This window comes from Rhinolophus ferrumequinum, chromosome 8 (genome assembly GCF_004115265.2).
Source record: "Rhinolophus ferrumequinum isolate MPI-CBG mRhiFer1 chromosome 8, mRhiFer1_v1.p, whole genome shotgun sequence".
Taxonomy (NCBI): Eukaryota; Metazoa; Chordata; class Mammalia; order Chiroptera; family Rhinolophidae; genus Rhinolophus; species Rhinolophus ferrumequinum.
This window is the reverse complement of record NC_046291.1, coordinates 61,455,324-61,599,502: the sequence shown is the minus strand read 5'-3', so window position 1 is coordinate 61,599,502 and position 144,179 is coordinate 61,455,324.

Below are 144,179 nucleotides of genomic sequence, written 5' to 3'. Positions count from 1 at the left end.
TAAACCATGCAGCATCGAAAAGTCCATTGCATAATTTGGCTGTTAAATATATAAGGTTATCTAAGCCAGTGTGCCCCAAAAGAATGAATGGATATAATTCACAAATGGGTAGGAAGACCTCCAGGACACTCATACAACTTTTCCAAAATCAGACAATGGAACCAGGATAAGCCTAAAGGGTTTATTTGTTTTTGCTGTAGTTATCATCAGTGTTATCAGAAGAAATTATAGTTTTAAAAATTTTTGATATTTTTATTTTCACCAAAGTCATATATCAGACAGACCTAAGACCGACAAGGAAAACAACACTCCCCTTCTGCAGTCCTCAAATTGCCTAACTTTCCAGCTCAACCTACCAAAGGCAGCCATGTTTTATTCTCATAGTCATTCCATCAGAGTTACCTTCTTCTTTCCAAATAATTGTACACTGCTTGTCCTCGGTTTGTTGATCTTAAACATTAACTTCCTCCTCTTACACAGAAGATTTAGCTCCCTTAACCCATTTTCTAAATAGAATTATACAGCTATTTTTGGTTTATATTTTATGACTATGCAAATATTACTTCTAATTTTTTTCCAAAAGTGCCTTATCTTCCAACCATTTATTTTGTTTTGTTTTCTTTTGTTTTTCCAAGGAGCCTCTCTTATCAGATGGTCTTTTTCCTGGTGGCCTCCTTCTCACAACCTCTGTCCTCTGGCTGCATTCTGGACCAGTTGCTGCCTAGGCCGGCTGTTCTGCTGTCATCCTGAGACATCTCTTTCCTGTGCTCTTGTGTTTGATACACTGCTTTCTGGAGCCCATGTCTCCCTCTTGTTTTGTTTAGCACTTCTTTTAATTGGAACCTACCCAGCTTCTCACAGAAAGGATATGGGAAGTAAATTTTCTGAGCTCCAACATGTCAGAAATGTCCTTTTCTGCCCTCACACTTGATTAATAATTTGGCTGGATATTGCATTCCAAGCTGAAGATAGTGTTCTCTCAGATTTTTGAAGTCATTGCTCCATTATTGGTTAACATTCAGTGATGTTGTTGAGGAATCTAATTTGAATTTCTTCCGCAAATATGTATTGATTGCCTGCAATATAATAGACACTGCTTGAAATACAGCAATATGAAAAGAAATCTCTCACCTTCATAGAGCTTCGATTTTGGTGTTGAAAATAGACCCCCAAAAAAGGTAACAAATAAAGAAGAGAATAATAGATTATGAAAAGTCTAGGATAAAAATAAGATAGCGTAAAGGGGTGGGAGTGGAGATGCTGCTTCATGACAGTCATGTGAGCGGTGGGTGGGTGGGTGGAGGGTGTGCCATTTATGCTGAAACCGGAATAAGGACCAGTGGGTCTAAGGATGGATCTGGGGGACAGAAGGCACAAGGTGGAACCATCTGGGCTTGTTGGAAATAGTCACAGTGACTGGTGTCTGGTGAAGAAGTGATGAGAGATGATCTCCCAGAGTAGGCCTGTTCCTGGTCTTACTTCATGAAGATTCTTGTAGAATGTGGATTTTTTAAAAAATTCATTACAACAGAAAGCCACCAGAAGGTTTTAAAACAAAGAAATGAAGCGATCTAAGTTTTTCAAAGATCATTGTGCTGTGCAGAAAACTGACGAGAGTAGAAAAATGGAAGTGAAGTAGAAGAGTAGAAGCAGAGACCAGTTATGAGGCTATCTATTGTTCTAATCTCCGTGAGAGGTGACAGTAGCCTGGGACGTGGTAATAACAATAGAGGTATGGAGCAGTGACCAGATCTGAAATATATTTGAAAATCAAATCCAACAAGCATGCTTAAAATTGGCATGTGGGATGTGAGGGAAACAAAAGGATATCAAAGGGAACTTCGACTATAAGTGTGATATTTTATTTCTTTAGAAAATATATCCAAAGAGCATAGGGGAAATGTTCATATGAGTATATTTGATTAGTCTGGGTCCCATGTGTTCACACATAGTATTCTCTGCAATTCTCTATGACACATTTCACTTTTTTTCTCTTTTTAATCATGGTATTAAAGACCTCGCTAGAACTCCACATTTGTGGATAAGGCCTGCAGACTTGCACCTTCCCTGTTGGGCGACTGGACAGAGGTCTGTGCAGACAAATCTGTAGATTTCCAGCTGATCCTCCATTCAGCTCTGTATCTCCTGGGGAGCCCCAAGGCTGTCTCTTTTAGGATGTCTTGAGAAAGGACAGATACAAGCTTTTGTGGAGCCTGAATCTTTTGCAATATGGAACTAACCTTAAATGAAAAGCATACCAAACCAAGAGTCCAAATTTAGTATGAAAGTCACTATTTACACTGAGAAAAAAAGTTACAAAAAAATAGCACAGTTGAAAAAGCTGACAAATTCCACAAATGTCACAAAATCCAGGGAAATGATAATTTTATTAATGCACTCTGTAATACATTTTCTCTTACATTTTTTTTTTTTTTGCTATGGACTCTTTGCCTCTTTATGTAACAATTGTATAATGTCATTTCTGTACAGAAACTAGGAAAATAATTCCTCTAGTTTGATTGGAATTTTTAAAAATATTGATAGTTTAGAATGTTTCTTTCATCTTCACATTTAATTGGTGATGTGAGATAAATTAAGATTGCTGCCAAATTTGGGGAGGCCTCTCTTACATTTCTTCCATTGTAAACTAATATTTCAGGGAATTTCAAGGTGCCTTGTATAATGACTAGTCTTAAAACATCTTTAGATTGATGACATTCATTAATCAGTTTGTCAACAGTGTCTTCATGGTGGCATATAATGAGTTTCATGTTATCTTTACAATGTCAATATTTCATGTAAAACAGCTAGAAATTAAAATTGGTTCCAATGTGTTCACATGATTCTCACTTTTTTATTTATTAGATTATTAAATTATTTCAAAATCATTATTTCTTTTTATTTTTTCTCTGTCTCTTAAAGAATTATTGCATTAGAACTGACTTAGAATAATCTGAAAATTGCTTGTTTCAAGTTGCTTCTTTATCTCAGAATAATCTACCAATTTTAGTTATCACTGTTTAACTTTTGTTTCATATTCCCTTATCTAAACTTTCTTTCAGTTTTAAGTAAATACCCATATTACATATTTTGCTTTATTCTCAAATATATATGTGAGTTTAGACACTAGAGCCACCTGTTGTTTTAGGCCTTGATAGCAAGCTGATTTATTGGAATACCTAAGTCATCTGACTTCACATATACACACTTGCTATGTGTATGTGTTTGTGTGCCCACACACAGGAATTATGACTTACTCCATTTTGTGCAATCCCATAAAATTATGTATGATGCATTATCAAGCATGTCTCTGACAAAAGAGAATTTCTATTTGACCAAACATTGATGGGAACCTTCTGCTTACTATTTGTAAGTTTGATGATTGGAAGAGTTTTCCATAGACTAGCTTGTTTATCTCCATTATTTACTTATTCCCTTTGCTGGAATGAATGACACATTCATACCATTGTATAACATTTGTCTTCGAATCTTTGGGCCACAATGCAGATTTAGTTGGTACAATAGGTAGTAGTTGATACAATGGGTGGCCCCTCTACATTGAGATGGCTAACAAACATTTAATTATACATAGCAGTACCTGCAAACCACATAAACATATCCCACTGAATTCAAATTAATGCATCTCCAACTCAACTTCCCCATAGACAATTCCCCCAGATGCCCATAGCCACTCCAAACCTGTCTGAAATGAGAGAAAATATGATGAAGAAGAATTTGAACTAGAAATACAGCAGTCTTAAATAATTATGGTTAAAATATTTTACTTTGTAAAATTAAAAATATATACATATGGCCATGTGAACACATTGTAGGGCCCATTCCATGTCCTCTCTCTTAGAAGGGGTCCACACAGATGAGGAACTTTGAAGTTAAAGCTATATTACATTCCCAGTAAGTCTGCCTCTGTTCAAGAGAATAAAGCTCGGGTCTCCTCCTGCATGGCAAGGTTGGGAGTATTAGGAGACAAGCATCAAGCATCGATCTTTGGGTCTGTGTGGAGGGGCTGGTGTTGGGGATGGAAGTTTTGTATAGTATCTTTAACTCAGTTTCTATTTGTTCCATCTGGGGCCTTATCTCCACCTCTGGTCCCTCCAACTCTGAGCTTCCCGCTGATTCTGCCGTGCCAACCTGTTCTCTTTGTCCAGCCTTCCTGTCTGTAGCACTATAAATCATGGCCCCTCCAGCTGCTCCGTTACCACACCTCCATCTGCTAACTTGACTGCTTTAAATCTCACATGTGCCCTGGATGCCTCAGCAGTTGATAGGCTGCTCTAATAGGACTGAGGATCCTAGGCTGACCAAGCAGAATTATTTATAGTTCAGTCCTTGGAGTCAGCATTTCTGTTCTATTATGAATAGACATAATGGATTAGGTTAGTGTATGTGAACTAGAGAAAAAAGAGTGATGTATATGTAGTGTCCCAAATACTAAACTAATTCTCACTGCAAAGTAAATTAAATACAAAAAACTCATATTCACTAATGTAATGTCTTCCTTTCTCTTGTTTTTATGAGTTCGTGCTTTTCTTCTTCCGTGTTATCATTTTAGAGAGGGGCTGAAAGGAAAATAAATTATCTTTACCTGAACCCTGAAAATCTTTATTGGAATCATCTCTCCTGTGAGTCCAAATAAAGTTTTCTAAGTTTCCAACGCCATGTTTTCTTCTTCATTCTGGTCACAGAAGAATTTGTGCTAAATGCTATTTAAAGTCAGTCTTACTCAATAGAAATTCCTACTTGAAAATCTAAAAAGTCCTCAAGGGATGTGGGTTGGTTCTCAACTCTCTTAAGAGGCTCTCATTTAGTAATCAGATATATTACCCCATAGCCAAGTCTATATTATTTCACTACTCACTTTCCATGGTGGTTTGTCCTATTATATCTGCTTTTCTACAAATTGCCTACAGCTCATACAGATTGGTCTTGACCTTAAAATGGAATCTGAGAAGACTTTGAGTCTCAAGATTGGGAGCCTCGTGGAAAACTAGATGATTAATGTCTACTAAGGACTTAGTCATTAGTTTGATTTTTAGCTTTTGGTAGGCACAACATGGAGAAGAAAGGGAAGGTCATTTAGCAGCGCAGAACCTATTCTGGATAGTCTCTGGAAGATTTTTAGGTTTGTCACTGAAAACTAAATAGAAGAAATATGTATTCATTGTGTTTACTGTATAGTGTTGGTACACTAGTTGTATTTCTCGGCCACTGTGAAAAGTGTCAACCCCTAAACATGCTTCTAAGAATCTGTGAGGGCCCACCCAATTATTTCTTGTTTGGAATTTGTTCTCAGGTTATGACTAGTCTACTGGGCAAATCAAATGGCACAACGTTTCATCTTATCAGCCCAAATATCATCACCTTGGCTCAACTACATGTGTAAAATGTATAGTATTTACCCTGATGTGTACATTTCATTTTCTAGGAGGTGAAAAACTAATAATAAGAATTTCAACTCGATGAATTCCTCCTTGTTAAGAAGCAGTGGCACAAAGTTTACTTTGGTGTAAAATTTGTTTATGGCCTTACCATCTCTGAGGAAATACACCACCACCATTTTCTGTAGAATTGTTACTTAAAGTGATGCAAGTGTCCATATTTATAAAACTGCCTTGATTGATTCATTTAACAAATGTTTTTAAAAACCAATTATGTGCCAGACTTTGGGTTGTAATCTCTATGAGATCAGTGTCTCCATCTGTTTTGTCCACCATTGTATTTCTAGCACTGTGAACAGTACCAAACCGAGAGACGGCCCTCAACACATTAATTGTTGTGGAATAGGTAATTCAATAGGTAATTCAATGCCTAATTGGGAGGCATAAATAAATATAGTAATTTGTAAGAAACCAGGTGGAGGTATATCTGGTACATTAGCTTATTATTACTACTATAACGAATTACCAAAAATGTAGTGGCTTAAAATAACATAAATTTATTATCTTATAGATCTGGAGTTCAGTAGTTCTAAAATCAGTGTTGGAAGAAATTCCTTCTGGAGGCACTAGGGGAGAATGTTTCCTTGCCTTTTTCAGCTTCTTGAGGCCTCCTACATTCCTTGGTTGGGACTCCTTCCTCCATCTTCAAAGTCAGCAGTGTAGCATCTACAAATCTCTCTCCCTCCGCCTACCCCACCTCTCTCCTCTGATTGCATTGTCACATCTCCTTTCACTCTGACACTCCTGCTTCCAGAACTCTTATAATGACCTCTTGTGTTTACATTGAGCATACCAGATAATTCAGAATAATCTTTGTACCTCAAAAATTTTAACTTTATTACATCTGCAAAGTCCCTTTCACCACGTAAGTTAACATTTTCCAAAGGTCCTAGAATTAGGGTGTAGACATTTGGGGGGGGGGGGGCATTTATTCTGTCTACCACACCTAGGGTATAATGGACCACATATGAAGGGAAATTTATGTCAATATAGGGGGAAAGGAAAAAGTTTATAGAAAATGTTATTGTTGACCCAAGTCTAGGAACATGAGTAGAAAAGAAAGACTTTTATAGGCACAGGAAAAAGCATGAGCATCAGTAAGAAGACAGGAAATAGTGGGTTTTGTCTGATGACCTCAAGAGGTTTGATAGGATTTCTGTATAGAACAAGATGGATAATTGGGAAGCAAGTGCTGAACAAAAAAAGTTGGTAAAGTCTGTGGTGACAATTTCTTGGAGAGTCTTGCAAGACTTGCTAAGGAGTTTGGACTTTATCCTATAGGCAACTTTAACCAATGAAGGATTAAAATGTCTCAAATGTTTTTTAATTTGCACTTGGTATAAAGTTTAATATCTTTAACATGGTTCTGTGTTGGCCCCTTTTAGCAGCCTGTTAAAACCTATGGCCCCTTCTGAGAATGTATTTTTAAATACGTAAAATAAAATACACAGGATTATAAAGAAAACCAATTTTGTTGAAATGAAAAGTTCTACCCCTCAGACCATTGGGAATCTATAGATTCTAGTTTATGAACCACTCAAGTATCTGGTCTCTCTCTCTCTCTGTCTCCCCCTATCCCATCTTGCACTCAATTTCAAAAAAAAAAAAAAAAAAAAATGGCCTTTTTCCCTGCTCCACCAAAACGTGAAGTTTCTCCTGCATTGCATCCTTTAGGAATAGCCACATGCTATTCCTTTTCTTTAAGTGTTTTGCTTCTCCCCAGACCCTTCCCCACCCACATCTGTGTAACTCCTGCTTGGTTTGAATGTCACCTTACTGAGAAAATTCACATAACCCACAGACTAGGGTAAGTCTTCTATTAGAATATCATATCACTCAGTAATTTTATTTTATAAAATTAATAATATTTATATGATTATTTACTAATAATGCCTGTTTCCCTGACCAGATAATAATTTTCATGGGTGCAGCGGCTATCATCTGTATTCCCGGTGCCTAGCTCAATGTCTGGCACGTAGTAGACACTACATTTTTTTAAATAATTTTTTATTTTAAAATCGTTTTAGATTTACAGAAAAATTACAAAGATGGAATGGAGAGTTAACATATACCTAACAACCAATTTCTCCTATTTTTAATATCTTACATTAGTATGGTTCATTTCCCATGATAAATGAGTAAATATTGATACATTATTATTAACTAAAGTTCATATTTTATTCAGATTTTTCCATTTTTATATAATGCTATTTTTCTATTCCAGGGTCCTTTCCAGGATATCACATTATATTTAGTCATCATGTCTCCTTAGGCTCCTCTTTGCTTTGACTATTTCTCAGATCTTCCTTGTATTTGATAACGAGGGTTTTAAGAAGTGCTGGTCATGTAGAATGTCTCTAATTGATATTTGCTTGATGATTTTCTTATCATTACATTGCGGTTATGAGTTTGGGGGAGGAAGACCACCAAAGTAAAGTATCATGTTTATTATATCATATCAAGGATTCATATCATCAACATGACTAATCACTGCTGATGTTAACCTTTCACCTGGCTAAGGTAGTATTGTCAGGTTTCACCACTATACAGTTATGCTTTCCTTGGTGCTTTGCATACTACTATATTTTTGGAAGGAAGTCACTGCATAGCTCACACATAAGGAGTAGGAATTTATGTTTTACCTTCCTGAGGTTGGAGTATCTGCATAAATTATATGGATTGTTTCTGCATGAGACATTTGTCTATTATTATTTATTATTTAATAATTTACTTATACCAGTAGTAACTGATGGTTATTTATTTTATGCTTTGTGTTATAATCCAATACTATTTTATTTAATCTTTTTGCTCAAATTGTTCCAGCTTTGGCCATTAGGAGATCTTTTAGTTAGCTCCTGTGTCCCTTTGAAATACCGCCGTCACTGAGTGTGTGTGTGGGGGGTGTGTGTGTGTGTGTGTGTGTGTGTGTGTACGTATATGTTTTCCCCTCACTTCCGTACTTTCTCACATGAGAAGACACTCAGAGCTCATGTATATTTCCTGCCCACGTCTTAGAATTGGCTACTTTCAGGGGCCTGGTTCTTTTTAAGGGAATATCAGATTAGAAACCAAGATATGAGCACTAGGTTTGTTCATTGCTACCAGGGGTCTATTGCTTCCAGGTCTCTCAGCTAAGAGAGCAAGAAAATGCTTTTGTATACTAACCCTTGTTTATATACATTTCCATAAATATTTTTATATATGACCATCTATATCCATATCAAGCTAAACATGAGTTCATACTCATGTCTCCAACTTTAATCCATTCCCACAAAAATCACTCTGGCCTCCTCCCCGTTGCTCATCTGTAACTTCCCACTGCAACAGTGAGAAACCCATCTCCCTCCATCTGACATCCATTTACTTAGTTGTTCAGTTCTGCTATACACGTAGAGTGGTTTCAGAATTGTTAACCCATACACCCACGGGAAACACCTTCATTAACTAGATTACAATGCGTATGTACATCTCCTTTTGCCTTAAATCTTACAGATTGCAATCATTTCCAAAACTACTTAAATCAGCACCTTTTCCTTCACCCGCTTCAGCGAGGTTGTTTCAGATATTTATAATATAGTTAGATTCTTTTGTCACAGTCTGCATTCCATCCTGAAAATTCGCTGACCTCTTAAATGATTTTAAAATTTGCATACATTAATATTCAGTCACTGTAAAGTTCTATGGGTTTTGACAAATGCATAGTGTCATGCGTCCACAATTACATTACCATATACATATCACTATCCTAAAATATCTCTTGTGCCTCACCTATTCAACTCTTCCTTCTTTCCAACCCTTGAATCCTTGACAAACATTATTTGTTTACCACCTCTATAGTTTTACTTTTTCCAGAATGTCATATAAATAAAATCGTATAATATATAACTTTATCAGAGTGGCTTTTTTCACTTAGCAAAACACATTTAAGATTCATCCATGTCTTTGCAAGGTCTAAAAGCTCATTCCTTTTTATCCCTGAATAGTATTCCATTGCAATGGATGTACCACAGTTTGTTTATCCATTCACTTGTCATGGGACAAGTTGGTTGCTTTCAGTTTGTGCTAATTGTGAATAAAGCTGCCATAAACATTCTTGTGCAGTTTTTTATGTTGACGTAAGTTTTCAAATCATCTGCAGAAATACCAAAGAGCATAATTGCTAGGCTGTATGGTAAGGTTATATTTAACTTTGTTAGAAACTGCTAACCTGTCTTCTAAAGTGTCCGTACTTCAACGTACTTCAATGCATTCTTTAATGAATTATGAAGAGGTCATTCTGGTGCCCATGTGCAGATGTTAATAGGATTAAAAGCTGGAGGTTAAATTTAGATAAGAGATTTTCACAATGGTTCTGGCCAGAGATAATGACTATCTGGAAAAAAGAGCTGCGGGGAGGCTAGATGGCTGCTTCATGACCTTGAAGAGTTAATACAGAGACCACAGGATCTAAGGGATTAGATAACTAACTAGACAAGGGATTATAATGATGCATTAGTGGCTCCCAGGTTGTCTAGTTCAGGTAACTTAGTAAATGGGAATAGAGAGGAGGGGCCCTTCGAGACAGCTGGGGGGTTTTGAAACATTTTGATCACATGAGTCTGAAGTGCCTATGGGACTTGCCAGGGGAATTGTTTAGGAGGCAGTTGTACACATCACTCCTGAGCTCAAAAATAAAACCTGTTTATTAGGATAGAAAGAAATAAAATTACTCACAGTTGCAAAGAGAGGCTTGTAGTAAATTCTAACTTAAAATGTCAATTTTAGTTTAAGAACCACCGTTTCCTTTAAATTTAAATCTTTGCCGTGCAATGTATTTGTCTGTTAAGTGACAGTGGCTTCAAAATGAAGATAGATATCTGCATCTCCATCCTTGTATGCCTGGTTGCTAAATTATTCTACCTGCCAGCCTGCGTAATTCAACCTCCATTCACCAACTATATTCTGAATATTCCCTTAGACTACCAAAATTTTGTATTGCAAATCTAAAAAAGAGCTTGGAGACAATCTAGTTCAACCACTTATTCTTGAATATGAACTTAATTGTGTATGTAGTCGAATGTAATCAGTTTGACACTAACGTTTTACTAAGCTTCCTTGCTTCTTATTAAATCAAGAATCTATGTTCTCTTAAAGAAAAAGCAACATTTATATTGTGATGCACAAGAATAAGTTGTTCGAAACCTCAGGAGAAAGGTAAAGTTATATTTTTAAATTTTTCTTAAACAAATCAAATCTAACTCCAATTCTCTGCCCACTAAAATTGGCAGAAAGTCCAATTCCAGTGTCAGTGGTTTTTTTGGGACTCCCATTCTCTCTTGGGCATACATAGATTCTAGAAATTGGGAGCATGACTGGGTCTCAGCTTTGGAGGTTGCTGCTGCCATTTTACTTTGCAGAGCACCTGAGAACTAAAAAAAGACGACAGCTGTGTAATGGCTCCAGCCCTGTGTGGCAGGCTCAGTTACTGGAGACTCTTATCAAGGCAGAGAGAGCAGTTCATTCACAGGGCTCACAGGTTCCTGCCCCTTCTGCATTTGGCCATCTCACAGAACTGCCTTCCACAAAGTTCTTTACCACCCTCCTCCTTGCCCCTATTCCATTCCTGGAGGCTGCAACTCCATTGGGGTTAAACCACTTCTTTCTTTACCCTCAAAGCAAAAACCTCCATTCCCTCTGCCCTTCCAGAGAATCCACCTGAATTATTTGGATAAGTGTAGACCAGGAATTGTAATTTCTTGACCAGCTCTTGAAAGCAATGAGTAAGCTGGCCAAGTATAAGACCGACAAGTTAGGAACTACATACACTCTCTATAAGGTTCAGCACTACCCAGCAATACTAAGTCTTTTGGTTCAACAAGAGAAGTCAAGAGTATACTCTTTTAGAGGAATTCTTCCAAATTTCAGAAATTGGTAGTTTTAAATGCCTTTCAAACTGAACAAAAGGCACCTGTAGTCAATGGGCTACCATTGTAAAACCTTTTACCTAGATCTTTTAAATGCACATATATATGAAGAAAAACAATTTTTTTTTCTGGAAAATTCTACTTTCCAACCCTAGAATTTAAAAACAAATGAACAAACAATAAAAGCTAATTACTCCTAACTGGAATCTAGGGAAGTTCACCATACCTCGAGAACAGAGGCTGAGTGGTTGGTTAGGGAATGTGGAAAATAAGTTTTATTGTTTTCTAATGAGTCTTCAGCAGGAGAATTCATCGAAAGTTAAATGTTCAACTTTGTTACATATGCTTTACAATGCTTCACATACCTGACCTAATTTGGACATAATGATTAATATCTGTGTTAGAACATAAGACATTTGGATTATAACTGAATCCTTCGTGTCTTTTCAATTGACTTTTCCCAATGCTTTGCCCAGTGAGTTCAATAACTACCTCAATAATTATAGGAATAGTAGAGAGGAGGAAGTGGGTATTTCATGGTAATATAGCAAGATGATTTAATAATACATTTGTTTGAAACCATATAACCTTTGACAATGGCATGTGAGTGTGTTTGTGTGTGTGTGTGTGTGATGACTATTGGTTTTAGTCAATTCGGGCTGCTATAACAAATTATCACAGACTGGGTAGCTTATGAACAACAGAAATTTATTTCTCACAGTTCTGGAGCCTGAGGTGCCCGAGATCAAGGTGCTGGCAGATTCAGTGTCTGGTGAGAACCTCTTGGCTCATAGAGACGCCAGGGAATGAGCTCCCTGGGGTCTCTATGATAAAGGCATTAATCCACTGAAGAGGACTCCATCCTCATGATCTAATCACCTCCCAAAGGCCCCACCTCCTAATACTATCATATTGGGGGTTAGGACTTCAACATACAAATTGGTGAGGGGGTTGGCTTAAAACATTCTCTATTTGAAGCATTTTATAAAAATCATTTGGAGGCACAGACATCCAATCAGAGGACTCCTATAGCAGAGGTCCCTGCAAAATGAAGGTGCTTTTCTTATAGTAGTAAGAAGGAATAATGGGGTCCTTTCTTCCAGTTTTGGTTTCGGAAGGCCTGGCTTTTTACTTATTGAATTGAATTGATATCTTTGTGTCTTAATTTTTCAGAAAGTAAAAACTCATTCAAATTTACAATGACTATAAAAAGACTCACAGCAAATCACTATGCACTTTTGTCTTTTTGAAATACAGAGCTCCATGCTTAATATTCAATGCACTATGATTCTGAGTGACAGCCAACCCTAGGAGGACCACCATATTCCACACTCAGAGGCATCTGTAACTCAGTGATATGCGTAGCGTATTCATTTTCTCATCATCTAATCAACTGTTAGCATTTTACCCTACTTCACCTCTGTGGTGTTCTTCCCCCAAACCCATCATCTCATTCTAATCATGAGAAAAACATCAGACAATTCAAATTGAGTAACATTCTACAAAATATAAAACCAGTACTTTTCATAACTGTCAAGGTCATGAAAAACAAGGGAAAATTGAGCAACTGCCACAGATCAGAGGAGATTAAGAAGATAAGACAACTAAATGCAATGTGGCATCTTAGATGGAATTCTGGGACAGAGAAAGGACATTAGTGGGAAAGCCTGTGAAATCCAAATAAAACCTGTAGGTTAGGTAATAGGAATGTACCACTGTTTTGACAAACGTGCCATGATTATGTGAGATGTTAACAGTGGAGGAAACAAGGCAAAATTTATGGGAAATCTCTGTAATTTTTTTGCAATTTTTTGTAAATATATAATTACTTCAAAATAAAAAGTTTATTAAAAGCAAAACCAAAAATTTTAATTGCCTTAAAGTTGCTTCTTTGGTAACCTGACTAACTTGGCTTCTTTAAGAAAATTAGTCTTATGCTTTGCACATCAACACAAAGCTCCAGGTGAACACTTTTGTTTTCCATTCTCCTGTGAACCCTAGAGGGTTTACCTGAGTTAATATATCAGTCAGGAAGGAATCTTTTGGTGCCAAGTGACAGAACTTTCAATTTGAAACAACGAACAACAATGGGACTTTTTTGGTCCACTTAACTCAAAGTCCAGGGTTGTACTGACTCCAGAAAAAAAAAGAGGTGGGGACTGATGTTATCAGTTCTGCTTAATCTCTCGGCCCCTGCCTCCTGCTCTGTGGCTTCATCCTAAAGCCCTTTGTCACAACCTTTTGTAACACCAGGCTCATATCCTCTGGGTTGAAATTCACCAGAAAAGAGAGTATGCCCTCTTTCCAAGGGTCATGGCAAAATTTAATTCCCCCTCATTGATTCTGATTGGATCATGTGTCCAACTGCAAACAAATCACCGTGACTAGAGAATGTAATGTTTTGATTGTCAGGCTTGAGCCACATGTCAACTCCTGAGTTGAGGGTAAAGTCAACTCCATTGGAAGCTCATGATCTGACAATTGTTTCTCAAAGAGAAAGGCAAGCATTGTTATAAGGAGTTGAGTAAATAGATGTAGGATAGCAAAAAGAACAGATATGTACTCTCCCCACAGTGTACTCCCCCTAAACTAGGCCACTCCTTCAGGATTCCATCCTTGGATCATAAGCAGTGCTTTTCTATAGAAAGAAATTCAGCCCTGCTTCTTCTGTGCCCTTCTCGTGCCCACCTGTAACTCACCACAGTACCAGGATATGCTGTGGGTTCACTTGTCCTGGAAGAGTCAGTGTTGGTGTAGTGTAGTTCCTTAACTCCAGCCACATTTTCTCTCTTCCCTTGTCTGCTCTTTAATTCATTTATAGTATTTGAAGCTGGTGCTATAAGCAGTAATAACCATTCCTATGTAGACGTGGTTTCATAGCCCTACTACAAACCAACAACACGTTTCCTAACGTGGGCATGCCATTTTTACATTGCTGGCTCCAGCTCTTCTTTAGAAAAACTTGAACTATTTCCTAATCTCATTATCTGTCTGAGACTTAGCAAAGAAGAAAAAGTCATAGTTTCCCATTGTCATATGTCAGGAAGGTTTTGGTGTTTGCCGGCTTTTCAGCTTCAAGTGTTTCTTCTGCCCAGAATTTTTGACTTTGGCTCACTACAGCTCATTTGGATCAAAGCAAAGCATGATCATATGATTTGCAGATGCCCAGACCAAGAGCTGGGTTTGGGAGAGGCAAACAGAATGGGCATTTCTATCACCTGGTAGGCCATGTGTGGTAGCCGATGAGTGTGCCTTGACCACATCCTTTGAGCACCCACTGTTCCTTATAGTCCGATGAATCCTACTGGAAGCATCTGGAACTCTCTTCCAGAAGGCTCTCTTCAGCTACAGGGAGATGCATGACTTGTGGCAGGCCAAAAGTGCCAGGGAGTTAATGCTCCCTAAATTAGGCCTCAACAAATCACAGGAGTTGGCAGATAAATAACCTTATCCTTATCCTTTGCTCCTCTGGACCCCTCTCCTCTATGAAGCCACCGGGAGGAGGGCAGCAAACCCTCTCATCCCCAAAGCCCAAGTAAAACACCATTGCTTCCAGGGGATAAGTAGAAACAAGACCTGTGTCCCTTTGTGTGTGGAACTCAGGGATGAATTCATTGCTGCTAGGGGAGGTAAACCCTCTGCTCCTGAGAATCCTGCACCAATAAACAGAAGTTGGCTACTATGAAGGCTCAGCAAAAAACTCTATCCAACCCAAGACCAATCACAGATAGAAGGTCAAATTTGCACAAGCAGCAGGGGAGGAGGGCAGGAATGCTGAAAAATCATCACCCCCAAAGACAAGGTATAATAGGCCTGCTTAAGACTCAGACCAGGAAAAGAGAACCCCTCTGTCTCCACTGTGATACTAACAGTGAGCCAACAAGCAACAGCCGTCAGCCACACGGGAGGGGCAAGAGCATGGAGAGACCCCATCGTTTGCACAGACAAGAGGAACTGAGAAATACCAGTGAACTTGAAGATGGATCCATGGAAATTATTCAAAATTAAGTACAAAGAGAAAAAAAGAATAATTTTTTAAAAGAATGGATTATACAAAATCTGAACACAACATTAAAGTTCTAACATACCTGAAAATGGAGTCCCAGAAAGAGGAAAGAAAATGGAGCAAAAGAAATATTTGAGGAGATAATGTCTTCAAAAATTCCAAAATTACTAAAGGGCAACATGTTAAACATCTACCCAGTGGCCCGGAGCTCAAGTGGAATGAACTCAAAGACACAAATATTCTCACCACTGATCAAACTGCTACAAACCAAAGATAGGAATAAATATTTGCAGGCAGCAAAAGAAGAAACGTTACATAGAGAAGAGCAAAGAATTACAGCATAGTACTCATCAGAAACTTTGCAAGTCAGAGGAAAATGAGCCAAGTGCTGAAAGAAAAAATTTGCTGACTCAGATGAAAATACATTTCAACAATGAAAGTGAGGTAAAGGCATTTTTTTTTCCCCAAATAAACAAAGGCTGAGAAAATTCACTGCAACCATAGCAGCACAACAAGAAATGTTATAGGAAATTATTCACATGGAAGGAAAATTATACCAGATGGAAATTTGGATCTACATTTAAAAATCATAAATGGAAGAAAATCATAAATGGTAAAAATAAGAATATATATAAAAGATACTTTTCTTAATTTTAATATTTTTCAAAGATAATTAAGAGAGGGTGGACAAACTTTTTCTGTAAAGGACCAAATAGTATTTCAGGCTTTGCAGGCCATATACATCCCGCTTGCATATTCTCCCTTGTTGTTGTTGTTTACACAACCCATTACCAATGTAAAAGCTATTCTTAGCTCACAGGCTATATGAAAACTGACCGTGGGCAGGATTTGGTCTGTAGATCAAACTTTACTGTTCCCGATATAAAGCAAAATAGTAACTATGTAGAATAGGTTATATGTAGAAATAAAATGTACGGCAACAATAACCGTGGGTGGAGGAAATGGATGGTAGTGAGAAAAGGATATACAATGTTTTAAGGTTCTTACACTATAGGAGAAGATGTATAATGTTTGAAAGTAGACTGATAAGTTAAAGATGTATATTATAAACCCTGAAGCAGTCACTAAAAGCCATTGAAAAGCGGATATAAATTGAAATTATAAAAAATATTTAAAATAAAAAAGAACAGAAAATATAAAAATGGAGCAAAGAACAGATAAGACAAATAAATGGAAAGAGGATAGATTTAAATCCAACCATATTCATAATTACATTAAATATAAATTGTCTAAATGCCCCTATTAAGAGGCAGAGATTGTTGAACTAAAAAACAATATCCAACTATATACTATATACTATACAAGAAACCCACTTTACATATAAAGACATACATAGGTTAAAAGTATAATGATGTAAAAAGACATATTCTTGTTTAAAAAAATTGAAGTACATATATTAATATTAAAGTTGATTTTAGAACAAGCAATACTATCAAGGGTAAGGAGGGATATTACATTGTGATAAAGGGGTCAATTATCAAGAAGTCATAGTGTTGCTAAATATTTATGTATCTATCTGCAGAGTTCAAATACATGAAACATTAACTGATAGATTTGAAAGGAGAAATAAACAAATAAATCCACAATTATAACTGAACACTAACACTCCTCTTTCAGTAATCAATAGAACAAAGAGACAGAAAAATCAATAAGAGTATAGAAGAACAACAGTATCAATAAGCTCAACATAATTGCCACTTATAGGACCCTCCACCTAAAACTAATATGCGTTCATTTCAAGTACACATGGAACATTCACCAAGGGAGACCATAATCTGGTCCATCAAACAAATCTCAAAAAAATCAAAGAAGTAGAAATCATACCAAGTGTGTTCTCTGACAGAGTTTAACTAGAAATCAATAACAGAAAGCTATCTGAAAATCCCTAAATATTTGGAAATGAAACTGCAAACTTCTACTTAACTCATGGGTCAAAGACGGAGACAGTACTTGGCTCATAGTATTAACTCAAAAAATATTTGTTGTATCAGCCTCCCACAATTTTTGATATGTGTTGGTTTCATGTTCATTCAATTTAACATATTTTCCAATTTGCTGTGTGTCTTCTTCTTTGAAAAAGATCTTTACCCTTGAGGTGTTTATATTCTAGTACGTATGTGGTGGGGGTGAGATTGCAAACAATAAACATATTAAATAAATAATATTCTCATAGAGACTTAGTGTGTGATGCACGCTTTGTACCAGGAAGAAAAATGGAGCAGAGTATGGGGAACTGGGAGAGCTGGCAATTGGATGGTCAGAATAGGCTTATTTTGAAGGGGACTTTTGAGCAAACACTTGAAGGTGTTAGCCAAATAGCTATCAGAAGGAAGAGCTAGTGAGAACAGCTAGCTCGGAGTTCCTAAAGTGAAGGCCTGCCTCACATGATCTAGGAATAGCCAACAAGTCGGTGTGGCTGGAGCAGAGTGAGAGAGGAGCATAGGAGGAGGAAAGCAAGTAGCCACCTCACGTAATCCTTGCAGACAACTGAAAGAACTTTGGCTTTTACTCTGAGTGATTCAAGATCCATTTCAGGATTTTGGTCAGAGGAGTGTCATGCTATGTTCTGGAATAAACTATAGGTGATAAGGACAAAAAAAGGGAGACCAATAAGAAAGCTGCAGCGGTAATGCAGGTGGTTATTACAATAAATGCAGGGAAGAAATGCTTGTGGCTTGGGACAGGGAGGTAGGAGCAGAGATGGTGAGAACTGGTAGCATTATGAATACATTTAGAAGAAAGAGCCTACAAAATTTCCTAACATATTAGACGAGATACTGTAGGGAAATAAAGGAGTAGAAGATGACTCAAGGTGTTAAGTCCGAGCAATTGGAAAGCTGGAGTTATCAATTAGATGGTACGGCTGCAGGTTAAACAGGTTTGAAAGGGGAATGCAGAGTTTAGTTTTGGATATAATAAACACGGGGACGAGGCAGTTGGATATAGGAGACTGATGTTCAAGAAAGAGCGGTCTGGGCTTGGAAGAGTCAGCAGGTGGACCATATATTAGTCAAGGTCCTGGCAGGAAATAGAAGGTATATGCAAACTGAGTGATTGCGAAGGAAATATTTACAAGGGTGTGGGCAGGGTTTAGAGAACACAACAGGACTGGCAGAGTACTCCTGAGGCATTAACATCCCTGGTGTGAAAGGCGAGTGGAGGGAGCACCCATCAGTCCTGAAAAGGGTGACTGTGTGGGCGGAGAGCCCTGACAGGAGAGCGGCCTTCCATGGAGGAATGCGGCAAATCTGTGGCAACCTGGCAGGAACTACATACTCCAACCTGGCTTTCCTCTGTCCTCTTATCTCCTGCCAGTGCCTCCCATGGGCCAAACCCAAATGAAAATTAAAGGTCACGGGAGCAAGTTGCTATGCCTCCAGGAAAGCAGGGTGGAGAGCAACTCTAGAAAGGCCAATAGAAAATATGAAGCATATATGCTATTTAAGCCATGAGTCTGGATGAGGTCCGCAAAGAAGTATATGTGGATAGAGAACCAGGACAACTCAAGGCTGAGCCAGGGGCATTCCAACGCGAACAGGAGCTGAGGGAGGCTGGTGAGCAAGAGAAGTAGGAGGAAAATCTAGTGCAATGTCTGGGGAAACAGTGATTCAGGGAGAAGGAAATAACTGTGTTGAAAGCTGCTGGTAGTGTCAGATTAGAGGAGGACTGAAAATTGGCCAGTGGATTTAGTTGCATGGAGATGATTGGTGATCTGCGGGAGTAGTTTGGCCAGAGCTGTAGGGGTAAACACTGATTGAAGGAGAAATGGGGTGAGAGGAATTGGCTGAGATATTTCAAGGTGTTTTTCTGCAAAAAGGAGTAACACATAGGTAGGATGGTAGACAGCGAGGGCAGTAGGGTCAGGAGAAGGCTTTGTTATTGTTTTGTTTTTTTTTGTTTTGTCTTTTAAAAGGGCAGAATCAACACCGTTTGCCTTCTGATGGACATGATCTAATAGACAGCTAAACATTGACGATGTAGGAGAGAGAGGGAAGAATATGCTCCCACAGGAAAGAGGGGAAAGATACGATACAAAAGCACATAGTAAGGAAAATATTAGTACAGAATTCACAGACCTGCTGTGAGGAATAAAAGAAGTAATGCATGAAAAGCAGTTGTTTCCAGCATATAGAAAGTACCCAACAAATGTTAGCCATTCCTAATCATTAGTAGTAGTAGTAGTGGTATTAGCTTCCCTTGATCTTATTTTTCTCATCTATTAAAAAATAGCTGGTATGTATTTCTAAAATGCTATCCAGCTCTAAGGAGTTGTGAGATGAGATTACTCAAGACGCTAAACATGATGTCTAAACAGGACCTAATCTCCGAGCCGATATCACATGAGGTCACCTGGTAACATTTAAAGTGAAACCTGTACTCAACATAAATATATCCAACCATATGTGAGAGCTTCATGGTGTGCACCAGGAGGAATTATAATGGCATTGGACCTATTGCTACAGTAGGAAAACAGTTAAGAAAAAAATTCTCCTTACACCTGAGTCTCTAAGACTCTCTAAAAGCAATTGAGTCGTGCAACTCCCATTGTGGACTGGGTTGCTATGTAAACTGTGCTCCATAAGGCATTTAAAGACTTAGCACAAGTGGCTTGAGGTTTAATCTTTTAATTCCATTGCTCCATACGTTCCTTGTAGGTTCAGTGAACAAGGAATTTAGACATAATATTAGAAACCCATTTTCAGGAAAGGGCTTAGGCACGGACAAAATGTGCCGCGTTTTAGTGCACAAAAGAGACTCCAGACTAATCTCTGGATTTACTCCGTCTAAGGGTAATTCTCATGCAGGGATTCTGCTGAAAAGACTCATGCTTACACAGTAAATTGTCTGAGGTGCCCTCCTCCATCATCAACCCGCCAGCACCTCCAAAGTCCTCTTTCATTAAAGGGTTTGTGTAGATGGAATATGTTCACAAACATGCCAATTTGGGTCATTTGCTCCCTGATAAAAGCCCCAATTCACTGTGAAACACTGATGGACTTAGGGACATTTGCACTTTAGAACAGTAGAAATACTCACATGACTGCATTTTCAAACACAGTGTGGATGTTCAAACCACTTGTCACCTAGTTAAACAGAATGAAGGCTGCCACCTCCGCCAAGGTGCCCCTGCTACTTCAGACACACACACACACACACACACACACGCACACGCTGTGCTCTGGCTGTGACACTACTTCATGCGTAGCAAAAGCCTCACACACAGAGTTTAAGCAAGTCTTTAACCATCTCAGAGATTGATAGTATGAAGACTAATTAAAGTCGCTTAGCCCACGTAGGCAAATAGGCATGTTTGAATGACATACAGGAACCATCTCACATATTGAATGTGTGTACATTAGCAGCACTGCAGTAGATGGAGAAATACAGTGTCAGGAAAAACAAATCACAATTTACCCAGCCTGAACAACCAGAGCTAGTTTACATATATCAGATTTAATTTTATTTTTCACGAGTCACTTGAGGGCAAGGCACATTTTATATTTGAGCTTTGAGGAAGTGCTGAATGTGCTCTTCTCTTGCCCTCCTCCCCTTGGGAACTTGATGAGTTACTAAATAGTTGTGATATTCCTTGACACTTTTTAAAAATAACTTACCAGAATTTTCTTCAGTTTTTATTTTTCTGTTCCTTTAACTGTTTAGTAACTCCAGGCAATGTGACCAGGATTGTTGAAGCTAGGGGGCCACGGGTTGAATCGCTGGGTCAGGGGAAGGTGTAGGGAGCTTATGGCTAACACATGGTGGCCCAAATTTCTTGTTTTCACAAAGAAGGTAATTATCTGAACTTACATTTTTCTACCTGGAAAATCCAGGCAGTAATAATCCCTTCAAAGCAGTGTTGCAAGACTTAGTAAAGCGTTTTAAAATTGTTTGGCATTTCTGGACAACAAATTCCACTACTATTATTTTACATTATCACAAATACTGTTGTATTTTGATAATGGCACTGGCAGGGACTTTTGTTCTTTACCCTCCTGCATATTGTAGTGTTTAAAAAAAAAAGAAAAGAAAGACTCATCTGAGGTTGCAGTCAGAGAGAAAAGCACAAGAGAAGCATTTTTGATACAGTAAAGCAATTTTACTATGAGTGTCATCAAGGTATAAAGGAGACAAATTGTGGCATGTTTTATTACCTCAAGGTAATTAAGCCAATATTCACTGATGCTTATAAAAGTTTGACACTGAAACAAGAAAACTCTTTTAAAGTTTTCTGTTAGAGTCGTTATTGTATATAGTCTGCTATGATAAGAGTTTGGATATTTCATCCCCTTTTTCCCACATTGATGTTCAGACCTGCCTAATCTTGGTGACTAAGCCTGTTAAGGTTGCCAGATAAGTAAATAAAAATACAGGCTCTCCAGTTAAAATTACAATGTCAGATAAATAACAAATAAAATTTAGTCTAACTATGTCCTGTGCAATATTCGGGACCTTCTTAAACCAAAACATTATTCTGGTTTACATGAAATTCAAATTTAACTGGGCCACTTGTATTTTATCTACCAGCCCTAAGCATGCTGGGATTTTCTAATAGCTCTGTGGGAGAGAGAGCTAGCTGGGTTTGTCAAAGTTAAGAGGACTAGGGCTAGCTGCCCCCCAGAGAAACATGAATCACGGTGCCTGAGGGCTAAAGTTTCTCTTGATGAGACCTGACTTCATATGAACAGACAAGATAGTAGAGCTGGTGGGGGTGGGGTGGCAGAGACAGGACGGAAGAGTAGGAAAGATGGAGCTTCTGCCTATCTGTGCTCAGGCTCAGGTGGCCTCATCCACATTCTAGGGGCCTCTGTGGGATTGATGCTGGGTTCCAGGTAGTAGCAGCCCAGGGGACTCACCTGGGATTCTGGCCGTGGATGGCAGAGCGATTCCTGACCTTACGTTCCAGGCTGATTCTCTTAAAGGTGGAAAGTTTAGTTCTTCCAGCTACATGGAGCTAGGACAGGCCAAGTGGGATGACGGACAAACGTTCTCACATTTTAAATTTCAGCAAGGGATTATTATTATTTTCATATCATGCTTCATATTTCACCAGAATAAAAACAAAACTAAAAGCACTGGCTTTCAAGTCAAACTGACCTGGGGTTGAATCCTGGTTCCACCTTCTAGAGATTGAGACTTTAAGCAAGTTGAGTGAAGTTCCTCATCTGTAAAACAGAAGTAATGATGGTATTTCACAGGGATGCTGGGAGGATTAAAGAAGTAATTTCTAAAATGCTTAATACAGTCTGACAACAAGTAAGGTCTCAGTAAATAGTACCTACATGTTATATATACTTCTATAAGGGTCAAATTCTGAATCTGAACGGAATATTTCACAAGAAGCCCTGTTCTAGTTGTGGATTTAATAGTATTCATTGACAATCTCTGATGAAAAATCCATAGCAAGTGTTAGATTGGCCCTTAATCATTATCAGCCTATTAGGGCAATGATTAAACTTTTTGTTACTTAAACTATAACCTCATAATTACTGACAAAGAAAAAACTTCTTTGATTAACTGAATGCATGAGCTCCGAACGAAGAAAATCCTTCAATTCAATATAGGAATTTGTATTGATCAAAATGAGCTATTTCATTGATTCTTCCATAATATATGTCCACACGTGAATACTGCCCGCCCATGATATTACTGTCACTTTTTCGACACTTCTTGAGTTCTGAGAGTCAGCACATAAAGAGCAGCGGTTCTCACCCTAGCTAGACAGGAGCAACAGCTAAAGCGCTGTTTTAAAAAACAAAAACAAAATGAGAAAGGGCTCTTCTCTCAGACCAATTTAATTAGAATCTTGAGGTAAGGCATAAATATGAGTATGTTTTAAAAGCTTTCTAACTGATTGTATCATTAAGCCAGTTTAAAAATATTGGGTAGAGGAAAGAACACAAGCTTCTGAGTCATGCTAAGTTGGGTTCAAACCCAGGTCTCTGTATTTATTAGCTGTGTTGCCTTGTATAACTTTGTACTAATTTCTCACAGCATCAGTTCCCTTTATTAGAAAAAAATGGAAATACTTAATTCCCTAAAGATCCATAGAGTTACTACAAAAATGGAAATTATTATTCTACAACTTACATAGAAGATGGTCTCGTTTAGACATCTCTAGCACTAATTTCTTTCCATTCAAAAAGACTAGCAAATCACAATATAATAGTTATTTTATGTATATATATACATAAAATATATATATATTATATATATATATATAAAATTGCTAGTCTTTTTGAATGGAAAGAAATTAGTGCTAGGTATATATATATGTGGGTGTGTGTGTATATATATATATATATACACACCCACATATATATATACCTGTATGTGTATATATATATATATATATATATATATATATATATATATATATATATATATATTTGCTTTGTTATCTTGGACTTTCCAGAGCCATTTCTGAAGCCTAGACCTGAAGATTTTGGTAACAAAATGTTATTAAAAGAAATTTAAATTGGTTTCACTGTAATATCATTATTATTTCCTCATTCTTCCTGTCTTTGATTTTATAGCAGAAAAATTTCTCCTGCTGTGCCGTGTTTTCTGAAGAGCTTCCACTGTCTTCCCTTAATCCCAAGTTTCCAAAATTTGGAGATTGATTCTCATACTTAACTATTTTATTTCATGGTAATCTTCCTTGCTAAAGTTGTTGTCTAAGATAGGTTTATTTTTAAATTTTTAAATCAATTTTGTTATCAGAATATTTTTGTAATTCTCTTCACAGCCCTTGAGGTTCTGGTGACAAACAAAAGTGTCACATAACTAGGGTTAGAAATCCTATTTCCAACTCTTAGAGAGATGGATATAATGGTTGTAAACCATTCAGAGTTGATATTCCAAATACTTAGAAACCAGTGCTGTAAGTTATAAATAACACAATTACAAATATAACCCCCTTTTTAAAAAATATAACCATACTTATGGTAAAATTAGTTTTAATTAAATGACAGCAGATGCAGTACAAATTACTCACCAAGTCATTCTGATAATTTCCAAATTATTTACTGGTTTTCAAAAATTAGTGTTATTTTTTTTCTAAATTGTTTTTTGTGTTTTTGCTTGTTTGATATGCCTGTCACTAGCTAAATCACAACCTCACCTGAACCAGGAGTTGACATAAAGAACTTTTATCAAACTCCTCTCGTGGCTTTCCATTTAGTAGATTGCCATTAAGTATTAGAAAAAAAAGATAATTTTTCTTAATATTAAGTTTATTGTCCATGGAACTGAGGCCCACAGCCTCCATTTTTCACATTTTAAGTATGTTTTTATACGGAAGAGAAACAGTCAATGCTTCATTGATTATTATTGTAATTTTAATGCCTTGATTTATAAGTTTTCCAGAAGTTGTTTTCTCATTTGGACAGATAAAGGTATTGCAATAACTAGGAATGTGATTCCATATGGTAATAACCCTCTCATATCAAATTCACTTTTTAAAAATTCCATTAACTATCACATGATTTTATTTGCTCAGTCTTTTTTAAATAAAGTTTTTAGTTTGGAGTAACTTTTTATTTGTAGGATAGTGACAAAGATAGTACAGAAAGTTTTCACATACCTTTTACCCAGTTTCCCTTAGTGTTAACATCTTAAACAACCATGGGCCTGGGCCATTTGTCAAAAATAAGAAATTAACTTTGGTAACATAGTATTTACAAAATACAGAGTTTATTTAGATTTTACTTGTAAAACTCAAGTTTCCCTTTACTACCAATTCCACATCCCTCCATAAAGGCAACTTTTATTACCAGATCAGTTTGCTACACATTATATTATAGATTATTTGACATTTTTAGATTTCATTATTAGAATGGAAATAAAATTCTCTTGAGACTGTACATTCTAAATGAAAGCAACAGTCTTCTCTTTATGGTTTTTGGTAGAGCATTTATATATTTTATACATATATATATAGCATTTATATATATATATATACATATATATATACATATATATATATATATATATATGAAGAGAGTGAGATAGATAGCTAGAAAGATAGATATAGATATTTCTTTTTAACTGTGGCATTAAGTTCTAGAGTGAGATGTATCATGGCTCAGAAGAAGTTATCCCAAGATGGTTCAAATAAAGAAATTTTAATGAACTATTTACAGAGTTGTGGACAGGTTTCAGAGAATGAGCAACTTCCTTGAGGATTCTTATATTTGTATGTGTTCCTTAGTTTCTAGATGTATGTGGAACCTGGGATATCACAGCATAAAGCAAGCAAGCCTGCTGTTGTTTGGATTTGTTTTATTTCAAGGCAGTTGTATTAGTCAGAATTCTCTAGTGAAACAGAACCAATAGGATATATTTATATGTGATTTATTATAAGGAATTGGCTCATGTGATTATGGAGGCTGGCAAATCCCAAAAACTGGAGGGGGTGTCAGCAAACTGGAGACCCAGGAGAGCTGGTGGTCTAATTCTAGTCCAAATCTAAATGCCTGAGAATCAGGAGAAGCAATAGTGTTGTTCCAGTCCAAAGGTGGACAGACTCAAGACCCAGGAAAAGCAAATATTTCAGTTCGAGTCCAAAGACAGAAAAAGAGCCAACATCCCAGTTTGAAGGCAGTCAGGCAGGAAGAATCCTCTCTAGCTTTGGGTTCAGCCTTTCTTATTCTATTCAGGCCTTCCACTGATCGGATGAAGCCCACCCACTTTAGGGAGGGCAACATGCTTTATTCAGTCTACTGAATTCAACATTAATCACATCCAAAAACATTCTCACAGACACACCCAGAATAAAGTCTGACCAAATATCTGGGCACATGGTAGACCAGTCAAGTTGACACATAAAATTAAGCATCACATCAGGAAATGGGCCATCTGCTTATTTCAATTCATGAGGCACTTTATCTCTAAGGATTGTTATTCTTTCCAATCTAAGAGATGATGGTGATGTTCTGTTTGGGTAATATGTACATATGTGTGTGTAATACATAATATACAGAGGGTACAAAAAATGTATATACATTTTAAGGAAGGAAAAAATTGTATTAAAATTGTAATACTCAATTTATACCGATAATAAAAGATGAATTCAAGTTATGTGTATACATTTTTTTGGCACTCCTGGTTTATGCACACATACATGCATATGCTTTTTTTTTTTACAGGAAACACAAGATCTCTGGATCATAGGACAAACCATTTATTATTCACTAAGCATCTTAGCCATGAGCTTCAATCCCCATGGAGCAATTCAGTGAGGGTCTGATGTCACCCTGCACATGCAATGGAATTGAACCGCAAGAGAGGAACCCTCAATTTAGGAAACCCAGAACTTTTATAAGTTGCTCACACATCTATACAACTTCCCCTTCAAAGAGGGAGAGAGACCTTTACTCTGGAATGTAAACAAATAATCTTTGGAGAGGAGAGAGAAAGACCTCTATCTTTCCCTCACTATCCTGGAATGTAAACAAATGGTGCCAGTGCAGATAAGTTTTTAACTTCTCCAAAGCTATACACTGTTCTCTAACTTCCAAGGCATATTTGCCTTTGAAGCTTTAAACGCAATAATCTTTTTTCCTGATTTCCTTAGAGTGATTGTTAATTACTAAGATTTCAGTCTGGTTGTCAAAACAATCAACTGTAAGGTGCCAGAATTCTTTATAAAATCATAAATAAAGATAATTTTGTTGTTGGTAATAGCTTTCCTAATCCATTTTCCACTAAAGAGCAACAAATGTAGATGGCCTTAGAGGTCCTTCTTTCTTCCAATAGCTTAGCTGTGAGCTGGCTTAGCTGGCCTGGCTCAAGCCTGCAGAAAAAGAGAGAGAGAGAGGGAGAGAGAGGGAGAGAGGGAGAGAGGAAGAGAGGGAGAGAGAGAGAGAGAGAGAGAGAGAGAAAGAGAGAGAGAGAGAGAGAGAGAGAGCAAAGTTTTCGGTCAACGTCAAAAGGGGGAGGCAAGGCTCTTCCCAGAGTTCAAGATGTGTGTCCTCCAGGGCTTTTCTTATGTTTAGCAGTCCCTTGATACATTTATTGCAACTTAGAAAAATCAGATGTTCCCAACCTCTCCTAAGCTAACCTACAAAGAGGTACCTGGTGTGGGGGTGGGACTCATTTGTGGTCTCTGACTGCTGGCCAAGGCAGGCCCCTTTCTGCAGGGACCTTGTCCGTGGTGGATACAGAATATTTATGCCAGGAATATGCTTTGAAATAATTGAGAGGTCAGGGAATTGCATGCACTTTGCTGCTTCTTGTTTTTAAGTTTTTCCGTCTCATCAACACAATTTTATGTCTACACTGTGTGTTGCTAGTTGTATATAACCATGACCACGCTGCATGACACTAAACAGTGCAGATCTGTATATTATGAAAGTCAAAGATGCATTTTTCTTTAATCATTTCCCAGTACCTTTTCCCAGGAGGCAGTTTCCTTGTGATCAGACAGCCCATATTCATTCTCTTCAGGCTGAAACTGCCTCATTCCACTTACCCTAAATGGAAGTAATGAAATTACTGTTCTCTCTGATATTCTCATTGAAATACTTTGTCATAGCTTTCATCAGTTTCTAGAAGGTTCGCTGAGTGAAATTTCATTCTTTTGATTGTCTAGTTTTATGGGTTATGATTTTTCTAAGTATAAAGTTTTTCTTTTTCATGATTACAGTTATTGGCTATCTAAAAGGGCTATAGATAACTGAAACACAAACCCCTGTATCATATCTCAGACTTAATATCCTTCTACAACAGAAAATACACTTAAAATGTTAATGTGCTCATCGAGCAGGTGGTGTTTGGTAGTGTTACAAAGAAGTATCATGATAATCATGTCTGCCCCGTCCGTTTTCTATCTTATATCCCAAAAAGGAAGCTACTTTTTATGTGAAAAGCAGAGGGTTGATATGACTTTTTCCACAATGGCAGCCAGTAAAAAGGGACTAACTTAGGTTTAGAGCACCAAGGCAATGTGCGTAGGACCGCAGAAAGCTCAGAGCAGCAGAATAGATGTTGCCAAAGACAGAGTCAAACAGAAAAAAAGGCTAGATCTCAGTCCCAGGAGCGTATGCGCAGACACATTTGCAATGTATTTGAGGAAATCATAGCCCTTTTAGCAATAAGCTTCAGCTTAGGGAAATGCATGAACTAATATTGGGTCCCAAGTACCTAATACAGGGGCTAGGACCTGGTAGGTACTTAATAAATAAATGCCAGTTGAAGAAATAAATGAATGCATGGCTAAACCTGAATATATGGCCCAAGGGTGGCCTGTCTCAGTGTATTGATTCCTCAAGAGAGATTATTCTGGATTTCTTACCTCTCTTAGGCTACGTGCTTGATAGCCTCATTCCAAGTGGTGTAGTAAGCTTCACCATTCACCTACTGTTCCAGCAGGAACTAACCCATCGATTTCTCATTCCTAGCCCAGGACCAAAGGTAGAAATAGCCTAGATTTATAGCACTGTTTCAGGAAGGCCGCAAAGACTACTAGAGGACCAATTGGTTGGGGTGAGTTAGCACAACTAAGTGATTCATGAGGAAGGCTGGAAGAACAGCCTAGACCAGGGGTGTCCAAACTTTATTCAATGTTTTTTACCAAGGGCCATATGAGGTAAAATATACAAATAGCCGGGCCACTCACTCGAGGTGAAGTACGTATTGCCTCACCTGGTTTATTTAAGTAAACTAAATATATTTTTGGAATTTGCTGTGGGCCAATTAAAAATGGATTGCGGCCCGCAGTTGGCCCGCAGGCTGCAGTTTGGACACCCCTGGCCTAGACCTTGGATAAGCCTGTACTGCTGTAGTGGGGCCATTCTGAGGTAAAAATGATGGCCTTGACAACAGGAAGTATGGTGCCCTACCAGAAAGGAAAGCTATACCTGCTTGGTGACAGAATAGGCCACTGGGTTATTAGTGTTTGGCTGAAGTGACATCACAACCACTCTGGGGAGCCTGTGCTGCCATCTGCCACCAACACCAGTACTATGTGTCTATATGTGTCTATATGTAGTTGGGACATAATTGTTGCTATCACCCACTATCACTCATGCTGAGTTGCATCTCATACCACTCTGAGTACCTGATATTCTCCCTCACCTTCGGAAAGGCTTTGGATTTTCCTAGTTTGGGTTTTTTATTGAGTGCCAACTACATTGCAGGCACTGTTCTAGTCTGTTTCCATGCAGTTTAAAATCTAGTGTAGTAAGATAGGTATATAAAATATCATTTAGTGATCAATCCCATGAAGGAAATGAAAAACAGAAGATAAAAATATAGGTATAAGGGTTAACACTAAGTAAGATGATTAGGGACGTCTTCGTAAGCTGGTCTATTAGGACTAAGACCTGAATGACGAGAAAGAGGCAGCTATGGAGAGCATTTCAGACAGAGGGACCAGCTAGTGCAAAGGCCCTAATGTGAGAATGGCCCTCTATAGCACCTCTGACTATGCTGTCCTTCCCTTTGCATGCAACCAGCACTGTCTCCAACTAAAACTCATTGCTGCTCCATGTGCTTCCAGCACACCTCTCCCTCTTCATGACATCCACACTTCCCATCCCAGAATCCTAGCCATGAATTCCACCCATAGACTAAGTTTTCCAGCCAGGAAGTAGAAGAATTACCCCACACTGTGAGCACAAACATGTGCCCTCAGACATTTGCTTTCCTCTCAGAGCCTCATCCTTCTGTAAACATATAGTGAGTGGCTGGCACTTTCCAGGGCATCTGGGTGCCATGAACTAGGCTAAATGCTTTACATTCTGTATCTCATTGGAGTCTCACAACCCAATGTGATTGTTTTGATTCTTGATTCCTTGTACAGATAAGGAAAGTAGGGGACAAAAAGATTAAATAATGTCAAGATCTCAGAATAGTAAGTGGATGGGACTGACATTCAAAGCCATGTAGCTGATTTCATAGTGTGTTCTCATAACTGTTACACAATTCTCTCATCAATGAAGCCTGAGGCAAAAATTCCTTAGACACTGCACTTCTTGCACAGGAACCTGGGCTGTGTGTGTGTGTGTGTGTACGCGCACACGCGCGCGCACAGTATCCAGTTTCCTTGATTCCAGATCTTCTGAATCATGTCTTGGAAATTGGGTTTTTCACTAAAACATAAACTTCTGTGTATCTAGAGGTATGTTATACCATTTATTTAACTATTGTTCGTCAGATTCAAATCCATCCTTCTGTATTCTGCTCACTGATGCTGGGACTAGGATTTTGATAAACACCTTCCCCAGATAACTTTGCCACCTGTTTCTGCCTAAGGAAGCACTAAGCAGTAGATTGCAACCATCACTCTACATAAGAATACCCTGAGGACCTTTTGAAAATGATAGATGCCTGGGCCCATACCTAAAGTTTTGTTTTCAAGTGGTCTAGGTGAGCCTAGATATCAGCATTTAACATCTCCCACAGGTCATTCTAACATGCCAACAGGTGTCAGAGCGACAGCACCAAAGGAAAATTGGAAAGCAGGAGGAGGGGAGAAGGGGCTTCCTTTTTCTGTTTGCTTGATATTCCATGTTGCTTGACAACATGGCTCCAACACTGGCGTTTGGCCCAGGCAGCATCAGGGATTTCAGGCTCTAGCCAGGGCATCCACAAATTGTGGACAAGGCATTCATTCTCTGTCAGGAGGCGCAGTGCCCAGCTCCAGCACAACATCCACTTGTTCCTGAGAGCTAGTGGTTTCTACTGGAGTTTTGTGTCAAGTTTTTACATCTTTAACATGCTCTGAACAGGTCATCTTCTCAAAGAAGGGACACTGACTATTGCTCCTGCATTCTAGGAATGTAAAACCTTATCTGCCTCTATCCTTATCTTGACCTATCTCAACCCACTTAATTCTTAGCATTTAAGCCAACAGAACAGTGATAGAAGTCACGTACTCCTAGAGCAAGTCAGCCCATGTTACTCCACATGGACTCTTGAAGAAACGTATCACTGCCCCGTTCCACTGGGACTAGAAACTACTAAGACAAATTACTAAGACAGATAGCAAATAAGAGTAGTGATCCAAAGGAAGGAAAATCACTGAGAGTTTTGATGGTCAAGGAAATCTTCATGGAAGTGGGGTCCTCAGCTGCATCTTACAGGGAGGGGTTAGGGCAGTTGATAGGAAGGGAGAGGGCATTCCAAGCCATGGGAATGGGAGGAGCAAAAGCAAGATGAAGTATGTTGTCTTCTGAGCACGATCAGCAGACCAGTCTGACAGAAGATACAGGTGTGGGGGCAAGGAAGGAGGAGACAGTGGGTGATAGGGTGGGAAAGACTAAAAAGGGGTTCACAAGGGGTTCCAAATTTCTAGCTAAAAGGTGAGATTTTATTTTGTGAGCCAGAATATAAAATTTTCAGGTGAGTTCCACAACCAAACTAACTCCTATAGCTAAACCAGCAGGATATGGTTAATGCAATTAGAAAAAGAATCCGAATATCTTACCATAGCCTGCAAGACCCTATATGATCTGCCTACCTCCCCACGCCCCTGTCTCCCCAAGGAGAGCTGACACAGCACTTTCTCCACAGCACTTTCAATAACTGGGAGAACAAATTCTTTCCTGAAGGGCGATCAGGATAGGGCATCATATCGGCATGAGGTACCAGAGTGTCCATGACACACATCAACTTCGGGATAGTGTTTACCTTGGGCTATGGGAAAAAGGGATAGAGGGGAGTGGAACATTAATTGGATCCTTAAAAAAAGACTGGAAAGTGATCTGAAACAAATATGGCTAACTGCTAACATCTTTTAAATTTACTGTTGATTTTTTGGTGTCCATTATGTTATTTTCTCTACTTTTCACTATGCTTGTATACTTGAAATATTTTACAATTATAAATATTTTTAGTATTTAATTAGATACATTTTGATCAAGTAGAGACTATTAGTGACTAAGCAAAATGATTCACCCTTACAATCAATATGATAGCTATTTTTAGGAATAAATTTTCTTCCCTATTTTAATTTTTTTAAAAGGATGTATTAGAAAATCAGAATAGTTATTTGTAACCTTCAGTTTCATATGACTGGCATGTCTTTCTCCACAGATGTTCTATGTTCCTCTGAATGGAGCTATATGACTGCGATGAAAAAGGTCTGATATAGACTGAATGTATCCCCCCAAAATTAATGTTGAAGCCTAACTCCTAATGTGATGGCATTTGGAGGTGAAACTTTCAAGAAGTAAGTAGAGGTAGATGAGGTCATGATGGTGGGGCCCTTGTGAAGGAATTTGTGCCCTTATAAGAACAAGAAGACAGAAAGAAATCTCTCTCTCTCTTTCCATGTGAACACAAAGAAAAGGTCACGTACACACACATGGAGGAGGCACCCATCTGCAAGCTAGGAAGCAGGTCTCCATCAAAAACAGGATCTACCAGCACCTTGATTTTGGACTTCCCAGCCTCCACAACTGTGAGAAATAAATGTCTGTTGTTTTAGTCACCCAGTCTATGGCAGTCTAGGAGCCCAAGTGAACTAAGACAAGGATGTTGGGATACAGTGGACGAGAGGGAATACTGCATTCTTTCTCTCTCTCTTTTAGACACACACTATGGCTTATGCTCCTTAAGATTAAAAACCTCATCCCTCCTCCTGGCCGTCCCTCCTCCTAGTTGGAAATTAGTCAATTCTGCCAGCAGTTAAAGGTTTAAAGCCTAAAATCATTTTATTTAACACATCTAGGTAAGGTGGGGGATGGGAACAAGGACCCAGGTTTAAATACCTCCCAGGTAGCTTGTTTTCTCATTTTTCTCCTTTGCTCCTCTCTCTGTCTTCTTTCCTTCCTGATACTCCTTTCTCTTGTCCTGCCCAAAATAGTGGTGGTAAGTAGGTATGTTTAGGATGAGGAGGTGAGGTATATTTTAATGCTTATTTTTTCCCCATCCTCCAGTACTGCCCCAAACACTGACTTTTGTTTTTTTCAGCATCCTCTTTTGTATTAGTAACCAGATTTTGTTTGTCATCTCTTTTTGCCAGTTCATAAATTACACAGTAGGTACATTGAGTCCCGTTATATCATCCTTACTTGGGAGTTCCTTTGGTAACTGCATAATTATCTTAGAGATTAATCTGTAGTCCTTAAAATGAGCTGTAAAAATCTGGTATAACAGGTTGTCCTTAATTTGACTTAAGTTTCCAGCATTAAGAAAGGATAATATTTGGTGCTTCAGAATGCCGCCAAGTATTTCATGAACTCATCCTCATTCATCATTGTCAGCTCTTTATTGAATACCCAGAGTTCATAATATTGCACAATGGAGCCCAACACAGGTTCTTGAGCAAAAGACAATAAATCCTGACAGATTTTAAAGGGTGACTTATAAGCTGCAATCTCTTAGGGAAAGGCAGAATCCTGAAATATTTTTCTTTCCAAATAATTCACAAAGATGGCCCCAAGTATCATAATTATATCATTAATTTATGAGGATGCCACATTAAAGTCAAGTAGGATCTTATAAATTCCACCCTAATTTGTAGGTATAGTATCTGTTTATTGGGGTGGAGGGATGTAGTTGAGAAAACATGAGAAAAATCTCCAGAAAAAGAAAAATTCAGTGCAGATGATAATTAAAAAGTCCCACATTTACTTTTTAAAATGTCATTAAACCCTGATTTGAGACTAGTTGGAAATTAGTCAATTCTGCCAGCAATTAAAGGTTTAAAGCCTAAAATCATTTTATTTAACACATCTAGGTAAGGTGGGGGATGGGAACAAGGACCCAGGTTTAAATACCTCTCACGTAGCTTGTGCAGCTGGGGTGGGTGGTGTAGGAAGGAGGGCAAGTAGATGCTCAAGATGTTTGTTTTATAATTAACAAGACTATGGGAAGTTTTTCGAATCACTAACTGGGAGTCCAGGCATTAAATGTGGGTCTCAGTGGTGTAGGACTTTGCGGGATAGGAGATCCAGTTCATTGATGGGCTGGTAATCAGGGTGTGAGTGCTGGATGTTCAAGCAAAACTGAACGGTCACATGGCCTGAGGGTCTTTGAACCCTGGATGACCTGGAAACCCTAAAATTCTGTATTCTTCACATTATTGGGAACAATGCAGCATTTTAAAATAACAAAATATCAGAAGTGGAAAGAAATTTGGGGACTGTAGGGTTCAATCTCTATGTCTTGAACATAAAGAGACCAGGGCCAAGAATGGGAACAGACTACCCCAAGATAGCACTGGTAATTATTGCAAAGTCAGACCTAGAAAAAAAGTCAGTGATTCCCTGGCCACTGTTCTTTCCAATGCCCCACAATAAGTATAGAGACACGTGCATTCTTAATTCCATGGTCATTGCACTCCCTCAGAGGCCAGCTTTAGCTTCATCCTTCTACTAACACCTGCTTTCTCTTTTAACTGTAAAATGTACAAGGTGTGATCAAACAATATGGTGAATATTGTTTAAATAAAAACATTTATTACAGTAAAAGATACATTGCCATTAATCCCCCTCAAAATACTTCCCCTTGCTTCGAACTCACTTATCCCATCATTCTTGCCATTTTCTGAAGCAGTTCTGGAAGTCGTCTTTTGTGAATGTCTTTAGTTGTGCTGTTGTGGTTGCCTCCATGTCCTGAATTATTTTGACACTGAGGAAGAGCCAGAAGTCACATGGTGTCAGATCTGGTGAATAAGGTGGATGAGGACACACTGTAATGTTTTTATTTGACAGAAATTTTCATACCAGAAGCGGTGTGTGACACGGAGCATTGTCATGATGGAGGATGACTTATGGCACATTTTAAAACACACCTTCTCTCAACCGTAGCTCACACCCAACTGACTGCACGGAACAAGTTGAAACTTTTCACACATTGTTACTAATGTTCAACATGCCACTTCCCGTACTGAAGATACTGCCTTTCCATTGGATGGCACTTGGCAGAAGCATTCACCGTATTTTGTGATCACAATGGAAAGTCTCCGTGTCACACATCACTTCTAGTATGAAAATTTCTATCAAATAAAAACATTATGATGTGTCCTCATCCACCTTATTCACCGGATCTGGCACCGTGCAATTTCTGTCTCTTCCCCAAAGTCAAAATGACCATGAAAACAAAACGTTTTGAATCAATTCAGGACATCGAGGCAGCCACGATAGCACAACTAAAGACACAAACTAAAGGACTTCCAGAACTGTTTTAGAAAGTGGCAGGAATGATGGGATAAGTGTGTTTGAAGAAAGGGGGTATATTTTGAGTATTAATGGCAATGTGTCTTTTATCGTAATATTTTTTTCAAATTTAAACATTCACTATAATTTTTAATCATACCTTGTATGTACATACAAGAAGTGCTTAGAATGGAAAAAAAAATTCAGAATGTCTTCTTTAAATCTAGCTTCAGGCATCTACTTGGGTAAACTTTTAATCTCATTATGAAGCTATAACTTGATTGATAGAAGTGCATCTTAATGTGGTTATAACAGAGTAATATTCTGGTGTGATGAGATAATCTTAATTCACTGCAAAACATCTGTGTGTGGTGCATTGTCTGATGCTCTGAAGTGTGAATATTGCTTTTCTAGGTAGAAATCTCAGCATCTCAATTTTCTGTCTGGCTTTTAAATTGTGTCTAATTAAAGGATTTCACATTCCTTCATAATATTGCCTCCTCAAGCAGAATTAAAATGACAGAACCACAGTTTGTGTTTTTTTCTTATAAAAACCTTTCTGTTAATATTTGGGTGGGCTATTTTTCCTGAAATGTGTTAATTACATTAATTAGCCTTACTTCAAGAACAGTAGCTAGGAGTTAGTAGAATGAATCTGAGGTACATCACTGTCATTCAAAAACCTCCTTCTCTTCCCTCTACCTTCATCCCTCCTCAGTTTTCCCACTACAAAAATACCAGGATATTAGAAAGCCCTACTCACTTGGAATTGCTATCATATGTGTTATGCTCCTGATGAAAGCATAGACACTACAAAATAACAGTCAATAATTATACTATTCTCATAAAGAATGATGAGGCTCACAAAATAAGAGCTTCTCAGGAATCATAGATACATAATATAGGATTCTAATGTTAATAAGCAAGGTCATGTTCTTCTCTTATTTTTGCCTCATAACATATTCTTTGGGTTGCCTACCTGGAAAAGAGAAGAAAACATGACATTCTATGTGGTTGTAGCACTGAGCAGGTGGGGACAATGAGCTTTCAACCACCTTTATTGAAGCAGAAAATACTATGGGCTAAACTCCCTCCCCAGACATCACTAGTTTGTAGAAACTAAAAAGGACCACAATTTCTTTTCCTGTCTTTTTTTTTATCCTAGCTGCTAATGGAAAACATTACAAAATCCTGAAAGAATGAAGAACTTGCTGATGTAAACTCTGTCACTGTATCTGTGGCAGCCATGCCCTATGGATTCTGACAAGGGTCCCTCTTATTAAAGCAGGCAATGGGAAACAACCTTGATGCCAGGTCTCTATTCAAACTTTGCAAAGGTCATTGCCCTCATTCCCAGCTCTCACTGACATGCAGAGATTATATTTTTTCATCATGCAGACTCAGTGAAGCTTTTTGCCAAGGTGGCGCCTCTGAGACTTCAATGTACACATATATCACGTGGGGATCCTGTTTTAAAATGAAGATTATGGTTCAGTATGTTTGGGGTGGGACCTGAAATTCTGCATCTCTAGCAAACTCCCAAAAAACTGATGCTGTTGATGCATTGACGATATTGAGAGAAAAGGTCTAGGACAGTGGCTTTTAAAACTTGTTGATCATGACTCACAGTAAGAAGTGCATTTTATATTATACATTATATTTATATATTTTATGTTATAATTCTATATACATGCATATGTATATATGTGTGAATACAATTATACATGGATGTGAAACTTAAACAACAGCTTCATGGAACAGTTTTTACCTTTACTAGCTGTGATATTTTCTAGACTAATTTTTAAAATTAAATTTATCGGGGTGACATTGTTTAAAAAAATTATATGTTTCAGATGTACAAATCTATACTACATCACCTATGTATTGTATTGTGTGTTCACTATCCAAAGTCAAATCTCCTTCCATTACCATATATTTGACCCCCTTCTACTGCCACCCCTCCTTCCTTACCCTCTAGTAACTAATAAACTGTTGCCTGTGTATAGACTAATTTTATTTCTGTAGTTATCTTGGTTACATGGGTAGTTACATGACCCTACTCATGTAATAAAATTGCATAGATCTACACATATACACACACAAATAAGTGCATGTATTGCTAAATCTGTAATGTAATTAAAATGTATGTGTAATTTAACCTGAATAACAGGATTATACCAATGTCAAGTTCCTGGTTTTGATATCGTACTATAGTTATGCAAGACGTCAACACTGGGCACAATCGAGTGAAGGGTGTATAACTCTACATTTCTTTGCAACTTCTTGTGAATCTGTAATGATTTCAAAACAAAAAGTTGAAAAATAACAAGTGGATTGGGATCTACAATATTGGTTTCAAAACCACGAAAGCATAGAGAGTCAGAGTTTAGAAAACTCTCCTCCAGGATCTTATGACCTTGATGAATTGCTTTCACCAGAGCAGCTACTGTAAGTGGGTGAGGCTGAAGTCTTCAAATGGGATGCAAAGCCGTGGGGTGATTGGAATGTGAAGAGGAAGGGAGGAGCCTGGGAAGACGCTTTCTGAGGGCCTGGTGGGCGGAAGATGACACAAGGTGTATCACAGAGAGTTAAGCTACCCCTTAACTCTCTAAGCTTAACTCTCTGTGAGGGGGAAAAGTGAGGGGGAAATAAAAAACACTCACCAGTATCCACTGGCGGTCAAAATTTGTCTATGACTCTTCCAGATTTTCAGGGTGGAACCCATCCAGAGTTTTATTTTTATTTTTGTTTGCGTGTGCTTTTAAAAGTCTCTGGTCATGCTGCCTATACATGGGCCCAAGAGGATTTGAAGGAGCTATTCGGGGAGGAAAGAATCTGGAGGAGTTTTGGAGCATGAGGAGTGGGAAACACTTAGATAAAGACAAGCCTGGACAAGGGGTCAGGACATAGGGAATGGCCCTGATTTTTAGCCCCAAATTCCAACTAAGGAATCCTGGGGACAATTTTCTGTATTTAACTTGTAAGTTATTTTTAATAAAGGAACAGTACCATACAAACTATGGAACTGTAGAGCCTCATTTTCCTCAGAGTAATACAAATCACAAGAACAAAAAGAGCACATTCTTTGGCTAGAGGCCTATGCATGTAGAATGCGTCAGGGGGGTGTAGCTTAATTTAATCAGCCATTACTTTAATGTCACAAAATGCTGAAAATATGAATCATACAATTGTTTCAAATTAAGACCTAACTGATTTGTTTAAATGTAAGAAAGAACTTATATCATTTTCGTAAGGCTTCCTTTCTGCCATTCACTTTATTTTTGCTAAGATGCATATTCCTTTTCTAACTAGATAATTCTGAAGCATCATTTTGCTCTTGTAATCCAATTGCAGGTAAATCAGAGATATCTGCAAAGTCTAATTTAAAAGAGAAGAAGACTTTTTCTGTGTGGTATAATAATTCATTTCAATTAGCATGATGAAACAAACTGCAGAGCCATTTTTCACTGAAATGTTGTGGCGGAGTTCAGGGAAATATTAAAGACATTTCTAGAAGCACAAACAAGCTTACACATGCACTAAGTTGCCCTAAGGAAAAAGAAAAGATTACAAATTATCTCATCACACAGATAAGAATGCTTTGTCCTCTTTAACACTTTAGGTGAAATGGAATCATATGTGGCTTATTTATTGTCACTCAATGTATGCTCCCAGGACATGGCCCATAAAAATATCCTTTTTATTTACATCATTCTTCTTTAATGCACTTATCTAAGGAAAAGATAAAATAGAGTCTATTGTGGGTTTTAATAAAAATATGATAGAAAAATATCCATAAGAACACATATTGCTTCCAGGAACTGAATGATATTGCATAAAATTGACGTGATTAAGGATTACCAAGAGATTTCTGAAATAAGCTTACAGGGATTTCAAATTTTACAAGTAAGAAATGTACAAAAATCAATCTATATAAGATAGGTCTTGTTTTATATGTGAATGTACATGCTTGTGAAGATTGAACGCGTACAGCCAGTAGACTTGTAACAAACTAAAGAGTGAACTAGTAGGAAGGTAAGACGAGCTGTAAAACTAATTGGGGTCCAATATGTTTTGGCTGCATTTAATTTTCTTGAGGGGAAAAGAGGTCAGGAATGGAATGAAGTCAATGAGAACTGGAAAAAGACTCACCAGAAAAGGTAAAAAGCAAAATGGCCAACATGGAAAGGTCAGTGAATATCCTTAGAGACAGGAAATGAACTTTAAACAAAATAGAAGGTAGTATTTCTACCTGTGTTTGAGAGTTGTTAAAATTATTATTTAAAAAGGCAACTTAAGTTGCCAGTTGTTGCTTGCATAGAATCTCGTTTGGGTATGTATTGAACTGATTAGAAATATCAAGAACATAGATATTTTGCCCTGGGCGATAAAATAAATATTTAAACTCACAGCAAAATTGTTATTATTTACCAAGACTTACTCCCTGTTTTATGATAATATCTTTTCTTGAAAGAAAAAAAAACAAAAAAACTCCGGAATCATCTCCCCTAAGAAGTCTTCATTATGCTAATGACTATTAGGACAAAACTTTACCCACAAGTGTGAAATCAAATAAGGTAATTTCCTTCTTTTGTCAAAAAGCCGCTGCCAGTCAAAACCATTCGGGGTTGATATTTTACATGCAGCATTTTATAGAGGGAAAATGTGATTGCAAGGTTGGTTGATGTTCTCACGTATCCACTGTCTTAAGCAGTAGCAATGACTGAATAATGCACATTTTGAATTAGCATCCAAATGCTTTCCAAACTAAAACTAAAGCAAATAATTGTTACTTTGAACTGCCACATCTAAGGGCATCTTTTGATTTTACAAAGACTGAGTTTTTAGAAATAAATGTGCATGGTTTTATTGAAGTTTAATAATCGTTAAAATTAACCATTGCTATGATGGTTTCTCTCCTTAAATGGGCATTCACAATTGTAACGGTTTGGAGCCCTTGTCTTCTCCTGCCTGATGCTGTGAGATTCCGGGAAAGACCATATGATGTAACAGGATGATGCTGGGGTAACAGACAGTATAAACAGGCTTGTAAAACTCAAACAAGTCGCCAACAAACCCGGTGTTGTGCCTAGAGCTTTTAGTAACACTCCCGTTCTCTCTTTTTTCTCCCCAAGCATTCTGTTAAGCTTTTCCTCGTGTACCACTATTGAATGTAAATATTTGGACTGGCCCTTTCTGGCACTGTGCACCTATGTTATGCTTTTAAAACTGTGACTCGTCCTCTTCCACCCATTTATGGGAAAGACTGTTTTGCCTACATTTTCCTCGCCACCCCCACCCCCAGTCACATGTATTCTGAATTTTTTTGGCATTGCCATATGACAGTTCGCTCTAATTTGGATCTGCAATGGAGTGTTACCAAGGCTTTCTTTCCCCCTCCCATGAAGTGAAGGAATGAGTTGGAGTTATGTGTTATTTTTCGCTTTTTTGTTAAGAGAGGAAGAGGGTCAGGAAAGCACCAGGAATGTTCTTTGACTGTGAGTGTGGTATTCCCGGCCCTGCTTCCAGACGCTAAATAGGAAGTCAGAATAGGCTACAGCTTCCGTGGAGTACTAGCCCTGGCAGCATTCGTGCTAAAGACAGACAATTTCTCTACTTGCTTAAGGGCTGACATCTGATTGTGGAGAGGACAAAGGCTCTAGCCTTGAAGCTGTATTTGTTCTACAATTGTACTGTTTTTAGTTTGATTGTATGTTTATTTGGGGAGAATGATAGGGTTTGTGGGGGAGGATTAAAGGCCTAGAGATCGCCTTCCCCACCACCGCCACTGCAAAATGCACCTCCCCTTGCCCCAAGTTGGGCCATCACAAAAATCGACTGACATGTATTTATAAGGTACTTGACCTATGAAAATGTAATGTATGTTTACAAACTATATATATACCATCTATAAATATATATGAAACATATATATTATATATATGATACATATATGATATATATATATATATGATATATATATATTTCCCCCTTTGGTATTTTTAAACACATGAATGGCAAACAGAAGACTTATCTTAAAAATCAGCAGGGTAGCACTAGCTGGAATGTAATTTTACAAAACCTGGCCATCTTTCAACAAGAGTGGGTGGATTTTTAGCACTACAAATGTTTGTGTATTATAAAGTATTTGCCATGGTGACAAAGCTGGGAGAAACATCCCATTAGCCACAGACGGGCTACAGATTGTTCTGATTATCCATGTCTAAAACTCAGTCTGGCTACAGCTTTATGTTATTTTTCAGTGTTTATAAGTGTTTCATTTTTTTCAACATACTAACCTACAACTTAGCAAATATGGATGTATGTAGGCATTTAAATTAAAGTTACCTTTAAACACGTTCTTAGGTCTTGTTCATATGACCGATGTGTACATTATGTGTGTGTCATCATTACATTTAGAGTAGATGTGTTGTAGTGTTAAAATAATAAGCTTTGAAAGAATGAAAGACTTGTGAAAAGTATCCTGGAGCACTTATTAAAAATAAAATGGGTCATGGAGAGAGAATGCAAAAAAGAAGCCATGAAGTATCTGCCCTAATTTATTTGCAGTGATTTCTGACTATTGATTTCAGCTTTAAAGTTATAGCCATTATTTTGTAAAGTGACTTTTATCTCAAGTACACGGGGAGAAATGTGAATTATAAATAGCTAACAGAAAATATGCTACTGCATGTAAAGAATCCACAATTTCCCTCTTCCAAACATTCCCCTGCTAAGAAAAACAAGGGAAACATTTTAATGACTCCTTTTGCCCTTATTTTGGGGGACAATGTTTATAAGGAAATGGTGTTTTGTATAGTGGAATGAATAGCGATGAATAGCCATGCAGTAATACCTAGTATCAGACAGAGAGTTGCTTAGAAGTTACCCGTGGCTGTGCAAGGTAGAAGGTAGGCAGAATAAGGGGAAAAGACACACCAAAAAAAAAATAAAATCTTTAAGATCATATAAAGGTTAAAGAAAATGCGCCACAAAAAATTAATCCTCATCATCTGAGTAGTATTGCTGCTAAATTGAACCACAGTGGAAGCTGAACAATCTGAAAATATGGTGAAAAGATATTACACAATTAACTCTGCAATTTCAACATCTCAAATTTTTTTTGGGGGGGTTGGGTTTTAGTAGAGCTGACATTGATGTTTCTTTCACATAGAAACAAGGAATGAATTCTAATTAATTACTATCAATCAGTATTTCAAGATAGTCAATACAGCAGATCATTTCACTAAACTGAACTAAGGAGAGGCATTTTAATGAGAAAGTAGAATGTCTATTACAGGTATTTTGAACAAATAAAGTTTTGCTGACTCCTTCCAAAAATTATGCTTTCTCAATTCATTTTGAAAAGTACTAATTCAAGTGCACATTTGTGCAGACGAATCAGTTGTTTCAATAAAAAATAATAAAGTTTTCATATTCCCTACATATGCTTGTATACAAAAGTGGACCTACCAATACATTATAACTTTGGAAGAGGCAAATTAAAGAAACTTAGTTTTATAAGGACAGAGATTTCTAAAGTCTCATTTCTAGTATATTGACTAGGTCTCTATTAAACATCTCTAATAATCATATTTCTAAGATTAGTCTGTGTTTTGAGGTCTGATTTTAATATCAGTTATACTTGTTCTTGCCAATGAACTAACTAGTTAAGGTTGGTTGTATACATAGAAGACTTCAGTATGTAAGCTGCCCAGGTTCCTAACACTGTTAAACAATTTCAGTGGTTAAAAAGTAGAGTCAGAATGCATATGGGCATCTACGGCAGTATTTTACTTAATATTTGGCCATCATCATTTATTTGTAGCCTACATTTGTTTCAGAGTTCACATTTGGCATTTTCCAAAAGACAATCCGGACCACTGCCTCCCAAACTTGAGCTGAGACATTCGTTGGGGCTTTCTCTATCATATTTTGCTTATGACTAAATGAAACTAGACAGACATAGAAGGATAAATTCCTGACACATCTCTTATAATGGCAAATTTTCATATTTAAAGAATGCCTGGCACATATCTGTGTTTCAATGGGGCCCTACACATCTGTTACTTATTTTGGAGCAGCCACTATCATATATGCAAAAGTCTTTTGCAGATAAATTACTGCATTTCAATCTAAAATTACATATAAAGGATTTCATTCTTTAGAATAAAATTCTTTACAGTTTTCACAAAAGGATCATGTGGATTCCCCACAAAAGAATGAGGCATCACACTGTGTACGCATAAATGTGAGATCAGTTACCGGAGTCATTGCTGTGATAGGCATGCTTTCTTTATTTGAAGGCACAGATGCAGAGCAACATCCACTGAGGGTATAGACAAACAAATGCCTCCTATTTGCCATACAACTAGGGACCTAGGATTTATATAGGTTCCTATTTGGAAAATGCAATGTGTACCTACTCCATTCCCACCACTTCTCTACCAAGGCCCCGGGAGCATCAAAAGGAATTCTTGCATGTTCTCTCTCTTCCTCTGCATTTGCATTTCTGGCACACCAGCTACTTTGCCCCTCTTTCTCATTTGACAAGTAGAGCACTATACACATATCACCCAAAGGCCAGCTTTTCAAATCAAAGGAAATATTTAAAATCCTGAAGGGAATAGTACTAGAGGACTACTTCCATCCCTTCTCTCTGTTCCTGTGGGAAGAGGGCAACTTATCTGATTGGTAAGACTGAACACAAGACCATACTCTACACTAGAGACCCAGCCTCTTTTAAGCTCTCTGGACCTGACTGTCCACAATTAACCCACATTCTCCTTTTTGCTTCCAACTGCCTTGTCTACATTAACCAGAGCAGCTGCTCTGCCCACCAACAGACAAGGTCGATTCTGGGGAAGTAAAGCTTATTGGTCTCTGGTTCATGCCATATTCTCCAACCCATTACTAATAAGAAAGCCTATGTTTAATTCCTATCTGACCCCTTTTATTTATTGATCTATCTCACATTTGGAGAGAAGAAGAGTTAAGTTATTTGATGTCTTGCAAATACTAACTGCCCTTTATAGCAATTATCTTACTGTGCTTTAATGTTAGCTTGGCTGTATTCCTCTTGCTAGAATATATGCAACTTGACAGCAAGACTCCTTTTTTTTCCATCTTTGGTAAACCCTGGCTTAACATAGAGCACACTATTCAATTAATGTTGCTTGCATTCATCAATCAATGGCACTAGTACCTAATAAAATAGTAATGAAATGATAACCTAGTTTAAAAAGACTTCACTCAAGCAATTATATCAGCTGAATTAATAGGTATAAAATCATTGTCTGTGGAAAGTGCCATATTGTTTGACTGATTTAATCAATGAAGTCTTTTAAAATTAGTTTCAGGTGTTCAACATAGTTCTGGAAATTCTAGCCTCCGCAATCAGACAAGAAAAAGAAATAAAAGGCATCCAAATTGGAAAGGAGGAAGTAAAATTGTCTTTATAAGTAGATGACATAATACTATATATAGAGAACACCACAGACCCCACCAAAAAACTATAGGAACTCATAAGTGAATTTAGTAAAGTAGCAGGATACAAAATTAATATTCAGAAATCAGTTGCATTTGTATACACCAATAATAAATTATCAGAAGGAGAAATCAAGAAATCAATTCCATTTACCATTGCTTCAAAAACAATAAAATACCTAGGAATAAATTTAACCAAAAAAGTAAAAGACCTGTTCTCAGAAAATTATAAGACGCTGAAGAGAAAAATCAAAGATGATACAAATAAATGGAAACACATACCATGTTCATGGATAGGAAGAATTAAAATAATCAATGAATATTATAAGTACTGATATGTGGGTGTTAAGCGCTCCTGCTACTCCCCTATTACCCAATTCCCTCCTGTCATACACACAATTTATAGAACACCTCACTTTTAAACAAGCCACTATGAAGACTGAGTAAATACTAGGTTGGTGCAAAAGTAATTGTGGTTTAAAAGGTTGAAAATAATTGCAAAAATCGCAATTACTTTTACACCAAACTAATAATAAAGTATTGCATATGTAAATATCGCATGTATCAGGAATCTCTAGTCTTTTCCTGAAAGATAACATTTTGTTATTTCCTTAAAAGTGTTTTCAATTATTCAGGACCCAAGTACTGAGCTGGGAGCTGTTCCCCACTTCTGCCCTCACAAAAAGAACGGAGGCCTCATAAATAGAATGACATGGACCTCTAAAGACTTTCACAGTCTTCACAGAATTTCCTGAAGTTATGTACACAAGTTTGAAAATATTCTTGACACAAAATTTGAGTCATGCTAAACACTTTTCCCATAAGTAAATGTGGCTTTATGTAAGGACCAATTCAAGTAGGTTGTTGTTTTTAGTCATAAGCATTAAATAATTATAACGGAAATAGAAAACAATTTTTACATCACAAAAATGGCTGCGTGAAGTGAGTCTCTTGAAATCTACGCTGGAATTTACAACAAATTTAACAGCCATAATTCCACAAAGCACTCCCTGTGCAGCAGACAGGAGAGACTAAGAGATGCACAACTGAAATCATCTAAAGGTGGGCAAATTGAGCAAGCGGGAAGGAGGGGTGGGAGAAGTGCAGAGAGGCAGGCCACAGTGCAGGCCGCAGAGCACAGAGGGAACTATTAGAGTCGTGGGAGAGGGAGGAACTCGGACTGTTAGTGCTCTGCTTATGGCCCACCGTCCTGCCTGAGGGAATCAGCATATAACATGGCTGAACCCAACATTCACAGCAGAAACCTTGGAGCAAAGACTGAGGAGAGAAGGATGAAAATGGTGGTTTAAGCCCTCACTTCCAAGCAGAGGACGGAAGGCATAAGTACGGAGCCTAGCCGCCCCCTTGCTACCCTCCCAGAGCTCTCCCAACCCTCACCTTCTTAGTGCTAAAAGCAGAACAGTATCAGTGTCAGATCAAAAGAACAGAATATTTGTAGTTCTGAGAACTGCAGCCCGCAGCCTCGGACTTACATCCCAACTAGTTCCAGCGAAGCAGAGGGAGGCTTGGGTGCAGGACTGGCTGTGCTGGTGGTTGCCGCCATTGCTCTGAGCCACCTATCAGAACCCACCCCACCACCTATCTGGGCAGATCACTGCAGAAGTAAACAGAGCTCCTGAAATACACAGGTTCTGAAACGGGTGCAGGAAGAGCCTTGGAACTTCAGAAGCTCTCCACATCCCCCCACGGAGCTGGTGCCCTGTGACCCTGGTGGCCTGTTCACAGAGGAGAAGTCTGCCTTCCAGGGAATCCCTCCATTGTGTGAGAAGCCAGAACAGTGCAGAGAAAATATAACACTACAGCATGAGAGAGAATAAAAGGCAGCAGTTGGAGAGAAAATAAAACATTCTACCAACACCTACTGGAAAATAAAAGAAAGATCTCTTCCTATCAACCTGTTGCAGAACCCACTCCTGTAGATGCCTAGGAAGAGAAATAATAATTCATTAATTGCCATGAATAACCAAGGTAACAAGGCAGCTCAGGAAGAAAATGAAAAGTCTCCAGAAAATGAACTTAAAGACATGGAAATATGTGACTTAAATGACAGAGAATTCAAGGTTGCAGTTCTGAAAAAACTCAATGAGATACAAGAAAACACAGACAGGCAGTTGAATGAACTCAGATACACAATCAAAAGACAAAATGAACATTTTACCAAAGAGATTGAAATTTTATTAAAAAAAACACAAATAGAATTTGTGGACATTAAGAACTCAATAAAAGAAATGAAGAATGAAATTAAAAATAAATTAAAAAAAAAAAAAAAAGAAATGAAGAATGAAATAGGTACCTTAGGTAATAGACTTGACCAGATGGAGGAAAGAATCAGTGACATCAAAGATGGAAATCTGGAAATGGCACAGATGGAAGAGGAGAGAGACGTGAGAGTTAAAAGAAATGAAAGACCTCTATGAGAACTTTCTGACTCCATCAGAAAGAGCAATATAAGAATAATGAGAATATCAGAAGGAGAAGAAAGGGAGAAGGGAACAGAGAGTATATTCAAACAAATAGTCAACGGTAACTTCCCAAACTTGTGGAAAGAACTGGATCCTTGAATCCAAAAAGCAAATAGAACACCTAATTATCTTAATCCCAACATGCCTTCTCCAAGGCACATTTTATTTAAGCTATCCAAAATTAACGACAAAGAAAAAATCCTCAAGGCAGCCAGGGAAAAGAAGACAGTAACCTACAATGGAAAGCCCATTATATTATCATCAGATTGTTCAGCAGAAACTCTACAAGCCAGGAGAGAGTGGAATCAAATATTCAAACTATTGAAAGAGAGAAATTACAAGCCAAGAATAATATATCCAGCAAAGATATCCTTTAGATATTAAGGAGGAATAAAGACCTTTCCAGACATACAGAAGCTGAGGGAATTTTCTAACACATGACCTGCACTACAATAAATATTGAAGGAGGCTATTCGACCTAAAACACAAAAGCAAAAAATACAAAACCATGACTAGTATTATGAACAGACAGAAGCAGAAAATGGCAACCTCTACACCAAATAGGACAACATACACTTAAACATAACATACAAGGTAAAGAAGGAAAAAAAAACCCACACTTAATAAAAGAGGAAAAAGACAACTTGCTACTGCAGCACAGAAATCAATTCAGAGCATAAATAGGAATAATTTGCGACAACAAAATCATAAAAGGGGAGAGAGTAAAGGTCTGAACCTGGCACAAGGGAATGGAGAAAGTAAGCATGCTGAAGAAAATGAAATACTCTAAATATCAAACTTTCTTTTACATAAACTTAATGGTAACCACTCAAAAAAAAAATCCAGAACTGAAATATATAACATAAAAAAAGAAGAAATAGAGGGGAAAAAAATCATAGAATACCACCACACTGAAATAATAAACAGCAACAAAAAGGCAAGGAAACAAGAGGAGACACCATCCTACCATAAAACCAGAGACAAAATGATAGGAAATCCTCACATATCAATAATCACCCTAAATGTAAATGGGCTGAACTCACCAATAAAAAGGCACAGAGTAGCAGATTGGATCAAAAAACTAAACCCAACCTTGTGTCTGCCTACAAGAGACACATCTCAGGTACAAGGACAAATGCAGACTCAAAGTGAAAAGGTGGAAACTGACACTCCAAATAAATGGTATTCAGAGAAAAGCAGGTGTAACCATACTGATATCAGATGAAACACACTTCAGGATAAAAAAAGGTAACAAGAGACAAAGATGGACATTTCATATGATAAAGGGGACTATACAACAAGAAGACATAACAGTCATCATTATTTATGTTCCCAATCAGGGAGCACGACATATACCAAGCAACTACTAACAGAACTAAAGGGAGAAATTGACCAAAACACAATTATAGTAGGGGACCTAAATACATCAGTGACAGCTATGGATAGATCATCCAAACAGAAAATAAATAATGAAATAGCAGCTCTAAATGATACATTCGATGAAATGGACATAATTGACATGTATAGAGCACTTCATCCTAGCACATCAGATTATACATTCTTTTTTAGTGTGCATGGAACATTCTCAAGAATAGATCATATACTGGGACATAAAACTAGGCTCAGCAAATTTAGGAAGATTGAAATCATACCAAGCATATTCTCTGATCACAAGGCTTTGAAATTGGATATCACCTTCAAAAAGAAAGCAGGAAAAACCACAAATATGTGGAGCTTAAATAACATACTTTTAAAGAACTACTGGGTCAAAGAAGAAATAAGAAGATCAAAAGATACATGGAAACAAATGACAATGAAAATACATTCTACCAAAATTTTGGGGGTATAGTGAAAGCAGTTTTAAGAGGGAAATTTATATCATTATAGGCCTATCTCAAGGAACAAGAAAAATCCCAGATAAACAACCTCATGTTACACCTTAAAGAATTAGAAAAGAACAAATGAAACCCAAAGTCAGCAGAAGGAAGAAAATAATAAAAATCAGTGCAGAACTAAATGAAATAGAGAACAAAAAGACAATAGAAAAAATTAATGCAACAAAGAGCTGGTTCTTAGAAAAGATTGATAAAATTGACAAATGCTTGGCTAGACTCACCAAGCTAAAAAGAGAAAAGATACTAATAAAATCAGAAATGAAAGAGGGAAGTTATCACGGATGCCACACAAATACAAAGGATCATCCAAGAATGCTATGAAGGACTATATGCCACCAAATTCAATAACCTAGAAGAAATGGATAAGTTCTTAGAAACATATAGGCTTCCTAGGCTGAATCATGACGAATTGGAAAATCTAAATAGACTGTTCAACAGTAAGGAAATAGAATGAGTCATTCAAAACCTTCCCAAAAGCAAAAGTCTGGGACCAGATGGCTTCACGAGTGAATTCTACCAAATATTCAAAGAGGATCTAATACCTGTCCTACTCAAACTCTTCCAAAAAATTGAAGAAGAGACAATACTCCCTAACTCATTTTATGAGGCCAACATTTCTCTGATACCAAAACCTGGTAAGGATAACACAAAAAAAGAAAACTACAGACCAATATCTCTGATGAATACAGATGCAAAAATCCTAAACAAAATTCTAGCAAACCAAATGTAACAATGAATTAAAAAGATTATACATCACGACCAAGTGGAGTTCATCCCAGGGGCACAAGGATGGTTCAACATATGCAAACTGATCAATGTGATACACCACATAAACAAAATAAAGGACAAAAATCATATGATTATATCAATAGATGCAGAAAAATTGTTTGACAAGATACAACATTCATTTATGATTAAAACACTTAATAAAATGGGTATAGAAGGAAAATACCTTCACATAATAAAGTCCATATATGACAAACCCTCAGCTAATATCACAATTAACAGTGAAAAACTGAAGCCCTTTGCTCTATGTTTAGGAACATGACAGAGCTGTCCCCTATCACCTCTGCTTTTCAACATAGTATTGGAAGTTCTCGCCAGAGCAATCAGGCAAGGGAAAGAAATAAAAGGCATCCAAATTGGGAATAAAGAAGTTAAATTGTTACTTTTTGCAGATGACTTGATGCTATATATAGAAAACCCTAAAGACTCCTCCAAAAAGTTATTAGAAACAATAAACGAATACAGTAAAGTTGCTGGCTACAAAATCAATATACAAAAGTCCATTGCATTCCTATATACTAACAATGAAATCTCAGAAAAAAAAATTAAAAAAAAAAAAAATTCCTTTTGCAATTGCAAGAAAAAGAATAAAATACCTGGAATAAACTTAACCAAGGATGTGAAAGACTTATATATTGAAAGCTATAAGACATTTTTTAAAGAAATTGAAGAAGACACAAAGAAATGGAAAGACATTCTGTGTTTATGGATTGGAAGAATTAACATAGTTAAAATGATCATATTACGCAAAGCAATACAGAGATTCGATGCAATCCCCATCAAAATCCCAATGGAATTTATTAAAGAAATTGAACACAAAATCATCAGATTTGTATGGAACCGCAAAAGACAAATATGGAACCGCAAATAGCCAAAGCAATCTTAAGAAAAAAGAACAATGCTGAGGGTATCACACTCCCTGACTTTAGCTTGTACTACAGGGCAACAATAATGAAAACAGCATGGTATTGGCAGAAAAACCAATACCAATGGAATAGAATTGCGAACCCAGAAATAAACCCACATAAATATGGACAGATAATTTTTGACAAAGAAGTCAAAAACATACAAATGGAGAAAAGACAGCCTCTTCAATAAATGGTGCTGGGAGAATTGGAAAGCCACACGCAAAAGAATGAAACTGGATTGCTATCTGTTACCATGCACCAAAATTAACTCAAAATGGATCAAAGACCTAAACACAAGACCTAAAACAATAAACTGCATAAAAGAAAACATAGGTACTAAACTTATGGACCTTGGGTTTAAAGAGCATTTTATGAATTTGACCTCAAAGGCTAGGGAAGTGAAAGCTAAAATTAATCAATGGGACTATATCAAACTAAAAAGCTTCTGCACAGCAAAACAAACCATTGACAACAGAAAGAGGCAAACAACCAATGGGAGAAGATTTTTGCAAACAATGCCTCTAATATGGGGCTAACATCCAAAATATATAAGGAACTCATACAACTCAACAACAACGAAAACAAGCAATCCAATTAAAAAATGGACAGAGGACCTGAATAGACATTTCTCCAAAGAGGACATACAAATGGCAAATAGACATGAAAAAATGCTCAACCTCACTAATCATCAGAGAAATGAAAATAAAAACCACAATGAGATGTCACCTCACCCCAGTTAGAATGGCTATCATCAACAAGATAAATAGTAAAAAGTGTTGGAGAGTCTGTGGAGAGAAAGGAACCCTCATACACAGTTGGTGAGAATGCAGATTGGAACAGCCACTATGGAAGGCAGTGTGGAGTTTCCTCAAAAACTTAAGAATAGAATTACCATACGATCCAGCAATCCCTCTCCTGGGTATCTACCAAAAAATCTGAAAACATTTATCTGTAAAGATATGTATGCTCCAATATGTATGCTCTTAATATTCATTGCAGCTTTATTTACAGTGGCCAAGACGTGGAAACAACCAAAGTGTCCTTCAATAGATGATTGGATAAAGAAGTTGTGGTATATATACACAATGGAATGCTATTCTGCCATAAGAAAAGATGAAATAGTACCATTTGCGATAACATGGATGGATCTTGAGATTATTATGCTGAGCAAAATAAGTAAGACAGAAAAAATCGAGAACCATATGATTTCACTGATATGTGATACCTAAAACTGAAAACAACAGAAGAACAAGAAAAACTAATGAAGAAACAAAAACTCACAGACACAGACAATAGTTTAGTGGTTACCAGAGGGTAAGGGGGAAGGGGGTGGTAGATGAGGGTAAAGGGGATCCAATATATGGTGATGGAAAGAGAACTGACTCTGGGTGGTGAACACACAATGTGATATATATGTATATGATGTATTACAGAATTGTACACCTGAAATCTATGTAACTTTACTAACAATCGTCCCCCCTAATAAACTTAAAAAAAAAAGAAAACAATTTTAAAGTCACCCTTAGACAAACAAGAGAGTGGTCACATGAAGGGAACCAAATCAACATGGATTATCATATCCAGAGAGAGGACTAAGCAATGGTAGATGAACAATTCCCTTTCTTTTGGTTCAGCCATCCATGAATGGCTCTCCATCTTCCATCTTGTTGTTGTCTTTCGTGGGGGTTACATAATCTCTGATAGCAGATGGTCATGACCAAGTGCTTTTATCCTTATGCATACCTGTTATTCTCAGATAATTAGAGTAACCGGCAATTAATTTTTTCTTGCCTAATGAGACTACTAAAAATCCTTAACACCCATTAATGGCACTGATACTTTACTTTCACTTGAGTATTCTGACCTATTAACTCAACGAAATCCACTGATTAATCCACTAATCTACTAAACTAAATCAAATCTCTTCAAATAAAACTTGGCTGTCGTCCTTTTATTAATTAGAAGCAAGAATGAAATTAATTATACAGCTTCTGGGTAGAAGAAAAGCTTGAGGAATTAGAGGTGTTTACCTAAAATAAAACAGGACAAAGAAATGTCCAGTTTAGGAGAAGATGGGGGAAAGGATGCAATCATGGAAGAAGCAATAGAACATAAGTCTTCAGAGGAAGATGAGGGAGTCTGAGCGTTGAGAGGAAGGTCAGAGGAGTCAGTGACAAGAGAGGGAATTCTGGGAGTGTGACCGTTGTTATTAGAGAGGGTGTTGGGCTTGGGTGACAGTGCTATTCCAGATAGAATAAGCTGTAGATAATTTCATAGCTGCTCTAGCAAACTACTCTCTCAGATCACATCCATGTTGATACAAGGTAGAACTCCAACAGAGGGGGAATAAATAAGCTAACTTCCGTGTCTTTTAAAATAAGATGTCCTTTTTGCTGCCTGATATTGAAAGTATATGCATCTGGTTTCAATACAAAATACATCTACATTCTAGACACTTATCAGAGGGCTTAACCTGGCCCATTGTGTGCAATTTTACTGTGTTTTTATCTCGAGTTCTTTTCAGGTGTAAGTCAGATATAAATTATAAATAACATACACTTAAACTTTTTTGCTCTAGGGTCAATAGCACGATTAGATATCCCTGGATCAAAAAGAAAATATCACTTGTACTTTCTTTGCTCTGTTTAAGAAGGCAAGGGGGGCCGGCCAGGTGGCTCAGGCGGTTAGCGCTCCATGCTCCTAACTCGGAAGGCTGCCAGTTCGATTCCCACATAGGCCAGTAGGCTCTCAACCACAAGGTTGCCAGTTCAATTCCTAGAGTCCCGCAAGGGATGGTGGGACCTTGCAACATGGCACCTTGAGCTGAGCTGCTGCTGAGCTCCCGGATGACTCAGTTGGTTGGAGCGCATCCTCTCAACCACAAGGTTCGACTCCAGCAAGGGATGGTGGGCTGTGCCCCCTGCAACTAGCAACGGCAACTGGACCTGGAGCTGAGCTGTGCCCTCGACAACTAAGACTGAAAGGACAACTTGAAGTTGAACGGCACCCTCCACAACTAAGATTGAAAGGACAACAACTTGACTTGGATAAAAGTCCTGAAAGTACACACTGTTCCCCAATAAAGTCCTGTTCCCCTTCCCCAATAAAAAAAATTAAAAAAAAAAAAACAAACCCTACTCCAGTCCTCTGAGAGAGGGACCATGACATCACTATCCCCTATCTCCTTTGATTATTGTAAGGCTTTGCATAGAAGGATAAACTCAGCTTAAAAAAAAAAAAAAGAAGGCAAGGAACTGTTTTCTATTTTAGAAAGATTTTCATCCACACGCTTACCTTAAAAAATAAAAGCATTGGCACAAAAGAGTCAGCTCCAGTTACATGTGTATGTGGAACACGTCACATACATGTTGTCAACCAAATGATGTGTCGTTACAAGAAGCAATGATGCAAGACATCAAAGAGGGTTGGACCCACCACATTTCATCAGACTTTTTCTGGCATTCCAGAAGAGCCTCCCTGTTCTGCCTCTTTACCATTGCCACAAGACTGGAATCAAATATCCAGAGCTACCGCTGGCAATTGAGTTGATAACATTTTGATTTTTGAATCTCCATTAGAAATTAATGCATGGCTACGTGGCAAGGGAAAAGGAAGCAATCATGTGAAAAGGCTAGACACACCATGACATTATCGTTTTATATAAATGTACTTACATTTTAAAATAGATAGCAATGAGTCATTAGAGGAAAGATATTGTATCTTTGTATTACATTGTTACTGAGCTTAATGCTGAATGTCTTTTCATCGGGCACAGAAAGGAAGGGAGAGAGTTGGGTTGCTCCTCATTGACCTCTCAGACATTATTCACAACTACAGCCACATCATGCAAATATTTAAGCAGTCCCTGAAAATTGTCTGCAAGAGGCAGTTAGAGACAGCATTCTTCACTTATTACTGGCATTGCTATAATAGCACTCAAGAAATATAGAGGGGTACACTAATCCCTGTCTTTCGGCTAGACTACGGGAAATTCTTAGTCCAGCAAAATATGTCTGGCAAAATCAAGATACTATAAGCTCTTGAAGAACATTTCATTTGAGAAAACATTCAAAGGGGCACAAAATCTTGAAGAAAAAAGTTATTTTGGATTAGTGAGGTGGGAGAATGCCGGGGTGAGGTGGGGGCAGATTGTTCCAAAATGATCCCATATTTAAAGAAGACAATTTTTAAACCCATGGTACATGAGGTCTGACAATTCAGTTCGTGAACTTGTTGCAATGATGTTGCTAACTTTTTTTGATATCAGAGAGATTATTCATTATGAATTTGAGCCAACTGGACAAACAGTTAGCCAAGTTTGCTATTTGGAATTGCTGAAAAGGCTGCATGAAAAAGTTAGATGACCTGAACTTTTCAGCAACAATTCATGGCTCTTGCATCACGACAATGCACCAGCTCACACAGCCCTGTCTTTGAGGGAGTTTTTAGCCAGTAAACAAATAACTGTATTGAAACACCCTCTCTACTCACCGGATTTGGCCCCCAATGACTTCTTTCTTTACCCAAAGTTCAAGGAAATATTGAAAGGAAGACATTTTGAGGACATTCAGGACATCAAGTTTAATACGACGACAGCTCTGATGGCCATTCCAGAAAAAGAGTTCCACAATTGCTTTGAAGGGTGCACTAGGTGCTGGTGTCAGTGCATAGCTTCCCAAGGGGAGTACTTCAAAGGTGACCACAGTGATATTCAGTGATGAGGTACGTAACACTTTTTCTAGGATGAGTTCGCGAACATAATTGTCTGACCCCATATGAACATTAACTTCAGGAAAAAAGTTTAATCTGAATTCTAGCAAAACTAATGCTGGTGGAATTCTGAATTTGTATGAGAATGAAACTAGTCGCAAAGATAATTATGTTCCAAAAACAGATTTTGAGAGAGACATTATCACATTTGATTGTGTAGGGAGAGAAAGGATTTGAGTTGACAAGTCAAATAGAAATAGAGATGGGGACCATATGTCCAGAGAGAAGCAAGGCCATGGCATCTGAGCCAGCTGGCCATCAGGTCAGGAATGTTCCACAGGACTGATTTCCTAAGAATAGGTCACCAGAAAGTAAGGGGTTGGAGTAACTAATTGGGAAGTCTGGATTTGTCCACAGCTAAGATGCACAGTTCTTAGTCCCATCCATGATTGACTCCAACAAGATGTTCCAGAAAGGGCCAAAGGTGGCTTACAAAGGGCTCTTGCTGTCCCTGAGGTTTGAAATGTATCCTTTTTCAGTGATAATATAATAAAGCTCCCTAACATCACCCTGTCAATATTTTTTCGAGACTGTCCAGGATACCTTCTCTAGACCACCATGGAAACCATGAGGGTGCTCCAAACAAATAGAGAGGCTCAGGTCCCAAATCCCAGGATCCCTCTTTATCATTTCCATCTTACAGGTTTAGGCAAAGGCCCTGGACAACCATGTCAGATGCAGACAGGAGAGGATAGGGAAGGCTGTGTAAAAAAAAATAAGAGTTGTACTATCCAGAGAACCCTGTTGACTATGGATCTGTGAATTCACACAAATCACTTAAGAATGAGAATGTGCAAACTGATTTGCCCAAGACAGTGCCAGTTTATGGCTACGGTTCCAGAATAACTATAAATAGTGCCTCATTACACTTAAATATCCCAATTTGGGTTCTGTATTATCTCGGTGTCCTATGAAAGACACTATTTACAAAAATGATCTTCTGACTGAAAAATGTACACACACGCAAAAATTGTTTGTATATAGAAACACAATGCAGATAGTTAAAATATGTTCTTCTTAGTAAGAACCAGCTCTAATTAATTGGCAATAAAAGGTAAAGTATTAGAGAAATGTTGACCCTTTTAAAATTGCTGTTTTAATTTCTTCATCTTGGACTGGGCAGTAGTGGTAGTGGTGCATAGTGTGTGTGTGTGTGTGTGTGTGTGTGTGTGCATGTGAGAGCGCGCGTGTGTGAAATTACCCTTAATATCTCTTAAAAGGCCTTTAGGGGTCTCTAAGATATCATACAAAGTAGTATTATTACAGCTTGTCATACTTGATTTGAAATGCTTAAAAAACAATAACAAAGGTTCATTTGCAAAGACTATGAGCAAAGGGATGTCTGGAACACGAGGGAAAGGGATACATTTCTGAATGGCTGGCAGGCCATCTATTCTCTCTCATGACAAATATAGAACTGATCTGTGAGGGACAGAACGTACATACATACACACACGTGCACACACAATGAAACCAAAACCCAACAGATATATCAAGGCACAGTTTCTTGAGAAACACCGTTTTGTCTTATGTTTTTGTTCTTTTATTGAGGGAGTGGCAGCAGGTTTGGTGGAGTGTTTTTGTGTCAGAAAATTGTGGGAAAGGAGAAAAACCTTACTGACTTTTAATTCTTTACAGAGAATGCCCTTCTTCTTGCATTGCCCTTAAGAGTGGGCTTAGCTAATGGTTCTACCAGATCAATGTGGGCTTGAAGTCAGTGGTAGCTTTAAAGCCCAGAAACAAAGCATGGACGCTGTTCCCTGGAGCAGAGAGATGCAGTGGTGAGCCTTTAGCTGTTTTGGTCTTGCTGAGATGTCTTCAACACCCCCCCAAACCACCCCACCCCCCGCCATTGTAAGTCACAACCCGCATGGAAAGCACTTCACAACAGTCCTTTTATTTCTCCTTTTTTGTCTATTGCTGAAAAATATATGAAAACCTTGTGAACTACAACATAAGAGGGCCTAAAATGATGGTGATTTTGTTCTTCATTCAAGAGGGAGGAGTGAGCCCGGAAAGGGTAACACGAGAGTGGGAGGTGGGAGGCCCCGTTTATTTCCTTGTAATGGCTCTAGCCTAGGTTGCCTTTTATCCACTTAGGTCCACATGACAAGTTCACTCTGGAAATCTCTTCAGCTCGGCTGCGTGCAGATGTAATCGGACCTGCTCTGGGCAGCCTAATTGCAAACACATTTCTCCCCCTCCATGGCCATTCCTAAGCAGGCAGTGGTCAGAGCCTTGCCAGGGTTTTCTGGCATCTTTTTCCAGCTTTGTTTCCAAATCTGCATTTTTCTATGAGAAAAGATGTATGAGAGATTGTAAACAGGATAATTATATGGCAATATGATTTCCAATGCAGGCTTTCCTTGTGGATTATCTCGAATGGGTAGGGGTTTGTTTTGGTGTGGTTGTTTCTTTCTTTCTTTTTTCCATTCTGCCTGTGAGTCAGAGAGGTAAAATGTTGTTTTGAAAACACAAGTATATGGATCCACTAGAAACCTGCTACGATATTGTCTAAGACATTTTATGAAAGATTATTGAGGGAACAGTAAACAAAAGAGAGAGAAGGGAGGGAAGAGTAGGGACACAGGTCTCTGGCATTTGGCTCACATGGCTGAGGACGTGGAGTCTGGACAGTGTGTTCTCTACTTTCTAGAACAGCGTGGAGAAGGAAGAAAAACTACATAGAAACAGCTGCAAGTTCAGAATATCACAAAATTAAAAAGTTATGCTGTATGAGATGACAATGTTTTGGTGGCGGTGGTGGGCGGGGTTTGATTATAATGCTTTGTGAGGACATGTCCTCCCGTCCTTCCCCTATGGCTTCACTAAACTTACCACTGCAGTTTGTAAAGTCAGATGGCTCTGAATCTGAAGACAGAATGGGAAGGTAATGTCAAACACATGCTCAGCCTTCGAATCGCATGCACAGCACAGTCACAGCACGTTTGTCTATTTGGGTACATAAAAATCACACGATTTGTGGCAGTCTGAGCTACAGATCACATTAGGCCCCCCCTGACGGCCGTGCAGCCTGGGTGGCACAGCTCCAGGCTGCACTGGGCACATGAACTGATGGTGTGATTGGTACCCCCGGCGCTCTGCCGCAAAGAAGCCCTGGGATGTGCTGTTGTTTTCACTGATGGTTTGTCTTCTGTGCCTAGCACACCACCTGGCATATATGAGGTGCTCGATAAATTTTGTTGAAAACATTGCTAATCTGCCACCAGAAGACAGAACTTGTTCATCATCAAAGTATTTCCAGAAAACAAACTGTGGATTTATTCCCCCCAACTGCCACGGATCCAGGGATAAAGAAAGTACCATCCTGCTCTCAGGAAGCTACAATTGAATGGGGAAAACACATGTACAGGAGTTGTGCAAACAGAGAACACAGAGGAAAGTCAGGAAAGGTTTCACATAGAAGCCAGTTTTACATTCTACAGTCCCAAATATCACATGGGTCTGATGCCAAAGTCTGATTCTTATCATTTCCTTCATTTTCAGGAAGAGGGGGAGACTGAAACATTGGAACATAAGGATTACTTCAGATATATTAGAATCTATTCTAGGTTTGAATAGGAACTATCATAATCTTCCTGTGTCTCATTCACATGTAACAAATTCTCTTTCCGAAGAATTCTTCCTCCAGATATTCCGGGATGGCCTCGCGCTAAAGAGTCAGGCTATCCTCAGCTGACGCTGATTAGCTGAGTGGCCTTGAGAACGTTACTTAATATGTGTGGTGGCCCCTTAGCTATTTAGTGGGGATAGCGTATGTCAAAGTGCCCAGAAAGGCCATCCCTTCTCTGCCTATCCCCTACCTGAAAATACCCTTGGCATGTTGAAGTTTTTATAAATAACCTACTTGGACAATGGTTGGTAACCATCACGTGTAAGCAAACGCTGCAAAGATTCTTAAATGGCTAATAGTTTGCCCATTAGTCTTTTCAAACCTAAACAACAGCAACACTATTTCTTTTTCAAGAGCTTCCTGCGTGAGGCATAGAGTGGACTGAAAAACATCAGCCTGGAATATCAGTGGTTTATGATTATCTTTTTCAAACAAGGAGAATCTTAATATAATACTATCCATGACCACATCCACTAGTAATTACCGACAATGTAAATGTTTGTAACCAGCAGTATTCTCTAGGCACTTCATTAGTAAGGCAAATGAAATCCTTCACAGATAATTTTTTTAAATAAATATATTTAAAAAGTATATTTTTTTCATGATTCCTAATTATATCTTCATTTTAAAAGTTCTTGACGGTGTCTAATTTCACTCCAGGAGCAGTTAAAAATTTGCTGGAAAGAGTTGCAGGAAAGTATGCTTGAAGGAAACACTTGAAAGATGTTCAGCAATCTCTATTATCCACATAACTGTAAGAAAGCTCAGATCAATGACATTTTAGTTGATTCCCAAGACTCATTTATAGCAATTCAGTTGAATTTACTTCACCTTTCTTGCTAGAAGATTTTCCTCATGGCTGCTAAGTAACAAATTCTCTTCCTTCGTCTGCTGGTTCTGTTATTAATTATCATCAACATGCCTCTCCCCCCCAATAAAACAGAGTAGGAAAAGACATTAGAGCCTTATGTAATTAAACCCTGGCTAATACATTGGCTCAATAGCTCAACTATGACTAATTCTACAGTTAATTCTAAATTATCCATCCACAGATAATGCATAAGGCAATAATTATAGAGTATTTATGTGTGACATTTGCTTTATTAGGTACTGAGAAACAGACAAATAAGACTATAACCTCCCCGAAGACATTTTTTTTCACTACTGTATCCGTCCTTGGCACCTAGGATAGCATCTAGCACCTTGTTGAGTCTCAGGAAAGTTTGCTGAGTGAATCAATGAATAAAGAAATGATAACAGGGATGTCTCCCTGGCTTCACAACCTAGGTGGGGAAATTGGCTTGTACACCATTAACCACATACTGCACTGCTCGTGGTGGTCTCCTTCCACCCCCTTCTTCATGATCTCCAGACTTCCTTTCAGCCACCTTACAAAGTCTTTTTTTAATTACAGAGTAAAATGAAAAAAAGATGTAAAGTAAGAGGCTTGGTTTTAATTTTCTGTTCCACTACGAGCAGTGTGATTTCAGACAAATTATTGACAATTTTTATCTTTGGTCTTTGATTTATTGAATGGATGTAATAGTACTTGCTGCTTAGAGCACTTTGGAGAATTAAATAACATTGTATAAAATCCCTAACCCAGGGTTTGTCACATAGTAATTGCTTAAGTAACTGTGAATTCCCCGTGTTGATCCCTGTGTCTCTTACTCGCTAGCTTCCTCTCCCAGATGGTATTAGCCTTTCCTCTGGATCAGTGTCCTGCTAATCACTCTAAACCAGTGGTTCCCTACCATGGCTGACTTCAGAATTACTGGGCCCAACTGAGACATACAGAATTAGAATCTCCTGCGGGTGTCTAAAAACCCATAGCAAGCTCATTTCCCCTTTCTCCCCTGCTGATTCTGATTAGCCATGTTTGGGAACCACTTCTCTCCATCAATCGAATGTTCCTTAGGGCAGTGTTTCACCAAGTTGTATCACCTAGAGAGCTTGTTAAACTGCAGACTGCTGGGTCTCACCCTCAGAGTTTCTGATTCAGTGGGTCTGGAGTATGGCCTAAGAACTTGCATTTCTACCAAATTCCCAGGGGATGTCGATGCTTCTGATGCAGGAACCACACTTTGAGGTCTCCAAGTGTGATCTGCTGACCAGCGCATCAGCATTCCTGGGGAGCTCCTTAAAAATGCAGAATCTCACACCCCATCCCAGTTTTACATTGAAGTTTCAGAAGCACAGATTTAAAGAAGAGGTTTTCAAATGCAGGTTCCTGAGCTCCATACACTAGAGATTTGATAAAGACCGGGAACCTGCATTTTAATAAGCTTCCCATGTCATTCAAATGCATGCAATTCCTGAACTACATGTAGAAAAGCACCACTCATCAGGCTTGCTGCAGCAGGCTGTCAGCTGCAGAATCACTAACAGCGCTTGCTACTGAGGATGCAACACCGAGTCTGGCCAGCCTTGTTAGCTGTCTGGCTGTAGCAAGGATCCTACCAACCAGGCCATCACATTGCACTTATTTTTTTTCTAGGTATCAATCAAAGGGATTGTCTGTGTTTTTCAGCAATCTAATCATGACCTGTTAGAATAAGGATTAAAATGGATTCATTCTGAAGACAGATGTCAAGTTTGGAGAAGAATGTCTGAAATAATTACTTACACACATTAGTCAAGGCTGTTTTGATTCTAAACAACAGAAACCTACTTTAACACACACACACACACACACACACACACACACACACACTGAGAAGGTGAGTTTTGTGGAAAGATACCAGATATCTAACAAAATACAAGGGAAAGAAGTACAATGGGACCTCATCTCTTTATAGCCCAGAATTGAGGTTATTTTCTGTGGCAGACTGTATTTTCCCCAAGTGGCCACAACAGTATTCTGCATTTCACATGCTATTCCTGAAGCTTGCCACTCCTGCACCAAGAGTTAGAATCTATGACCCTTTCTCTGGAAACTGCACGGGCCTCTGTGACTGCCTCAACTAATAAAGGACCATGATGAAAAAGTGCTAGATGCAAAGCGATGTCATAAAAGGTGATATAGGTTTTGCCTGGCTTTCTCTCTTGGAATTTGCCCCTATAACCTTGAGCCCCAGTGTAAGAAGTACAGCTGTCCTGAAGCTGCCGTGTGGGAGAGACCACTTGAAACGGCCACATGGAGATAGAGAGATGCTCAGGGAATCCCATCTCACAATCTGGATTTGATTGCTTCCTCATGAATAGATTCAAGTTATATATTTTTATCAATATATGATCAATATATTTATCAACCAGCCCCCAGCTGTTTGAGTCTTCCCAGCCCAGGAAACAGACAAGTGTGTATGGAAGCTCTCAGGATAATTCCAAGGATACTGTCCATCTGCACCCACATGAGAGACTCCAAGGAGAACCACCCAGCTAACCCCAGAACTGTGAGAGACATTAATAATTGATTGTTGTTGCTTTTCACTACTGTGCAGCAAGAGTGATGGGACCACTCTCAGTGTTTGTCTAGAGCTCTGTGATTTTACCTCTCTGTTTCTCTCTACACATCGACTTTATTTTCCTCTTTGTGTCTGTAGACTATGGTCATGCATTTGTCCATGTACATATAAAAACATGGCTGTTTGACCAGACTAGATGCCTAGAGTAGTGCTTCTTAACCTTTAGTGTGCATAGGAATCACCTGGAAATTTTGTTAAAATTCAAATTCTGATTCAGTTGTTCTGTGGAGGGACCTAGGAGTCTTCATTTCTAACAAATTCCCAGGTGATGTTACTGGTTGGTTACTTACCTTTGTCATTTCTCTCTCTCTCTCTCTCTCTTTCTCTCTCTCTCTCTCTCTCTCTCTCTCTCTCTCTCTCTCATTATCTTAAATCATTTGAAAACAAGTTGCAAACCTCATGGTAGTTCACCACTAGATCCTTCAGCATAACTCTTAAAAAAACAAGTAACATTCTTCTATATAATCAGGATACTATTATATGTGCCAGAAACTTGATTTATTTTAAAAAGTCTTATTTAAAATATAGTTCATATTCAAATTTTCTCATATGTCTCAAAAATATCTTCCAGAACAGTTTTTTCCACCTTTGATCCAGGATTCAATCAAGGATTATGCATTTTTGACGTCCTATGCTCTAGAACAGTTGCTCTACCTTTTGTTGAAATGCCTTTTATGAGATTGATAGTCTTGGAGAGTCCAGGCCAGTTGTCTAATAAAATGTCTCACAATCTGGATTTGATTGCTTCCTCACGAATAGATTCAAGTTATATATTTTTATCAAGAATATCCATTACGGGGGCTGGCCCGGTGGCTCAGGCAGTTGGAGCTCCGTGCTCCTAACCCCAAAATCTGCCTTCTATTCCCACATGGGCCCGTGGGCTCTCAACCACAAGGTTGACGGTTCGACTCCTCCACTCCCACAAGGGATGGTGGGCTCCGCCCCCTGCAACTAATGACGGCAACTGGACCTGGAGCTGAGCTGGGCCCTCCACATCTATGATTGAAAGGACAACAACTTGACTTGGAAAAAATCCTGGAAGTACACAGTTCCCCAATAAAGTCTTGTTCTTCTTCCTCTCTCCCGCTCACAAAAAAAAAGAATACCCATTACATACTTTATATTGCAACATATTAGGAGACTCGTCATATCACTTTGCCCCCTTTTTTGGTGATACGAGGCTGGATCATTTAATTATGGTGACGTCTCTTTTGTTCCTTTTTTAAATGCCAAGCAATTTTTTCCAAACGGGCCCCAGCTGACTTCCCCTCTCATCTTATTGGTCAGAATGGATCACATGGTCACTGCTAACCTGCTCATTGACAAAAGAGAGGGGTGTTCTGTTACTGGCTTAGAATAATCACGATTCCATCCCTGGGGATGAGGAACAACCCAGCCTCCTTGGAAGTGCAGCTTTGTCAACCTGTAAGAGAGTGGACAAACGAGTGGTGCTATTAGCCTGGAAGAATGGTGGTTGGGGAGATAACTGAGAGTGCTTGCCACACTTACATAATATTATAGAGCTAGTTGGAGGAAGAACTGCTCTCTGATTCTTATTCTAACATAGCATGCTGCCTCCTCAGGAGATTAAGGATTTATTGCTTATAAAATACTTTATAGGCCTCCTGTGAGAAATCCTATACTTATTTGCCCTGTAAGATAAAAACAGAAATTTATTTTTTCTTATTTTCTTTTTGATTTTTCTCAATTCATGGTTCTTCACAGTGTGATAATGATATAGCCATATATATCCTCTTAAAAAAATTTTTTCCTTACAAAATGGCCCAATAAGTTATACACATAATAAGTTCACAGAATGTAAATAGTATAATTTAAAAGCATTTGCCACTCTATTACTCTTTTTAAAAGTTCTAGCGATGGAAAATCAAAAGAAGTTATAACGCCATCAGAGCAAAAACTCAGATTTTAATTCTTTTCAGATGTAGTGTCTTGGGGCTAGGTACAAAGGCCGTTGGTTGTGCCAACCAAGTGATATTTTTCCCCCAGCTCTAGTAATCTATTGTTCTGTGCCTTCAGAAGAAGTAGGATAGGCAACTCTCTACATTCTGTGATTCAAAGGATTCAAAGACAGCTCTTTTACTAGCTTGTACAGTGCCTTAAAGTTTTACCATTTGCGTCTTAAAGTCACTCCTCACCCACTTCCAGCAAGGATCCTACCCCCGCCCCAAAAAACCATCCTCACAGGGCCAAAGCTACTTCCCCTATTTTTATCTATATAAGGAGCCCCAAAATCAACTCTGCATAATCCTAAGCCACAGTTACCATACCCAAAATTCTCTATCAAGCATCAGCCAATACTTCAGCAATAGAACTTCAGGTTCTCTTGAAATCTAAGTGCACAGAGGCCAAGTGAACCATGTGGAGACTGGGCTTCAAGTGGAGGAGAGGAGCAGAGGTGTGTGGTATGTGGGAAGAGGAAAAAGGAGAGAATATGGAAGGCAGTCTTTACCTGCTTCAGCATTTTGCCAAAACCAAACTCCCATTTTTAGAGCCCAACACCCTTCTGTTTTCAACAACCACTGACTTTGACCTTCACCAACTCTTTCCTTCTTTGTTGTAATCTTGACTCCAGTATAGTGGTGCTTGTGATTTATCTAACTTTGTTTCATCCTAAAACAAACTAAAAAACAAGAGAGTGCCAAATACCACAGAAAACCGTGGGGTTATTTTTGTATGGGCACCAAACAAGATTTCTACATAGATTTGTCATCTCTCCCATACAATGAATGGGTTTTAAAAATGTGGAGAGATTTCTCAAAACTATTATTCCAGCTATTTTGTTCTTTGGCATTTACCCACAAACCCCAAGAGAGGTAGATATGAAAAAACAATATTTGACCATGTAGCTATAGTTACAGGCCACAGACAGCCAAGGGAACAGAAATTTAAAGATGAATGTAATATGCAACTTTGCCCTGATTCTGTCTCCCTGGGTAAACTCTGCTCACCACTTAAATCTAAATGTTCCCTAGCCCTAGATAATTGACAGGCAGTGGGAGGAGGTAAAATCAAGTAGAAATTGAACACTGAATAGAAAACACCTCCTTTCCAAGAAAAATTCCATCTTATTGTGGAATGATGAAAATGCTCCATTCTTTGGTTTAGATAAATTCCAACAGTGTTTATGCTGATTTCTCCATGGGGAGAATGAGACCATTTCTTTGAAAAGTTATTGACACAAAAAAGACTCAAGTTCAAATTGGTTTCATCCTGAAGGTTTGAAGTAAAACAATTCTTTACAAGGATTTATAAATAAGACATTCATTAATTAAGCTCCACTTTGAAGTGAATACTACTGAATTCATTTAAACAGTGATGAAATTCCAGCAGAGCAGTTGAGCAATTAGATTTGTTCAGTAAGGCATTTAAAAGCCTAGAAAAAGAATCCAGGAGTTCCCAATGCCTCATTCTCCATGCTGAATTACTCGCAGATTTGGAATCAGATATTCAGCATATCATTGCAGTAAGAAGGGAATTTTGCTGTAACCCAGCTAGAACCGTAAGTATAACCTAGGCAAACTACTTAGAGTACCAGTATTTCCCGTTTGGAACGGGTATCCAATACATGTCTCATCTGGCAGAAGAGGCTTCTGAGAATTCCATGAGAGCTTTCAGAGTCCTTTAACAGGGCTGAACATCTCCCCTGACCTCTTCTCCAGTCTGGAGGCAACCTCAGTACCCCAAGTCAGTGCTGCTACTAACCATTTCTGATATTAATGGCCCAAAAGCATCTTGGGTGTCAACAGCTTTTCCCCAAGGTCAGCCTAGTGATCTCACTCTGATGTATCTCTGCCTGCCTCCGATTCCTCTTTTTTCATATCCCACCAACATCCATACATGTCAACTGACCATTGGTCCCCAAGTCCAGCCAGTTTTGGTTGCACATCCTTTTTTAGTCTTATTCAGGACCTAATTATAGTCCCTTGTAATCTCTACCTTTAATACTCCTTTCCCTCTTGTTTGCCTTTCTGTCTATTGCAAAGATTTCTGTCATTTTGTCATGAAGAACAATTTTACTGCTTGCCCATCACCCTCTGGTCCAAGTCAGTTTTCCCCTTGAGCTCAGGGTTTTCTTCCCTGATGTTTAGTGTCCCTTATTCTCATCTCTTATTCAGGTAAGTGAGGCCTCTTCGAGTGTTCAATAGTAGTACAGGTACATATGTTTCTTTTGTTCTCTGTCTTTGCCACAGTGACACATCCCTCTGATTTCTTTTCATGTCTTCAGCATCACCTAATCTATTACCTTTCATTGATCCCAGTCCCCCAGTTTTTGTCCATGTTTTCCCTGTGTAATTATACACATTCATTCAATTAACGTTTAGTGATATGTCCTATGTACAAACACCATATGTAACAAGAAAAGTACAAGAATAATTTAGATATATATCCTGAACTTGAGGATCTTACCATCTTGTAGAAGGGTAAGATGTAGAGGAATAACAAATAATTCTAATATACAGAAAGTATTAAGTGCCACTAAAACAATATTGATAAGGTGATATGGGAACTCGAAATCAGAAAAAAAAGTAATTTTGAAAAAGATGAACAAAGCAGAATCAGGAAGATTTTGTGGAACAAATAGCTTCTTAGCATAGCATTGTAGATAGATACACAAGACAAGGAAAGGTATTTCAGGTGTTAAACCCATATCAGCAAAGGCATGGAGCAGGGAGGAAACCAGGAGTCACAGAGACAAGACAAAGTTCGGGCCGGCTCAAACCTAGAGTATAAAAAAGGATATTTTGGAAAATAAATACAGAGCCCGGTCCTCAGCATGGGAATGATGCACGAGGATTTCTAAACTATTGATGTGAAGTCATTGGAAGTCTGATGAGGAGTGAGTTGATCAGAGCTGGACTCTAAACGATTAAGCTGCCATCAGCACAGACAAAAACAAGAAGAAGTTTTAGGAAATTATAAGATGTCATCATAATAATGCTGATATATGAAGGCACTCGACAAATAGTTCTCTTTTATTCAGTCAACAAATACTTATGGAATACTTACTGTGTTCCCAGAACGAGGCAAGAAATTGGAGATATGGTAGCAAATGAAACAAATCAGTTCCTGTCCTAAGGGAGCTGCCAATCTAAAGGAAGAGCTGGAAACAGAAAAGGTGTTGGTGATGCTGAGAGATGCTGGCTCAGCATAGAGAGGAATAAGGAGGCCAAGGAAATGGTGGCTAAGTCACTGCTGCACAGAAAGATCCTCAGAGACCAGGTTGTGTCAGAGCCAGCTGTCATGACCACATGGGCAACTGTGGAGATGCTCACCTCCTCTGAGAAAATTCTTTTCCCACTCCGAGTGCCTGCGTCTCAGCCTCAAGTGAAATGAATGCAGGGATTACACTTAATTCTTTCTTTCATTGTTCAGTTTTACCCCAAAGATGTCATTTCAATTGCATTTGTATCAGGTAATGGTATTAGGTTATGTGACATGTGCTGAGGAAGGAAGGGGGATGGCAGTTTGATGCAGTGCAGAGAGCTCTAAATTCAGAGTCACGAAACTAGACTTGCTCTCTGATTCTCCCACTGACCAGTGGGGTAAACTTTAACAAGTATTTAACTTCTCTTGGCCTCAGTTTTCTTATTCATAAAATGATGATTTTAAAAAAAATCTACTTGTATCATATTTTGTTGTAAAAATCAAAAAATAAATATAAAAGCAATTTGCTAAACATAAACTATGATTAGTCATAAAATATTACTAAATGGATCTGTGTCAGTCAATACTCTTACAGAAAGCAAATGGCATGCTCACACTACATTGGAGGAGAGTTTATTTACAAAGGGACTGTTTACAGAGTGAGGCAGGGGCAAGGGAACAATGCAATACTCCAGGGCAAGTAACATCAGAGGAGTTGTTACCGCATCTGGGCCCAAAGGGACAAGAGGCGAGAGTCTTTGCAGGAAGTGGGAAAGAGAAGGTCCTGTGGGTTGCAGGAGACTGCAACACAGAAGAGGAAGCCCAGAAAATAAAACCTTGATCATGTCCCTCTTTTCCTCCAATCAGTTTCCAAGGTCCAGTGGCCAGAGCCAATCAGAAGGCAGATAGGGAGAGATCCTAGTTGACATAGTCCATCTAGGTCAGCTTTTCGGGTCAGTGACTTGAATGGAGAAGGTGTCAGGCCCAATGTCACTGGTTATCTATTAATCAAATTCAGTGACCATAAGAGTCATCTGTGGGAACCTGTGCATGCAGCAATGTGATGCATTATTGAGCACCCCACAGATTCTAATGCACACGGTCCATGGACCACATTTTGAGAATACTGAGGTAGATATGTTAATTTATTGATAGGTTAATAAGTTATTTCCAGGAGCTTAATCAAGTTCTTTCCCCTTATCATGCGCAGGATCTTAGGAGCAAGGTCAAACTAAACCATCAGGAAAGAAGACATTTGATCCTCTTCCCAAGTGACTTGCATATCTTGGAGACTGGTGTCAGAGCTTGCATTTTTGCTAGGACTCTTCACTAGGCATAGTTTTGTGAGGAAAGGGGCTCTGAAACTTTCCTTTGCTTCTGATAGGACCCTATCTTCCCAGAAAAGAGACTGTGGCTGAAATGTTATGTTTCCTTATGCATTTGTTTAAACAAATTATACAGAATGTCACTCCATAGGAAAGAGTTTTTAATTTTTTACAGTATCCTGTTGCACTGGAAATCATTGAGTTTTCTCCATCTTTGTATCCCTAGTACCAGCACATGGAGTAGATGGTAAGTGTTCAGTAAACGTCAATAGGTACCATTTTACTACTGAACAGAAAGGAAAAATTAGTGCCGTTTAAATGTATGTTATAAAGTCTGGTACGTGTTACAAAGAAAAAAAAGCAAAAAAAAAAATGTTCTTTTAAAAAACTTTCTTTGAAACTTCCATTTAAAACCAAACCCAACAAAAGTTCGCACAAGTTTTTAAGATTGTACACAGTTGCAATGTTCCTCAAGCATAATGAGGGGCCCTTGGGAAAGGGAACCCTGCAAATCTGTCTGTCACTCCTCTCAGGCTCCCACCTACTGTTTTGTACTTCTGGGTAGTTGTTGTTCAAAGGAACTGAAATTTCCTAGAAATGATTAGCGTGTGAAGATAATGCCAGAGTGAAAATGTAAGCTTCTCTTTTTAAGAATCTTTCAGCATTTCTGTTGTAGACCTGTTTTCCTATGTAACTCAAAAACCCAAATCTTAGCAACTGGATTACATTGCTTCAGTGTAAGAGTAAATTTATTTCATTCCAGCATATACTGCCCAGGCAACACCTGCTCCTGAAGATGACATGAAGCATTTTGTGCACACCTACACATATTCTTGGGGCAGGAATCACAGCTGTTTGTAATTTAACTGTAACTATAGTCCTGGGTGTGAGACAGAACTAAAATAGTTAGTTAGACATTAAAATAAGGAATCGGGTGATGATCTTTTCTTAGGAAGGCCTCAAAAGTGTAAAATAAAGAACGAGGTAGTTTCCAAAAGTAATTTGTAAAAACATTGAGCACATTTTTATTATTTTCTGAATATGAATAATGTTTTCAAGATTTCCTTCCATAGAATAAAACAGCCTGTTACTGCAGGAGGAGATCTCTTTACTGCACCTCTATTCCTAGTTTTATCTGGACTCTTAAATGCACTCATTTAGTCTGATCTTCTAGCCAGTGTAAGTTGTTTGTTATCTGAAAGAAAATGACCCAAATACCAATATGTCTTCATCTTAAACTCTCTGGTGTTGACTAATTGTGATTATATATGGTACCAATTGTTTTCTGATGGTTTCTGTATCAGTATCGTTGCTTCTAGCTTCAAATAGCAGAAGACTCAACTCAAAATGGCTCAAAGAATAACAGGATTTGTTTTTTTCATCACAAGGAGTTCCAAATAAGGGAGGCTTCAGTCCTGGTTAACTCAGAAGTCCAATCATATTATCAAAGACCCAGGTTCTTTCCATGTTTTCACTCTTTCATCTGAATTTCCAGACTGACAAAAGGACAATGTATCAGTCAGGGCTCTCCAAGAAACAGAACCAGAAAGATATCTATCTATCTATCTATCTATCTATCTATCTATCTATCTATCTATCTATCTATCTATGTATCTATCTATCTATCTACCTATATATCTGTCTATCTATCTATCTAGAGAAATTTCAAGTACAGTAATTGACTTATGCATTTGTGGGAGTTGGCAAATTTGAAATCCATAGGATTGGACAGCAGGCTGGAAACTCTTGGGCAGAAGCTGATTCTGCAGGCTTGAGGTTTGCTCAAAAGATCTTTCAACTAATTGGAAGCTCGCCTAGATTATCAAACATAACCTCCTTTACCTAAATTCTGATTGTAGATGGTAACCACATCTACAAAATACCTTCACAGCAACACCTAGATTAGCACTTACTTGAATAACTGGATACTATAGCCTACCCAAGTTGACACACAAAACTATCACAGACTTGTGCAACTCATAAGAGCAAAGAAAAATTTCCCAGAAGCCTCCGAACAGACTTTCTCGCAACTTTCATTGACCAGTGCTGGGATTTATACCCTTCATGAAATCAATCCTTTGCAAGGGAAATAAGATCAAGATTGCTTTAAACCAGTTGGGTTTTAGCTGAACCATGTGAGGCAAGAGTAGATATTAGGACAAAAGTTGAACTATGCCATATAGAAGAAGGGAAAAGTTGTTGCTGAGTAGGCAAAAAGAGTATCTGTAACATACATAGGAGCTCAATAAATACTTGAATAAGTGAATAAGTCAACGAATGAATGGTGATGCATGCTGAGGTGATGCATGAGTCATTAATGCTAGCGATTTTCTCCAAGTACACAATCCATTCAAGACACGACTTCAGCAGGTAAACAGTGTATGTGCTGATGCATGATATATTACTCTTGTTTGTGTTATATGACATTCAAATCTTTGCCAACATTGCTAGGGATTATCACCCATAAATACTAAGTGAATGTGAACTGTGCTCAAGGGGATGAACTAGAAAAGAAAGGCAGAGAAATAACATTCTAAGTGTATAACCTATTTAATTTAGCCCATTAAATGCAAAGGCTTTCATGCTGGTGTACTTAAACTCTTAATTCTAGAGCACACACCAAGACATTGTTTTTTGATAAATAAGACTACAGTTTAGAGAACTCCCCTAGGAAAGCAGAGAACTCACCTGGGAACTATGCATTTCACTGTGCATTTATCAAGGTGTGCTCAGAAAAAAAAGAAAGAAAGAAAGAAAGAAAAGGTGCTTTTCTTGTTGCACTTGTTACAGAGTTCTTTGTGTTTTACTATCTTGTCAGGACTTGTTTTGACTAAGAGTCTCAGTTCATATCACACGTGATATAGGAACAAGATGTTCAGAATAAGTGGAATACTGATTTATCATAAACACACACAAACACACACACACAAACCACTACCACCACCGAAAAACAACTATCATTTACTATTTTCTGAGAACTTTAATAGTTAGGGACTGTGTTATATTCCTTTCATGTTAATTTTTTAGGAAAAATACTCAGCTGCTCAATAAGAAATAATTATTTTCCAGTTGTCTGACTAAAAATGCAACTTTATGTATTAATAATATTATCAGAAACTTGTGAGAATCTCCTGTGGATAAGAGGAAGACTGTGACTAATTTCTCCTTCTTAAGCACTTTGAAAAGCACTTCCCCTTCATCTCCCTTCTTTCTGTACGGATCCTGGCCAACTTGCTGCCATGTACTAGTCTTATAACCCTGGCACAGTCCCTTACTCTTCCTAAGATTTAGTTGGTTTCTTTCCACGCAAAATAGGAAGAATGATCTTTTTCTGAAATGCCTTAGAAGATTCTAGATATCTGTTTCTTACGTTAATTTTTTTCCCTACTAAAATGTGATATCCTTGGGGGGCAGGAATTGTGCCCTTATCCCTAGGTGCTCAGTAAATGTTGGCTGATTGAGGTAATGAAATATCCATGCTGCCGCAATTAAGGTTGTACCCCAATATTTTTAAAGCATTTCCCTTTACCAACCTATTTTCTGATTGTTCACTTGAGCTCTTGCTATGGAACCACTTTGTATTGTCCTCCATACTTATCTTTCCCAGTGGAGTGTGTTGAGTGGGAAACACTTGAGAAGTCTGGTTTTAGACCTTTCTTATGGTTACCATGTCTCATTTTTAGCTAAGATCCATTTAGGCGTGGACAACACAGCGAAATGAGGCTACTAAAAGGTAGGAGGTTGCTAACAAATACATATTGACAATTATATTTGATACATATTGATAATGAATCACCACACTTTGCCTGTCATGGTATGGTGGTCATCTAGAGGTTTGAATAAGAAGTTGAATATTTAACCAGGAAAACTAAGATTCCCTTGGGAAAACTGCAAAAAGATGTTTACTTAATGTAGAACAATCGAATGTGGAAAAAACAGAGGTAATGGAAAGAAAGTTTTCTTAATGGGAAAGATAAAAATTAGGCCCATGCACAAATATTTCCATTACACCAAAAAGAAGTAGACAGGAAGAGTAGTAGGTGTATGTTTTTAAATGTGCAGTTTGAATAAAATAACCCTCTCTCCTCTGATTAGTTGAAAGGATTTCTGGAAGTGGTTAAATTATCAAGTGCTACTTTAATAAGATTTGAGAGCATGCCTGATGACCTGAAAGTAAAACTAGGCCTGAGAAAGGCAATCCAGGACCAAAGAGGGTATGTGAGAGGGGAAGAGATGGCAGTGGGATGACAAATAAAGAGAGGAGTGAGAAAACCTCAAGCAGCAGGTGTGTAAGCAGCTTGAGTTGCTTAGGTTCAATACCTGAGTACCTAAGGAGGAACCCCAGGCTCATTCATGCTGCCATCTTGAATTTACTTCTCAGAATTTTGAGAACATGGAGGAGATTTAATATCCTTAATTTACTTTCCTGTTAGAGACCAACAGGATTAGAGTGTCGAAATGTAATAATTATGTCCTTTTTGGTGTGTGTGACTTTCAAAGTGCAAAGGACAAGATGGAAGCAATTAAGACATGCAAAGGCTACAAGAACTTTTTTGTGAGACTTTAGAAAACTACTGAGCTATCCTTGTCACTTTTCAAATCTGAAGTGAGAAACTTTCCAAAAATACAATGCTAAACGGACAGGAAGTATCTTTTTAAATCTATTAAACTGTAAGGAAGAGATTTTTCTAGAAGTGTCTATTCGGAGAAGTTTAAACTATTTGGTTTCCCTAAACATTGAGAATAGAGCTTTGCAAGCGCGTGGTGGGCAGTAGGCCCTGACGTGGGGAAGAGAGGACCCACCGGAGATGAACAGGGAGAGTAGAAAGTCACCTGGTTTCCTTGCTTTGAGTTTGGCTTCTAGATTATAATCACAGAATGCAGGCAGCCCTCGGCAAATCACTGTCTGAACTTGCTGGAATTAGATAACCTGGTATCAGAGTGTACCGTGACATCTGTGAAGTTAGTCTGGTTTTTTTCTAGGTTCCACAGGATTTGGAGTTCTGAACTCTACCTTCAGATTTCCATCTGTGGTATGAAATTATCAATCTCCAAAGACATTGCAAGACAATTTTGTCCCTCAAAACAAAGCCCAACTGTGTCACTCTGGGCAGAGTGTAATATTCTTCTATTGGGGGTGCTTGAAATAACAATATATGTGAACACACTTGACAAACTACAAAGTGCTATCTAAATATAAGTGCTGTGACTATTCCATGGTTAAACTGAGTTTGGCAATGAAAGAGGAATCGTGATTGAACTGCAGTGCTCAGTTTCTGGAGCCCACTGTCAATTAGGTCTACAGTTTCATCAATTTGCTCTTTAATTATTTTAAGTCATTCAAGGGCCAGGCAATGTTCTTGTGCTATTTCTTCAATACGACCTTAGAACAAATACTCAAATAAGTTTAATGGAAAAATTGACGTAGACAGAGGCAACATTTTTGTTTTTAGGACCTTACAAGTCAGATATTGGGGGGAAATGCTTTTAAAAAATTCTAGAATTTTGTGAAGTCAGCCATCCGCCTAGCTTGTCTCTCTCAGCTTCCTCCCATATCTCGAAGGAGCCTGGACAGAAGCACGTCTCACTGACATCAGTGGCTCCAGCAGTCTCCACGAGTGGTCAGGGCTGTTGGAAGTCTAGATAGGCCCATGGTCACTTTATTTTTAAACTTTTAGTGACTTAAAACATTTAGAAATACCGTATTAGGGTTAACAGAGTTATGGCATTTTTTTTAAATGTTTACATTTCACAAATGAATGCCCTTAATCCACATGAATAGATACCAAATTAAGTTGTGACACTTCAGTTTGATACACTGTGTATAAGATGAATGAGACATAATGCTCCCCCCTCAAGGAATTCTCAGCCCAGCAAACTGTGAAATATTATATTAATAAATAATTGCACATAGAGTTGATAAGGTCATACAACCCAAAAGTACTTAATGAATTGTCCTTTTTTTTCATAGAGATGTCAAAACTCTAAACTGAAGTTCCTTCCTGTGTGGAAGCCGAGGCCAAGTGGCTGTCCTGACCCCTTGGGGGACCTGAGTGCACTGGTCCGGCTGCTTAACCCCTCCATCCCCCCCAAGGACCCACTCTCTGGGCCGCTGAGGTCGTCAGGCATATAGGCAGCCGTGCCCTTTTTCATTATTGCTTTCAGACAACAGTGCGAGTTGCTATTTCACAACTGGGAAAGCCCCATTGTCTCCTGGCCCATCAGTGGCGCTGAAGCTTTTTTCAAACTGGTTCCTTCACTTTGAAAGCTCTTTTCATGTTTCAAAACACCAGAAAGAACAAGCTGTTGCTAAATTAGGTAATCTGTAGAGCAATCCTTCAGACCAGAAAAAAAGTTGGTATGGCTATTTTGTTCCCGTCGGCACAGATAACACAACATCCTAATGGAACTATAACACATCACTGTTTAGGGAAAAGGGGGAGAGAAAGAGAGAGAGAAAGAGAGAGAGAAACTACAATAACAAGAAGTCTGTTTTCCATCCAGAAAAACTCCATTTTGAGAAGTCACGTACTCTACACAAATCCTAGTTCCTGTTTGTCCATCGTAACGCCTCCATATACCTGAGGATTCTTTGACCTAATGAGGTCCCTCCCCAACCCATGAGTCACTCCACGTGCCCTATATATCTCCTGTCTCACCATCGACTCAGAGAAATTGGAAGAGACTGAGAGATTAAATTCTGAAAAACAAGCCTCATCATAATGGAAAATCCAATTAACTTTAGCTATAGTAGCCACATACCAGCAGCAGCTCTGTAATTTTGCCTTCTATGAAAACGGGTTAGCTGTTCATTAGGTAGCATGTCAAAAATTAAACAATGCCAATTATTTTCCTTGTCCTGAGACCTAGCATTATCCGGGGAATTAAAAGATTGACTACTGATATACATTTTAACTAGACATAATGCCTGGAATCTTTGTTTTTTACTGTTTTATTTTTTTCTCGTATGTCCTGGTGTGAGGGAAAATAATTATCTCCAGGGAACCCAGACTGAACTCCTGTTCAATGGTTTGTAGATTATGAAACGATATTGATAACGTTGATGTCATTTTTAGCTTTCCTAAGTGAAAAGTGATATTAAACAGTGATATTATCATGCTTACTCTCTCAGCTGCTTTGTGAGAGAATAAGAAAGCGATTGCTATCCCTGCCTACAGGGAGATAAATTGGGAGGCCACGTGACTTGCTGAAGTTTGCGTATGTGATTGTCGGCAGAGCTGGAAACAAATGGCAGGTCCTGACATCAGGCGCAGTGTTCAGCCTCCAGACTGTGCTTTCTCACGCTGGCAAAGCTGACAAACCCTGGGTTTCTAGTGCCCGGTTTTATTACTCTTTACAGATCCAACTTCGTTGCACTGAAAAGAAAAACCCATTTTTTTACCACAAAATTATGAAGGATAGAAACATGGTAAAGACCTAACCCTTGTCTATAACCCCCACCCAAAGCACAGAAATAATAATTAGTGTATGGGACATGTAAAAAAAAATTAGACTGAAGTCTTTTGAAAAGTAGGTAAAATATAAATGCAGGTGTGCAGATGCGTACTTATGCGCGTGAGAGTGGTATGGAAGGTAACGATCTCATTGGTTGGAGGTAAAGGGAAATCAGGGAAAGCAAACGAGGAAAGAGGGAGGAGGGTTGGGCTGCATTTCCCTCCCCTGCCGTTTTTTGTTGGTTTAGCCACTATGCCCTTTAGGCAGAGCTTCTCCAGCTTAATGGAGTGTATAGACCTACTAGGGAAATCTTTTTAAAAATGCAGATTATGGGTTCCATCCCAGGCATGCAGATTCCATGGAACTGCAGTGGGATGCTGAGATCTGCATTTTTAGCACGCTCCCCGTGGCTGAGAGTCAAGTTTTGGACGATGAGTTGGGAAACAGTGGTTTATGTTCCCGCCCCTCACCAGTTTTAAGAGACGGGGAGCACAGACTTGGAAGGTAAGGACAATGTAGGAGTCCACAGGGCGGCTGGTGTCTGCAAATTCTGCCTTACACCGTGATAGAGTAGGACTGAAAGAAAAAAGGAGACATCTGGGTCATCACATAACTAATTCAGCTTTCTTTCAGCTCAGTGTACTTGGGCACAGCCCCACCTGCATGCATCAGAGAAGACCAACTGCCGACAATGCGTCCCCTTTCTCTGTCCACCTCCTACGTTTCCTCTGACCCTCGTATATGCTCCATCTGGGGGTACGGCTGCTCTCATTTTCCATTTATGAATAATTTGGGGCTATAGGTAGGTAACTTCCGTCATTAGGTACCCAAATTTCTGTATACAGCCTATAAAGTTTAATTTTTTTTAGAATTTGAGAAATTCATGAGAAAGAAACCTCTTAATACTAGGTCACTCAGTCAATTACCTCCTTTTCTGCCTAATGCAAGATTATTCCCAGCAGTCCTGTTTCTAGTGCTCTGTTGCCTATTTTTTAAAGTACTAACTGATGGTGATTCTACCACTCCCCTCAGGAGACCATTATCCTGGCTCACCATCCTCGGTGTCAGGGGGCTTTCCCTGGTAATTAGCTCCAACTGGCTCTTCCGTCTCCTTCCTGTTATCCTTGGCTGTCAATTCCCTTGTAACAACATTATTTCTTTCACATTAGTTATATATTTTCAGATAGCATCTATAGTTTCACACGCCACTGTTAGAAAGAGCTGAGCTTCCTAATACCGGCCCATGTCTTAATTAGTCACACTGTGGGAGGATGAAGATGGAGCTGATGCAAAAGGCCACTGGGCTCTGCTGTGTCTCGCCACGTGATGTATTCCCTTGAGCCTGCATCTCCATGCTGGTCCTCACTGATCCTATCAGTCTGAGGTCACTGTCCTCTACAAATCATGTCTCTTTAAGCATAATGTGTTTAAGAATATGAAGGTGTGCAAGAAAGGGCCACCTCATGATCTGAAAAATGGGGATGAGACTGCCTACCTTAGATTTCTACGAATGTTAAATATCAGGTATGCAAATAATTTAGCAAAAATTCTAGCATATAATAAATGTAATAAAATCCTGAGGCATGTCTATGGACTACAATGAATATCCATTCAGAAATCAAATAAACCTCATTCCATGTTCAGCTTTCTTGCTTGCTGGTTGTATGACCTCATGAATGCTCATGTGCAGTTATTATAAAATATTTCCCAGTTTGCTGGACTGCGGATTCCTTGAGGGGAGGTATTGTGTCTTCTTCATCTTTACATCCAGCACATCAGACTTAAATGAATCAATTTAAGTTGTTTTAACCTTCCCGAGCCTCAGTGTTCCCTTCTGTGAAATGAGTTCATATTATTTACTTCTGTGTCACACACAGTCTATGCCCTGGCTTCCATCTTTTTAGCCCCCTTTTTGCTCCAGCCATGGCTGCAGCTACCACATGCGCACACAAATAGCTTCATGACACCTACCCTCAGCCACACCCTGAGAAATCCTGCCATCACCCGAGGGACATCTGCAGGAGTCTGGATCCTATCACCCAAGCAGTGGTTCTCACCAGGGAGATTTGATTATCAAAACTGAGGGTAGGAGGTACTATTGACACCTAGCATTAGAGGCCAGGAACGCTGTTAACAACTTACAAGAGACAGCCCCCATAGTGCCGCTGTTGAAAAACCCTGACCCAGAGAACCCAGAGAACCTAGGGAGATGCCTTTTAAGATATGTTCCTCCCCGTCATGTTCAGACCCCCTCCCCTTCACTGCTCCAGACTGGAGCTATCAGAAGGTTATTTCTTTGCTCTCTGAGTGCATATACTAAACAGCAGGCAGAACCATGGTTCCTATCCTGGAGTAAGAGCGGTAATGTTAGGAATGTTTAGGTCACAGCACCACTGCCGAGGATATATGCTCTCTGCTCTGGGAGGAAACAACACAGCTAAAGAATTGCAAGACAGAAACCAGGGGAACAAGTATAGGAGTAGATCTTGAGGGTGCTCATACACGAGGTTAGAGTATGAGGTTAGAGAGGGAAGAGTTTATTGATATTGAAGCACTCCTGTGATATGGGTTCAATGTCTTAGCAAGGACAAACAAAATTAGTCTTAATACACTGCTGGGATCATTCCTTGATACTTGAGCCTTACCAGTGTAAATCAGGTATAAAACTGCTTTAGCACAATATTGGATAAGAGATTGGAAGGCACAGGGAGGTGGAAATGTTGTAATGGCTTTATTATGATAGATCCAAGAACCCAACACCTGTCTATGCTCCCCGAGGAGGTCCCAAGGAAACATTTCCACCCAGTCAATAAGGCATGCACGGTGAAGGGAAGTAGCAATACTGTGGAGAATCTTGGTTATGGAAGCAGACAGTGTGAGATACTATATTTGAACTGGTTTCCCTTTTATTACTGGAGTTGATAGGATTCTAAAAAGCAGAGGCCCTTTGTCTTTACAAAAAAACAGGGTGGATATAATTATTGAAATGGGCAGCAAGGCCAGAGTGACAGAGTACCTTGACCCATAGGAATCTGTGACAATTGTTAATAGGTCATGGGAGCAAGACAGATGGGGAGCCAACTGGAGTTTTGTTCAATCTGTATAACCAGAAGTTGAAATCTGGCAAGCAAAAAACTGGGGTCAGCCACCACAATGGAAAATGATAAGCACTCACCCATTTTCTAGATATAACTCAACTCCCAGACCCAGAACACAGTCTTACATCCAGAGTTTATTGACTAATGAAGAGGTTAGGTCCCCTTCAGGAAGTATATCCTATAACACCACTATGAGAATGTATAATAAACATCCCCTGATTCTTCCCCAAAGGAATCAGAAACTAGTTATCAGAATAAGTACGTACTGGGGAAAGGAGATTATCCAGATCATTCAAGGACTCTTAGGTCCAGGGTCTCAGTTGAATCTGATGGCAAGGAATCCAAAATGCCATGTGATCCTTCATTTGAGAGAGGTTCATATAAGCCAGGCAATGAATGGAATCCTGACCCACAGCCCTCTAACAGTGGCCCAATGGGTTCAAAGACCATTAGTGCAGTTGTTGCCCATTTTCTTAGTGCAATCAAGACTGGTTCCTTGGCCAATGGAATAAGAGCCACTGTGTTTCAAATGCACAATGGGAAGTCCCTAAAACTGCAGTGCTACATCTCAGGAGGAACTGCAGAAATTAGCACCACTATCAAAGATTTGCAGGATGAAAGGGTACCCCCATTCAATTCACCTTTGAGCCTCTGCAAAAACTCGCGGGATCATGGTGAATGACCGGACCAAAATAAACATAACGAAGCGGTAGCCACAAACACAACTGCTATACCAGGTGTATTATTTCACTAGAACAGATTATCACAGCTCCTGGCACTTAATATGAAGCTTTTGAGCAGATAAATATATTTTTCTCAGTTCCCATAAATAATAAGTATCAAAAGCAGTTTGCCATCATGTAGAACAGGTAATAGCATACACTGACTGCCTAGACAAGGTTAAATCTTCTGTCACAGTGTAGTCCACAGAGACCTTGATTGTCTCAAAATGCCACAGAATCATCACGATTACTGGTTGACAACACTGATGACATCATCGTCATTGGATCTGATGGGAAGAAGCCCAGTAAGACACATACATGCCAGAGGGTAGGTGATAAAACCCTCAGTTTCAAGGACTTACCACATGGGTATTGTTTTTAAAGGTCCGATTGGTACCTGTGGAAAATCTTCTTTAATATAAATAACAAATAGTTGCACCTACACCTCAAACCACTAAGAAAGAGGCATTGTACTTGGTAGACTTGTTCAGATATTGGCATCAGCTCATACAACACATGTGAACCATTTATTAATGCCTTGAAAGGCTGCCATTTTTAGGTGTGGTATATGTTTCCCAGTGAAAGAGAGGATGCTATAGTAGGTCCAGACTACAGTACAAGCTGCCCTGATGCTCAGGCTCTATGAGCTAGAAGAGGGATGGTGCCAGAGGACGCCTTAGTGAATCAGGATGCTATGTAGAGTCTCTGTTAAACCTCAATATGAGAGTCGCAGCACAGACCCCTGAGTTCTAGAACAAGGTCAAACCGTCAAAGGCAGAGAGAGCTACTGTACATTTTGAAAACAGCTGTTGGCGTGCTTTTGAGGCCTAGTAGAGGCTAGGACATCAAATATGACTGTTTGACTGGAGCCACCTCTGATGTGTTGGGATTATGAGATATGCAAAGTCATAAGGTCACCCAGAAACAGAAGAAATCCACTGTATGATAGAAACAGTACATATAGGATTAGGCTGAGCAGGTCCAGAGGTAAGTTGCATAAGCAGGTGGCCTCAACTTCCACTTTCCTTTGTTACCTGGATGCCTTTCCTTCAATTTACACCCATGCTCTCATGGAGGCTTTCCTATGACCAACTCATAGAGGAGGAAATATTTGCATGGTCACAGGTGGATTAGCTCAAAATATTTATGATAGCTGAAAACGGACTGTCACCAAATACAGCCCCACTCAAAGGTGGCCCTGAAGGGCAGTGGAAAAGGGAAGTTTTCCCAGTATACCTCTGAGCAACACATGTGGCTACACACCTTATATGCAGGGAGAAATTGCCTAAGGTACAGTTATGCACAGACTACTGGGCTCACAGAGGGCTCTGCTGATTGGTCAGGGTCCTGAAAGGAGCACAGGTAGAGGTTGGAGACAAGGAAATTTGAGAAACAGGTTTGTGGATGAATCTTTGGCAGAGATACCAAAGCATGTATAGATATTTGTGTCTTGTGTTAATCCTCACTGGAGAGCATTCGGAGAGATACTCGACCATCAGGCAAATAGGCTGATTTGTCCAGTGGATATCAGTGAGCCTCTGACTTCAGCCACCCCAGTGCTTGCACAATAGTCCCAAGAATGAAGCAGCCTTAATGGCAGGTATGGAGGCTGTGCATAGAGAGACCCAACAGCATGGTCTCTCTCTCACTAAGGCTCATCTAGCTACTGTCACTGCTGAATTCCTAAGCTGCCAGCAGAGACACAGTATGGTACTTCAATATAGAAACATACCTCAAGAAAGCCAATCACTGGGTGACAAGTTAGTGACATCCTAGAAGGGCAGCAATATATTCTTGCCAGAATTCACACCGACGTTGATTTTGAGTTTGCCTTTTCTATACAAGGGGCCGTAGCCAGCATCACCTGAGGGCTTGACATATGTGTGTATGATTTACCAACATAGGATCCCAATAAAAATTGCCTCAGACCGAGGGACACACTTACAGTGAATGTAAATGAAACAAGTATGTGACTAGAGAATCCTCAGATCCCACCATATGGTACATCATTCTGAAGAAGCCAGCTTAGTACAATGATGGGATCACCTACGAAAGGCCTAGTGAAGGAGCCAGCTTGCGGACCACATTCAGCAAGTCTGGGAGCTATCCTCCTGGATTCTGCAGTGAACCTAGAGCCAATCTGTGGTGACGTGTAACTAGAATACATGGGTCTGAAAACCAAGGAGTGGAAGTAGCTTTGGCCCATCTCCTCATCACGCCTGATGGCCCATTTCCAGGATGTGTGCTCCCCATCCCTAGGTCCTTAGGCTTTGCTGGATTCAAAGTGCTGAGTCTGGGCACTGGGGGTGAAGCTGGAGGGTGGGCGAGGAAGCTTCTGCCAGAGAACACAGGCAGAAGGAGTTCTACTGAATTTAAAGCCATGTCCATTATTCTGTCATTTGCGCCTCCTCAAACTGATGAACCAACAAGCAAAGAAAGGAGTTGCCACACTGGTGGGGCAACTGACCCTGGTTAGTATCAAGAAATTAGGTGTTTGCTACAGAGTGGTGGCAAGAATAAATATGGCTCTAACCCATGATATTCACTGGGGCTTCTCTTGATGCTTCCATGCAATACCAGCCAACAGCCTACCAAAGGTAAAACTAAGAGATCCAAACCCTGTGGATAAATGTGCAAACAGCAAATACGAAGAAATTGACTCTCTCGGGAGCAACTTTTGGCCAATGGGGGGAGGAAGTTAGTGCATAATTCCCTCCCCTTACCTCGGGTGGATAATTCTGAGGTGCAGCCTACACAGTTCCTCAGAAGAGCCCCACATAAATTGAGCCCTCTTTGCCCATGCATCCTGAGATTGGATTTTCCTCTTTCTCTATTTCACTCTTCACATTCCCCCCAGTCTTACTCCCTGTGATAATTTCCCCAAATAAACTACCTACACCAAGGCATTGTCTCAGGCTCTGCTTTTTGGAAGAACCTAAAAAAAGTATCATTGTGAATATCTAACGAAATAGACTAGAGCTGGGATAGCATACTGGAGAAAAGTACAAGTACTTAAATGTATCCTGGTAAATTTTCTAAAGCCCAAGCCCAAGGATAAAGATTAAAATCCTTCAAGGTTCCAGGCAGAAAATAATGACAATAGTAATAATGGATAACCTGGAAAGGAAAAAGAAAATAAGATTGGTATTGAAAATCTCGTCTGTAACACTAAACACTAGAAAACAATAATGTTTGGAAAGGAGTTAAGCAAGAAGAACGTGATGCTATGATTCCATAGTCAAACTATCCTTGTGTAACATCAAGAAACAGACATTTTCAGACATGTATGGTTTCAGAAAGTCCTACAATAGCATAGATTGTCTAGAAACCAGAGGAAACTGGAAAAAGAACTCCATGAAATGGAATACGTGGTATATGAGAAGCAGCAGTGACTACTGAAACCAGTAAAATGCATAGGTAAGTCTAACTACAAGGGTGATGTATCACTAAATTTTATAATGGTTAAGAAAAATTCTTAAACTAGAATAAGTCTAATATTAAAAACATAAGATTACATATTTAATGGCCTACCACAGGGCCACGGACATGGTAGGTATGAAAAACCAATTAGTTCTCTTCCCATCCTGTTATTTCTTAATGTCATCATGAAACACACATCCATACAAAACACACACACATATATGACACATTTAGCTTAAAAATAATAATGATAGGAAAAAACTGTGCTTCCTCCACCAAACTTAAGATATATCGTCTGCCCATTTTTTTCAATATGCTTAATTTTATAGAGAAACTTTCAGTTTTCTATAATGAAAAATTCTCAACTTCTTACCTACTTTTTATTTACTTATTTCTTTAAGGAACACGGCATTCGAACAAACCCGTGCTACCGCCATTCGTTGGGTGAACTAGACCCAAGGATTAGATCTCCTTGTGTGTCAGTTTCCCCTTCTGTAAAATGGTGAACCAAATCCTCACCTTCCCCACAGGAACCTTGCCAGGATGGGAATATGAGGGAGAAAGTAAGTGCTGTGGAAGATGGAGTACATAAACGTAACTATTACTGTCATGGCTTAGCCTAAAGCAGAGTACAAAAAAGCGTACACATAAGAGAAGCACCTGGTTCAACATCATCAATCCGTAGTCTGTTCCCAAAACCAAAGTTATCGATTCAGTAGAAATGCTTAGACAGGACTGGTTTTCTCTAGCTAAACTTTCTGTAGTCTCTATGATCTGGCATGTCCTATTTCATTCTCATTCTCATTGAAAACTGTGCTTATCAAGACACTATTTTACTCTGTTCTCCTTTTTAAAAATCCAATACATGAATGAATCATCGCTGAGTTAGAAAAAATGCATGAAGGAAAAGCTAGAATATACAAATATATCTGTTGCAAGGTGCTGGCAATCCATTTTCAAAATAGCTCTGTGCAATGGACAGAATTAACTTCCCTTTTATTCTTCTGGCAGTATGTCTGTGTAGAGTCTGGCAGTGACACTTACCAGAACAGAACGAAACTTTATTTTCTCCTTGTACTGGTGTTATGCTGTCAGCCTGAGCATCTTTTGGAATGGCCTGTTGCTCTCGGAATGGCCTCTGCGCGTTCAGTGGAGGCAGGAACAATGGCCTGCAGACTGCTGAAGTGAGCAGTGCTGCAACTTGGAGCCACAGCAACTCTGCTGGGAAGGAAGCTTGTCCGTTTATCATATTGACAGCAAGGCAGCAAAGGGAGCAGCTGAAGCATCCTTTGCCAAGGACGGGTATAATGCAGAAAAAAATACGTCATTGCTGCTAGTGAATGAATATATTTCTGGCTCAATTTTTGCTAGAAATACACTAGTCATCTAAAGTAATGGACAGTAAAGAATGACCAAGAGTTACATCCTCCAAACAAAGCTGAAAATAGGTTTACCTAAAGTGAGTTATTGAGTTGGAGTCAGACGTGCTGGCCTCATGTAAGAAACAGAATGCTGACTACGTAGTATCTTTCTTTCTTCCATCCCCGAATCTATTAAAGGCCTCGCCCTAAAAACACCCAAGGTCCCCCCTGTCCTTTTCCAGATCATGAGTCAACTTCACCCAGCTTTAGATTAGAACCTCCGCTTTTCCCTATGGTTCGAACTATACTGGCAAGAAGCTATTGCTGTTTAGACAGATTTCAACTGAGCAAATTTTGCAAGACAACTCTGGAGACACTATTACTGCCTCTCAGAAGGGTAGCTTCCAGTATATTTTTAAAAAGGACAAGAAACATTTGCACTATTTTTAGGGCCCATTTCACCATCACTACACAAAGCCACTTTGCGTGAGAAAGCCGAAGTTACTACTAAAATATTGAAAGCAGAATAATGTCTAGTCATTCCTCTCCATATTACATGCTTTTCTAAAATTAAATACCTCTCATTTATAGCCCTTCACTATCACAGTTTTACATGTATTTTTGTGATTATTTGATTGATGTTATCGCAACCACCAAACTATAAATGCCACAAAGCCAGGCTATGTCTCTTTTTGCTCACCTATTACACTCCCTGGTACACAGAACATAACCAAAATATACTTGTTGCATGAATATAATTTAGCAGGATCATTTCCAATGATTTTTTTTTAATTTTATTGGGGAATATTGGGGAACGGTGTGTTTTACTAGGGCCCATCAGCTCTAAGTCATCATCCTTCAATCTAGTTGTGGAGGGTGCAGCTCAGCTCCAAGTCCAGTTGCCGTTTTCAATCTTTAGTTGTAGGGGCCACAGCCCACCGTCCCATGTGGGAATTGAACCGGCAACCTTGTTGTTGAGAGCTTGCGCTCTAACCAACTGAGCCATCTAGCTGCTCCTGCAATGATTTTTATTAGTTACTCATGATGTGCTACGAAACAGATAACTACACGAAAGAACCAAGAGTTTAGGCTCTGGTCGTGAGGAGTTTATATTCTAAGATTGTTCCAGGTAATAGTGAGCTACCAGGCACCCACACACCCTTTCCCAGCATTCCCTGCCCATTTCTTTCCCATTGCATTTATCACCTTCTAGCATATTATACAATTTACTTTTCTATTTTGGTTTCTTTCTTTTTTTGTTTTTTAACTGTATCTCCCCTCTTTAGAATGTTAACTCCAGAAGCAGCAGCGGTTTTTTAATCTGGTTTGTTCATGGATATTACCCCTGTGCCTAATAATTATACTAATTGATCATTTCTTCCTCTCTGAAATACTTTTGTATTTCTGATCTGGCCACCTTTTGTCTCCTATCTTATCTACCACCCCACTCATTCTATTCCAGTTATATGGACCTCTTTCTTCATTGTTCCACAAACAGGCCAGGCAGGTCCAGCCTTGGGATCTTGGCACTTGCCACCCCTTCTCAATTAGTTATCCCCATGGCTCTTTCCCTTACCTGTTCAGATTTTTGTTCAAAAGTCACCCTGATACTCGGCTTATCAGGGTGATCACTTTATAAGATACATAAATGTCTAATCACTATGCTGTATGCCTGAAACTAATATTGTATGTCAACTGTAATTGGAAAATAAATTAAGTTTTAAAATACTTGGACAAAAAAAGGAGAGAGATGGAACACATGTGTAAAATAAATGTTGTTTCTGGTTAAAAAAAAATAGTCACCCTGACAGCAGGGTCTTCTCTAATAGCTTTATTTAAATTTGAACCCTCCTTCCCTGCAACACACACACACACATACCCTTGGAACGTCCCATCTACCTGCCCTGCTTTTTTTCCATAACACTCATGACAGTCTAATATACAATATTAGTTATTTGTTGTCTGTCACTGTGTCTCCTCACCACCACCCCCCACCCCAGACACACTAGAATTCTAAGCTCCATGAGGGCAGATATTATCCTCTCCTTTGCTCACTGACATATCCCCAGTATCTAGAAAACTGTGTGACACTTGGCACTCAATACATATTTGTTGAATAGATGAATTATTGTAAAAGCAATTTTTATACATGAAACACCAGATTTTAGAATGTTCCACTTCAGAAAGCATACACATGATCATAATAAGATGTTTGAATTTCAAATAAAAAGTTGAATATGAAATAAAAAGTATAATATAAAGCAGGTGGCTTGGAAAGGTTAAGTAATACAAGTCATACATCTTTGCTTTTTGATGAATACACAGTTAGATTTTGGGTCACTGATAAATTTTGGCTTGAAAATCTCCAAGCAGTTGTTTGCTATCATATGCTACTTTGAAGGCAGCAATCAACACACACACACACACACACACACACACACACACACACACACACACACACACACCAGTCTTCATGTGCAAGATTGCCTCTGGTGCCCAGGGAAAATGAGAGGAAATGACTTTTACATGGCCAAGGAAAGTATTCATGATTTATTAGTTCAGTGAAATAGCAGAGCAGGCGCCTACTTAACAAAAAGGCAAAACCATCCTTTACCAGGTAAATGTCAATGTGGAGGCTCACTGACCAAATGCCCGCTGCAGCTGTGTGATTATGAATGACCCGAGAATCAGAAGCCTCAGAGTCACACGGCAAGAGCTTCCTCTTCCTTTCCCATAAGCCCGGAGACAGGAAATTTGCAGGGAATAATTCTCTCCGTGTGAAACCCAGTTCAAAGCATATATTCTCCCTCTATGCATGGACTCCGGACTCTGAGCAGGACTTGGAAGGGTGGAAGTGGTTGTTTGCTCTCCTTACGATCAGCATAGAATCACATCACTTCAGAGCACAAAGAGACTTTCAAAATCGTGGCCTCCCATCATAAAACATCACGGTGTTTTATGAAGGAAAAAATGGAACTCAGCCAAAAGTTCCCCAGCTACCTTGAAGGGAATATCCCAACCAGCTTTCAGAGGACACTGAGCCCATACCAGGGTCCTCTCACCATGCAGGCGTGTTATTGCTGCTGTCCTAGTTAAATCTCCAGAGCAAGCACTCATTTCAGCCTGAATTAATGCATGCATTCAAATCTCTATATGTATGTGTAAGTAGAAAAAGAAGGATAGATACAGATATGCTATATGTAGAAAATCAATACCATAAACTTCATTGATCTTGCTGACTTTTTAATAAACAGAACAATGACAGAGAAATAGTTTCCCATAATCTCATAGCTCTAAGAATACCTGTTGATATTTAAATCCTTCTATTTTTAATGCTTTATGTCTTCCACCTTAATCATTTAAATATAGTTATCATTTCTTGACCAGTTACTATGTACCAGGTCCTGTCCTACGTGATTTATTTATTTAAACCTCACAACAACCCTATGACGTACATACCCTATCTTTAGCCCCATTTTATAGAGGAAGGAATGGAACTTCAGGAAGTTTATTCAGAAAGTAACTTGGCCAAAGCCAACATCCCCGGGTGTGGCTGGGTCCATCCTCATACCCAAACCAGTCAGTCTCCAAGGCCAGTGCTGTTGATGAACACTAGGCGGCATCCCCAGCTGGGAAATGAAACCCCAGTTTCTTTCCTCCTCCAAGGTAGGTACTTAAACCTTATATATATACAAGCACAGCAAGCAATATTCCGGTATCCCAATTATAGTCACTCTATTTAGATAAAGATGAAGTAACATCATTAATATATAAATAACAAACTTGATTGCAGTTTTAAAGCCATTTAAGATGATTTGATTTTTCAACACTCATTGCACAATCAACCTGAGCAAAGCCCTTCAGGCAGGGAGCCATGCTTTTCCTGCTGCCAGTTGAAGAGTTTAGCCTCATGTGGAGAAGCAAGTACCTCTGTGATTTTTCTCGTCCATTGCCTGCCTAGAATGCCTCACTCCAAGCAGAACAGATTTGTAGATTTATAGGGGAAGGTTGGCTGAACCAGGTACGACATAGTGATTCCTTTTGGGATGAACAGGCAGAGCTGGAAGGAGACTTGGCTATGTTCTTCCACAGAGGTGGCACAGGTGAATGCACCAGGGCTTGACCCAAAAAATGTGACTGGGATTCCAAGTACAGCACCTCTCAGGGAAGAGGCATTAGAGCAGGCAGAAATGTCCATGCTCCTGCAGATAATTCATTCCTGGCTTCTACAGCCTGCCCCAGGTCACGGAAAGATTTCTTGTCAGGATCTTTGGCAGTCAAATCATTTGACTTAAAGAAGTTCCTGGACTCTTTCCAGAGATAGCCAGAGGGCCAGAGTGTGGCTGCAATCAACCTCCTAGGATCCAAACTCTGAAAGAGCAGGGGATGGCTTTCTAGAGCTCCATCCTCCCAGCTCTGATTTGCTTCTGCTCTCCCCTCATTAGGGAAACTCACAGGGTGGAGGGCCATGGCGGGGAAGGAAACCTTTGTGTCTGCTCTTTATCCATTGTTCCATCATTCTGGTGACTACCAGTCTCTCTCTTTTTTTTTTTTAAACATTAAGCATGCAAACAGCACTGCTGTGTTTTTCTTTGTAGGAGATAATGCTCCACTATAAAGGGGGAAAAAGTGTTTGTTGCTTCCAAGAGAAACAAGATGTTTAGTTTTTACTTCAAACTGAAAGGTTTCAGAATATGCAAAGTGAGTTTTGCCTGTCTTACTTAAGTTATCCTGTTTTTCATTTTCCTATTTTCCCACTTGAGAATACAATTATTGCCACTTTTTTTTTTTTTTTTTTTTTTTTTTTTTTTTTTTTTTTGACTAGCTAGCTGGCTATTTCTTATGAAAATGTGAACCATAAGCTGAAAAGGCTACTTGGCAGGCCGGTCTATGGGGGAGCTCTTCCATGCCACAGGTCACTAAGGTGCTCTTAGCAAGATTTTCTTGAAATTTTTCTGTTGTCTTCTTCTCAGAAGGCGCAATCTATCCAACTGCCTCTACTGGACTACATAGCATAATTCATTCCAGGAGACTTCCTTTTTAAAAGTTTTTCCTTCAACCTCTTATTCCTACTAATTATATTCAAATGTGTATGCCTATACAACTCACTGTTGTTTCTCAGCAGCTAAAAAGTCTCAGAGGGGCCACCACTTTATGTATGTACACACACACACACACACACACGTGTGTGTGTGTATATATATTCGTGCATACTTATAGATCTACTAAGGTTAGTGCACACAATCATCTGGCATCAATGATTTCTGCTTTCAATAATTCAGAATGATATTTTTAGAATATTTTTATAAGTGGAAACATAGATGAGAGTTATTCTGTAGACTACAAGATGTTATCTATATTTACTGGAAGCACAATATGGTTGCTAATAAATATAGTTCGATGAAGTGCAGCATTATTGAGGTTCTTTTTCTTTCCTTTGTGCAGTTTCTTCCACAAATTAAAATGCTTTGCTAAATGTGGTCTTGTTTATCACTTTCTTTCTTAATCAGTTAGAATGTTGGTGTACGTGTTCCTGTTTCCTATTTACTGTATTCAGCCATAGGAATTTAAACATGTATAGAAGCTAAGAGAGAAGATGATACCTGTTAGTATTCATAAACATGTCCTTCTAGAGCCTATTCTACAACCAAATAATACATACAGCTTTGGAGAACAGAAAGTATCCTCCTCATTGTAGAGAAAGTGAGTTACAAAGAACTGAAACAAGTTGTTACATATGGTAATTGATAAGATAATAAATAGAACTCAAAAGCTCCTATTACTGTCATATGTTTCTTTCCATAGGCAGACAGATGGAGAAAGCTGTAACAAACTTGGGTGAAAATGTAAACTCTCAGGGAAAATAACTTTAAGAATGTAAAAGCCTACACCTGATACTTTGTTCAATATATCACTGTGCTCAACGCTAAGAAGAAACAAAATGTTCCTTTACATAGATATATCCTATTTCATTCGAAATAATTCATGCTTCTTAAGACACATGTGGACCAAAATCTAATTTTCCTTACAAAGTACACAGTGTTCCCAAAGCAAGTTGGGAACTGGCTTTGTGAGGCCACAAAAGCTTCTGGAAGATTTCATCTGTGACACCCGCATGCTACACTTAGCCATATGGCAGCATACAATTGCCAGTGAAGATGTTTGGGAAAGTAATTGCTCCACAGGCTCCACGCTTTGCCCTGCATAACTCACTTCTGCTGGACCACTAGTACGAAGAGAATAGACGGTGCCAGAATTCTGAAAGAAATTACAGAATCTCTAGGTTGTACAAGACCTTAAATTTCATCCAGTCCCACTGTATCACAGTAACCTGCGAGCATCCTTGATAAGCATTTTAAAGTAAGATAACGTCAAAAATTCAGGAAAGAATATGGCAGACAAACCACCATGCCAACTATAGGTAAAATGCCTTAAGCACACTGAAGAGAATATGCTTGCTTAGAATTCAGAAAAAGCACACCAAAAAGGTATTGCTTCTGTTTGAAATTTGAGAGGTAACAATTCCTTCAATGCTTTCCAGTACTTCTGTAATTCAAGGGCAAGTATTTCAGACTTGGGTTGCTTCTTTCTTATTCATTTATTCAATAATATTTATGTAATGTCTACCATGTGAAAGATAATCTATCAAAGTTCGGATTAGCATTTATGACCACTACAAACGTAATTTCTGTTCCCAGAAGAATTTCACTCTTTTTCTTTTTTACCATGTCCCACACAGGGGACCACAGATCATATATGTACATTTCCACTTTCCAAAACAGAGAAATATTCCATAACAACTAAGACTGAAGAAAAATCTCATGAAAAATGATAATAAATTTTAGAAATCCTTAATAAGTAACTCACAAGTTACTGTTACTAAACAGCCACTAAAATATGATAGATATCTGAGCCCCAATATAAAACACCAGAATATTGGTTCAGGTGAATAAAAAGAGGTGAGAATAAAGAGAATGAGGAAATGGAATCATGTGAAAATGTTAAAGTAGGTGCTGAGGAAAGTTCCAGTTATTAATCTTTAGGAAGATTATGAAAGGGCAAAGAGCAGAGAGAGGGAATTTTGTGAGGAGGTTTCTCTGGCACAAGCTGAGGTGTGAGTTCCCATCGTCCTACCCCTCCCCCAGCAGAAGGGGTTGCTGACACTTCTCTCTAGGACTAGAGCTAGGGGCTTCAACAGGACCTCTCAGAGGCATATGTTCCTTGAATTTGGAAGGCTTAGTTGAATGGAACAAGACTTACCTGAACTTCAAGCAGCCCACGGAAGCATAGATTGAGCAGTAGCTGGGTCATAAATATACTTCTCTCTAAGAAGTACATTTGGGACAAAGAGGCACGTCCCAGGGACCAGATGTAGAGCCCATGATCCGAATGCCAGGCAGGGGGCACGAGAAATGGAAGTCTGCCTAAGAGCAGACTGCCAAGGTGAAGGGACCACAGGAGTAAGAGGCTGACAGCAGAACCCGGTCAGGGGAGGGGAGTACGTGATGAGTTCTCTCAGCAAGTATACGAGCCCTGAGTCTTGGACTTTTATCATGAATTCTCCATGACTCTAACTTCCAGACTTTAGAGCCAAGATCATCCTCTCAGGTTGCCACCTTCATCGGCTGTGGAATGTAGCAGTAATGAGACCATTGAGAATGTCAAGTCAATATGGCAGACCGAACTGACAGAAAATAACCCTCCCACATAGAAAAATTAAACTCTACAAACATAAAACTTAGATACATAGCCAAATTTCAAATCCAGAGTGTGAAATCTCTGAATGTGAAAAGACGAACCCAAGTCATGGAAGTGAATAGGAACTTAAAACCAAAGCAGCTCATAGTTTATACCCTTAATGAATACTATAAAACTTAATAGGAGCAGGGTGTTTAGACCTATCACAAGCAGAGGGATTCAAAATGCCATTCCATGTATGCAGAGAGACGACATAGACTGAAAGAACATGTTACATTTGTGGCAAAAGATGCCACAGTGCAATGGAGTAGAATTTTCACAGGTAAAGGAAGTTAAAATCTCCCAATTAAACTATGCCAAGTGACAGTAAATAAATACAAATATTGAGTTTACCAGTCATAGAAGCTTATTGAAAAAAATTAACATCATTCAGCAAAAAATTAACATCATTCAGGTAAATCTAAAAGAATGCAGAAAATGATGAGAATAAGAAGCTTCTTAGCATGTTGGTAAATCAAAATGAACTTTGAATGTAATGATAATATTAACTAACTTGGTGGTTTAGATGCAAGAAAAAACTAAAATACTAGATGATAATTTAGAATACAGGAGGAAATAATCATTCTAAGACCTTATGTTGTTTAGGAGGAATATAGATGATTCGCTTAACTTCACATTTTGTTAAGTCAGATATACATGTTAGAAACTTAAAGAGTAACTACCAAAAAGAATAAAAATCAAATGCATGATTACCAAAAATCAAATGATAATTACAATTATCAAATGCATTATTCCCTGAGAGGAAATCGAGGGAATAAAAAAGACTAGATCTGGGATGTAAAGTATAGGGAATATAATCAATAATATGGTAATAACTATGTATAGTTCCAGGTGGTACTAGTCAGGGTGATCACTTCCTAAATTACATAAATGTCTAACTACTATGCTACACACTTGAAACTAATATAAAATAATATTAAATGTCAACTCTAATTGAAAAATTTTAAAAGGGGGGAAAGGTCAATAATATTGTGATAGCGTGGTATCGTGTCAGATGGTTGCTGGACTTGTCATGGTGATCACTTCTTTAGCATAGGGACTATAATCAATAATGTGGTAATAACGATAATAACACTGTATAGCGCTAGGTGGATACTGTTGTATAACTGTGATGTACACCTCAAACTACTACAATGTTGTACGTTAGCTGTATTTTAATAAAAAAATCTTTTTAAGAAAAGACTTGATCAATTCAATAAAACCAAGAAAAGAAAAATAAATCCACAAAGCATAAAACCAGATAGTACAAATAGGCATTAATATATTAGGAATCATAATAAATATGAAATGACTTAAATTCACCTCAAATTAGATTTTATAGAAAGAAAATAACATCCAGCTATTTTTAGCGAGGTATATGCAAAATGTAATGATACAGAAAGAAATACTCGTAGACTGAGCAAATATTGATCAAAAAAACGATAGCTGGTGTTGCAACATTCGCATCACACACATGGAGTATTAAGCCAAGAGTCATTGATAGAAACACAGATACATAAGATAAAAAGAACAACTCAACAAGAAAATAAAACAGTCATGAAATTGTATGTACTTAACATCTCCTCAAAATACATAAAGTAAAAAATGACATAATTATAAGAAGGAATTAACACATGCACAATCATAGTGGAAAATTTTCATACACTTTCTCAGAAACTGATATATCAGGCTGACAAAAAAAAACAACAAAAAAACAAAAAAAACTATGTGGCCATAGGATTAAGAATATATAAAATATTTGAACATAATTAAAGAGCTAATTTAAAAGACATATGTAGAAGCTTGCACATAGCAAATAGAAAATACATATTCTTTTCAAGCAGAAATTCTACTGTCAGAAAATCTGACTACATAAGTCACCAAGAAAATTTCAAGCAATATGTAAGAATCTAGATCATATCTATATGATAAAAATAACCTAGTACTCAAAGAGGAAACAACATGAGGAAATTATTTTTAAAAATATAACTGTACACAATAAAACTGCTATATGCCAAAATTTGGGGATGTCTCTAAAGCAACAATTTAGCCTTAAATGAATTTATTAAAAGCAAGAAAGACTGAAAAATAAATGAGCTGAAGATTCTATTGACAATTAGAGGGGAAAGAATAAGCCCAAAGAAAGCTGAAGAAAGGATATTATTAAAGAAAAGAGCAGAAATTAATGAAATTGAAAACAGAATCAATAGAGATGGGGAAGCCATCAAAGTATTTCATCTGGCTCCTAAAGACTTCCTCAGAGTCCATGACGAAGGATAAAGCTGTCTCATTCCTCAGCTGCCTCTGGTGTAGAATACCTACCAGTACTGCCTGGTTGAAATACAACGTGAGCCACATATGCAATTTAAATTTTATGGTAACCACATTTTTTAAAGTAACAAGAAACAGATGAAATTAATTTGAATAATATATTATATTGAAGCCAATATATCAAAATATTATTACTTCAACACATAATCAATATAAAAAAATTATTGAGATATTTTACATTCTTTTTCCATACTGTGTCTTTAAATCTGGTTTATATTTTATACTTGCAACACATCTGAATTTGGACTAGCCACAGTTCAGTTGCTCAGTAGCCACATGCTACTACTATCTAGTGGGTATCGAATTGGATAGAACAAATCTATACTCAATTGACTTGCCACATAATTTCAGAATTCATTGGCTTTCACAGGCACTATTTCATCACATTTGTTTCTTCATTTGGCCATTGGAACAGGATAAAGACTTGTATCGTTGATTGTCGTTTCGTCGGTATTCTCGGTCCTGCAAGATGGTGGCGATGCTTCAGTTACCTTGCTGCCAATTTCTGAGTAAGATTCTTCCAGCCAGATATAGTGGCATCAATTCAGCAGCCAAGGTTCTGATGGCCACATAGTTGATAGCTTCTCAAAGAGTCACTTCCTTACTTTTCATATTAGTATTTGCACAATAGAGATTCTCTACAGTCATCTTTATTCCCCAAGAGTTTCATGTTGAAATAACGAAATGGCCTAGATCCACTTGAAGATAAATTGCTTTAATTATTAGGCAGATTGCGAAGCTCACCATTTCAAATATCAAGTCGGTGCAGCACCCAGCGTCAGCAGTGCCCAGCATCGGGGGTTTCACTGTGATATTTCTCTAGGCATCAATGAAATGCCTCCATTTAGAACTAGCTCTATCTGTGGGATTTGTTCACTTCTTCCACAGGAAAAAAAAAAAGTGATCTCAGTAATTGTTAGAGAAGACTATTATTATCAAATGTTGCAATAGTTGCTATTTGACATTTTAGTCTAATTGTCAGCAATGTTCCTAATATCTATGGAAATCTCAGAGGATATCTTTTCTAGGTTTTAGAATTGATGCAATGAAGCTATAGATACTTATCAACTCTTGCATTTTTAACACTTTATGGGAAATCATAGAAGGGAATATAATGTTAAGACTAACAGCATATGGATTTAAGTCAGACTACCGGGGTTTGAATCCCGGCTTTACTATTCACCAGCCGTGTGTCTGAATCTCAGCTTCGTCAGCTTCTAAATGGGAAATTATTAATTAAAATGGCAAACAGCATCACACAAAGTAACATTTAAGGTGCTTAACACAGTGCCCAGCAGTCAGAAGTATTTCATAAACATTAGCTATGTCATCTGTAGGTTCCTAATTCCTTCAGGCAAATCTGGGAGCATGGAAAAAAGTGACCCATCTAACAACATTCTTAAGATCTGAAGACAATTTTTTCAACAACAACAAAAAGTTCCAGTTGACCTGTTTCTCTCTAAAACCTTCATCAGAAACATTTCCCTAAATGTGGTGATACCAACTTCCTTTCTAGATATTTATTATGAGTTATGTTAACATTCGGATTGGAAACCACCCCCACCTCAGATCCTGTGATCAAGAATCAAGCCAGATTATGGTCTCTAACCATAGCTGACGTCAGCTCGTGGAGTAATGCAGTTTTGATATCTCATTTTCTCTAATCTTGTCATTCTAAATCAAGAGTAGGCATTGTAAGGCCAAAGGCTTTTTAATTTTCTTTTCCCTAACTATATAATTTTTTTTAATATATAACATTTTTGCTGAGGGTAAGGAAAGGCAAAGTCTGAATTGAGTACATGGAATAAAAGGTTTATTTCAGCAAGGTATTCAGATCGGAGTTTTGTCCCAAGGCATTTTCTCCTCTCTTTACTGTGAGATGTTGTTCACCTTTAGACCCTCACCTGTCTGGTGGGCCAATTCTCCCCTATCTTGCCATTTCGATTCTACCTCCTATCTTTGAGGTTCATATTCATTAAAATTATAAATTTATGCCCATACTATAGACCTGCTGAAGTTTTTGTATTCTGAGCTACAATTACACTCTCAGAGACATTTCTCAGTTAAGACTTTTGCCTAGTTTTATAAAACTAGACGAGTTTTTCCAATTTTTCCAATAAATCTGTTTCAATGTTAAAATATGTTCTTTTGTAAATAGTGATTAAAAATTAATACAGAAATTAGTATGCGCCAGACACTGTTCCATTTTGTTTTACATAGATAATGCTATTAGTCCTCCCAATAGCCCTATGAGGAAGTGTTTAATTATTATTATTCTCACATCATAGATGAGAAAAGTAAAAAGAGGTTGAGAACTTGCCTAAGGTCTCCTAGTTGCCAAGAGGTGAAATCAGGGTTCAAACGTACCTCTCATTCCAGAGCCTAAACCTTGAGCCATTATGACCTATTCTGCCTCTCACAAAAAACTCATTAGGAGCATAATCAAACGAAAAAGAAGACTTTGTGCATTAAAAAGCAAATGTGTCCCATTTTAACCTATCTCTGGACCAAAAGATAAATAACCTACTCTTAATGTATACAAGTCTCAGAAACCATCCGCCTTATACTCCACCAGGGACGTAGGCAAGGATATCAAATAACTATCAAAATTAACCAAAAGGGTCAGTGTAGCTTCCATCACGGTTACTGTGGTACTTTGGTGCTGTTATTTATGAAATAGAAAGTATCTTTCTTCTTCTCCCCATATTTCCAAGTTGCAAAAGGTAGAGAAGAGATCTTGTGCTTTGGATGTTTACTTTTTAATTTTATTTTATTTATCTTATTATTATTATTATTATTTAGTTAAGCAGAAAAATCATTATCCAAGCCCAGCCACAAATATGTGCTACAAAACAATTTATCTACCAAGAGTTCATGGGCAGCTGGATGGGGAAAAAAAACACATTAATTATCATTCAAGTGGAAATGCCCCCATAGACATACCATTTAATTAACAGAGAGGCCAGGACTGAAAATGAAAAATTTGAGGCCAGGCAGAGAGAGATGTGTGAGATAAACCCTGAGGTGATTTAAGGCTATTATCTACGGATAAATATACAAAAACAGATGAAATAGATCCCTGTCTTTGAAACTCCTTAAAAAGTAAAAAGTTTCCTTAGAAAAAAGGCCCTTCTGAGACTTTCCCTTGCCTGTATTAAAAATCACCTCCCATGAGCAGGAAGCTCGTTGGGTTAGTTCTGCAGGAACCTCGGTTCCCTGAGAGGCTGGAAGATCCCACTCCTGCAGATTCAAACTCTGAAAAGATGAGAGCTGAAATCACTTCATGTAGCAGAGTTCCTCTGTCTCCGAAAACCCTTGAAATCTGTAGCTCTGCCAAGATTATAAATAGAAGTGATATGGCAGCAGTGGATTGATCATTCTGCTAAATGCGCTCATCCCATCTGAGATAGTTTTATGGAGCATGGCGGCAGCTGGGCCAGTAGTGGCTGCCACTGCGGCCACTACTGCTCCTGTGACTGCTGCAAAAATGCCTTTCCATTTTTTATTTCTTTACTTAGAAAAGCCAGAAGAGATTTTCCTAAAGCATAAAGAAAAGAAAATAACATTACAGCCCAAAGGCTATTTTCTGCAGCAGTCTGAGAGACAACCAGAGTGAAATGAAATCACATGCACCAATGGACTCCCTGAAAATAAGGCCCAAAATCAGAATTCTGGGACCCAGTGTGGCATCATATGTTCTCAATCCTTAATAAGATAAGCCAAATATCATATTGAGCAAGGGGAGGGAAAGGTAGGGGGGCAGGGGGAGGTTCCGTTTCTGACCTTGGTATTTCCTTGTAACCATCCATAAAGAAAGACAACTTCATCTTCAATGATCTTTCCTTCTTTATAGTCTCCCTTCAACTTTCAGCATCTCTTTTCTTTAACACTACCAGGTTTCGTAATTTATTTTAATTCAAAAAGTATTTATTGAGCACCTACTGAGCACTCAGTGTTGTACTAGATATTTGGAGAAAAAAATATCACTTTAAAAAATAACATCTTCATAATAAACTCTCATTATCACTGGAATAAGAAATTGGTGGCGGGTAGGGGGAACAGTGGTTAGCTTAGTTGGTTAGAGCGTGGTGCTCTTAACAGGTTTCTGGTTCAATACCCACATGGGCCACTGTGAGCTGCACCCTCCAAAACTAGATTGAAACAACTACTTGACTTGGAGTTGATGGGTCCTGGCAAAACACACTTAAATTAAAAAAAAAAAGAAATTGGGACAGGGAGACGAGTGGGGAGAAGATGCCTCCTGACCTGATTTCTGGCCCTTCTCACCAGGTTTTGCCTTCACCTTGTAAGTCTTTCCCTCTGGTTTTCTCTATCACCGCCAAGGTCAGCTCTGGGAATGATCTCCGTGTGAGCAAAAACTTTCCCCATAGCCCAGCTGAGATGCTTTCAACCATGGTTTTCAAGTCCCTAAGAATTAATAAGGGAAAGAGACACTGAGAGCACAGTAATTAAAACAATCCAGGCTACAAAGAAGACCTTTTATTCTCTAATATTTTTCAGCAGGAAAACCTGTATTTCAAACAGACTCTTACACAAAGATCTCACAGATAAACACAAAAACCCTGGAACTGCTCTAGTAAACAAAGAGGAGGAACAATCAATCCACTGGGCCCTTACTTACCACTGACCTGCATCCCAAGGAGACCCGGGAGGCTCCTCTCTGGAACCCTACCGCGTCTCTGAGCATCATTCAAAACAACCTGAACTAAAGACCTCCATGTAGCAGATACTATCTTTAACATACCTCATGAGCACACACACACACACACACACACACACACACACACACACACACAAAATCTCCAACATCCCAACCCTTCCTTCAAAGTCAAAACCAAGGCAATACTCCATTTCTCTCTCCTGCACCATCAGTGCTGATCTAATACTTATGTTCCTTCCTCAAGTGACAGATACTAGACTTAACCTTACTTTTGAGCTGTGGCTGGATCCTTGGTTTGGGTATGACCTGTCCCAAATATAGATCCATGATATAACACCATCTTAATATAAAATAATAACCTCAGCATTTACTTAATAGTGAAGTGACAGAGAGGAAGTAATTTCCTCACAAACTGAAGTGTTCCCCATCTCCTGTAAGATTATAATGTTTTAGAGGAGACAAAATTTACCTACACGTGAAGAAACCTGACTTGAAATGGAAAATAAAACAAGGCAGTATAAAAGAGGTTTCTAACCTGAAAGTGAACAAACTACTAAAGGTGTAAGTATTGGGATGGTGAGGAAGAGGAGTGATCCGTATCGGCTGGAGTGATCAGTGAATATTTGAAAGAGTAGTTTAGACTTAAGACAGACCCTGAGGGAGAGATATTCCTGGCAAGCATCTGACAAACTAAGGCACATTCTCCAGGAAGTATTTGAATCCTAAGGAATCAATGCCCAAATAGATCTAAGCTTTACTCATAAAAATAAACTTCTAAGAAGAAACTTAAGTTACACTAGATCCTTGACGGAGAAGACATTTTCCCACTGAGGGGACGTCCTTGGAGCTTCTCAAATTACTTTTCAGCAACCCAGAGCTACAGAGCTACATCTAATCTCTGTGAGATAAAATTGCTGCCCAAGGCATTTGGGGGAGAAATATAGAAAACCTAGTAGTTTGCATTCCAGTCTGTTGCCATAATAACTTTGCAACACTAACTAATATATTTCCCTTCCTTTTTTTACCTTTCTTCACCTCCCAGACCAGCTGTTTTAAGCTCATTGCCTGAGAAAGAGAATATAATCGCACAAAGTAGAAAAGACAGGAGTCTTTTCCTGACTTTTGACTTACAAAAGCCTAGATAAAAGATTTAGAAGAAAATGAGATGAGTCCTAGGAAGTTGTCCACCTCCAAACTTCCGTTTCCTATCCCTCAAGCCTCTCCAAGCTGGAAAAGAATTCCCCAGGCTTGGGGAAGAGGTGGCAAACTAGACGGGATGGAAGAGATGTGAGAAAAAGGTCCTGGAAGAGGGCATTGGAGCCAATGACCCCTCTAGGACCAGAGTACAACCAAGGTCAACATCAGCCCAGTCTAGGGATTGTGCTTCCTGTCCTTCCCCATGGCAACTAGAACGGACTTCCGTTCCACAGTATTCAACATTTTGGCCATTTACTCACTTGAGCTCCATCTTTTCCCTCTAAATTACACCTAGACAACTGCATAGTCCAGTGGTTTTCAAACATTAATCTGCATTAGAATCACCTGAAAGGCTGTTAGAACACAAATGCTCAGGCTCCATTCCCAGAGTGTTGGATTCAGTAGGTCTGGGATCCGGCCTGATAATATGCATTGCTAGCAAGTTTCCCAGGGGATGCTCATAATGCAGGTCTAGGAATCACCCTTTGAGAATCACTGCTCCAGGCTCTGTTGTGAGACATTCATAAGCCCAGAGAAGGGAAATGGGATCCTATACACCTGTATTTTAGTGACACAGATGAAAGAGAAGCCCCCATATTTGAATTTGGGGCATTAAACAGAATTAGCTCGGGATGTCCTCTGAGCTTGAGAAATGGTACTACACATGGGGAAAAAACAGCCTGGCAACTTTGGTGCACTTTATCCCTGGGTATCCAAAACTGTACTCCCAACCGGATATCTTTGGTCTCCCTAGTTTATTAGCAAATCTGTGCCCTAGAAATTCTCTGAATAGATCATACCGGAGAAAGACATCTTAGGTCACTTAGGTATGCTGTTCCACATGGAGGTCCCCCACCCAAATGACAAACGTGTTCGCTGAGGGCCTGACTTCTTTACAACGATGTAGCACTTGGCAGAAGGAAAGTGTTGGGATCTACATCTCTCCTGCTCTGGCATTCTTACATGGGTACCAAATATGTCTAATTCCAACCTGAGAGTTTGATGTCTATGACCTTTTTATCTATGAAACAAAATACAAGACAACAATTGATGGAGCAGGCTCTGGGGTTAGAAGACTTGACTTTGAAACTCAACAATTCTACTTATGAGTTGCATGACCCCAGGCACATTTCCAAACCTCCCTGTCCCTCTGTTTTCTGATATTGAAAAAAAAAATGGATATAGTACCTACCTCACACAGTTCTGGTAAAGATGAAATGAAATGTTACTAAAGCATTTGGCAAGGGGCTAGCTCGTAGCACATAAATATTGCTGGTTATTATTTATAACAGTACATAATATAATGCCTTTCACATAATTAAGTCTTCAATAAATGTTTTCTGGCTAGCTCAATTGTCACCAACTTTTAACTGTCTCAAAAGTTCGGTGTAGCTATACACTCCCCCACCCCCTCCATTTTTGAGCCCACACCTTAACAATGACAGGACCAAGAAATTGCTCTCTGGTTTCTACTGCCTGGGGCTTAAGCATGTGTCCCACTAAGCCCCACGTTCCAGATCCTGCGGTGAAATTTAAAGAATGTCAGGCTGCAGGATTCTGTTGTTAAGGAGAGGAAACAAGGAGAGGCAAGCTCCCAGAGACGTGCTCCCAGTAGGCATTCAAAACCTCCCCGTATTCTTAGCTCCAGCTTATCTTGGGTCGAGCCTTTGTTAGGATTTTAAAAAAAAGCCAAGAGGTCTTGTGAAAACCAGCTTCTCAGTAAACTATATAGGCACTTCCTGGTTACCCATGATATGAGAATAACCTTTAAACTATTTCCATTTCTGATCCTGGCTGGAAACAGGAAACGCATGGGGTTACAGCTTTAAACAAAAACAAAGGACCAAAAGATAAACCAAATTGTCCCAGGGTTCAGAAGAGGTTTATGCTAACTGTTAGAAGGTTCAGACAGTGAATCCTCCCCCAGTTTCTGCCATTCCAGAAATTCCATTTGGGGGGTGGGGGGTGGCGGGGAATGCAGGGTTGTACTAAATTGCACAGCACTGCCATCTTCAGGACCAGTGGGGAAAATTTCTCAGTGTCAGTCGGATAAATTATCTTCCTAAATACTTCATTTAAATATAATCAGATGGTTACAAATGTGACAGCAGGCAGACTAGAGCAGATTTTTCTACTGTTTCCAGTGTTTGAAAAGTCAGTAGACACAGCTTTTTTTGTGGTGTGTGCACATTAAAAAAAAATATTTGCTGATTGAAAAGCCATTTACAATAAATAGGAAAATTTAAACAGCTCATACTGCATTGCCAAATGATGGGAATAACACAGACACAAACATATTGTTCTGAAAAAAAAAAAATCCTTAAAAAGAAAAGTATGAATCAAATGATGCAGAAGTGCTGCTTGAACAGATGGTGTGATTAACAACTAGCATGTTAGCCATCTCAGGAGCTTACAGAGAAGTAAACAAATGCAAGGGGGAAAAAATCACTTTATTCCCCCAAAGAGTGTTTAGCTTATTTCATTAGGAAAATTTGAAAGTTTGCATTTTGAAAGTTGGCTATCCGTAGGGGGTATTAGGAATAAGGAGTGAGGGGAGATTTTTTAGAGAAAGACCACATGAAGACAAATGCTGATGCTATCACGGCCCAGGATGAGATCGGAGAAGTTTAGGCGGTTACTGTCATCCAGAATGCTGGAGGTAGGATGGTGCGTGCAGAAGGCACTGGCTTTGGAATAAGAGCGCCAGGTTCTCTCTCATCTCGGCTCTGCTGCCACTGGCCTTGAGACCATCCTTCCTCCCTCCGAACTTCAGCTTCTTTGTTTGGAAAGTAAGAGTAAGAACTAGATGAGCTGTGCAGCTGTGCTTCAAAACCTTAATGTGCACCTGGGGATCTCATTAAAATGCAGATTCTCACTCAGCGGCCTGGGGTAGGGTCTGAGAGTCGGAATTTTCACAGGTTCCCAGGTAATGGTGATATTGCTGATCCATGACCCACATGTTTATTACCAGTGCTCTGAAATCCCTTCCAGCCATGATGCTCTATCATCTTCTCATATGCTAGGTGTGGCTCAGAGCCAGGTAAAAAAGACCAAATATCTACCTTCTGGGTATATGACTTGGAAATGTGCATCGATAAAAGTGCATAAACGAACATGCCAAATGTTAAATTGATTTGAAAAGCAAATCAAGTATTTATTTACCTTATATAATAAGCCATTTGAATGGACTTTTGTGAGCAGGTGAGGTGAGAGGAGAGCCCTGGGAATTGGGTGTGGAGACCAAATATCTGGGAATGAGATGAAAGGGAGGTTGCAAGACTGAGTTGTCAACCGGCATCCACACAGAGTAGTGAAGACTGATGCTGAGACTTCATCAAAATTAAGAACATTTGCTCTACGAAAGACACTCTTAAGACAATGAAAAGACAAGCTACAAACTAGGAGAAAATATTCGCAAATCACATATCTGACAAAGGACTTCTATGCAGAATATATAAAGGATTCTCAAAACTCAACAGTAAGGTAACAGCCCAATTTTAGAATGGGCAAAAGGCTTCAACAGATACTTTGTCACAGAGGAGATAATGTGGATGGCAAATAAGCAAATGAAAAGACGTTCAACAAAGATGTTCAGTCACCAGGGAAATGCAGATTAAACCCGTGATGAGATACCACCAGGCACTTATTACAATGGCTAAAATAGGAATATTGACAACACCATGTGCTACCAAGGATTCGAAGAAACTAGATCACTCACATATTGCTGGGAGACATGTAAAAATGATACAGCCACTCTGCAAAAACAGTTTTTGGCAGTTTCTTACAAAGTTAAACATGAATTTACCATGTGACCTAGCAATCCTACTTCTATATATTTGTCCTAGAAAAATAAAAACATATTCACACAGTAACATGTACAAGAGTTGCTGTACTCATAACCACCGAAGATTCAAAACAACCAAATATCTTTCAATAAGTGAGTAGTTAAACAAACTGTGGGACATCCATACAATGGAATATTACTTTACTTGGGAACAAAAAGGAGCAAACTACGGAAACACACAACTTGGATGAGTCTCAAAGGCACTGTGCTGAGTGGAAGGCGCCAGCCTCAAAATTTTCATACTGTATGACTACATTTATATGATGCTCTCAAAGAGAAAAAACTAAAGTGATAGGAAACATTTCAGTGGTGGCCAGGGGTTAGAGGTGGGAGGAGGGCTTGTGTACAAATGGGAAATACGGGCGTTTGGGAGGAAAATGTAACTGTTTCACATCCTGACTATGTTAATGGTTACACAAATCTACCCATGTGTTAAAATTCATAGAATTATACATCCCAAAAGGCCAATTTTAGTGTATGCTAAATAATTTTGGGTTTTTTTTTTAACCTGATCAAAACAAATATTGACTAGTTAGCTTTATAAAAAAAAGAAACTTTGGGGCGGCCAGTTGGCTCAGTTGGTTAGAGTGCAGTGCTCATAACACCAAAGTCACCGGTTCAATTCCCACATGGGCCAGTGAGCTGCACCCTCCTCAACTAGATTGAAAAAAAAACAAACCAAAACAACAACAACAAAAAAACCCCAACCATTTGACTTGAAGCTGAGCTGCACCCTCCACAACTAGATTGAAAAAAAAAAAAGACGACTTGACTTGGAGCTTATGGGTCGTGGAAAAACACACTATTCCCCAGTGTTCCCCAATAAAAATTAAAAAAAAAAAAAAGAAACTTTGAGTAGAAGTAAAAAGTTTTTGAAAGTCTCATTAATAAAGTAAACATTTCCCAGCCACCACTGCAATACTTTGCAAGTAAACATTTAGGGTTAGCTGCCACTTTTCTAGCTCATCACATAGCCTTGACAGATATTTCTGTACTCAAGTCCCAACAGCTTATCATTTTAAGACTACAGTACCTTTCTTTTTTGATAATGTATAAGATGTCAAGCAAGTCCCTACAAGTTACAGTTCAATCCTTCACACAAGTCAGTGGTGAATCCAGGAGGCTGACTCATTACTGACAAAACTTTGGCCTCCAAGAAACTTAATAAGCTTATAAATATAAACAGTCAGTGTTTTCCCCCATTGTTTGCACCACATAACATATAATACTCCCCCAGGAATTTCACAGAAAGAACACATACTTAGAATCCCTAAAGAGTGAGAGAGAGAGAGAGGACAGATAAACAGCTATAAGAAGATATTCTCAACCTCATTAGCAATTAAAGAACTGCAAATTAGGGTGAGATACCATTTTTTAACCTATCAACTTTGTAAAGGTTAAATAGAATGATGCTATACAGCATTGAGGAAGGTGTGGGGAAATGAGGCATGGATATAAAATGATCACCTTTCAAGAGGTCAGTGTTTAGCAATATGTAGCAAAAGCCTTAAAAATTTGTCATCTCCTCTGGGGTGACAGTTCAATTTCTAGAAATTTATTCTAAGAAATAATCAAGCAAGAGTGTTCAGCTTAGCATTGTTTTAATAGTGAAATATTGAGCTGAAGCTCTAAAATCCCCTCTAGTGAATGGATAAAAATACTCGATCATTCTCTGATGTGCTACATGACGCACAGAGCATAATACTAGAGTCTGAACGCATAATATAATTCAGATATGTATATGGATTAATGTGCATAAAGAACATACTGAGAGCCAAATATTGAACTGACTTTAAAAGTAAAGTGTTTATTCAAATTATGTAATTTAACATAATCTATATATCAAAAAGGTAGATTAGTTAAATTACATAATGTCCAGACAACACAGACATTAAAAATAATATTTATCTACATTTATTGACATGGAAAGATTTTGTTTTTAAGTGAAAAATACAGGCTCCAAAAATACAGACTCCAAAATAGTACTGTCTCATTTCTGTACAAAATTTACAAAAAGATAGAAAACACATGTATGGGGCTAATGTAATGTAATTCAATTAATTACATTGTTTTTTTTAAATCTACACGTCACTTTGCCGTGCCTACATTGCTTACTGATTTGATGTATTTAAAAACAATCTTGTTATATTCATTTTAGAATACTTTACAATGTTCTAGAATTATTTATTTAGTCACCAATTTCTAGAATTATTTATTTAGTCCCTAATTTCTAGTTCATCCCTGATACCTGGGCTTTTTTACTTCTGTGTGGCAAACAATTTTCAGTGTTCACAATAATGTTTTAAATCAGCCTGAGCTTTTTAAAAAGTTATTTTAAAATCTATTTCAACCAAATTTTCCTAATCAGTGTTTAAATTTTATCTAGTTGGGTTTTGGGGGCTTTAGCCTACCTGCTAAAACACTGGACTTGATTGCACTATGATTGCATAAAGGATCACTCATAAGCACCTGACTAAACTAGTTCCTGTTCATTACACAAACACTCTATGCCATACAGAGTTAGTCTGCTTTGGTAGAATTAGTCATTTGTCTCATCCTAAAAAGCTCATCTCTGTATTTCATCCTGAATCAGACAGCCTAACAACTGACATGTAAATAACTGAAGTTTTTAATTTCTTATCTGACCTAACTTTTCAGCTTCCCCAGTTTCTTTGGGAAACTGATCGTTAGTACCCTGCTCAGGCACTTTTTTCCCGTTTTTATTATTTTTAATTTTTTTTTTAATTAAAGTTTATTGGGGTGACAATTGTTAGTAAAGTTACATAGGCTGCAAGTGTACAATTCTGTGTTACATCATCTATAAATCACATTGTGTGTTCACCACCCAGAGCCAGTTCTCCTTCCATCACCATATGTTTGATCCCTTTTACCCTCATCTACCCTCCCTCCCCCCTTACCCTCTGGCCACCACTAAACTATTGTTTTTGTCTATGAGCTTTTTTTCTCATTTGTTTGTCTTGTTCTTTTGTTGTTTTTGGTTCATATATCACATATCAGTGAAATCATGTGGTCCTCTGCTTTTTCAGTGTGATTTATTTCACTTAGCATTTATTTTTAATTTTTTTTAATTATGATATTTATGCTGGCATAGATTTCAGAGAGAATACTGGCTTAGAAAAAATTTTGCGATTTCTCTAGTGGCATCTTTACCTCACAAAGAATGATACAACTCCCTGAACTCCAGCCTAAATATACCATTTGTTACCCATCTTCCTCCAATTATATCAAAACCAATTATTTCACACTGTCCCCTCCCTCCCATACCAGCAAGCATTCCATTTCATCCAGTTAATGGTTTCTGCATTTTTATATTTTGACCTGAATTCTCTCCCATTTCCCACAAATGTCAAATAGCTTTCTACTGATAATTGGACATCATTTTCCTCAAATAAATCACTGATTTCCTTTCAATGACTTAGCATCAAATTACCTCCAGTGACTCATATGCTTTTCTTAACTTGTTGGTTTCTCTGTAATTCAGAAACTGCTCTATCATCTTTAAAAAAATGTAAAGCAGTTCCTAATATTCGTCCTTCCTAATCTAGTCTCAGGGCCCCAAAAGTCCCCTCCTTAACAATAATAGCTACTAGTTATCAACTACAATGTACCAATCACTTTTGAGACCTATATCTTATCCTTATAAGAGCACTATGGAGGGAAAAATTGTTATTCCAGTTTTACAGGTGAAGAAACTGAATCTCAGGACTTTAAGTAATTTGCCCAGGCAAACTCAGCCAGTAAGTGACAGCTAGGATTCAGATTCAGGTCTCTCTGATGCCAAAGCAACTTCTTTTTTTATGTCAGTGTCTTCCATGAATCTAACATGCCTACCCAAGTGCTCATGTCTGACCATCTTATCTGGTTCATGGACCACTTACTTCTTCAGTATCACCAGGGACTCTTAGTTTCCTGCCTACAATACTAACTTATGCAAAATGAGACTGGCATAGGACTAATCAGATGTTAAGTTTCTGTTCAACAACTGTGATTTGGCTTTTTTCAGGTCCTTAAAGATCCTCTCAAACACATTACTTTTTTATTCCAAAAACTTAATTCCACTTTTGAAGTCTTATGTGGTTCCTCAAGCTAACACCACTTTTCCCTGCTTTCTCAACAAAGCTGGTTATTGATTTATTACTTTCTTAGTGTGGCAGTAAATCAATACACCAGGAAGCAGTTTGTCAGATAATCCAAAGAATACAGAACAATTATTTTCTTGGGGAAATAAACACTAGGGCTTCCTGTTTGAGAATTGTGGGTGATCCCATCTTCCCAGCCCTTCTTTTATTCTGGAGCGGAAAAAACTGGTCTGGTGATTACTCACATCACATTTCCAGCTTTGTCATTCCCTTGGACACTAACTTATTTTCTGGCATTTGAAAAGATTACTCCCCCAGAGTTTGATTGCAATTAGAGGAACAAGTTGGAGAGAACATCAAATTGTGTTCTGGTAAAAAAAAAAAAAAAAAATTAATGTAGTGGAAATGAGCTAGGTGGTAAGAAGAAAAAAAAAAAATTAATTTCCAAAATACATTTTGCAAAAACACAAAGCTAATAAAAACTTGGTGTTCATTGTATTTTTGTTATTTGGCTCTTGAGGGGCAATTTTATTTACCACTTTCTAAGGTAATCACCGAATCAAACTGCTACTCGGATGTCAGCTCTCTCCCCAAATCATCTCAGCAGCCCCAGCTGACAGTTGTGACATGCGCAGATAGCCCCCGACTGTGACATGTTGACTTACAGGGAATCCGATATTGACATCTCCTTTCCTAACCTTTAGGGGTAGTGTCACCCCTTCCGCAAAATAAATCACTTCTGTCTGAGCCACCTAAACTTTCCAGGGAGTCCTTTCAGCCTTTGGGGCTTTCTGTGTCTTGAAGAAATAGCTTTTAAGAAATCACTATTCTTTTTGACTAAAGAACTTTCTGTGGATGTGTGTGGTAAAATATAAAGGAGCTCTTTCAAACATAGAAAACTTGAGATCAAAGGAACCAAGCACCTCAAAATTAAGTTGAATCAGAGATAGAGTCTTTGCTTACTCTTCAGAGCTCTGATATCGACTTGCACAAGCTGTAGTCCTGGCTCCTTGAAGTGATCCCCTCCATTACTCCTTCTCACTTATCGTGTGCCTCATATTTCATACTTATTTCTTAAGAATTAGGTTCTGCCATATTGTTTTTTTATATAGGTAAGCCACTTTAAATTCTCTTTGGAAAGGAGAGTATACATAAATAAATTAAATGTCTGCCAAGGATCCTAAACCAGGAATTAAGATTTGCCATTATTTAGCTGCAGGATTCAGAACAGGTCACTTAAATTTCCTGGATCTCAGTTTCCTCATCTGCAAAGTTATAGGGTTAGCATGAAATGATCTATTAGGTAATTTTTCTCATTCTGATCTTGGTGTAACAGCACTGCCAACCAAAGGAATAGAGGAAAATGGACTATCTCAACTACTAGAGCTGAATGTTCTCAATAAGCAGTTGACATCCATTCCCACTTCCTTCTCGTGTGCCTTTCCGTACTGTAAAGTTGTAAAACTAAACACTGCATGATGCAGTCTTGCAGCTAGGGTCCCGGGTGCGAATGAGATTCCACAACTAGATACATTTGCATGAGATTTTGAAGTTGGAAATGCAGCAGAAATGGCCTTGGTGCCTTTTGTAGCTGTTGGGAAAGAATGTCACGGAAATGCCAGTGTCCAGTCACAGTTTCATAGGGCAGCAGGCCGTTATGAGGATGGTGAATACCACGCTCTGTGTTCCAGGCCTAGTCACTACATTCCATTGGGGGTGGTCGAGAAGCATTTGTGATAGCAGTGTTTGTGGTTTCCTAAGCCGGCTTTCTTAAGCCCATTTTGTATTTTGCGGTTGAGATTGCAGCACCTTGAGAGGGTCATATCTGTGGTGTTCTGGAAGTCATTACTCATCTCCTGTTAGAGCCTGCTCCTCTGTTCTAATGGTTTTGTGGGCATCTAGCTCCTTGTATTAGATCACTTTTTCCTTAAAATAACTAAAAGAGATCAGCATATTCCACCCCAAAATATGCTACTTTGGCATAAGGATTATTTTGAGCTGGAGGTAATTGGGAAATAGTACATGCAGAGAAAGCTCTCTGCTCTCCCCCTTTATGCCTAAAGACAGGATATAAATTTCCCTTTGTCCAAGTGTTCCCTCTCCTCTCTAGTACCAGGAAGATGAAACACTTCTCACTGGAGACAGCACCGACTTGAATCTGCACAAAGAAACCTTACTGAAATATCCCTCACCTTCCATTAGTTTTCCCTCATATATTTACTTTCCCACAATTTCCCACCCCTAGAAACCCAAATAGTTTTCCTTTGTCTTGTCACTTCTCCACAAATGTATCACGTTTCGTTAACATGGTATATAAGCATTCAAGCCTAACATCTTCTTTAGATGTTCACGTTCTTTTCTGAGTGAGCCCCATGTACACATAAAATTAAAATATCAAGTAAAATTGTATGCCTTTACTCCTGTTACTCTGTCTTTGGTCACTTTAATTCACAGGTGCTCAATCCCTAAACATAAGAGGGTAGAGGAAAAAGGTTTTGCCTTCCTTACAATAGCTAGAGTGGCTTCTGATCCCTTTCCTCTAGCCGATATTTATTTTCCAGTTCTAGTTTCTTCTTCCTTGGTTCTTGTTAATTTTTTTTTTTTTGTCCAAGTATATTTTGTTTACTACAAAAAGCCCAACCTGGCTGACAAGTGAAAATGTAATCAAATTGGTCCTGTGAGAGCTTGTTTTAACACCCATTCCAATTCAACTTCTTTTCCCCCCTTCAAATCAAGCCAAATGTTCTTCCAGGCTTGTTCAGTGCTCGTGATTATCTCCTGATTGCTCTTTTGTGCCATGGCATGCATGATCCCAGAATTGTCTTTGGAAGCTATGTGTAACATTTCTTTCTGTATTTCTTTGTCTCTGCTATTTTGAATTTAGGCTTTTTCCCTTCTAAGATCTGTGTAGCTGTATCTATCTATATATCTAGATATATATTCTTGAAATACATTATTCATTATATTTTTAAAAGTTTTTACTTTAAAATAATTGTAGATTCACTGGAAGTAGCAAAAATAGTACCAAGAGATTCAGTGTATCCTATATTTTAACATATATTTTTTATCATCAATAATATTTTAGCTACTAACCCTAAATTTTCTAACACAGATCACACCACATGATTTCCCTTCTCAAAACCAGAAGTAGAAAGGGATGTCACTGAAAATGGCAGAGTAGGAAATTCATAAAAGCAACTAATAGTAGATGACAGTTGCACAACAATGTGAATGTAATTAATGCCGCTGAATTTTACACTTACAAATAGTTACAATGGCAAGTTTTATGTTATGTATGTTTATTACAATCAAAAAAATTTAAAGAACACACGAAAGAGAAAAAAAGCAAGTAATAATTTGGCAAAAATTATTAGAATCAACTTTAGTAGAACTTAATGATGCAAGAAGCTGCTACACTGTGATAAAAGCACTGCGGCATTTTGCATTACCCATCAATCATCCCCCATTCCCCAGAGCACTGGCAGCCGTGAAGATGGTAGCATGCACTCCTGTTATAGGTTGCTAGTGGCAGAGGAAGCAATGTTAGTCTCAAAGAATGGTGGTTATATGTTTCAAAGTCTTTGGTGGGTTCCTAAAGGACCAACACAAGGGCTTGGCTTTGTTTTGCTATAGTCAGAGTGTTCCTAGGGCTGGAGCAACTTCCCAGGCAGCATTTACGAAAGCATTTAAAAGCAAAAGTGTTGGCCACAGGATCCTGGAGCAAGGGATAGTGCTCAGGACATGCCTGGGAAAGAGCAGATAGAGAAGGGAGATACATAGGAGGATAAAGGCCTTTAAAAGCTCTTACATATACTGGGGAAATGATAACACCCAGAGCTAGACGAATGTTCAGAAAACTCCTGGGAAGATCTTAAGCTTTCACCTCTGACTGACCTTCAGGCTCTGAGCAAGCAGGATAAAACAGAGTTATAAATGGCCTGGCTAAATAACTATTCAAGAAGTACCCCCACACAGAGCCTATCTGCAACTACTGGAAGAGTTTTCTTATTCTTTTATTGTCTCCAGGCATTTAAGGAAATTCTGTCAAAACACAGGGTGACCACCAAGCTACTAGAACACAGATTTCAGGAGCTACACATGACAAAGAATACACACTTTATAAAACTAGTTTAGAAAAGCCACTAAACAAGCAAACCACAACCCAAAACAAGCAGCATCAACAAAACGCAGGGAGGGGAGAGAATCTTATTTTTTCATAATAATATTAATTATTATATAATCACTTTATAATATTAAAAATTTCCATTTTCAACAAAAATAATTGTGAAGCATGCACACACACACATATACAAAATGTGGCTCTTTTACAGGGGGATAAAAAGCAAGAAACTAATAGAGACTGTCCTTGAGGAAGCACAGGCATTGGACTTACTCGGCAAAGACTTTAGGTCAACTGTCTTAAATATGCAGAAGGACATTAAGGACATGGTGGGCAAAGAACTAAAGGAAACCAGGAAAACATTTCACAAAACTGAACTATAGAGTCAATCTTTATCAAAATCCCAACAGCATTTTTTGCAGGCATGGGAAAGCTGTTCCTAAAATCCATATAGAACTGCAATAGCCAAAATCATCTTAAAAAAGAAAACCAATGTTGAAGAAGCCATATTTCTTATTTTCAAAACCATCACAAAGCAACAATAACCACAACCATATGGTATTGGCATAAGGATTAACATAGGATCAGTGGACTAGAATTGAAGAATAAACCCTTACATATATGGTGAACTGATTTTTGACAAGGGAATTGGATATCAACAGGGAAAACAATGACGTTGGATCCTAAACTTCACACCATTTACAAAAATTAACTCAAGATAGATCAAAGACCAAGTGTAAGAGCCATAACTGTAAAATTCTTAAAAGAATATAGGTAAAATCTTAATGACCTTGGCTTTGGCAATCAATCTTAGACATGAAACAAAAAGCACAAAGAAACAGTAACAACAAAAATAGGTAAATTGGACTTTATCAAAATTTAAAATTTTTGCGCGTCAAAGAACATACCAACAGAGTGAAAAGATTGGACTTCATCAAAATTTTTTTTTAATTAAAGTTTATTGGGGTGACAATTGTTAGTAAAGTTACATAGATTTCAGGTGTACAATTCTATATTACATCATCTATAAATCCTATTGTGTTTTCACCACCCAGAGTCAGTTCTCCTACCATCACCATATATTTGATCCCCTTTACCCTCATCTATCACCCCCTCCCCGCTTACCCTCTGGTAACCACTAAACTATTGTCTGTGTCTATGAGTTTTTGTTTATTTGTTTGTCTTGTTCTTTTGTTGTTTTTGGTTTACATACCACATATCAGTGAAATCATATGGTTCTCTACTTTTTCTGTCTGACATTTCGCTTAGCCACCTCTTCTTCATTCATCCGTTCACTGATGGACCCCCAGGTTGACTCTATATCTTGGTCATTGTAAACAATGATGCAATGAACATATAGATGTACATGTGCCTTCAAAGTAGTGTTTTGCGTTCCTTTAGGTAAATAAACAGAAGTGGGATTACTGGGTCCTTCTTTGTCTCTTTTTTTTTTAACTTTATTGGGGTGACAATTGTTAGTAAAGTTACATAGACTTCAGGTGTACAATTCTGTATTACATCATCTATGAATCCCATTGTGTGTTCACCACCCAGAGTCAGTTCTCCTTCCATCACCATATATTTGATCCCCCTTTACCCTCATCTCCCACTCCCCACCCCCCTTACTCTCTGGTAACCACTAAACTATTGTCTGTGTCTATGAGTTTTTGTTACTCATTTGTTTGTCTTGCTCTTTTGTTGTTTTTGGCTTATATACCACATATCAGTGAAATCATATGGGTCTCTACATTTTCTGTCTGACTTATTTCGCTTAGCATCATACTCTCAAGATCCATCCATATTGTCACAAATGTTCCTATATCATCTTTTCTTACCGCCGAATAGTATTCCATTGTGTATATATACCACAACTTCTTTATCCATTCATCTATTGAAGGACATTTTGTTTGTTTCCATGTCTTGGTCACTGTAAACAAAGCTGCAAAGAACATCGGAGCACATATATCTTTATGGATAAATGTTTTCAGATTTTTTTGGAGAAAAAATCAGGAGAGGGATTGCTGGGTCATATGGTAATTCTGTTCGTAATTTTTTCAGGAACCTCCACACTGCCTTCCATAGCAGCTGCACCAGTCTGCATTCCCACCAACAGTGTATGAAGGTTCGTTTTTCTCCACAGCCTCTCCAACACTTGTTACTATTTGTCTTGTTGATGATAGCCATTCTGACTGGGGTGAGGTGATATCTCATTGTGGTTTTTATTTGCATTTCTCTCATGATTAGTGATATTAAGCATTTTTTCATATGTCTATTTGCCATTTGTATGTCCTCTTTGGAGAAATGTCTCTTCAGGTCGTCTGCCCATTTTTCAATTGGGTTGTTTGTTTTTTTGTTGTTGAGTTGAATGAGTTCCTTGTATTTTGGATATTAGCCCCTTATCGGAGGCACTGTTTGCAAAAATCTTCTCCCATTCAGTTGGTTGCCTCTTTATTTTGTCGATGGTTTCTTTTGCTGTGCAGAAGCTTTTAAGTTTCATATAGTTCCATTCGTTTATTTTAGCTTTTACTTCCCTTGCCTTTGGAGTCAAATTCATAAAATGCTCTTTGAACCCAAAGTCCATAAGTTTAGTACCTATGTTTTCTTCTATGCAGTTTATTGTGTCAGGTCTTATGCTCAAGTCTTTGATCCATTTTGAATTAATTTTGGTACATGGTGACAGATAGCAGTCTAGTTTCATTCTTTTGCACGTGGCTATCCAATTCTCCCAGCACCATTTGTTGAAGAGGCTCTTTTCTCCGTTGTATGTTTTTTGCTTCTTTGTCAAAAATTATCTGTCCACATTTATGTGGTTTTATTTCTGGGTTCTCAATTATATTCCATTGGTCTATGTGTCTGTTTTTCTGCCAATACTATGCTGTTTTGATTATTGTAGCCCTGTAGTACAAGCTAAAGTCAGGGAGTATGATACCTCCAGTATTGTTCTTTTTTCTTAAGATTGCTTTGGCTATTCAGGGTCTTTTGTGGTTCCAAACAAATCTGATGATTTTTTGTTCTATTTCTTTAAAAAATGCCATTGGGATTTTGATAGAAATTGCATTAAATATATATATTGCTTTGGGTAATATGGCCATTTTAACTATGTTGATTCTTCCAATCCATGAGCCCGGAATGTCTTTCCATTTCTTTGTGTCTTCTTCAATTTCTTTTAAAAATGTCTTATAGTTTTTAGCATATAGGTCTTTCACATCCTTGGTTATGTTTATTCCTAGGTATTTTATTCTTTTTGCTGCAATTGCAAAAGGAATTTTTTTTTTTTTTTGTATTTCTTTTTCTGAGATTTCATTGTTAGTATATAGGAATGCAATGGACTTTTGTACATTAATTTTGTAGCTGGCAACTTTACTATATTCGTTGATTGTTTCTAATAGCTTTTTGGTGGAGTCCTTAGGGTTTTCTATATATAGCATCATGTCATCTGCAAGGAGTGACAATTTAACTTCTTCATTCCCTGTTTGGATGCCTTTTATTTCTTTCTCTTGCCTGATTGCTCTGGCAAGGACTTCCAACACTATGTTGAAAAGCAGAGGTGATAGGGGATAGCCCTGTCATGTTCCTGAACGTAGAGCAAAGGGCTTCAGTTTTTCACCATTAATTATGAGATTAGCTGAGGATTTGTCAAAATTTAATTTTTGTGCATCAAAGGACACTACCAACAGAGTAAAAAGATAACCCACAGGATGAGCAAATATTTGCAAATCATATCTCTGATAAGAGCCTAGCATCCAGAATATATAAAGAATTCCTACAACTCAACAACGGAAAGAGAATCCAATTAAAATATAGTAAAGGACTTGAGAAGACATTCTTCCAAAGAAGATACAGAAATAGCCAAACAAGAGATGAAAAAGTGCTTGATATTACTAATCATTAGGGAAATGCAGATCAAAGCCACCATAAGATACCACTTCGCACCCAGTAAGGTGGTCATAATTTTTTTTAAATGGAAAAGAACAAGTGTCGTTGTGACTGTGGAGAAATGTGAACCCATGTACATGCTGTTGGAAATGCAAAATAGTTCAGCCATTGTGGAAAACAATTTGACACCTCCTCAAAAAGTTAAGCATAGAATTATCACATGATCCAATAGTTCCACTCTTAATTGTATACCCAGAGATTTAAAAACAGGTATTTAAACAAAAGCTTGTACATAAATGTTCATTGCAGTAATATTCACAATAGCCAAATGATGGAAATAACCCAAATGTCCATGAAGTCATGGATGGATACATATATTGTGGTATTTCCATATGAAGGAATATTACTCAGCCATAAAAAAATGAGGTACTGACTTATACCTACTGTAACATGGATGAGCCTCAAAAATATTATACTAAGTGAAAGAAGCCAGACACATAAGATCACATATTGTAAGATTCCATTTAAATGACATGTTCAGAATAGGTAAATCCTTAGAGACAGAAAGCAGACTAGTGGTTGCAGACTAGAGGGCGAGGGGGTAGAAAATGACTGCTTCATGGGTATAGGATTTCTTTTTCGGGTGATGAAATGTTTTGAAACTAGATAGAAGTGATAGAAATGAGTATGAGGAATGTACTCAATGTCGCTGAACTGTATATATACTTCAAAATGTTAGTTTTATGTAATGTGAATTTTGCCTCAATTAATGAAAAAGAAAACCTGAGCAGCCTTCCCTTTTCTTGTCTGGAGAAGAAAGTACACACGTAATCTGGCGTTCACCCCTTTTTGTTATCTAGCCCTGTCTCTCTCCAATCTCACCTCCTTCCACATTCCATACTCACCAGGGACGTGTTGGCAGTTGCTTGACTCATCTACTCTCTCCTCTGTTTCTTTACTTCAGCCCACAATTTAATAAAGTCAGTGCACGCCCCACTGTCGGCCATTGGTCACCAGGAGCCTCAGGAGAGGGTGTGACTGGATCCTGACAAACACAGGACCTCTGGAGAAACAGGTCAGCATTCGTGCCCCTTTTCCTGGTGGACCAGGAGTTCCACATCTATTCCATGGTATTCTAGGGAAAGAACGTGATGGCCTTGGAGTCAAAAGAACAAAGTTCAAGTTCCTATTGCGCTGTTCACTTGTGTGATGTTGGCCAAGTGGGATTCATGCCCTATGGGATTCATTTTCCTCATCTATAAAATGGGGATAATAGTAACTGCACCATCTGATTCACAGGATCCCTTGAGGATTAAAATGAAATCAAACAATGTATTCACATAGATTGTATTTTTCACATGTTACAGGCCTCAGAGCTTTGCAAATCCATTCATAATAGAAATGGAGTCAACCGAATTAACCACCTTCCCAGTCTTAGTCAGCAATTTTTCACAGAATACATATAAGTAAATAAAAATTCTAACACGGTACAGAAATGTGATTATGTATTCGTCTTCATTGTTTCCCTAAAGCAGCATTATTGAGACTTAGTCTTAGAAACAGTAATGTTCTGGGGAGTTTCAGACCCACGTACATGAGGCAACTGGAACAAGCTGGAGGATCTGGTTAATCCTGATATCCTGTTGCCTGATCTATGACTTCACTGTTGGCAGATGGGACGGAGAGGAGTAGCTATGTCCATGCTGATCACGTCACGAAAGCGGCTTAAACCCTTGCCCAGATTTGACAATATTAAAAAATCCCCAATAAATGCCTCCTTAGCTTGAGATTAGAGTAAAAATTCTTTAAAGAATAGAGTTGTTGGAATTCACTATATTGGGGAAATATTGCTTTACACTTTTCCAATGAGCTATAGTTTTAAAAATGTTATCCTTGTACTGAAATACTTTATGACCCCATTTTGTGACTCCTGCTAGTGATAACCTAAGTGTCACTTTAATTTGTCCATTCATCATAGAAACTTTGTGTCAACTAAGATCCACCACCTTTCAGGCATGGTCTGTAATTTTTTTCTCTCCCTGTTAAAGGCTAGCCCATAACTAAACTGGATAAAAAGGGCAGTAATTACGTGAGTACCTTAGGATCCTTTTGTATGTGTATTTGCTTGCTATAAAATACAAATTGAATCCAATATACAGTTATTCTTGTCATAACCTATCATAGGAGCATGAAATGGTCTAGGAAAAATTTCCAGGCCATGTGAGTCATGAGAGTATGATAAAGTGAAAGGGAAACCACTTCTTAAAAGTAGCAAAAATATTGTCTTCTACTTTCAGGTACCAAACTATCTGAAAACTGCTTTCTTTTCCATCAAAATCAAGAGTCCCTCTTCCCCCAGCCTGTCCCTAAAACAAAGGAAAGCATAATCATAGAGAGGAAAGTAAAAGAGACCTAGAGACAAATCTTCTGTGGGCAACAGCAGCTTACAATTTGAAGAGCATGTTCTGAAGAAAAGCAAACTTTCTTAAGAAAACCAGCCTTGCTTAAATCCGTGCAACAGTAAATTGGTGACAGCAGTAGCTTGAGCAAGGGAAAGATGATACATGAAGTCTTAACTAAGCTTAGATCCAAGTCGAAACATTGAGCAATTACTGACTACCTACAAAATTAATACTAAATTCTTACGCACACTGGCATGGAGCTGAGAAGACCAATGGACTAGAATGACCAAAGAAAATGAAAGATGTTTACATGTATTTTCTGAATGAGGAGAGATTGGAAATGAAGATCAAAACCCCATCATGTATTATATTTAAATTAAATGAACCTTCAAGAAACACCAAAATGTGGCAGATAAGGAAGGCTTTTCCAGCTTTTCCCAGTTGTTTGGTCTCTGACGTTCTCTCCCACCCCAACACATCAATAGCACCCACACTAGCCCTTTACCCAGTCCATGCCCTTAATAATCCCTCCTCTTTTTTAATGACCCTCTGAATGTCTCTGTGAATCCTTTGATTTCCCAGGCACTCTACTTTATAGTATCCCAGGGCGTTATTCATTTCTCTATTAAAACATTTACCCCATTAAATCGCAACGCCTTGGAGTTGTCTGTTTCCTATGTCTGATATCTGTGTGTTCCTTGGACTCAGCAAACTGTCCAGCATTGAGCAGGGGTTCATAAGTGGTTTTTGAACAGTTAGTGAATCTTCTGCTAAGTAGCCAGCTATTTACTGCCACAATAGCCTTGAAATCCCTGTTCCTATTTCCTACACAAAGTCCAAGATTATAATCCTCTCTGAGACACTAACATAGGGCACCAATGAATAAGTTTTGGTTGCAAATCTTAACAACAAATATCATTAACTGTGATTATGGAGAACATGCTAATTGCCTAGCAAAGACCAGAATGTACGGCTCTTTAGTCTTTGCTACCAGTGGATTTATATCAGAGGAGACCAAAAGACAGGGAAGTCTAAAGATATGTCTATGTATTTGTGCTCTACACACAAGTGGTAGAAGACAGGTAAAGCAACTAGAAGAAATAAGTCCTAACCCACACGCTTAAGATTCTTCAGCAGAGTTGTTAGTGAAGATGTACTATGAGGATCTATAGAGAAGGGACGGAATATATATCTGATTTACTACAAGTTGCTTTTGTAAAAAATAGCACATATATACTGTTATGGTATATAAAAGACCTGCTGTTATGGTCTTTTGTTCCTGAAGTGTGGTTGCACTGGTTAGTTTTTTCCTCGCCACTCCTCATGCATTTTCTGCCTTATTCTCTGTCTGGCTTTCTGCCCCAGGAGGCTGACGTGGATCAACTAGATCATTGGCTGCCTTCCCTCTGGCTTCCAGGTGGGTCAGACCCACAGGAGTCACCGGCCAAGATCAGAGGGTAAGGCGAGACACTGATTGCTACTTCCCCTGCCCTCTGCCCCTCTCAGGGTTCTGGCAATGTCTATATTCTATGCAGCCCCTCTTCCATACCTCCAGCTCCCAGACTTGTAAGCCTGTGCTCATTGGAGGGTGCCTTTTGTTTCCTGGAGGGATCTGGACTGTCACACACAATATTCACCTGACCACAACTGAAAGAATATGTGAATAAAAGAAATGCTGCTTGGGTGCCTGCAATTCTTGCTCTAGTGTGTCTTCCACTGAGCAAGCCCTCTACTAAAACTTGTAATACTTCTGTGGTAAGGGTTGAGAAGGGCAATGCTAGAAATTTCAGATAGAAGCCCATTGATTTTTGCCCGTTTCAGAAACATCAGAAGCTTTGGTGGAACAAAAAACACATCCTCCTGGTGACTATTTTGAACTGAGAGACTTCACCAGCGACAAACGTGTAAAGCTGTCCCTCTCCCTACTTGGACAACTGCCCTCCTCAGAACAAAGCTGTGTGACAGTGACTCGCTTCTGCTCAATTCAATAAATCTGCTTTAGGTATCTTCAGTGGTTCACTGGTGTCACTAAAAAACAAAACAAAACAAAAAACAGACAATAGAATCGAGGGAGGCTTGTATGACCACGTGTGTTATGTGTATAAGACTTTACTTGTGTTCTTTTGTTTAAAGACACTTTGGATTCCCTTATTACTAGGTTATTATTGATGCAGGACCACATTTTCAAAAAGGTTTTTTAATTCTTGGCAATAAAAGTAGCTCACCTGATCTCTGCTCATTTTTCAAAATGACTTGAGTTTCCTCATTCTGTGCACCCTCTCTCTCATCTTTGTCTTTCCAGTTGCTGAATGCTCATAGCTGTTCCCACAGGCACGGGGATGATGTTTTCTGTCACTTCTAAGGAACACTTCTAAGAGACTTCCTCTAAAAAGGCAGGGTCTTCTGGGAGTTCAAGGTAATGAATGCCAAAAATTGTTTTCCAGATGTTTGGGGTTTAATGAAATATAGGCTGTGCACAGCCAGGTACCACCAATGTTCATGTTTAAGCTTTCCTTCTGTTACCATATATTTGCCTAAAACATTGCCTTATGTTCCTTTGCCTTGCTGTTTGCCTATCTTTCTGTGCAACATTCCTAAGAATCCAGACCTTTTAAAGCCCATTTTAAAAAGAGCCACCAACAAAAGACAATGTTTTTTTAAAAAAAAAATTCTCCAGCAATTGCCTTCAGGTAGGAGAAAAGAATTTGAGGCTCAGAAGTCATGAGGTTTATGGGAATTCCAAACATGGCCAGATCCTAAATGCTTGAGAATTCCTTCATACAAATATCCTTTTCATGGTATTGAAATAACAGTTTGAAGAAAAATGGGTGAACTGTTTTTGTTGTTTTCGTCTTAATACTTTTTTTTTTTTTTTTGTAATGGGCAGATGAGCCTGGAGCCTTAGCTTGGACTACGTGCTGGCCTGGGATACCTTTGCCCAGGTGTGGCCTTGGTAGTGGGTGCTTCATGCACCGCCAGAATATTCCTACAAAGAGGCCTCCACCACAGGAGGATGCAAGGTAGGGAAGAATCACGGTGACAAAGAAAGGGGCTCATTTGACAGTGACTCTAAGAAAAGAAAAACATCAGTTTGAGATGTAAATAGTATCTCCAACATCAAGTGTATTCAGAGCCACAAACCCCGGTGAATAACTGTTCTCAGCTCTGGGCCCCTGCAAACCTGATTTTTGAGGGCTGATGGCTTTCAGTCAGCAGACACTCTCTGGGTTTCTGTAGCAACCACAGAGGCCCTTGTCACCCACCTGCCTCCCAGGATCAGAGGACAATATTTACTTAGCCCTTGCTCTCTCTAGAGTTGGCAATTAGCTCTGCCATTAGTGTAACATGAGGGAAGGAGGAAGGAGGAACATCTAACCAGTCAGGAGCGCTTGCACAAAGTGAGCCCACCAAAGCTAGGGCCCCATAAAGAGAATGTTTCCCAACACATTAGAATGGCCCAACAGGAATGCAGCCTAAAGGAGCTGATTTTTGTCCTTTGTGTTGTATGTCTAGGAGAGAAGCGTGATCTAAATAAATCGGAGTTCACGTTACCACGAAGCCCTCCTACATTGCCACGGCTAGAAGCGTGGTCATTATTATAGTCAGGAAGACCACTGAACTCCATATTAGTGCCTTTCCAGCATATTACATTATACGTGAAGTAAGCAGTTATTGAGCCTATAAAACGGTGTCGACTGAGCACTCTACAAGGTCGCTGGGTGGAGGAATTCAGATAAATAATCAAATATGGCTCCCGACCTCAGGTTTGCCACCTGGCTGGAAAAATCAACCATAATCAGATAATATGGTTGGGAGGAATAAATAAATTCATGCCCTGAAATACAAAATAATACAGCAGAGGCTGACACCATTGGAGCTAAGCTACCTTAGCTCCAACCTCGTTAGTAACAAGAATGAGATTGAGATCATCAAAATGCCTCCTGCCATCTAATTATTTGGCGCTATAACTTGCATCTCTCAGGCAAAACCCAGCCCTCCTCCAGGCCCTTCCAGAGAGCTGAAGTTTTACTCCTGTTCTTCATGCTGCCTGAGACGCTTACTTTAGGTAAATGGTATTTTGAGATTTAAGATAGACATGATCTTTTAAAAATAATAATAATAATAATAATTCTACTTTACTCAGAACCCAATGTCTTTAAGACCTGATGAAAATTCTTCAAAAACTAAAGAAATAGTTTTCAAAGTGTGTTTTAAGAGTCTCCTACATCAAAATCAGCTGGGTACACGTTAAAATTCACTTTTCTGGGCTGTACCATCCCCAAGACCTATTAAACTCAATTGTCTGGTGGAATACCTCACAGATCCGAATTTTAATCAATGTCCCAGATTAGTATTATATCTCCACAACCACCAACTCGAGAACCACTGGTTAAGGGCCCGTGCTGATATTTTGGGCATCTTCCTAACCCTATTCTTGCCAATGAAATCTATATTAAGAATTACCCCCTTCCAGTGGCATTCTTCTCTATATTGCAGGAATTCTTAGCCCTCAGGCCCATGAATTTCTACAGAATCCCTGGATGTTCTTCAAGACACGCTTCAAAGCCTCTGCATGTGTGTGCTTGTATAGGCTATTTTCTGGCTTAAGAATCCGTAGATATATTCAGATTATCAACGAGGCTCCACGACATAAAATAATTGACCCACTGCTTTACAGGACTGATTATATGTAAACTTCAGGTCCCCATCGCTGAAATTAATTTTCCCTCTGGGGTCAATACACACACGGACACTAAACAACCTAAGCAACAGAATTCTCAAGCTAAGTAATAAAATGAATCAACATTTACTGAACATCCTGGGTGACTACGGTGCAATGAACACGTATTCCTTCCTCACAACAACCTTTTAGCTCTTTAGAGTGGAAAGTAACATTATCTCTATCGAGGTTTCTAGTAATAAAGATAATTTATTGAGTACTTACTATTTGCCAACTACTATCCTAAGCACTTCACATATACATAGAGTAGCTCATTTAAATTTTGGGATTCTATGAAGTGGGTTCTACTATTATGCCCACTTTACAGATGCGGAAACAGACTTTTCATGACATCCTCTACCCTCATCTCTGCATCTCTAACAATAATAACAACAAGAATTATACTAACTTTCACTGAACTCATTATATGTCACGCACTGTTGTAAGCTCTCATTTTATAAAAGAGGAACCTGAGGCACAAAGGAATTAAGAAATTTCCGAGAGTCATCCAGCTATCAATAGACAGAGCTGGGATTCAAACCCTAGTCTGGCTGGAGAGCCCACACCCAGCCATGCTTTCCACTGCCACAAGTTCTAGCCTCTACCTTACTGAACAATTATTGATTCCATGGGCTTCCGTTTCTGTGCATGCCCACTTCTGGTCTAAAGCATTTCTTTTCTTTCCTGGGTTTAAAGCTCCATTTGCATCACAGGCTTCTGAGAGGGGCCCCCAAGTTTCCACAAGCATCCCCATGGCCACCTTGTGCTGCACATGGGTCCTAGGTGACAATTTGCCAGGCCACCCTGGCTCTGTTCCGGTTCCAAGACCACACAAGGTCACACCAGTTGCTCAGGGATGTGGGAGCTCTCAGATGCCTTTTACAATCACAGACACAATAGGACCTGACAGCCCTGCTGGCTTGCCAGAGAACTGGGCAGTATCACATTTCAAATATTGCCTCTGCATAATGTTCTGAGACCATTCAGGGCCCGGTTAAAAAAACACAGTCACAATTCTCCTCGGGGCTGGGGTTGTTGATTTTGTTAGGTGAGATCACTTGAGGAATATGAAACGCAAGAGAAAGAGTGGCAAGGAGGAAAAACAATAGGTGGATATATAGGGTCAAAGAAAAGTCAGGAAGCGGTGGAGGAACAACCTAGCCACAGCATTCCGCACAGCTAAAACCAGGGTTTAAAAGCCTAAGGAATTAATCAATTTCTACTTGATGCCCTATTGTAAAATGTTTACTTGCTCGGTGGCTTTTATTTCAGAGAGAGAGAGAGAGAGAGAGAGAGAGAGAGAGAGAGAGAGAGAGAGAGAGGAGGCTAAACTATGACTCTTGTAAAAAAATCTGTCAGTAGTCGTGTTCACATGCTCAGTACACCCTGCAAAGATTTTGTGTTCAGAACACACAACATTTGCATGGCTAACCATCTATTTATGCTGGGCTTTTCATGTTATGCAAGATTTTTTCCTTTCTTTACTCTCCACTGAGTGACTGTGCTGATTCAACATTTTATAGACGCATAAATTTTCCTTCAGAAGCTGTGCCGAGAATGTGTGCCTCCCTGGGCCAGTTTCTTATTGAAATCAGATGATGGAGAAAGTATCCTCTCACATTTCAGTGAGAGGCTGCCCCCTAGTGAAAAATTTCAGCTACACATTCAACCTACAACTTGACTGTTGGAAATACTGCAGAGGTTTCTTGACACAAAGGAGAAATGTCCTTCAGTTGCTGAGGATATGACAGCATTGTATAATTTAACCAGCAGTCAAATGTTGCTTTTCTTTCAACTTCATCAGCTTATTTTTGGTACATTTCAGTGTTCTGTAAAGTTTCTTTGATAATTCAAGATGTCTCTGATTTTTAAATATACAGACAAAATACGTCCTTTCCTAAGCCAGTAAAAATATGTTTATGGAACTAAGCAATAGCTACTGATGCTGTGGTCTTTCCTTCTTTCACAATGAGCTATATGTATATTTCCATTCCCACTTGTTTCATTTGGCTATTTCGTGGTTATTTCTTCCTATTTAGGATAACTACACAAAGGAAACAATTTTCGCTTTTAGAAGGTGATTACATCAGCATTCTAAATACTTCAGTGTTCAATGCCTCTTTTTTTAATTGAAGTCTAGTATTCATCCTCATTAAACTCTATGAGATAAAGTCTTTGAGATGAAGCATTTTTCATAGTACCTTACATACCATGTAAGCCTTAAAAGTAGTCATTACTATCTTTATTACAGAATTATCCATCTTAGACAAACATGATTTTTGATATTAAACAAGAACACAGTTAGTGTTTTGTTGACAGGTTGTTTCTACATTGTTGCTCAGAAGTGAAATTGTTTTCATGACAGTTAGTCTCTCCATTAAAAGCTAATATTTAGAAATTTGAAAACAGTGGCAAATTTGTCCTTCTTTGGTTTTTTATTTCTCCTTCCCCCACTCCTCCCATCCATCTAACATCAGTAGAGGGAATAGTGTGTTGTCTGAATTAACCTTTTTGAAGCTTATAAGACTTAAATATGAAAAATCAATGACTGTGAACAATTGTTATAACATCTAGGTGTTTGGAAACTCACTCCTTTCTGCTCTTCTGCTTTCTAATTTTGTTCACATGCCATCCAAGATTAGACTCAAAGGGCATTCTTCATTTTATTTTGGTGGTTCTTCCATGGATTTTAAGCTTTCTAGAATTAAAGTTCTTTTCAGTTCTCCTGTTAATGTAACCTAATGAATACCTTCCATGTTGTAAATAGATGGACTAATTTGTGTTAAACTCCCAACACTGTGAGATAGGTATTACTCTCTTTAGAGATAATGAGACTTGGCTCAGGGAAGTCATGTCAGTTTCCCAAGGACACACAGCTCATTAATAGCTATCAGAATTCAAGCCTGGGCTAATTGAGGCCAAGCTCTGTGTCTTTCTCATCAAGGTTGCTCCACATCCTGCCCTTGGCTGCTTGTTTATTAAATCTTAGAGACATAGGCCGTATTGTCCCTGTTTTATGAGAGAAAATTACATCAAGAAAGAATAAAAAGCCAGGAAGTACATACAAACGTCAGCATTTCTCCACTAAGTCTATTCAGATGTTCTAAATTAAGGAAAGCGACTCTCATTGATCCTAGGGAAGGGTGAATGAGAGCTGTCCCTACGGAAGGGAAAAGGACTGATAAAACCTCTCTGCAGTGCTCTCCCCGAGTTTGGACCCTTCTCCCTAGCCATGAATAAGTTATGAAGGTGAAATTTCTCTACTTACACAAAGACGTTGTCATAATGGAAGAGAAAAGGACTTCAGATAGACACTGCTCAGAGCAGATGGTATTGTGGGAAACAACAAACAAACTGCCCCTTGTGGGATTCCTGTATCATGGGAGCTCAAAAAAAGCTGCTTCAACAGCAATATCCATAAACTATGATCCAGAATTGGATTTGAAATTTCATGGCTGAGGGAATATTGGCGATATTTTTTTCTTTTGGTTATTAAACTGAGTTTTCAATATTTTTTTGCTGCGTCTGATTTCGAGTTTTTTGTACATTACGTATACTCTTAAGATGAACAACAAAGACTCATTGCTTCTGGAAGTTTTTGAATCATACTGCAATGCTTAATCTGCCTTTTTTAAAAAACAGGGCAAGATGATCTGCTATTTTTTATTTTTTAATAAATATCCAAATTCACTTAGAAGAAGCTGTTGTTTATTGTTTGGCAAACATCCACCAGCTCTCTTTGAAAGGAATGTACTTACTTCCCTGCCCTGTTGTTGTTGAGCTTGACCCTGTGATTTTCTGTGGCCCCTAGGAGATGAGTGCAAAGAGGAGTATGCCAGGTCCAAGCCTAGGCCATAAGAAGTACCCTGTCTCTGCTCACTCCTCTTGTTTTCCTATCTTGTGGTTCAAATAGACATCTTAGAGCAGTCCTGTATCCAATCCTCCATGTTGAGCCAAATCCAACTAAACTCACCTGAATTAGCAAAGCTCCAGCAGACCTGCAGAGACAGAAAATAAATGCTGATTCATGTGTGCCACTTAGCTGGGGGGTGGTTTGTTGTGCGGCGTGATTGTGGTGTAGTTGACCAATACAAAGCCTAATAAGACAAAGTAAAATTTACATCCTAGTGGACTCCACATTGTATAAACAATACATTTATCTCTCAAGTACCAGGCAATCATGTAACTGGTGAGCTTGGTCATCTAGTCCCCAAGTGAAGAATCGGAAGAAGGCAAAGCTAGTCCCTGATTTACCAGAAGAGATGCCCCATAGTCTGTGCACTCACACCTGCACACTTTATTCAAAGGAGAGACTCTGGCTAAAAGTCAATTTACTATTATTCTAACAAGTTCCGTTGTCAAATTTGACAGCCACTTTACAGTAGACAAGGAGAAATTACTAGAAGCAAACTTGCTGGTAATGAGACAGAAGATAACTGCATCAGGGAAGAAGGAGACAGAAATACCATAAAAAGGCAATACAAGATCAAAATTATAGAAAATTGGATAAATTAATAGGGAAACAATATCACTAAATGTGTCATTTTCCCAATAGGTAGCCAATAAAATAGGGAATTAGTGATCAACTTTTAAAATTACTTCAAGAATTGCATAAAACAGTTCTAAGTATGAATTCTCTCTTCAGAAAAATGCATGTGAGGTAACACCCACAAAATCTTCCATATAATTTTAGGCGGTTCAGGAAATCCATAGATCTGGTTCATGAACCCTGGTTTATAAATCACGATTTTAAAATTAAAAAATAGTTATACTTCCTGGAGGCATATAATTTAATTATCTGACTTTTTTTTTTATTTCTGTGAAACAGCTTGTTCCTCTGAAACATAATTCGAGATAAATGACGCGTCCTGGAATTCATAAAGCTGTAAGAGACCTTTGCCAATCACCGCCCTGTGACTGGCTAGACTGGTCCTGGGAGACATTAATGATCTTTTCATCTTCTAAGACTCCATGATATCCTGTAGTGATACATTTCCACATCTCTCAACTTTGTTTTTATGAACTTCAAGTTTACAAGAGCTTAGTAATTAGATCATTGTTCTATGCTCTTGTAATCCCAGCTTTCATGTCACTGGTCCATTGTTTGTTATAAAATTAGAAAGCTATTGGTTCCATTTATTCTTTTTGGTGATACAAGAAGGGGTATTTCCCACATCTGCTCCTTAACTTTAATTCTCTTTGTGAAATATGAGGCATCCATCTCGCTTTTGCTTATGGAGACACCAACTATATAAGTAAATATTAAGTTTTCAGTCTCAGATCCCTGAACATTTATTTCTACAACCTTTTATTCTCTTATTCAAAAAGAAAAAAAGGAGCCCCAAATTGACCATTATTGTTATAGATATCACAACAGTTAAGTGTTCTGCAGCTACAACTGGTAGTTCTTAGGATCAAATTTATAGACTTTAAAAATCAAGGTGGAAGTACAGCAATGAGTTGTTATAAAACCACTGATATCCTAGTGCCATTATGATTAATAATACCTTATTATTATTACATTTTCAAAACACATTTATATTTTAAGAGAAGTCATGAGCAATTATGTACGACATTTTCCAAAGAAGGAAGCATACAACATTTATTGTATGCTTACTAAGGACCGGGTATTGATTTGATTCCTTCAACACTTATTAAATCTTTTGAGGCAAGAATTATTATTTCCATTTTACAGATGATGAACCTAAAATAAAAGAAATGAAATGACTTGCTCAAGGTCACACTTCATAAGTGACAACGCAAAAACTTATACCCAGTCTGTCACATTCCCATTATATCATTTTTAGAGAACAAAAATGATACGAAGGTTTTTATACCCTTTTTGAAAGAATCACAAGGACTGTCATATAAAAAAAAAAAAACAGAATTGTTCTTTGTAAATCCAAAAGATGGGATTTGTACCAAAGTGTGAATATAATAAGAGGCAGATTTGGTTCAATGTAAGAATATTGATGAGTGTCCCTGAGAGGGTATCTTATGCCCACCAAGTTCTGAAATTGATGAAAACAAACCTACTCATACACAAAGCTAGGGGTCTGAGAGTTGATAGGATGGCATTTTGACAAGTCCTGCCTTCACAGTGTCTCTGCACTACAACAGCAACAGAGGGATAGAGCCTGCACCCTACAGGGCCTCAGGCAGCCTTACAGATTCCTCGTATCCCCTTCTAAGCATGGGGAACAAACCAATGCCTTCCCCAAGGCCAAGTCTTTGAACGCACCTCCGAGAGGGCTGGAAAGGCTATGGAAGCTTCACAGAGTGAAGAAAACACTGTGTATTTAGGCTAGCAGCTATCAAAGTGGGGTCCACAGACTCCTGGGAGTCACTGAGACCCTTTCAGAGCATCTGTGAGGTTTAAACTATTTTCAAAATAATACTAAGATATCATTTGCCTTTTTCACTGTGTTGACATTTGCACCGATGGATGCATTAGCCATAGTGAGTTAAAAGGCTGGTACCTTAGCACAAATCAAGGCAGTGGCACCAAACAGTACTAGTTGTCTTTGTAATGTTCATCACCACATACTCATGTTTCTTTAAATACCAGTTTTACTCAAGAATGTCCTTGATGATACATTATAAGCTATTAATTTTGTTAGATCTAGTCCCTTGAGTATAAATGTTTTTAATCTTCCATGTGATGAAATGGAAAATGCATCAAGCCTTTCTGCTGCATTTCAAAGCACAATGGTTGTGTCCAGGAACAGCATAGTACAAGCTGAACCAGCTGCCCCTTTTTATGGAACTAGCTACCTTTTTCTTGGAACGTCATTTTTATTCCCATGAAAAACTGAAAGACAAATTATGATTATTCAGACTTGAGTATTTCAGAGGCTTGAGTATTTTTTTTGAACATGAACCAAGTGAGCCTGGTACTTTAAAACAATGACAGAATTTGCTGCCCATCACACAATTCAAGTTTGCAAACAAAAAGTAGGATTTGGGAAAACTCGTATTTACCCCTGTGAACTTGACAGCTACTCAGTGATTAAAGACTCTTCTTATGAACTAGGTAATGATATTAATGAACTGAGTTTTTCACGTTGTATACTGAAATATGTCAACATTTAGAAGAGCTGCATTATTCAGTAAATCCGACCAATGTATGATATTATGAAACCATGTGTGGGTAGAGGATTCACTCCAAATATAAGACAGACCAATGGATTTTAATGTGACAGAATATGAAAAACTTATTGCTATAGTTTCAGATTCCACATTGCAATTAACCTTTAAGAAACTACCACTTGTTGAGTTTTGGTATAGTATTAAAGAAGAATATGGACATTTGAAAAAACTATTAAACACTTCTCTCTTTACCAAATACACATCTGCATGAAACCAGATTGTCTTTATATACTTCAACCAAAACAGCATATCACAGCAGATTGAATACAGAAACAGGTGAGAATCCAGCTGTCTTCTATTAAGCCACATATTAAAGAGATTTGCAGAAATGTTTTTTAAACTATTCTTTTCACTAATTTTTTATTTTGCAAATTACAGTTATTTTTGTAAACAATGTTATTTATGTAAACATGTGATGGCTTTTATTTAATATATAAATAAATATTTCAAAATTCTCCATTTGAATTATCAGTATGATAAATGTTGGTAGCTATAACCCACAAAAACAAAGTTACTGGGGTTGCAATAATTTTTAAGAGTGTAAATGGCTCCTGAGGCCAAACGTTTGAGAACTGCTGGCCCAAACTGATGACTTGGGATAAATGGGGACTTGGACATCATAGCGGGTACCAATGTGAAAAGGGGTTGTACCCTTTTCCGGACTGGCAGGACTGTGTATTGCAATGGGTGCCAGTATATTCTGCAGTACCAGACACCTCCTAGAAGCTCTAATACTATGTAAGCTTGTATGGCCTCAAAGCTGCCACCAGAGAGATGGAGTTGACTAAAATGCCAAATTTGAAACCTGAAATGACTAAGAAATTTGGAATGGACTAGATTGATTTTTCTGTCACTGGGTAGAATGGGGACTTAAGAGAGACATTGCTGTCTCTAAGAATTGTCTTCAATTACTAAGAAACAAACAAAAAACAGTTACACTGTTTGTAGACCTAACTTTATGGCTTTAAAACACCGTGGCCACTGGGATCCCTAGCAGCCCCCAAGCAGAAGCCAAAGGACTACGGGGTAGAGATGATGAAAAAGGGGCTTTCTGGATGAACTACTACAAGTGCTCAAAGTTCTTTCTCAAATCTTCAGAATTCTACATGTTCTCAGATTTGATGTTACAAAAAAACCCTGTCAAATAGAGAAGGCATGATTCTTTCCTTACCGAAAGGAGAGACCCAGGAGGCACTAGCGTACCAGAGGTGGCATGGCAGCAGATTCACTGAAGGCCCCATTAATTAAACAGAAAATGTGTTCTCAGCTGTGGAACTGCAAAGTCTGTGAGACAACTTAATTCTCTCTCATGTCCTCTGAACCGGTGTTCATTCCACACCTATCAACAGAGCTCTATTAAGGTGAACCAGGATGGTCTCCACCCTCAAGGGACTCTCAGTTAAGGCTGCCTGGAGGGTAAGCTCCGCTAAAAGTGGGATCATGTGCTATAGGAACGTGGAACAAAGAGGAATAGATTCTGACATTGAGAGTTAACATCAGGACTTCCAACCCTCAGTTCTAGGCCAAATAAAAACATTCGCTCACTTCTCCATAAGCCTCCTCCAAATGGAGAGGCTGGCCAGCGAGTTGTTTTGAAGACACACAACAGTTCTCATGGAATTTAGCAAAACACAGATTTTTTTATTCTGTGTCCCTGGGGGGCCCCCCACAGGACTTCACTGCAACCCATCATTCACAGCCCACAATGACACTGCTGCCCAAAGCATTTGGTACGAGTGGTTATTTTTCTTTACGTGCTCATGAAAATTGGCAATGTCTTTTGCATGGGGAAATAACAGTTTGTTAAACCAAATTGCCCCAGCAGTAGGTACTTTTCTAGGACGCCTGGCTTTGTGACCTTGGCTGCTGAGTGAAGTGCATTCTTTTCCTGGGATGAGTTACTGTTTCTCAAGTTCATCTCCCTACATGCACCAAGGGTAACCAGCCACTTTGTATTCTTAAAATACGCCTTTCGGCTGCTCTGTCCCATCCAAAGGTTGTTCTGCTGCTGCTTTTCCGAGTGCAATTAATATTAAAGCCGTGAGTGCTGTAGGTGACTGATTACATTAAGCTTTATGTTTGGGTTCTAGACACAGTAAATAAATCACAAATTTTTCTTTTGTTCACTAAGGCATAATTTGTGTTAGGAATTTTAGTCAGTCATCTAAAAATACATATATGTTTTGCTACAGCTGTTGTATTTTATATATTGATTATTCCCACCAACCCAGCACCCCCTCCCTTGGAAGAAAAACAATACATAATAAAATAAAAAACATATGTCCGTGGTTAATAGTATATCAAAGAAAACTACATACATCTGAGGGGAAAAGGAAGCAAGAAAAAAGATAACACTAGCCTTAATATTTGACTTTAAATTAATATTTTATTCCCCAAAGGTGTGAATTATGGTTTAACAAATGGAAAGAAAGAACTTCCGGGAATGGTGCCCTTTCTCCTTCATATGTGTGAGAATCTAAATGGTTTATTTATACAGAGTGCTATGTATTGATTACGTTATGTTGACTATTATGTGATACAGTAACCACTGAAGGCATTCTGATTTCTTCTGGTTCTGTTTGGTGCTAAAATAACCAATCATTTCTCAGATTGTGATGAAGTGATGCTATCAAAATTGAATTATATAGTTAAGCTATAATTGAGAATTTTGTTCTAATCCAGAAATACTGTGGCAAATGATAATTGTGTGAGAACATCTTCATCCTAGATAAACTGAAGAAAAACTGGGGATCTTTTTCCTCTAGGTTGAGGTGTTGCCACACTAGCACCCTCTCAGGGCATCACTGAGCAAAACATCAGAGACACAGAATTAATTCCCTCAGGAAGACCTGGATGTGCTGCTTCAGTTTAGGAGAATGGGAGCTCTGGAAAGGAGGAAGTACGATTGTTCATTATTTTTCCTCAGAGCCTAACATAATAGTACATAGGAATTACGCAATAATTATCTGTTTAGTGAATAAATGGAAGGAAAAATTTAAATGGCAGGACAACAACTGAACAGATCCTTAACTCTGATGGTTACAGAAGAGGAGGTAAGTCAAGCGAGGTGTTGCTGAGCCCTGAGAAACAGAGGCATACCAGCAATATGCTGGAGTTGGCTCCCACCGACTCTCAAGAGCCAGATGTGTGCATCTTTTCCCATGTCTGCATTCAGTGACTTTAAGCTGGTGGCTTGACATTGGCCACGGTGGAGGTATTTACACCATGCAAATCAGCAGACACCACAAATCAGGTTTTGTGGGTTTTGTTTTTTTTTTTTTTAAAGAGAGACAGTTTACCAGCACACCACTGGCATACCTATTAAACTTGTTTTAGCTCAGAGTTCTAACACTACGAAGTCCTCCAAACCCTGACCAAAACAAGTTTTATAAGAAGGGAGCTGGACCAATCCTCCTTACAAGGTGAGGGGAGGGCTGCTAATTTATGATTGCAAAAGTTAGTGTCATCTGAGAAGGTACTGTAGGGGTAGAAGAAACTTTCCTCTACCTTCACAGTTCTTTTGGCTGGTCTAATAATCAAATAGACATGAGACAGATTAATATGAGAAAATACCCATTTAATACATACATACACATGGGAACACTGCATACATGAGAGACTCAGAGACCCCACATACATGAGAGGTTCAAAGACAGAAAGGGAAAATGGGTATACATGACATTCTAAGCACAGTAGATGTTTAGTAAATAGAAGTTTTCCCTGCCCTATAGGTAGATTAAAAACAAAAACAAAAACTAAAGATTATCTCTGATAATCTTTTATTATGGGCAAGGCTACTAATTCAAATTCCTCTAGAAAGTTAGGGGGTAGACAGAAGTTTCTCTTGAGCCCAAAGTGTCTCAACTGCTTTTTGCTCAAAATAATCTACATACCACGTCTTGAGGTGGCTCTCTCTGAACCACCCCCCGCCCTCGTCTTAAATACCCTTAGGAATCTTGTTATTCCCCTTGTAGTCCATGAGAGCTCATAATCTCAAATGTTGATTTGGGACCCCAGCTTCCCTTTTGGCCTGAATTCAATGACTTCTTCATTAACTGAAAAAATATTGGTTGAGTCGTCACCGTATGCCAAGCATGAGGATAAACACTGAGGTTGATCAGTTGCAAAATAACCCAAATCCTTCACACCCCCTTTATGCACATCCTTTATAACATGACTTTTCAGCTTCCCCATAAAGAAATAAAGTTCATTTCCCTCCCCCTTGAATCTGAGCGGGACTTGAAATCTGCTGTGATCAATTAATTCAGAGGAAATGAGTGTGCTAATTCTGAGCTTAGGTCTCAGATGTCTTGCTATCTTCACCCCTCCCTCTGCCTTGAGAATAAACCCAAGGTAGCCTGATGGAGAACAAGAGACCCCGTGGACCAGAGCCAACACATCCAAGCCAAAGTCATTCCAGACCATCCAGCTCCCAAGTGACCCACGGCTAACCAAAAGCCACGAATGAGCCCATCTGAGATCAGTGAGGCTCACCAAGGTTAACAGAACTGAGTCAAGTCAACCATGTAGATTCTTGTGAAATAATAAATGATTAACGCTGTTTTAAAAATAACTTACTGAGGTGAAAATCACATAACATAAAAGTTCCCATTTTAAAGTGAGCAATTCAATAGTATTTAGAACATTCACAGTGTGGTACTACCACCCCCTCCATCTAGTTCCAAAACATTTTTGTCACTCCAAAAGGAAACTCTGAAGCTAGGAAGCATTTTTCCTCTCCCTGCAGTCCCTAGCAACCACTAATCAGCATTCTGTTTCTGTGGATTTACCTATTCTGGATATTTCATAGAAATCGTATCACACAATATACAGTAGTCTCCCTTATCCATGCTTTTGTTTTCTGTGGTTTCAATTAACTATGATCAACCACCGTCAGAAAACATTAAACGGGAAAATTCCAGAAATAAACAATTCATAAGTTTTAAATTGCATGCCATTCTGAGCAGCAGGATGAAATTCCCCCACTGTCCCACTCCACCCCACCTGGCAGGTAAATCCTCTCTTTGTCCAGCATATCCACACTGTGTACACTACCTGCACTTTAGTCATTTGTTAGCCATCTTGCTTATGAGATCAACTATCCCCGTATCCACTGTGCTTGTGTTCAAGCAACACTTATTGTACTTAAACGGCCCCAACGCGTAAGAGTAGTGATGCTGACAATTCGGATACGCCAAAGAGAAGCCATGAAGGGCTTCTTTAAGTGAAAAGGTGAGTACACTACAATGAGACATTTTGAAAAAGGAGGAAAGACTACATCCACATAACTGGTATTACACTATATTGTTATAATTATTCTATTTTATTATTTATTGTCGTTAGTCTCGTACTATGACTAATTTATAAATAAAACTTTATCTATCATAGGTATGTATGTATAAGAAAAAACATAGTACATGTAGGGTTCAGTACTATCTGCAGTTTTAGGCATCCACTGGGGGTGTTGGAACGTACCCCCCATGGGTGGGGGGTACTCTGTGCATTTCGTGTATGGCTCTCTTCACTTAGCATAATGGTTTCAAGGTTCATCCACATTATAGCTTATTTTAGCACTTCATTCCTCTTTGTGGCTGAATAATATTCCATTGTGTGTATACACCACAATTTGCTTATCCATTCATCTGTTGATGGACATTTGGACTAGTCCCATCTTTTGGCCGTTGTGAATAATGCTGCTAAGAACATGCATGTACATATACTTCTTTGAGTACTTGTTTTCAATTTTGGGGGGTATATTCCTAGGAGTGGAACTGTAAGGTCATATGTATTCTATGCTTAACTTTTTGGGGAAATGTCAAACTGGGAAATGTCAAACTGTTTTCAACAGTGACTGAACCATTTTACATTCCCACAAGCAACGTAAAAGGTTTCAATTTCTCCATGTGTTTATTTTCCATTTTTTACAATTGTAGCCATGCTAATGGTGTGCAGTGGTACCTCACTGTAATCTTGAGTTACATCTCCCTGATGGCTAATGATACCGAGCATCTTTTCATGTGACGGTTAAATTTTGGAGTGGTCTATTATGTAGCATTACTTAACTAACAACAACAAAAAAAAAAGCAAGCAAAATCACATTGCCCTATCCTCCTGGGGCAAACAGCTTAGAAGAAGTGACAGACTATACTCTAATAATTGTACAAATAAAGGTAAAGTTAAAACTGTGGTTAGTGTTATGAAGGCAAGGTCCTCAGCAATGAGACCACACATGGAAGTCTCCCCTGAAAAAAAAATGACAGCTGAACTAAGACCTACAGAATGAGTAGGACTTAACCAGCTCAAGAAGGGAGTGAAAGGAATGTGTAAAAATGTTTATCCTGGGAGGGAGCATGGCAAAAAGGAAAGTATGAATAGGGCCAGTGTGGCAAAAAGAAGAGAAATCCAGAGAAACCAAAGATATAGCTATAAGAAGAGACAGGAAATATAGGCAGAGGACAGGCTATGTAGGTTCCTAAAGGTCAAGATAAGGGATTTTACCTCTGTCCATGAACAATGGGATGTCATTTAAAGTTTTTAAACAGCATGGTTGACAAAAAACAAATTTGTGTTATGTTAAATTATATTATGCTTTGAAAAGACAACTATCATTACAGCGTGGAAAATAGTGTATTGGAGGGGGAATACAGTTGGGGAATCATTTAGGAGACGATTTTCATAGGGAAAAAGGCTTTGATTTGGTGTAGTAGTGATAAATATAGATGAGAAGATACAAAAGATATTTCTAGAAATTCAGCTGACCTTAGAGATAGATTGAATACAAGGGAGAACAAGAGATCAAAGATGACACGTGAGTTTCTGGCTTGAGTAAATGACTGTGAGATGGTGTTCTACATCATGGCCGGGAACACGCTGAGGACTAAGCTGAGAACAGAAGATCTAGAGTCTGGTTTTAGATACGTTGAGGTTGAAGTGTCATCTAATTCGAGTGATTAGGTAACAATTATACATACAAATGGGATGCTTAAATCAAAGTTAGGCTAGTGATACAAATTTGTGAGTTATGTATATGGTGGGGATAACTGAGGCCATGAATATAGATGAGATCTCATAGGATGAAAATGTACAATGTCAACAGAGGAAGGCCAGGACTGAGGCCTGCGGGTCCAATTGCCTTTGTAGAAGAAGATGAACCTGAAAAAGATACTGAAACAAGGCACCAGGAAAGGTAAGTGTAAAGCTGGGAATCACAGAAGACAGGAGAAAAAACGTGTCTTAGATAGTTAACAGTAGTCAGCATTGCAAAGGCTGATGAGAATTCCAGTCCAACAAGGACCAAAATATGATTGTCACTTTGTGGCAATCATGTGTTGGTGACCTCTGCATGAGCTATTTCTGTGGAAGGGGCAGGAGTCAGTAGACTGGGTTGAGAAATGACTGGAAGGTGAGTAACTCTAGAAATACTATGAGTTACAGCATCATCTTGAGCTCCTCAAATCCAACCACTCCCAAACCAGCTGGTCAGGGTCCATTCTGAGACTTTCTTCCAGCCACTCACTCAGAGCCCAGCCTGGCCCAGACCTGTCTGGAGGCAAATGAGGACTCTCACTCTCAGACTCACTGAACAGAAGACTGTCTGTGTCCTGGAGAGGAAGTAACTTGAAGATACTCGAGAATGAAAAGACATTTGCTCTAAATAGTAATTTAGTCTAAATGGAATCAGGCTAGAAGAGGCATAGGACTCCCCACCAACCCAAATCATTGCTAAACTTGGTCAATTTCTTAGTGTGCCCCAAATTATGTGGACTAGAGATTACTTCAGCCAAGTGTGAATTGGGTCTATTCATTTAACAAACATGTATTACACCTCCTAACACTGCCTCCTAACAGGTAGGGATTCACAGTGAAATACAGTTCCTTTCTGTAAGGAATTTATCATACAAAAAGGAAGACAGGGAAATAGACGAGTGGTTATAGTACAGAGTAACTGTCCCGAGACAGGGAAGGGGTGACTAAATCAGACTGGGGTTTCATGGGAGACTTTTACGAAGAGATCACTCTCAAGTGGTATTTTGAATGTTGAATAGAATCAGGCAGGAGAATGAAGAAAAGTAGGACCCTAAATGGCACTGTGGGCAGAGAGGACAGCCTGTGCAAGGACCCAGGGGCATAAGCTAGCACGGGGTATCGGGGAACGCAACGTAGTATATTGGGAGGATATGGAGATGAGTCAGAAGAGGCAAGCCAGGGCCAGAGCATGAAGAACTTTGTATATTAGTGTATTAGTTAAGAATTTATTTTGGTTTTAAGTCATAGGAAAACAACTCAAATAGCTTCAACCACAAAATTTGCAATACAATGACTCACGTTACTAAGGAGCTCAAGAGGTCAATGAGTCTCCAGGCATAGCTGGATATAGGACTTAGCTGGTGCTATCAGGAATCTCTTCCACTCCCGGCCAAACTCCCCTTGGCCTGAATTAGATCTTATGCCCATCCCTGAACCGATCTCTAAGATTCTGATTCGCCAGCCCTGCGGCATGTGCCCATTCTTAGTTTCACAGAATTTAGTCAAATCCACCCAAATTACGTGGAGTGAGAAGGGGGCAGGAAAAACAGTTGATGTTCACCCAACTACTCAAAGCGCTTTGAACTTTATCCTAAGGACAAAGGAAGTCATTAACTGATTGTAAGCAGAGCAGTGGAAAGCTCGGATTTTTATTTCAGAAAAGATTTGTGCAGCAGCTGTAAAGCAAATAGTCAGAGGGAATTCAGACTCAAAGCAATTAGAACTCGTGTCATTGTCCAGACGAGAGCGGTTAGACCTAAGCAATGGCCATGAGGACAGGAAAGCATCATGTTCCCTACGTGGGATCATTAAAAGCCCATCAACCAGCTATAAGGATGTGTTGTGTGTTTTTTTCCCTTCCTCTTTGCATCTAGATTTTAGGCAGTGGGAGTCTAAGATATCCGAGACACAAGTCAGAAATGGCTCTTCTGTGCTGGCAGCCACTTCTGAAGTAATAGAACAGATTTTAAATCTATCAGATCCCTTGACCCTGCGAATCTATGTCTACCCTGGACCATTCAACCACACACACATATGCTTCATGTTACCAGTGTGAGGATCCTTGTTATAGAAGGACCACAGGATGTTTCTCTACACACAGCTGAAGTGTTATGTTCTACTTTATTCAATTGGAGATAGAAATTGAAGCAACGGAGAGTCACTGCCTGTCCCCCAGTGTGCCCCCCGACTTTTGGTTTAAGGTATCATCCCACACACACAATACTGCACTGCCTTCGACTTACGTAAAAGGCCCACACAAGACGGTCTTAACATGTACAGCATCTTCAGCTCACAAAAACAGTTTCTTACATGTTAACTCATTGAATCCTTTAAGCAACTCCATGAGATAGTCACTAGTACCCTTATTTTACAGGTAACGAATGAGAAGCTCAGAGAGGGCAAGTGAATGGCTCAAGGTTGGATGGCAGGAGGAGGGCAGGAATCCTGTTTCTTCCTTGAAACCTATTTTTGAATGATGGCTGTGAGCAAAGACTCTGGAGCCAGAGTCCCAAGTTTGAAATCTTAGTTTTGCTACTGATTAGCAAAGTGTTTTAAGCAAATGTTACTATATATCCCTGGTCCTCAGTATCCTCCACTGTAAATAGAAATTTAAAAAGGAAAATCGACTTTGGAGGGTTGTTGTGAGGATTAAATGAGTAAATGCAAACAAATACGGTGACCTTATAATTTATTATCTAAAATAATGTAATTCTGAATGTGAAAAGGAACACTAAAAATAAGTAAAATACATATTATTTTAAAAAGGTTTACTGACCAACACACTTTTTAAAAATTTATCCATGGATCTATAAAATAGTTCTATTCAAAACTTATTTCAGAAACATTTTTTTAAAAAAATATAAGTCAGTATACATTAAAGCCAAACATTTTTTTGAACTTCTTTGTATTGATTTTCTGAACATTTGAAAAAAACAGTATAAGCAGAATAATCATTTTTGGGTCATATTCGCATACTTTAATCAGTTTCTTAGCCATATTTGTCCCTGAGACCTGTCTTATAGGCTGTGTCTTACAGGTCTGGGCACATTGGCTGGTGATGGAGTGGCCAACAGACAGCAAATGGAATCCTTTTCCTAACTCCACCCAATCCTGAAGGAGTGAGCTGTCCGAAGTTGCTCCCGCCCGGGAGCACTTCATTTTAATAGTGAGCATTCTGAATGCAGACCATGGAAAGTAAGTGTTACTTATGCTTTGTCTGGAAGGGGCTGGAAAAAAAGAGACCGGTTATCATGGTCTATTCTATCCTAGGTTAGGCACAGCAATGACAAAAACTAATTTTAATGCAACTATGTTAATGCAACTATTAATAAAAATACAAAATTTGGGAAGACACAAACATTCGGCCCATAGTGCCAGGTCACGTGCTCATGCTCTGGCTGCAAGGAAAGCAAATATTGGCATTTTCACCTTCTGTGATGATAGGAAAACTTTACCTCCTAAGATGAAAATTCCCCCAAACATAGGCCGCGTGTTCAGGTACTGAGCAATCAAAAATCATGACAAATGTCTACTGTAGCCATAGCTGGCATTTCTTTAGTATCTTTCTCAGAACTGAGCGCCATCAAACCCTAAGGACTTGCTGACATCACAAATTATTAAAGTGATGTTTTGGGGACTAATTTAATCAGCTAATTGCCCCTTTGGCAATACAGGGGTTCAAAACAGTCTCCAAATTCACTGATAAACTTAGAACAAAAGGAGATGACTATAACTTCTATAAATTGCAACGGTCCCTTGACTTTAAAGCAAAGTGGGGAAAAAAATAACAGAAGGGAAAAAATGTCTCTGTGTCCATTAACCAAGTGACGGCTTCCTGGTAGCACACCAGACACCTTAATAGTGATTGTCCAGTTAAACCTCAAATCTTTCCTACCAAATCCCCCTGTTTTCAAGACTGCTGAGATTATAGCAGTCGGAGTAAGGTATTTTTAGTACCATAGTGCTGGGCAAAAAATACAAGGAAAATAATAAAAAATCCCAAGGTCCATAATCCAAAGAAAAGCTGAAGAAGAACACAAAATATACACTTTCATCCTGAACAACTTAAAATGAAAGATTGCAACTATCACTCATGAGGCCAGCCAAGGCTACGATGCTGACTGAGACATGTGACCTGACCAAAGCGTTGAGAATCGTCCCAGACACCAGGCACCTGCCTGGAGGGAGACTCTTGGCTTTTCATGGTTCCCATGCTGGACCCTGAGAACTCACTGACTATTTATGCACAAAGCACTTAGTTTGGTACTTTGATGAAAAATCAAGGTGAATAAAATGCCATCTCTGATGTCCCAAAACTTATCTAGAGGAGATGAGACATCGAGAATTCAAACTGCGATAAATAGAATATGATAAATGCCATAAAGGTTATGCTATGAAGATTCAGTAGAGAGAGAGAGGAAGGAACTCAAGAAAGGACAATAGCATGAGCCAGAAACGCAAAGCCTGAAGCCTAAAGACTGCAAGTCCCTTTCACAGATAATTAAAGGCAATTAAGGCTACGACACACCCTACAGATCATCCAGGAAACCCCCTTTTTTGCACTTAAAGAAAGTGAGGCTCTCAAATAAGTGAGTAGCAGAACCAGAATTAGAGCTCAGGTTTCCTGACTCCAAAACCTGTGTGATCCCCTGATAGCCATGAGAAACTTAAGGAAAAGAAAGTTTTCCTATCCTTTTTTGTGCCCTACACATCCCTTACGTCCTCATTCCCCAATTGTGGAGAAAGATGAGTTGGTCTTGTCACTTGGTGTTGTGGCGTGAGGCGTATATGTTTGATGAGAGTGAGCTCAGTGACATGGGGACTCTGCCGGACTGACCTGTTATCCTGCAGAGACAAGAGCTCAGCTTAGCAGAGACGCTGACACCCCACCGCTCCAAGAAAGCCTGTCCGCACAAAGGTGCCCAGGAACAGCAGGGAAAGGTGCAAAGACTGGCAGTGTCTGATCCAGGAGATGGAGGCTCAGAAGTGAGAATTGAACATTCAATCTAAAATTAAGCCGGTTTGGCTGTCCAAGCAGGTGTGAACTCAGGTGTCTCAGGTTCATGATGTTGTCAGGTGACACCTAAAGATAGAGTGTGGGGTGAGCTTGACAGCAGCGTGGAAAAGGATGGGAAAGCCACACACCTGTCCACAGCCAAGAAATCACAGGCCTATCCAGGCTTTGCAATGAGCACGTCACGAAGGGGAAATTGATTCCTCGTCATGTGGGGATTCTGGTCTTGCTGCCCGCACCAGAACGCAGGATATGGTGAGGCCAAAAAGGAACACCCACAGAGCCATAGGTCGGGGAGTCATTCCATTATATTCTCGCTGGCGGCTGGGTTGGAGACACAGGAAGCAGGACTCACACGATCTGCAACCCGCCATCCGCTTCTTTGCCAACCAACCAACAACCCCCCTAGCGTAGCCACAGCAGTTATACCGTGTTTCCCCGAAAATAAGACCTAACTGGACCATCAGCTCTAATTCGTGTTTTGGAGCAAAAATTAATATAAGACTCGGTCTAATATA